General features: G+C 41.0%; 3 protein-coding genes and 1 pseudogene across 13 annotated transcripts; 2 read left to right on the top strand and 2 right to left on the bottom strand.

Annotated features, from left to right (window-relative positions):
* Positions 1–6,904: 6,904 nt before the first annotated feature.
* Positions 6,905–57,187, top strand: Dnm1l (dynamin 1 like). Of its 8 annotated transcripts, XM_038345379.1 has the most exons (21): positions 6,905–7,122; positions 26,687–26,834; positions 30,632–30,670; positions 31,844–31,890; positions 32,277–32,348; positions 34,363–34,449; positions 36,314–36,476; positions 40,076–40,196; positions 41,922–42,053; positions 44,106–44,312; positions 46,036–46,156; positions 46,349–46,504; positions 46,711–46,800; positions 48,682–48,774; positions 50,343–50,399; positions 50,955–51,032; positions 51,325–51,357; positions 52,831–53,007; positions 53,170–53,279; positions 55,116–55,275; positions 55,476–57,187. In XM_038345379.1, the coding sequence occupies exons 1-21, from the start codon at positions 7,021–7,023 to the stop codon at positions 55,530–55,532; spliced, it is 2,250 nt and encodes a 749-aa protein (XP_038201307.1). In that variant the 5' UTR covers positions 6,905–7,020; the 3' UTR covers positions 55,533–57,187. The 8 variants fall into 8 exon arrangements, with proteins under 8 accessions (XP_038201307.1, XP_038201309.1, XP_038201311.1 ...); XM_038345381.1 differs by lacking the exon at positions 30,632–30,670; XM_038345383.1 differs by lacking the exon at positions 50,955–51,032.
* LOC119824966 lies at positions 20,581–21,436 on the top strand (annotated as a pseudogene).
* On the bottom strand, positions 44,798–64,923 carry Yars2 (tyrosyl-tRNA synthetase 2). 4 transcript variants are annotated; one of them, XR_006020897.1, is made up of 8 exons: positions 64,135–64,923; positions 63,144–63,311; positions 61,002–61,157; positions 60,295–60,465; positions 58,211–58,256; positions 49,508–49,665; positions 47,468–47,571; positions 44,798–46,508 (listed from the first exon to the last, which is right to left on the bottom strand). XR_006020897.1 is itself a non-coding variant. In XM_042055893.1 (6 exons), the coding sequence occupies exons 1-6, from the start codon at positions 64,917–64,919 to the stop codon at positions 49,660–49,662; spliced, it is 1,332 nt and encodes a 443-aa protein (XP_041911827.1). In that variant the 5' UTR covers positions 64,920–64,923; the 3' UTR covers positions 49,504–49,659. The 4 variants fall into 4 exon arrangements, 2 of the variants coding, with proteins under 2 accessions (XP_041911827.1, XP_038201315.2); XR_006020896.1 differs by lacking the exon at positions 49,508–49,665; XM_042055893.1 differs by lacking the exons at positions 44,798–46,508; positions 47,468–47,571 and having other exon boundaries at positions 49,504–49,665.
* A 10,094-nt stretch (positions 64,924–75,017) lies between these two features.
* Pkp2 (plakophilin 2) lies at positions 75,018–130,375 on the bottom strand. Its single transcript, XM_038345406.1, has 13 exons — positions 130,091–130,375; positions 119,603–119,715; positions 118,710–119,281; positions 115,054–115,189; positions 108,771–108,978; positions 103,203–103,380; positions 89,220–89,337; positions 88,031–88,195; positions 86,787–86,960; positions 81,956–82,109; positions 79,814–80,003; positions 78,340–78,427; positions 75,018–75,559 (listed from the first exon to the last, which is right to left on the bottom strand). Exons 1-13 carry the CDS (start codon positions 130,311–130,313, stop codon positions 75,491–75,493), a joined length of 2,388 nt encoding a protein of 795 aa, XP_038201334.1. The 5' UTR covers positions 130,314–130,375; the 3' UTR covers positions 75,018–75,490.
* Positions 130,376–139,029: the final 8,654 nt, after the last annotated feature.

The raw sequence follows: 139,029 nt of genomic DNA, 5'->3' as shown, positions 1-139,029 counted from the left end.
GGTTTAATGTATGATTCAAGCTTTAGAAGTGTTTCTTTTACATATGAGGGTGCCCTTGTATTTGGGGCATAGATGTTCACTATTGAGATTTCCTTTAATGGATTATTCCTGTGACTAATATGAACTGTCCTTCTTTGTCTCTTTTGATTGATTTTAGTTGGAAGTCTATTTTGTTAGATATTAGGATAGCTTCACCAGCTTATTTTTCAGGTTCATTTGATTGGAAAATTTTTTCTCAACCTTTTACTCTGAGGCGATGTCTGTATTTGAGGTTGGGTGTGTTTCAGGTATGCAGCAGAAGGATGGGTTGTTCCCAGGTTCTGGCTATTACAAATAATGCTTCTGTGAACATAGTTGAGCAAACGGCCCTATGACTATGCCTCCTTTGAGTATATACCCAAAAGTGGTACTGCTGGGCTTTGAGATAGATTGATTCCCAATTTTCTAAGAAACCACCATGCTGATTTCCAAAGTGGCTGTACAAGTTTGCATTTCCATTATCAATGCAGGAGTGTCCCCCTTACTCTGCAACCTCTCCAGCATAAGCTGTCATCAGTGTTTTTGATCTTAGCCATTCTTACAGGTGTAAGATGGTATCTCAGAGTTGTTTTGATTTGCATTTTTCTGATGGCTAAAGATGTTGGGCAATTCCTTAAGTGTCTTTCAGCTTTTTGAGATTCTTCTGCTGAAAATTCTGTTTTGATCTGTACCTTATTTTTTAAAATTGGATTATTTGCTATTTTGATGTCTAGTTTCTTGAGTTTTTTTTTTATATATATTTTGGAGATCAGTCCTCTGTCCAATGTGAGGTTGGTAAAGATCTTTCCCATTCTGTAGGCGTCTGTTTTGTTTTGACTGTGTCCTTTGCCTTACAGAAGTTTCTCAGTTTCAGGAGGTCCCATTTATTAATTGTTGCTCTCAGTGTCTGTGCTCCTGGGGTTATATTTAGGAAGTGGTCTCCTGTGCCCATGGATTCTAGGCTATTTCCCACTTTTTCTTCTATCAGGTTCTGTGTAACTAGATTTATGTTGAGGTCTTTAATCCATTTGAACTTGAGTTTTGTACATAGTGATAGATATGGATCTATTTGCATTCACCTACAGGTTGACATCCAGTTGTGCCAACATCATTTGATAAATATGCTTTCTTTTTTCCATTGTATAATTTTAGTTTTTGTCAAAAACCAGGTTTTCATAGGTATACAGATTAATATCAAGATCTTTAATTCAGTTCCAGTGGTCCACCTATCTGTTTTTATGTTAATTCCAAGCTGTTTTCATTACTATAGCTTTATAACAGAGCTTGAAGTCAGGGATGGTGATGCCTCTGAATGTTCCTTCATTGTACAAGATTGTTTTAGATTTGTTTTTTCCATATGAGGATGAATATTGTTTTGCAAGGTCTGGTAAGAATTGTGTTGGGATTTTTGATGGGGATTGCATTGAATCTCTAGATTGCTTTTGGTAAAATTGCCATTTTTTTATTATGTTGATCCTATGTGTCCAAGAGCATGGATACATTTTCTGATATCTCCTTCAATTTCTTTCTTCAAAGAGTTAAAGTTCTTGTCATATAGAACTTTCACTTGTTTGGTTAGAGTTACCCCAAGATACTTTATGTTTTTGTGGTTATTGTAAAGGGTGGTGATTCTCTGAGTTCTTCTCAGCCCTTTTATCATTTGTATATAGGCAGGATACTAATTTTTTTGAGTTAATCTTGTATCCTGCCACATTACTGAAGGTGTTTATCAGTTGTAGTAGTTCCCTCATAGAATTTGGGGGGTCACTTATGTATACTATCATAGCATCTGCAAATAGTGAAAGTTTGACTTCTTTCTTTCCAATTTATATCCCCCTATTCTCCTTTGGTAGAGTATGAGACTCTTAATCCCAGGGTGGGGGGGGGGGGTTCGAGCCCCACGTTGGGCACCAGATGAAGCAGCGTAAATTAACCAGACTAGCTTAAAATAAGATATTCAGCTTTAATAAAAGGAAGAAAAGGGGAAAACTTACAAAGCCAGAGTCCAGTGAAGCACAGGAAACAAAGAGAGCGTGGGCCGCACACCCACAAGATTTATAAGTAAAGCTTAGCCTCAGGGGAACACACCCCACAAACAAGGTGATTGGCTAAGGTTCCCCTTCATTTGTTCTAGCCAGAACTTTGAGTGCTAGATGAATAGATACAAAGAGCATGGGACAGTCTTGTCTTGTTCCCGATTTTAGTGGAACTGCTTTGTGTTTCACTCCATTTAATTTGATGTTGGCTGTTGGCTGTTGGCTTGCTGTATGTTGATTTTATTACTTTTAGATATATTCTTTGTAATCCCTAATCTCTTCAAAACCTTTATTATGAAGGTGTGTTGGATCTTGTCAAAGGTTTTTTTCAACATCTAATGAGATGATCATGTGGATTTTTTCTGTCAGTTTATTTATATGCTAGATTACATTGACAGATGAACCATCCCTGTATCTCTGGGATGAAGCCTACTTGATCATGGTGAATGATTTTTTTTTGATGTGTTCTTGGATTTGGTTTGCCAGTATTTTATTGAGTATTTTCTGTCAATATTCATTTGGAAGATTGGTCTGTAATTCTTTCTTAGTTGAGTCTTTATGTGGTTTGTGTTTCAGGATAACTGTAGTTTCATAAAAAGAGTTTGACAATGTTCCTTCAGTTTCTATTGTGTGGAACAATTTGAGGAGTATTGGTATTAGCTCACCTTTGAAATTCTGGTAGAATTCTGTGCTGAAACCATCCAGCCATGGGCTTTTTGTTGTTGTTGTTTGGCGACTTTTGATGACTGCTCCTATTTCCTTAGGGGTTATAGGTCTATTTAAATTGTTGATCTGGTCTTGATTTAATTTTGGTATGTAGTACCTATCCAGAATTGTTTGTTTCCTTTAGATTTTCCAATTTTGTAGAATACTGATTTTTGAAGTATGACCTAATGATTCTCTGGATTTTCTCTGTGTCTGTTGTTATGTCCCCCTTTTCATTTCTGATTTTGTTAATGTGGATATTCTCTCTCTGCCTTTAGGCTTTTGGGGTAAGGGTTTCTCTATCTTGTTGATTTCCTTAAAGAACCAGCTCTTTGTTTCATTGACTCTTTGTATTGTTTTCTTTGTTTCTATTTTATTGATTCAGCCCACAATTTTATTATTTCCTGGCATCTACTCCTCCTGGGTGAGTCTGCTTCTTTTTGTTCTAGAGCTTTCAGGTGTGCTGTTAAGTCACTAGTGTGAGATCTCACCACTTTCTTGATGTAGGCACTAAGTGTCATGAACTTTCTTCTTAGCACTTAGTTTTCACATTGTCCCATAGGTATGGGTATGTTGTTCTTTCATTTTCCTTTAATTCTAAGAAGTCTTTAATTTCTTTCTTTATTTCTTTCTTGAGCAAGGGATGAATCAGTTAAGCATTGTTCAATTTCTACGAATTTGTAGACTTTCTGCAATTAGTATTGTTGTTGAGTTCTAACTTTAAGCCATGGTGATATGATAAGATATGGGGCATTATTCCAATTTTTTTGCATCTGTTTAGGTTTGCTTTGTTGCCGATGTGGTCAGTTTTAGAGAAGGTCCCATGAGGTGCTGAGAAGAAGGTATATTCTTTTTTGTTGGAGTGAAATGTTCTATTGATGTCTGTTAAGTCCATTTGAGTCATGACATCCTTCAGTTCTCTTATTTCTCTATTAAGTTTCTGTCTGGTAGACCTGTCCAGTAGTGAGATTGGGGTATTAAAGTCTCCTACTATTAATAGTCAGGCATTAAGACCAGCAATTGACCAATGGGGCCTCATGAAACTAAAAAGCTTCTGTATGGCAAAGGACACCATCATTCAATTGAGGAAGCAGCCTACAAAACTGAAAACAACTTTAACAATTATACATCTACAGGATGCTATACTACATAGAATACACAAGGAACTAAAAAATCTACACATCAATAAAAGATAACCCAATTAAAAATGAGGCACGTAACTAAAAGATGAAACATAAATGACAGCTTTAGCCATCAGGGAAATGTGAAGTAAACGTTTTTGCTATTCATCTTACTCCCATCAAAATGTACAAGATAATAAAAGGGGCTAGATGTTGCTTAGCTTTAAGAACACTTGTTGCTATTGCAGAAGATCCATGTTTGGTTCCCAGCACCCAGATGATGCTTCACAACTGTATGTGACTCCCATTCTACAGGACCCCAAACCCTTTTCTGACCTCTGAGGTATCATTCATGAGTATGGTGCACATACATCATTCAAGTAAAACATACAATAAAATAAAAAATATTTTCTAAAAAGACTCTGACATAATGTTAAAAAATGGACCTCATTAACTAAAAGACAGGCAGAAGAATGGAAGGGAAAGAAAGGAAAGAAGGAAGTGAAGAAATCTAAAAACAAGTAGTGTCAGATGCTGACAAGAATTTGGGAAAGGGGACTGCTGGTGGCAGTGTGCACCGGTGTAGCCACTGTGGAAATCATTTAATGTGGGGGTTCCTCAAACAGCTAGAAACAAGTATGATCCAGTTGTACCAATCTTGGACATGTACCCAAATGACTCTAACTACAGAGACACTTGTTAATCCAGAATCACTGTTGCTTTATAGACAGGAAATGGAAACATCTTAGATGTCCATCAATTGATGAACGGAAAATGAAACATTTACACAATGGAATGTTATTGAGTGGGGGATAGGAGGGTAGGATAAAGGAGAGATTTGGGGACATAAAGGCTAGTTGAAAAAAATGCCATATGGAAACCTAGTACTGTATAATCCTTCTTAGAGATATACATATATATAAGATAGATAGATAGATAGATAGATAATACATACATACATACATACATACATACATACATACATACGCTGGGCAGTGGTGGCACATGCCTTTAATCCCAGCACTAGGAAGGCAGAGGCAGGTGATCTTTGTGAGTTCAAAGCTAACCTGATCTACTGAGCAAGTTCCAGGGCAGCCAGGGCTATAAACAGAGAAACCCTGCCTCAAAAATAAAATAAAATATACACATATAAAGGTATAAATGTAGTTACCTTATAAGTGGTGGACAATACCCCAACTAGACACGGTATGCTATCACATAAATTTCCAATACCAGGAACGGGTTATCTTTTTTGGTCTATTGGATAGAGGAGTCCTAGAGGCTCCCAAACATTACAGGCTATTGTCAATGCTTACCTTCCAGAACAAGATTGTAAAGACCCTTTTACTAAAGACATCACATATTTGAGACATAGAACATTTGGAAGCTTGGTCCCTATTGGCCAGTGTTTATAGTGCTGGGAGGCGCTATTCTTGCCATTAAAGGAGAAAAGTAATCATTACTCTCACCCAGCTGTGAACCTTGTGAGCTATAATAATGACCTGTTCGGCAAGAAGTACTCCCTGGTGCTAAAGTGGCACAAACATTGTGGAAATAACCAACCACTCTTTGATTAGATTTAAGGGCCACTCCAAGAGATGGAATTCATACCTGATACTGTCAATTAGGCCAATAACTTGTGACTAGATCTGTCTTGGGACCTTAAAGGAAAACCTACTATTATGGTCCTCCTAATGATGACATTGCTATAGTCATATGTTGGTCAGCCTTCATCAATGTCCTTCTTGCAGTGGATGACAAGTAATACACTCACTTTGTCAACATGCAGAGAATAGAAGTGTCCAGCTCTAAATGGGACATCTATATGACAACCATCCCTGCAAGGAGGCTCAACGATCTATCTGTGTGGAAGAGGGGCAGAGAGATCGCACAAGCAGAGGTAGTGGATGGCTTCAGGAAAACAGTGTTTTCCAGACGCAGCTCATCTGATGAACACATGAACTAACAGAGACTGTGACAGTCTGTACAAGACCTGTACAGGCTTAAGCATGGAGGAAGGAAGATAGCATGAAGTCTCCCCTAGTTGAGGAGCCTTGATTGCTGTGGGGAGAGGAAGAGTTAGGTGATTTCAATGATATGAAGCCTAATATATTAATGACAGTCCAGGTGAGGGATATTAATTGGTATTAGTATTAGACTGAGAATTAGTTGGCTAACACTTTTTGTTTTAAGTTGCATACCTATTTAAAAATATTTTTTATTTGCTTCCTAACCTCCATTATGATCTTTCCAACCCTACTCTTAGCTCAAACTAAAGCAGCCTGCTTGCAGGAGCGGAACCCCTCCTCCCACCCCACCTCTACTGTCTGGGGATTCTACCTCTTGGTGAGGACCCAGGCCTTTTATTCCTGTCTCTCCAGACTTATTCTTCACCCTATTACAGCCTACCTCCAGGAGCCCCTCCTCCCACCCCACCTCCATTTCCTGGGGTACCTTTGAGTACAGACCCATCTTAGCTCTTTCCCACCAACCCTGTCAGCCTTGTGTTGGCTGTCAACTCACAGAAACACGTACTAAAGGGACCTCCAGTGGCCACACTAGGCTAGGACTACGGTAAGTGATTTTACTCTCCTAAAATGTCCTTGATTGTTCCTCATAAAGTGTTCTCATAAGGAAATGACATTGGTTAATCAATAGATTCCCATATTTTCTTCTTTTAGAAACAGGATTTCACTATGTAGTGGAGACTTAGTGATCCGCTTGCCTAAGTATCCCTGGGCAGGATTACAGATGTGTGCTCCGACTCCCGTAGGCATATTCATACTTAACACTTTAACAACCATTTTTCTTCCAGCTGTTCCCTAATGTTTTGACTAGAGTAGAGGCAAATTCGTTGTTGCAGCCTCCTTCTCCTCGCTCCGGAAGGTCGAAATCTGAAAGTTTCTGGAATAGGCCTCCGCGTTCCACTCAGCCCGAACTACATCTCCCGGCAGACGTTGCGCCCCACCGCCGGCGTGACGCATGGCCTGCCGGGAGCAGGCTGGGAGGCGGCGGCCCGGCCCAATGGGTGCGGGCTCCCGAGGGGAGGGCGGAGGAGAAGAGGAAGCAAGCGGGGCCGTGGGCCGCGTCCCCATTCATTGCAGTGGCTTGCTGGGTCGGGGTACCGTGTTTTCCGAGCCATGGAGGCGCTAATCCCGGTCATCAATAAGCTGCAGGACGTCTTCAACACGGTGGGCGCCGACATCATCCAGCTGCCGCAGATCGTCGTGGTGGGAACGCAGGTGAGGTGAGGCCGCGATGGCGAGGCCTGGCCGGGCCGAGAGCCTGCGGGTGTCAGCGGGAAGGAGGCCGCCCGGCCGCCCGGTGCTCCCCACGGGTGTCGGGCGCTCAGCGGGCCGAGTGGCCCTGCAGCCTGCGGCCGGGCGCGGCTTGGCCCAAGGGCACTCGGGGGACGCGGGCGGGCGTTTGAGCCGCGGTCGCTTCCTTCCGGCAGCTGAGGACGCGGTCGCCTCGGCTTGCCGTGGGGCCGAGGGGCAGCAAGCTAGACGGTGGCCCCGGAGCGTTACAGCGTCGCGAGATTAAAGACAATCCCGTGTGGAGTTGGAGTTCTGAGGTTAGGCAGGAGCACCAAGTTTGTTTTGTACCACTCCATGACTTTGGTGTTTATAGTTTTCTGGCTGTGACCCAAATTTGGCATAAGATTCTCTGGCCTTTTCACGTGGGGTACTGTAGATGAGCCAGTTTTTTGTTGTTGTTGTTGTTGTTGTTTTTTACGTGAAAAGAGTGTTGAAGAAATAAATATCTAGAGTAACGGAGATATGTGAGTCTCTGTCTCTACCCACCCCCACCCCCTTTTTTTAACCGCTTGCTTTGGGCTGAAAAGGAATAACAGAACTTTGGGGGTGGGGGAGTAGAGACAGGTCCTGCTCTGTATTTCAAGGTGGCTAAGAATTCCCCATGTAGCCTGAATTGGCTGAAACGTGCAGTCCAGCTGCCGCAGCTCCCTTGACGGACAAGCCACCACTCCCAGATTTATGTTTTTATTTTTTTAATTTTATGTGTGTGAACGTTTCGCCTGGTGCTGGAAGTGGAGTTACAGACGGTTACTAAGCTGCCTTGTGGGTTCAGGGAATCGAATCCGGGTCTTCTGGAAGAGCAGCCTTTGCTCTTAACCTCAGGCCATCTCTCCAGCCTCTTAATAATACAGATTTTTAAGTGCTTCCGTTTGTTAATAGTGTTCTCTTCTGAGGTGATGATTTCTCCATATTCCATGGGGTGCAGTGCTAGGGAAAAGTGCATAAATATTACGAGAAGAAATAGATCAGAGGATATCCACATACTTCAAACACTCCTGCAGCTTATTGTTATTTATTTGGGCTTTAAATGGTTAAAGCAGTAGAAATAACTTTTGGACCATTTGCTTGGTCTCTTAACAGGGTTAGTATAGATTCTATTCTGTCAGTCGTGTCTGCATATTCCAGCTTTAACATTTGAGGATATCAGTTCAGCCTTTGAGTATACCACAAACAATATTTTTGTTTTAGCATTTTGTTTACTAAGACCATTTAGTAGGTCTCTAAAGATTTCCAATGATACAGTATTGCTCATTGTAATGAGATACTTAATTTTACATGTCGGCATTACAGTTTCCCCTCCCTCTATTTCTAAGTTGTTTTTTTTTTTTTTTTTTTTTTTAATGTTACGTGTATGGTTTGTCAGCATGTGTATTATCATCTCATGCTTGCTCTTTGGAAACCAGAAGGAGGCAGCTGATCCCCTGGAACTGGCTATGCAAATGGCTATGAGCTGCCATATGCATGCTGGGAATTGAACTTGGGGCCTCTGCAAGAGCAACTAGTGCGGGTAACCACTGAGGCATCTCTAAAGCCCTGAGAGAGTGGGACTTTTTTTTTTTTTATTTTTTTTAAAAGTAGTTTTTGTAAATAAAATTAGAAAACATGACATATTTTTTTTCGTGCTAATTGAGAATTGTTACGTATCTTCAGAGCAGAAACTTCATGTGGACTTTAAAGAGATTTTCTAACTCACTTTCACTATGCATCAGTAAAAGAATCAGAGAAATGGTGAATCAGTTTAAAGAATTTAAAATCAAGGTGGCTTTTCTTCAGTAGATGGGCCGGAAGGCCTTGGGAATTCATCCCAGTGGTGATACTTACATGCTGCTTCTCCGTGTTAATACTAGAAATTTTCAAAGGATTAATTTTTGACTTGACAGTTTGTTTTTTTTTCCCTCTGTCCAGTTCCTTAGTGTATCTAAATTTTTGTTCATTTTTTATTCAGGTACAAGAGAAGTAGAGTTTAGAAACTTTAGTTTCCCCCATGTTTAGCACTGAATCATCTTTCCCTTTTTATTCTGATGATGTAGAACAATAAAGCACATAGTTCATATTCTTATTTAATGGAGTAGTACAGTGAGTTCCAGACATGCACATACATAGCGAGACTCTACTTTATTTTCTGTTTTTGTAAAGACAGGAAGAATCTCTGTCTTTCCAATTAAATTCCTGCCGGTTCCTTTCTGTTGAGTGATTCTCAAATAAGTGTATGAAAAATCATGTTGAATACAAATTTCCTGGATCCTATTCCTAGATGTTTTGATTTTATAAATCTGAAGTGAGCAAGGTGACATGAGATTCTGATAAAATCTGGCTCATATATTCTTAACAGAAAAGTTTTTAGTGAATTTTTGAATTTTAAAACACATAGTATTGGAAAAAGAATAATTTGGGGTTTTCTGAGTTTACGAGCACAGTGCCATTCAATAATACTGATTTGGGTGACATTCATTTTATTTTCTTGTTTGTTTTGAGGTCGGATCTTCCTATATATCTCTGGCTGGCCTAGAACTCACCATGTAGACCAGGCTGGCCTTCCACTCAGAGATCTGCCTGCCTCTGCCTCCTGAGTATTGGGATAGAAGGCCTGTGCCACCACAGGTAGCACCTGGGTGGCATTCTTGATCAACTCATAAGCACACTGGATCTTGACTGCTTATGTTATGCACATAATTTTAACATCTGACTCCCTGGGGTTGGGAGTTAAAGGAGTTGGGGAGAGAGAATTGTGTTTAGAGGTACCAGCCGCTTATTCTTTATTACTTAGCTAATACTTTCTAATTCCTGAGATAGTCTGCATGGAAAGAAAAGCAAATGGGGAGTGTAGAAGGAACGGCGGGGTTGTGTCCCGCCACCTGGCTAGCTTTGCCCAAAATAATTACACGCAAACTGTATTCTTTTAAACACTGCCTGGCCCATTAGTTTCAGCCTCTTATTGGTTAATTCTTATATCTTGCTTTAACCCATATTTAGTAATCTGTGTAGCACCACGAGGTGGTCGCTTACCAGGAGAGATCTTAACCTGCATCCATCTGGGAGAGGAGAGGCATGGCGACTGCCTGAAGCGTCTCCCCCATTGCCTTCTACCCAGCATTCTGTTCTGTTTACTCCGCCTACCTAATTTTCTGTCTCTTAAAGGGCCTAGGCAGTTTCTTTATTAAGTAACCAATGAAAGTCCTCCATCATTTCCCCTTTTTCTGTTTAAACAAAAAAGAAAGGCTTTAACTTTAACATAGTAAAATTACATATAACAAAACAGTTATCAAGCAAGAATTACAGTTACAATATTTAGATCTATTTTATCTTTTATCATAACTAAGGAAAGCTATAACTATCTATTTATTCTTCAACTCCATCAAAGACTCCAGAAGGATATAATACTACCTAAATAAACAAGAAATATGTAACTTTCAAACTCTAGAAATGACAGAGACCACTCGCTGCCTGGACAGTCACCCAAAGTTCCTCTGTACCGTTGGGGCATCTATCTTCGGCCTTCAGGTCCATAGTATTCAGGAGACTTTTCCATGAAGCAGGAAATTCCAAAGACAGTTTAGTCACTTTCTGCTGTGTCCTGCAGAACGTCTTGCAGACTATTTCACGAATCAGGAACCCCGAAAGACCATCTCACCTTTAGGCAAGTTCAGCAGCCCTCTTTCTGCGGGTTCTTTGTGTCCAGTTTATGCAACAGTCCAGGCAAGAGCAGTTTCTTGCCCAAATGGCTAACCAACTCTATAAGGAGCCTCTTCGATGCCCATCTTCCTCTTGAAGTAGCTGGTGTTGCCAGGAGCAGACGTGTCTCATTGTCATGAAAAGCCCTAAGTTATTAAAACATTAAATGCCATGTTCTGTAGTCTTTGAAAGATATGAAGAATGTCTATCTGAAATATATCTGTGTACATCTAGAAAATCTAACATGACTACAAGCTTGACTATTATTGATGATTATCCATTAACAAGCTATATTTCCTAATTATACATTACATTTTTAAATAAACTACACAATCACAATACCTTAATCAAGATCAGAAATACATATACATATAACAAAATTGACTTTAAAATCTATACCAATGCAAATTATTCATATCTATATCAGGGGAGAGAAAAGATTGATACTTTTTAGACCATGTTGTACTTTGCAGGCAGAGAAGGTAAGATTTAAAACAAGTTCTGTGTCTCAGCGTGGGACATTTAATCACTATTTTTTAAGTTGAGAATCAGGAAGAGCAGCCCTGTAGGTGTATAAGCCAAACCTCCACTGTTTCGTGCTGACATTCCAGTGCAGATGGCAGCAGCCTGAGGCTGTGGCTTAGTGTCGCTTGTGGTACATTTTCCTTTGCCTTTTATTTCAGTCACTTCAGCACTCCTTCAATGCTTAGGACGATCTAGAAGGATTTTCTCAATCAGTTTGTAAACTAACTTTAAAAAGTTTAACATTTAGCCAGGCATTGGTGACATATACCGTTAATCCTAGCACTTGGGGAGAGGCAGGTGGATCTCTGTGAGTTTGAAGCCAGCCTGGTCTACAGAATGAGTTCCAGATCAGCAAGGGCTGTTACACAGAGAAACCCTGTCTCCAAAAAAAAAAAAAAAACAAAAAACCCAGAAAAGAAAAGGTTTGTCCTTTAGAAAACTGAAGTATTTATACACCATAAAGTCATAGTGAAGTACACATTTGGTGACTGTGGAGTAGACATGGACGGAGTTGTGAAGTTATCGCTAGTTTTATTCCTAACTTTGCAGTGCTGGCTAGTTTCTTGACATAAGCATGTGGGAAGTCCCAGCCATTGTAGGTGGTGCTGCTCCTAGGCAGGTGGTCCTGTGCTCTATAAAAAGCAAGCTTAGGGAGCGTGCTGAGCAAGCCAGTAAGCAGTTTCCTTCCATGGTTTCTGCTACAGTTCCTACCTCTAGGATCCTGCTTTGATTTCCTGCTCTGACTTGTCTTCATGATGGACTATAACCTATAACATGAAATAAGCCCTTTACTCCTCAAGTTGCTGTTGGTCATTGTCTTTTATCACAGCAGAATAAAGCAAACTAGAACCTTTTTATTGTCCCATAAAGAAACCTTTACTCATTAAGGATCCACTCTTTCATCTTACCTTCCCCCTAAATCCTGATAAGCATTAATCTACCTTTTGTCTATAGGTTTGCCTGGTGTAGACATTTCATATATAGAGAGTTCTATGATATGGTCTTTTGTGTTTAGTTTCACTATCCCAGAATGCCTGTCGTGGTGTATATTAGTGTAAGTTGAGTATCTTTACTGCAAAACGGTCTCAAGTGCTCCAGTATCCAACAATTTTAGTGCTATGATGCCACAAGTATAAAATTCCATGTTTTGCCTTGTGACAAGTAGATTGTGGTTAAAGTATACACACAAGTTAAAGAGCGGTTAAGAGTGCTGTTTTTGCACAACAGGTGTCTCACAGCTGCCTATAACTCCAGCTCTAGAGGACCCAGCAGCTTCTCTCTGGCTTCAGCGGCTACCTGCACACATGGCATCACTCATACACATATACACTATACATATAAATAAACATAGATCTTGACGAAAACTGCAGGCACATTAATGTATTGATAAACATGAAGCATGCATGAACTGTGTCTAGATTTGTATCTCATCTCGTAAGATACCTCATATACACATGCAATATTCTACAATTCTAAGACTCCCAAATCTGAAATGCTTCATTTTTGACCCAAGCATTTCAGATAAAAGAACTCAACCTGCTTTTTTTTTCCTCTTCTCTATCTCCCCCCCACCCCCCCGCTTTTTGGTTGAATAATACTCTTCTATAGATTTGCTGTAGCTTATTTATCCACAGCATGCCTTTTAAGTAGTATACATTTTGTAGTATGTATTAGTATAGATAGAATATCCTTGAAAGACACTGGTTGTTACTATGTTTTTGCTAGTATAAATAATTTTGCTGTAAATATTTATTTGCCAATCTTTGTGTGGACAATGCCTTCAGTTCCCTTGATTCTAGGAATAGATTTGTTGGTTCAAATAACAGCAATTATGTTTAAGTTGTTTTGCTTTATTTTGTTTTGTGTTTCTGAGACAAGGTCTTGCTGTTTAGTACAGGCTGACCTAGAACTTTATGGTTGTACATCTGCCTCTGACTCCTGAGTTTGGGATTACTGGGGTTTCACTTTACTGTGCTCAAATTAATCATTGTAAAGACAGTTCAGTGACAGCACATTCTTTTTCTTTTTTAAAAAAGATGTATTCATTTATTACATATACAATGTAAGAAGAGGTCATGGGGATCTCATTACAGATGGTTGTGAGCCGCCATGTGGCTACTGGGAATTGAACTCAGGACCTTTGGAAGAGCAGTCAATGCTCTTAACCTCTGAGCTATTTCTCCAGCCCAAGTTAGCACATTCTTAATATAAATATGCCACCTGTCTCCAGAACATTGTACTATAAAAGAAAACTCTAGTCCTTAGTCACTCCCCATTTCTCTTTATGTTGTTCTACTTTATTCTCTTTATATTGTTCTACTTTATTTTGTTTATGTTGTTCTACTTTATTCTGTTTGTTGTTCTACTTTATTCTGTTATATTCTACTTTATTCTCTTGATTTACTTATTCTGAATATTGTATGGTAATAGAATACAGTATATAATTTATGTCTGACTTCTTCCACTTAGTATAGGTTTTTTTTCATGTTGTAGTATGTACCAGTATTTCATTCCTTCTAAAGGTTAAATAACATTTTAGTATATGGATAAAAGACCTTTTGTTTATTCATTCATCCCTTGATGGATGCTTGGGCTGTTTCTGCTGCTCTTAATAGTGTTGCTCTGACCATTTATGTACAGGTCAGTTCTCAGTTCTTCATGAATAGCTAGGATTGAAACTATAGGCCATAAAACGTCTACGGTGGCTGCACCATTTAAAAATTGCCACTAGCCGGGTGGTGGTGACATACACCCTTAATCCCAGCACTCGGGAGGCAGAGGCAGGTGGATCTCTGTGAGTTTGAGGTCAGCCTGGTCTACAAGAGCTAGATCCAGGTCAGGCTCTAAAACTACAGTGAAACTCTGTCTTGAAAAAAATAAAATAAAAAACAATAAATAAATAAATATTGCCACTAACAGTATAGGAGGACTCATCAGTATTTCTGTCTTCATCAGTATTTATCTGCCTTTGAACCATCCTAATAATGTGTGCACACTGTGTCATTGTAGGTTGGCTTTGCCTTTCCTTAGTGCCTAATAATCCAAAACATGTTAATGTGCTTGTTGGAGTTGTCCTTTTACTGTTGAATTGCTAGAGTTCTTTATAAGTTGGATACTAGGGCCTTACCAATATGCTTGTAAATACTTTCTTCTCCTCAGGAGATTGCCATTTCACACTGACTAATGTTCTTCAATGCACAGAAGTTTTTGATCTTGATAAAATTATCTTTTTCTTTGTTGGATAGACTTAACGTGTTGCTAAATTCCAAGACATAGAGGTTTATTGTGTTTTCTTCTAATGTTTTTAGCTTACCTATTTAGCTTGCATAGGTTTTTAACCTGTTTTCAGAAAAATTTTGTCTGTGATGGGGGCCCAACTTTATTTTTTATATATGCCTATTTACTTAGCACCATTTGCTTAGGAGTTAGTCTTCTGTTCATTGCATAGTATCGGCATCTTTCAAAATCAGTTAACCATAGATGTATGGGTTTATTCCATATGTATACTCTTAGGTCCTTATTACACTTCTTTGATTACTTTGCTCTTATTCTACATTGTTTGGTTATTTGGGGCCCATTAACAATCCATGTGAATTTTAGTATTAGCTTTCCCATTTTTGTAACTAAGATTGTTTGGATTTTGACAGGATGAAATCTCTTTGAGTCAAATATAATTCTGTAGTTCAGTCTGACTTTGAATTATCAATCCTGAATCAACTGCATGAGTGCTGGAATGATAGGTAGCACCACTCTGATTGATAGTTTTTCTTTCAGCACCTTGAACCAGCCCATTGCTTAACTTTTGATGGGCAGTCTACTATATCCATTATTAATCCTACTGAGGATTACTTGTACTGGTGCGTTGAGTCATGTCTCTGATTTTTTTGTTGTTGTTGCTCTTGGTCTGCTTTTCTACAGTTGGATTCTACTCTGTCACAATGGCTTGTTTCTATCTCTTACTTGTATGGAGTTAATTAGACTGCTTGTTTGTAGACTCAGGGTTGTATTATGCTTTTCTGGAAAAGTGGGGTGGGGCTCTGTTCTTAGGACCTTGAGGCTTGAACCCAGGGCTTTGTACTTGCCAAATGCACAGTGTAAATGTGAGTTATGCCTCCAGCTCTGTGGAGTGGGAGTTTTTGTAGATATAAATTTGGTCTTAACAAATATCTGAATCTCTTATGATCCAGAATCGTATAGTCAGTAAAAATTCTTTACTAATGGCTGCTAGTATAACATTTTAGAAAGCCTGGACTGTGGGAGTTGACATGTTAATATTTTGAGCTGTATGTGCATTAGTTATTCGGTGTAAAAAGAGTATGTTAATGTTATGGGTTTTGTTTTGTTCTTAGGTAGAGTGTTGTAGCTGTAAGGAAAAAAGCATGTCAGTGTAACTGATAAATTGAATATTTCTAAGAATTCTATGGGAAATATTTAAGCAAAAGATATTAAGGAAAGTATTTCTATAAATTTATTCTAAATAAAATGAAAAAGAATGGGTCGTTACCCAGTTACATTAATAGCAGGAGTTTAAGAGTCTGTTGTATATAATGAAAAATATAAACTTAGGGATTAAAAAGTTGAATAAGTGGGCATGGTGGCACACATCTTTGATCCTGGCACTCGGGAGGCAGCAGCAGGAGGATCTCTTGAGTTCAGGGCCAGCCAGGAGTACATAGTGAGACCCTGTCTCAATAAAAAAGTGACGGACTCAGCCTTGGTTAATGTGTCGTGGATGAACTAATGTTAGTTATTAGTGAAAAGGGCCGAAACTGGTACAAACATTTTCAGTGAAAGAGCTTATCTCAGATTGAGTTGAAAGCACAGTAAGTGTCGTTACCATATAATTCTTAAGGAGCTACAGAATGATCATGACATCTGGTCATTTTGGAGGTCGGCTTTGGAGGTGGAGATGAAAGAGTTGCAGTAAGACCTATTGTCAGCATGTCAGCTGTAACATTGTCCTTTTAGGGCTTTTTGTATGATAGCTGTCCTACAGACTTTCTGGAAAAGGCGTGAGTGTAGTTATAAGTCCACCAGCAGAAAACAACCTCTTAATGTGGCCAGTTGTTGAAGAAGCTAATTTTACATACATTTTCAAATCTAGAGAAGAAAAGAAGGACCAGAAACTCATAGACATGTATTGTTTGGTCTGTATGTTTTGACATAACAAGAAATGTGTTTCAAACTTGGTAGATAGTTAACTGGACTCTTTAAAAAGAAACAAACAAACAAAAAAAAACCCTATGAATGTAAAATAATGCTTGCCTTAATGGGCCTGGAGTGCTTAGCTACTGTTCCCTTTGTTACTAGTTGCCTTCAATGTGCTTGCAAAACCATATATGTGTTTTCTTTTTTACAGTGTAATTAGGGCAGTGAGGTTTCAATTGTCAATTGCTGGTCTTAATTCTTAGGCAAATCTAGAACTCGTTTTTTATGCCTGTATCCTGTAGGGTACTACTCATGTTTTCTTTTAGCAGTTTTGGCATTTTGGAATTCACATTTAGGTCTTTGATCAATTTCAAGTAGTTTTTGTGCAAGGTGATAGATATGGACCTCATTTTGATTTTCTACATGTGGATGTCAGTTTTCTTAGTACCATTTCTTGAAGATGCTGTTTTTTCTCCAGTCTATGTTTTTGCATCTTTGTCAAATATCAGAAGATGGCTATAGTTACATGTCCTTATATATGTTTTCTTTGTTGGTCTACATGTATGTTTTGTTCCATTACCATAATGTTTTTATTACTTAGGCTCTATAATATATTTTGTAATCTGGAATGATCATCCCTCTAGAAATTTTGCTCAGGATTGTTTTGATTATTTGGGATATTGTGTGGTTTCATATACATTTTATAATTTTTTTCTATTTCTATGAAGACTAAGAGGGGATTTGCTTGATATTGCATTGAATATATTTTTGCATAATAGTCATTTTGCAATATTAATTCTATGTGAATTATATAACATGAGCTTGGGAGGGTTCTATTTTCTAGGGTCTTCAGTTTCTTTAGAGGCTTAAAGGTTTCATTGTATAGGTCTTTTTTACTTGGTTATTTCTTAGATATTTTTCTTTTGAGGCTATTGTGAATGGGGATATGTCTGTGCTTTCATAGGGTATTTGTTGTTGATGTGTAGACAAATAATTGGTTTTTGTAAGTTGATTCTGTATCCTGTCACTTGGTTAAAAAAAAATTCTGGAGGGACTTTTGTCTCTTATGTATGGTATATCATCTGAAGATAGGGATAATTTTTAATTTCTGTCTCTTGCCTTATTGCGCAAACTGGTGTTTTCTGGAATAGGAATAGTGGATAGCACTGTCTGGTTACTGATTTCAGTATGATTGCTTTGATCCCTGCTACCATATAGGGTAAATGTTGGCTGTGGGTTTGTCATCTATAGCCTTCATTATGTTCCCTCCAGTCTTTTCTAGGACTTTGATCATAAGGGCATATTAGATTTTGACAAAGCCCTTTCTGGATCTATTGAGATGGTAATTGATTTTTGTCTTTAGGTTCATTTATTTTATTAAATTATTGACTTGGTGTGTGTTGAACTTTCCCTGTATCTCCTGGATAAAGCCATTTTGGTCATGTTGGATATTTTTTTTCTTTCTTTTTTAATGTATACTTGTATTTGGCTTGCCAGTATATTATTCCAGATTTCTGAATTGATGTTTATCAGGGATATTGATGTGTAGTTTTCTTTCTTTGTTGTGTCTCTACCAGGTGTGGGTATTAGGATGATACTGGCTTCATTACGGAATTAGAAGTACTTCTCTCTTTTTTTTTTCCTTTATTTTAATAATTTAAGAAGTATTCACTATAAATCTTGTTTAAAAGTCTGGTAAAATTCATCTAGGCTTGTGTGTTTGGATTTAGTTGTTCGTTTTGCCATTTTGTCTCATTTCTTACGGGTCTGTTTAGGTGGATGATCTCTTTGTTTAACTTTGGTGATTTGGATCAATCTAGAAATTCCTCCATTTCTTTTTGGCTATGTCAGTCAGAGACCACACTCGGTCCTAGGTCTTTAAGCTATAGAACCCGTCTTCATGACCACATGTACATTGCAAAGCAGTTTCTAAGTAATCATGCCTTACATTTTATTGTGCACCTGGAACTGGAGTGACTGTTGCCTGGAAACTGTTTTCCAGCTTGTACTGTATTTAAATATGCTGACAGTAAAACCATCTGGCATCAGACTTTCTAATTTGATCCAAACCAACTAAGTCAGGCTAAACCAAGTTTTCATTCTCACTGATTGTTTCCCTGTCTGCCATGACGCTTGCTGGGTCCTCCACAATGCCATGATGCCTGTGATTAACTCACATGGGACAGCTAGAGGAAATGTGTGTACAGTGCAAAAGACAAAATGTAATAAATGCTGAATTTGTGTTAAAGTATATGAAGAATATCTGTGGAACTTTTTTGTAGCATTGTAAATTTCAAATCAAAAACTTGGAACATAGTCACAACCAAAAAGCGAAAGTTTGGTATGAATAAAGAGTCTTACTATAAACCAGTAAGGATAAAACATTGCATTTGAAAAACTCAGAAAGCCCTTGAGCAAGAAGGCATGCAAATTTAAGCAAACTGTTAATGACCATGTATTGAAGTAGCAGAGTTCATAGCAAACTGAAAGTAGTTTGGCTCCGTCTTATTTACACAGGCTAACAGTGCTTAAAATCTGTATGCTCTTAATGTAGCAGCTTAAGTGAAGTACGTCTAAGGAGCTAATAAGTTACTGGAGTCTATGTGCACCCATGCAGATTGCATCAATTTAAATAATCATGTGTTGGGGTTTTGTTTTGTTTTTTGTCAACACAAACCTAGGGAAAGAGGGATTGAGAATATACTTACCTAAAATTGGCCTCTGGGTGTAGTAAGAGGCTGCTTGTTCATTTCCCGGCTGCCCAGACTCCCGAAATAATCACACAAAAAACTATATTATTTAAGTCACTGCTTGGCCAATCACATAAACTAGAATTAATCCACTTCCATTATTTCATATTTTACCACAAGGTTGGTGACCTACTGGCAAGGTTCCAACTGGCAGCTCCTGTCTTTCCCCTCTGGCGGCTCCATGGCATCTCTGTGACTCCTCCTACTCTCTACTCCTCTGTCTGCTTGAAATTTCTGCCTTGTCCTATTCTGCTAAGCCACTGTTCAAAACAGATTTATTCATTCACCAATAAAAGCAACACATAGATAAGGACTTCCCATATCATCTGGGAAAGTCTGTAGGACATTTTCTTAATGATTGATGTAGGAGGGCCCAACTCATTGGCGATGGTGCCATCCCTGGGCAGGTGATCCTGGGTTATATAAGTGGGCTGAGGAAGCCACGAGAGGCAAGACAGTAAGCAGTGTTTCTACATTGCTTCTGCTTCAATTCCTGCCTTGAATTTCTGTCTGAACTTCCCTTTATGCTGTATCTTAACTATAAGCTAAAATAAAACAAAAAGGGACTTCAAACTGAAACTAATCAGAAGAGATAAAGAGGGACATCCCATTCTAACCAAGAGAACAGTTAGCCAAGAAGAAATTACTATCTTAAAGATATATGCATCAAACTCAGGAATGTCCAATTTTATTAAAAATGTACTACTGGCCCCAGTAATCGAGGTGCATGCCTTTAATCTCAGCTCTTGGGGAGGCAGAGGCAGGTGGATCTCCGTGAGTTCAAGGTCAGCCTGGTGTGCATAAGTGAGTTCCAGGACAGCCACAGCTATACAGAGAAATCCTGCCTTGAGAAACTAAAATAAATAAATAAATAGTATGCTGCTGGACTTAATGACATAGAGTAGCATCAATACACTTATAGTAAATGACTTCAGCACCTCAGTTTCTCCAATAGACCAGTCATCTGGGTATAAAATAGGTAGAAATGTGAGAATTAATTGACACTGTACATCAAACGGACTTTAAAGACATCTACATAATATTCTATTCAAACACCAAAGAATACATATTCTACTCAGTAGCACATGAAAGCACATGGAAGGCCACATGTTGGTCTACTTTAGACCAAGACAAATAAATATAAATTTTAAAAGTTTGAAAGCACTCCTTATGTCCTATCTGAACATAATGCAATAAAACTTAAAATTTACAGGAAAAAAGTCTAGTAAAGCTTTCCGCGTTGCCCCGGGACGGGTCCATACGGCGTTGTTCTTGGTTCCCGTAACTTAATGTCCTGCAGATGAAGGAGGAGGATGTCCTCAAATTCCTCGCTGCAGGCACCTACTTAGGTGGCACCGACCTCGACTTTCAGATGGAGCAGTACATCTACAAAAGGAAAAGCGATGGCATTTACATCATCAATCTGAAGAGGACTTGGGAGAAGCTGTTGCTTGCAGCTCGGGCTATTGTTGCCATTGAGAACCCTGCTGATGTCAGCGTCATCTCCTCCAGGAACACTGGGCAGAGAGCCGTGCTGAAGTTTGCTGCCGCCACTGGAGCCACTCCGATTGCTGGCCGTTTCACCCCAGGGACCTTTACTAACCAGATCCAGGCAGCCTTCAGAGAGCCACGGCCCAGGGCTGACCACCAGCCCCTCACAGAGGCTTCTTACGTGAACCTGCCCACCTCTGCGCTACGTGGACATCGCCATCCCGTGCAACAACAAGGGAGCTCACTTGGTGGGCCTGATGTGGTGGATGCTGGCCCGGGAAGTACTCCGCATGCGTGGCACTATCTCCCGTGAGCACCCATGGGAGGTTATGCCTGATCTTTACTTCTACAGAGACCCAGAAGAGATTGAGAAGGAAGAACAGGCTGCTGCTGAGAAGGCCGTGACCAAGGAGGAATTTCAGGGCGAATGGACTGCACCAGCTCCTGAGTTCACTGCTGCTCAGCCAGAGGTGGCTGACTGGTCTGAGGGTGTGCAGGTGCCCTCGGTGCCCATCCGGCAGTTCCCTACTGAAGACTGGAGTGCCCAGCCAGCCACTGAGGATTGGTCAGCAGCTCCCACAGCGCAGGCCACAGAGTGGGTTGGAGCCACCACTGAGTGGTCCTGAGCTCCTCTGCAGACACCTGAGCAAAGGGAAAAAGGTGGAAGGAAAATAAAGTTCCTACAAGCTGTCAAAAAAAAGTCTAGTAAATAGCAGATTCATAGAGATTAAAGTACTACTTTCTAAATGATGATTAAATCAAAGATGAAATCAAGAAAGAAATAAAAAAAACTTCCTGAAACTAAATAAAAATGAAACGACAGCAGCCCCGTGGCAAACAGAAAGCAGCCCTATTTGGAAAGTGTGTAGTTCCCGAATAAATACATACAAGGAGGCCTTTTTTTTTTTTAAAAAAAAAAAAAATGGATGCCCAGTGTTGGTTTGCCTTATTTCTAGCCTTTTCTTAACTTAAATTATCCCGTTTATCTTTTGCCTCTGGGCTTTTACCTTTCTTTACTTCTTAGTCCGTGTCTTGCTGTGTAACTAGGTGGCTCGTCTCTGGAGTCCTCCTTTTCTCATGCTCCTCCATCTTTCCTTCCCAGATTTCTCCTTTTTTTTCTCTCTGCCTGCCAGCCCCACCTATCCTTTCTCCTGCCTGGCTATCAGCCATTCAGCTCTTTATTAAACCAATCAGGTGTTTTAGACAGGCAAAGTAACACAGCTTCACAGAGTTAAACAAATGCAACATAAAAGAATGCAATGCATCTTTCCATCATTAAGTAAATATTTCACAGCACAAACAAATGTAACATATTTTAAATTAATATTCCACAACAGGAGCGCAAATAATTGGCTTAATGAAACAACACAAAAAAATTTAGAAAAATACAAACAAATTAAACCCATTCAAAAGCAAGAAATAATAAAATCAGAGTTGAAGTCAATGAAATTGAAGCAAAAAAATACAAACACTCAAACTAAGCTGGTTCTTTGTGAAGAGGAACAAAATTCACCAACCTTTAGCTTAACTAACCAATAACCGACACTAAGGAAATTCAGAGTATTATGGAAATATTTTAAAAACCTGCACTCTATGGAACTGGGAAATCTAAATGAAAGGGTTGATTTTCTAGATTCATTGAATTCACTGAAACTAAGAAGTCAACAGCCCATAACAAATGAAGAGATTGACATAGTAATAAAAAAAACTAACCAGCTTTTTTTTTTTTTTTTAAGGCTAGAACTAGGGCCAGATGGATTCATAGCAGAATTCTACCAGACTTTCAAAAACAACACAGCCAATAGTTTTATTTCTTAAACTATTCAGAATAGAAACAGAAGAACTCCCAAATTCCTCCTACAAAGCTGGTATCACTCTAACACCCAAACCACATAAAGATTGAACAGTAAAACGGCAGGCCATATTCCTGAGAAACATATACTAAAAATGCATAATAAAATAATTGCGAGCCGGGCGGTGGTGGCGCACGCCTTTAATCCCAGCACTCGGGAGGCAGGGGCAGGCGGATCTCTGTGAGTTCGAGACCAGCCTGGTCTACAAGAGCTAGCTCCAGGACAGGCTCTAAAAAAGCTGCAGAGAAACCCTGTCTCGAAAAACCAAAAAAAAAAAAAAAAAAAAAAAAAAAAAATTGCAAGCAGGATGCAGAGATACTTCGAAAAGACCATATACCTGAATATATAGCTTTTTCCCTGAAATGCAGGGATAGTGAACACTTGCAAGTAAAAAAGGAAATCACAAACATGTACTAAAAGACAAAAATCACATGATCACCTTCAAAAGATACAGAAATAGCCTTTGAGAAAATTCAACATGCCGTCATGATAAAAGCCCTAGAGAATGTAGGGCTACAGGGAACTCAGTAAAAGCCCCATGTGAAAAACTACAGCCAACGTCTTCTAAATGGAGAGAGGCTTGAAGCAATCCAAAGTCAGGAACAGAACAAGGATATCCACTATGTCCACTCCTTTTCAATACTGTGCCTCAAATAGTAGTTGAACAATAAGGCAAGAGAAAGAAATTGAAGGGATATAGGTAGGGAAAGAAGAAATCAAAGTATCCTTGTTTGCAGATGATACGATAGATTAGCGATCTCAAAAATTCTGAGAAAACTTATAGAAGCCATAAACAAATTCAGCAACATGGCAGGATAGAAAATTAGCTTGTATTCATCAATAGCTTTTCTGTATACCATCAACAAACATACCAAGGAAGTCATGAATGTAGTGATGTGAGTGGCGGGCTGCGTTCCCGCCTCCCCGCTCCCAGCCTCCTGGCTAGCTTATGCCCTAAAATAACAACACACAAACTGTATTCATTTAAACACTGCCTGGCCCATTGGTTCCAGCCTCCTTTAGCTAATTCTCACATCTCTTGCTTAACCCAATTTTAGTAATCTGTGTAGCACCACGAGGGGTGGCTTACCGGGAAGATTCTAGCCTGCACCCATCTCAGAGAGGAGAGTCATGGCGACTGCTTGAGACATCTGGCTAACTTCCCTCTTTCCCAGCATTCTGTTCTGTCTACTCCACCCACCTATGTTCTGACCTATAGGCCAAGCAGTTTCTTTATTAATTAACCAATGAAATCATCAGATAGATAGAAGACACACCTACATCACATGAACACAAGAGCCTCAAATAATAAACCTAACCAAGGAATTAAGGGCCTCTATAATGAAAACTTTAAACCTTTGAAGAAATAGAAAAAGACACTAAAAAAATGGAAAGATATCCCATACTCAATGGTTTAGTAGAATTAACATTGTAAAATGAACTTGGGAGGCAGAGGCAGGTGGATCTCAGTGAGTTCAAGGCCAGCCTGGTCTACAAAGCACTTTCCAGGACAGCAGGACTGTTACACAGAGAAACCCTGTCTAGAAAAACAATACAAACAAACAAAAATGACCATTCTACCAAAAGTTATTTATAGATTCAGTGTAATCTTCATCTCATTCTTAGCAGAACTAGATAAAACTATCGTAAAATTCATACAGAACCACCAAAGACCCAAGATAACTAAAATAATCCTGAGCAAACAACAACAAACAACAAAGCCCTACAATGTTGGAGGGATCACAATTCTAAATCTTAACATATATTACAGAGCCATAGTAGTAAAAACAATTTAATATTGGCACAAAACTAGACATTTACACCAAATTGGGACAAAATTAAAAACACACATGAGTATAATTCTAGCCACTTAGCATTTAACAAAGATGCCAACAACATATGCTGGAAAAATGAAAACATCTTCAAAATATGATACTGGGAAATGATTCCACATACAGAAAAATAAAATTAGACCCATGTCTATCACCTTGCACAAAAATTAACTTCAAATAAACCAAAGACCTAAACCTGGAACCTAAAACACAGAAACTGCTAGAAGAAAACATAGGCCATGCCCTACATGATGCAGATACAGGAAAGGACTTCCTGAATGGGACTCCATTTGCCCAAGAATTAAGGCCAACAATTGACAGGTGAGACCTCATGAAACTAAAACGCTTCTGCACAGCTAAAGAAACAGTCAGGTGTTTGAAGAGGAAGCCCACTTCTGGGAGAGACTCTTTGCTAAGTATACATCTGACAGAGGATTAATACCCAGAATATATAAAGAATAATAAAAAAATAAACAAAAAACAAATTTATTCTGAAATTGGGCCTGAAACCCGAATAGAGAGTTCTCAAAAGAAGAAAAAATGGCTAAAAAAAATCTCGAAAAATGTTCATTGTTCCTAGTAATTAGAGAAATGAAAGTCAAAACAACTTTTAGATTTCATCTCACCCCCAGTCAGAGTGGAACAACTGATGTATGCCGGTGCGACCCTGGCAGGTCCCATGATGGGTGGGAGACAGATACTCCATGCAGAGAGCGCTTGGGTATAGAGTTTAGTTAGTGGGTATTGGGAAGGGTATAAGGGTAGAGGGATTATGGAGAGGGGGGAGGAGAGAAGGGGGAAGAAGGACAGACAAAGGGGGAGGGCAGGACTGAAATCAGCTTTCAGCTTGTCTTGGTGGGAGGGGGGAATTGGGCGTGGGCGGAGCTTGTCTTTTAAAGAACAGGATAGGATGGTACCCAGGTTGAACAGGGAAGCTCAGCAGAATTATAACAACAGATAATAAAGGGGGATACAAGATTGACGGGTCTTCATTCATTGTTGGTGAGATTGCAGACTGGTTTAGCCACTGTGGAAATAAGTTTGGAGAATTCTCAAAATCTAAAAATAAACCTACCATATGATCCAGCTATACCACTTCTTAGCATATGCCTAGCAGACTCGACATTATACTCCACAGGTCCTTGTTCAGCCATGTTTATTGCCTCCTTATTCATAGTACTTAGGAAAGGAAAACAATTTAAATATTGTACAACCGAGGAATGAAATTGTCGTACATATACTCTGTGGAGTGGGATTTAGCTGTAAAGAAAAATGAAATCATGAACTTTGCAGGTAAATGGATAGATATGTGTGTATATATACACACACTTTTTTTTTTTTTTTTTTTTTGGTGAGGTAACCCCAGGCCAAGAAATACAAATGCCACATATTCTTTCTCTAGAAAGGCTAGCACCAAATCTTCAGCTCTAAGTAGCATAGCCTGTAGTTACTTCAGAAACTAGGAAAGTAAACAAGGACCGTTGCTTCAGTAGAGGGATTGGAGAGTAATAGAGAGGGTGATATCGGGTTACAAGTATTCTCATCATGGATCAACTCTTAGTTAGGGTTTCTATTGCTGTGAAAAACACAATTTAGGGGAAAGGGTTTATTTAATCTTACAGCCTGCAAGTCATATTCCCTCACTGAAAGAAGTCAGAGCGGGAAGCTAGAGCACGGACCGGGAGCAGCAATGGTGGGAGAACACTGCCTTCTGGCTTGCTCCCTGTAGCTCACTCAACACGCTTTCTTATGCAACCCACGACTACCTGCCTAAGGGTGGCACTGTTCCAGGGAGCTTTGCACTCCCCATCAATAATTAATCAAGAGAATGGCCTACAGACTCACCTATAGGCAATCAGATTGGAGTATTTTCTCCTTTAAGGTTTCTTCCTCCAAACAACTTTGGCTTATGGCAAGTTGACAAAAGCTAAACAGAGAATTTAATGCCTGCTCACTACATTAAAAATATAGTTAATAATGTCCTATTTAAAGTGAAATAGTTATGTATCAATAGTACCTATAGCATATAGGCTTTAAGATTTGGTTAAGAGAGTGTCAAAAAGTAGAATAATTTGGAGCGAGGGGCTGTTTTTTATGTATTTTAAGTGTGGGCTTTTGTTTTCTCTGAATTTGAGTTGTTTGGCTTGTGTGTGTTGCTTTGTTAGTAGAATCTGTTTAGAGAGCTCATTTAGTTTGCTCTTGTGTGTTTTGTTTTCAGAGCAGTGGGAAGAGCTCGGTGCTGGAAAGCCTCGTGGGGAGGGACCTTCTTCCCAGAGGGACTGGTGTGGTCACCCGGAGACCCCTCATTCTGCAGCTGGTCCATGTTTCCCCAGAAGATAAACGGAAAACAACTGGAGAAGAAAATGGTAAATTTCAGAACTGGAATATTATTTTAAATTGATATTCTTTTAAATTATTTTAAAATGTTATTCTTTTTGTCTATTTTTAAGATAATGAATTTCAAGTAAAAAGTTGGCTAGTAAATTGGAAATAGTGGCTATAGCAAAATCAGAAATCTTGTGGAGTGGTATTAATCTTTTATATAAAACAGTTTTTATTGATTTGAAATGCTGAACAGTTTTTGGTAATAGTCCCTTTTGAATAACTCAGCTTAGTAAACTGTCTTTAAATAGAAATCAGTTACTTAAAGTAAAAAAAGTTCCTATTTTACTTGCCATTTTTTGGGCTCATCATGTGCTCACTAATATTGATTATACTTTCCTTTAGTCTTAAGAGAAGGGCTATCTATTACTTATAGAAAAATGTCTTGGTTTTGTGAGACAGGGTAGTCTGAATTATCTTCAGAATCTAAGGGTTACTTCAAACTTGAGACCCTCAATCCTCCTGCATCTCCCTCAGTACCTACATTACAAATGTTGCCATGTCCAACTATAAGAAGAGATTAAATGTTTGAAGTATTACTACTTTTTATTCTTCTTAAATAGTAAGGTTCACCTCTATAGCATGTAATACTTGTACTTTTTTTGTTTTGTTTTATTTTGTTTTCTCGAGACAGGGTTTCTCTTTGTAGCCCTGGCTGTTCTAGAAATGCCTCTGTAGACCAGGCTGGCCTCGAACTCACAGAGATCCACCTGCCTCTGCCTCCTGAGTGCTGGCATGATGTTTTTTTTAAATAGCATATATGAATAGTAAGACCAGAGTATGAGTATAGTCATAATTGTATATAGCTGGATCTTTAGAAATTAAGGTATTTTAAGAATTGTTCTCTGTTAAGAAATTTTTTTTTTTTTTTTTTTTTTTTTTTGTTTTTTCGAGACAGGGTTTCTCTGTGGCTTTGGAGCCTGTCCTGGAACTAGCTCTTGTAGACCAGGCTGGTCTCGAACTCACAGAGATCCGCCTGCCTCTGCCTCCCGAGTGCTGGGATTAAAGGCGTGCGCCACCACCGCCCGGCTGTTAAGAAATTTTAAATTGTTGATGGTACATCTATGCATCATATTAATCATATTAGTGAGATTTGAAAAGGTTGAAAGTATACACCCAGTGATCCTTTTCAGCTCAGGATCTGACTTAGACTTGTGTCCTCACATTGTGGTTGTGCTCTGCCTTGCCCACGGTGTTTGTGCAGAGCGCCAGCTGGAGAGGTTTATCCTCAGTTCAGACTCATTGTTGATCTTCTGCCCTGAGGTGGGTGCTACTGTGACTTCTGGTTTTCTCTCCCCTTCGTTTATCTTAGAATACATTGTAGTGATGACTCTAATTTTATTAAAGTAGGGGAGAACCCTGTCTTGAGCATCTACTATGACTTTAAAACAGGGACTCCAAAATAACTGAAGAAAGTTAATAAGCTTGTTGATATTAGTAAGTATATTTTAAAATTGACTGTCAGCTAAATAGGAAACTTTTTAATTGCTAGGTATTTTCTTGATAAACTAGTATTTATTTTTTATTTCAGTGTTTATTATTAAAGTTTTTTGTTTTATTTATTTTACTTTGAGACAAAGTTTTGCTACATAGCCCTTACTGACTTATAATTTACTGTGTAAACCAGGTGGCTTATCATTTGCAGTGATCCTCTTAATACAGACATGCACAACTATGCCCAGATTATTTAAAGTTTGAACCTTGAGTTTAATCATTCTTGACGAACCTGTGGCTTAGCCTCAAATATCTAGAATAAAATTTTCGGAATTTCATCCTTACCAATTCCATCAGACACATTACCTAATAACTTAAAACAAGAATTTCAGAAAGTATGTGACTCTAGGTCACCTTTTTTTTCCCTCAGCCATTTTGAAAGGGCAGTTTGTCTATCAGAGACTATTTGTAGATGTCATGTTTTCTCAAATCAAGTTTTATTATGTCAGTTCCTTGGTGTCATTTTGCTTATATGTCCAGCATGTTTTGTTGATGTGTGGGCAGGCCAGTAGAACTGCACTTTTTTTTTTTTTTGGTTTTTCGAGACAGGGTTTCCCTGTAATTTCTAGAGCCTGTCCTGGAACTAGCTCTTGTAGACCAGGCTGGTCTCGAACTCAGAGATCTGCCTGCCTCTGCCTCCCCAGTGCTGGGATTAAAGGCGTGCGCCACCACCGCCCGGCAGAACTGCACTTTTTTATCTGCAAATATATTACTCCTGAGCTTAGTCCCTGTTATATATGTGCATTTCCTTACATGTAAAGAAAAATGTGTACTGTGTTCCACCCTTCCTTTATGTTTTGCTACTTTAGAGTATAAAATACGAATTTGAGTATTAAATTTCATTCTTATTTTACTATAATTCTTGGCTTTTTTTAAAAAAGAAAAGCTCTTTTTAACTATTATTTCTATTTCTATTTATGTGTGAATATGTGTGTAGATGTGGTATGTGTTTGTTCTTGTAAGTGTGCCCCAGTCATTGGACAACTTGGGGGAATTGGTTATATCTGTCCACCATGTGGGTCCTGGGGATTAAACTCTGGAAATTAGGCTTTTACCTCCTGAGCCACCTTGCTGGCTATTCTTACCTTCTTATCAAAGCCATTTTCTGCTTTGGAAAAGGAGTTTAGGCTTACCAAATCATTCTGACCTTGTAGAAATTAAGAGCTAAGGGAGCAGATCAACATACAGTTTGGTTTTAAAAAACATGAACAGTGAGAGAAAATAGTTGTGAAGAAAGCATCACAAAAAAAAAAGAAGAAAAGGGAAAAAAAGCCCTCAAAAAGATAAAAACAAACCCAAGACTTTTTTGTATATGGTTTTTTATTTTATTTTACAAATCTGCTTTTGTTTATTTACTTTTTATTAGTTTAAAGTCATGAAGGGTACAGCCTCACAGATTCTCTGTTCAGTGGACTTTGCAGGAAGGTTGATTCAGAATTAGGCACGAACTGTGCCACTGTTGCCATGGGCCCGAGTTCCCAAGATTACTCTTCTTTTGTTCAGGTTCCCTCCAGATGTCAGTGTTCTTTTTAGCTTTACACACATAAACACATCTCTTGCATTAAAAAATTCCCTTTCATACTGGGTATAAAAGCTATAAAAACTTCTTGAGGTTTTATACATAAGAGAGCCTCAGTTATCAATAATGTGTTAAGAACAGTGTATTGTAAGATGAAACCGAGTAATATTAACCTGAGGTCTATGAAAACTGGCTAAAATACTTTGTATTTAGTGAATATAATTAACAGGAAGTGCAAGAATTGTGATAGTAGATCCTGTTGGATTGAGTTCATAAATTTGAAGACCTAATATTTTGTGGTGTTTGCTAAACACAAAGAAAATACCCTCAGAAACAGTCATTTTTAGCAAATAGGCTAATTGCATTTATTTACTAATTTTGATGGGTTCAGAGGATGTGCTTGTCATATCTCCTGTGCTCTTTTAAACCAGACACTTTATCTTTTCCTGCAGTAGGCTTTTAAATAGCTCAGGCAAACTTTTTGAGAGTAAAATAATTTTAATACATTTAGAATTAGCAACAATAACATAATTATAATGAAAATTTGTTTACTAAAATCCTTAAAAAGTCAAAGCATTACATACACTGTGCTTTGCTTATAGTACATAAAAATGTATTTGTTCCTACAATTCTCTTAAGTTTTGAATAATTAAATGCTTTTGTGCATTTGAAATGTAATCATGTTTCTACACATTTAAGTGTTTTAGAAGTTTAAAGTTTTAGGGATAAGCACTAAAATTACTTTGTGCTATTTCTCTTTAACTACAGACCCTGCTACATGGAAAAACTCAAGACACCTTTCTAAAGGTTTACCCATTTGTTTTTAGCCCTCCTCTTCCAGACTGCGTGCATGTGTGCTATGTACCCTTCCAGGCTGTGCGCATTTGTTTTCCTTCCATTTTATTTGCCTGTCCACATTGACTGCAGGTTTTAGAGGTTCTTGTTAGTGTTTTGGCATTGCATTAACATGCAAGCTTTTTTGGTGAATTTACCTTAATTTTTACAAAAACATAATCATGAAGACAGTGAAACTTTTTTATGGCTAATTAAATTAAAAATAACCCTGTGGTATGTGATACTGCCTCTGTGAGTTCTGAGATTTCCATTAGTCTGCTCCTTCAAAGAGCCTTCTTGGAAGACGGTCCTAAGCTTCACGTAGGATCTGGTTTTATGTCTAGTCCAACAAAGATCTAAATAAATATTTATGAGAATATCTTATTTCAGGTGACTCTTATGCATTAAATATTTTAATCATTAAGCTATTTTAAGCTTCTGAATTTGGTGGGAGTAGAATAGCTGTGCTTGGGTAGATGTCAAGAGGAGTGGACTGACTAGAAACTAGCAGGATGCCGGGTCCTTACAGTGCATATGTATTTCTGTTTTTATTCATATCATTCATTGGCCTTGAGAGCAGTCACCTTGACAGTGTGCACTGCAAGCAGCTAATGCGCTGTCACTGAGAGCTTAGTATATAGCCAACAGAAAACCAAATAAAAGACAAAGATTTTTTTAAATGGGAAAATTAGCTTATTTCATTCTTATGTTGCATGCATATTTTAAACGTTAATGTTACGTACACATTTGTTATGTATGATTTGCTTTTGCATTATTCTTTGGGATTCTTAATTTTTCTTCCTATAGTTCTTCAAATTTTTCATTGGATAAACTGCTTTCTTGTATAAAATTGTTGAAAGAAATGATGAGTTATCTTAATCACAAACCAATAGGAAATGAATAGTTTGTAAGAACTAGATTTCAAATGCTGGGAGGACTTGCAGGCAACTCTACTTGAAGTTAGGCCTGCCATTGTAGTCTCTGCTGGGCTTTAAAAAAATGTAAATGTGTATTTATTTATCAGTCTTAAAATTGAGATAATTGGTATTTTGTTGTCAGTGAAAAGCAGTTCACTGTGTTAGTTTTAAATTCCTAACTATAAAACCCAATTTCCAGTCTCTAAGAAATGAGTTTTTCTTTCTCTAGGAGTTGAAGCAGAAGAATGGGGTAAATTTCTTCACACCAAAAACAAGGTAATCACTCAAGAATATAAAGAAATAACATATAGAAAGTAACATTTTGTAGGATAGTAGGGAATATAGTTTCTTACTGGCTATGTTTTCCTTGAAATAAAACTAAATTTGTTTACTTTGTAAACTTTTTCTTAAAATAAAATAAAATGTCTCAGTAACATTTCTAGTCTCAGTTTAATATGACTTGATCCATTCCAATTCTGAGATTTTTAAGGGCTGTAAGATCAGCCGACTTTGAAACAAATCTTAGAAAAATGTATATATACATGAGAAATTGTGAACTAGTCTTCTGAAGTAGATCCATATATATTCTTTAAATGTGGCCTCCACCCCTTAAGAACTGATCTTATTTAGAATATGATTCTTTTTGTTTCAACAATTTTTAGCTTTACACAGATTTTGATGAAATTCGACAAGAAATTGAAAATGAAACCGAAAGAATTTCAGGAAATAATAAGGTAGGCACTGTTTAAGACCTGGAAGACTTAAACAAAAGTAAATATATTGCTGAACATCTTCTGTATATAATAATATATAAGCGCATTGCAAAGTCTGAATCTCCTTCCCTCCAGTACTGATGGTGACTGTGGGGCCTAGTACATGCTAGGTAAGTGTTCCACCACTGAGCTATATCCTGAAGCCTTTTTTTCCCTTCTGAGACAGGGTCACACTACATTACTTACCTAGCCTAGTCTTGAACTTGGGATCCATCTGTGTCATCTTCCTAAGTAACTGGGAATTAAAAACCTGTGTGTTGCCAGGCTTTGTTTATAATTCATAATCTTTCTTTAAAAACAGAATACGTTACAAACATATAAAAAACTTAGCTGAATAATTATCTTTGTGTAAGTTGTGGTGGTTTATATCTGAATTCCCAGCATTGGGGAGTTAGAGGCAGGAGGTGCTAGCTACACACAGAAATAGTTTCAAAAACACCAAGAACTAGGGACATAGCTCATTGATAGGCCATTTGTTTGGTGGGAAGTCCTGAGTTAGATCTCCAGCAGCACACACTGTCGTAGTTTCTTTTCTATTGCTGTGATGAATACCCCAACAAAGACAACTTAAGGGAGAAGTTCCCAGATGCAGTCCATCATGACAGGGAAGTCACAGCAGCAAACGCTTTTGAAGCAGCTGGTCACGTTATGTTCAGAGTCAGAAAAGAACATTGAGTGCATGGGTACATACTAATGTTTAATTGTCTTTTTCCACTTATATAGCCGAGGTCCCACTCACAATTCAGATGAGTCTTTCCAATTCAAGAGTGATAAAGACAGTCTTCTACAGGCATGCCCTTTTCCCAGGTGATTCTAGTTTCTGCCAAGTTGACAGTTAACACAGATTATCAGACACAAACCTACGTGTACACATGTGTGCATACACTTACACACCTTAAAACTTTCATACATGTAAAATATAGTGTGTGATCTTAATTACATAGTACTTGATTATAGTAAAATATTTACTTTCTAAGAATGTGAGAATTTGGGGATACCTTTAATGTCACAATTGCTCTCATTTAAATCATTTTTGTGCCCTTTATTGTGAATCCTTTTGTTTATATTGTTGTTCTGTGTTATCTGGAAGAACTTTAAACCTCACAAGTGATCCTAGGCCATTAGTAATATCCAGTATATATTTGTTGCCAGGTCCTGTGATAACAAAAGTTATTTCCTGACAGAAATGCATTTTTGCAGCTGTTTTTTAACCTGTTGAAAATATTTGCTTCTTTTCAGTGACTGTTTTGCTCACTGTCAGACTCTAAGTTAGTACCGTGAAGTCACTACTGTTGCCACCACACTTTGTAAATTCCCTACACCAGGTTGAGCCTGGATTATGACAGTAATATAGCTAGATAGGACTAGATTATGTCAGGGATAGCTTTTTGTCTCAGGGGTCTGAAAATTCAGGTACTTTGCCTGAGCAAACTCTCACTATATGGGTACACTTTTGCCACTTGATGTTCGGATATCTGGGATCAAATTCATGGGCATAGCTTCTTACCTGTTCCTCTCTCAGCTCAGCACCATCAGCTCAGGAACATCATTTTGGATACATGAAATGCACTGTTCTTTTGTTAAGTGTGTAATCTGTTAAGCCCTTTTAAAAAATGGCAAATGCGTATAGAAAAGGAAGTAAAATCATTTGGAGAGAAGAAAGTTTATGTACTAATGGTATGGGGTTGGATAGGATTAGGGTCCTTGTTTATGTACTAATGGTATGGGGTTGGATAGGATTAGGGTCCTTGTTTATGTACTAATAGTATGGGGTTGGATAGGATTAGGGTCCTTGTTTTTATGATTGGCTGCCCTCGCATTCATGCTTCATTATGCTTCTGTTACTGAAAAATTTTAGGAACCATAGTTTAATAAATGTTTTAAAGCATCTAAAGTTCATGTACTTGAATGTAGTTTAGCATTTCATTAATTGAAATTCAATGCTGATTGTAATATATTTGAAACTCATTTTTAGGGAGTAAGCCCTGAGCCAATCCATCTTAAGGTGTTCTCACCCAACGTTGTCAATCTGACACTTGTGGATTTACCAGGAATGACCAAGGTAAGGAATATCTGTTGCTCATGTTTTCGTTTAAAGAAATGTGTTTTGTTTTCTTTTTAACATTAACTTAATCTGAGAATGTTGAGTTGATTTTGCAGGTACTGTTAATATCAGAAAGCCCTCCTTTTTACTTAAAATGCTTTCTTTACCTTGGCTCCAGTATATCATAGTCTAGAATCCCATCTACAGTCTCCCTGGCCACCCCTTTTTCCTCTTTCTTGCTGGCTTCTTGCTGTCCCACGATAGTCTATGAACAGTTCTTTTCTTAGATCTCTTGTGCTCTTTAGGTACACAAAACACAATCTAATTAGATTGATAGAATATAGCTTCAAGTGCATGAGTTTGAATATTTTGACATTCAGATTATTTCCAGGTACATGTCCATCTAAGCACTTGGCATACACATTTAAATGTTAATAAGCATTACAGCTTTGCTATGTCTAATACCAAATTTCTGATCTGTCTTTTAACTATATTTGATCCATTATCTTCCCTATCTTCATAATTGGCAATTTACATTGTACTGATTGGTCAGCCAAAACCTTACAGTCGTCTTAATTTTTCTTTACCTTTTGTCTCCCTTTCAGCAAATCTCTGAGCTTTCCTTATTTTTAAACTATATCCAGAATTCTGTTACCTCTTTACATACTCATAGCAGAGATAGCCATTGTTATTTCACTTGGATTAGTATAAATTACAAAACATATAATAGGTCTCACTTGTTTATTTTTATGTGCATTAGTGTTTTGCCTATATGTATATCTGTGTGGGTGTCAAATCCCCTGGAGATGCAGTTACAGACAGTTGAGAGCTTCCATATGAGTGCTGATAATTGAACCTAGATCCTCTGGAAGAGCACAGTGCTCTTAACTACTGAGTCATCTGTCCAGACCCTGTTCTTAACTTTTAAATAACCACAGTATTCTATTAAAGTGAAAATTAGATTGTCTCATTTCTTGACTTAAAATCTCTTCAGAGACTTTCTAGTTCTCTCTACTGAGAATATTGAGTTACAAGTTTACTGAGAGTACAAGCTTAAGTTCCTGGAAATATCTACTCCTGTGTTATTCTCTTACTTTATTAGTTTATTTCTCCATCTCAGGGTGGCCTTTAACTGTCTACATAACTGAGGATGACCTTGAACTCCTTATCTTCCTACTCCCAAATGCTGGGACTACAGGCCCCCATACTAGGTTTCTCTATTTTTCTTCTCTGGTTGCTTTTGTTCTGGGTTTCTGCTCTTACTATTTACTCAGTATGGAGTGTTCTTTCCCCAGATATGTATTGCTTAGTCATCTAAATTTTATTACTTAATTGAAGTAGACCCTGATTATTCTGTTTTAAAACGTCATTTAAAGCAAGAATTTAGAAGAATTTAGAAGCATCATTCCGCAGCCTCTGTTCTCTTGATCGCCCCATCTACCTCTTGGGCCAAATTGTTGTGTTTGTTTAGTATTTGACTCTTATTACTAAGACAGATGCTCTAGGAAGGCAGGAACTTGAATATCTTCATTTTATTGCTGTGACTTAACCCAGCATGTAGAAGAGTGCCAGATGCTGTCACCATACATTGAATGAATAAATGGTTTCACTTGACAAATAGTGAATGAATGAATGAATGATCATCTATATGCAGTTGATACTCAGTAGTCCTTGACATATGATTTATGAAGTAGTGAATTTTTTATATTTGGAAGAGTTACATTTTGAGGCTTTGCACATTACAAGATTCCCAGGTACTGCTATAGCACATTATTAATTTATTTTAGCTATTTATAAGTACAGAAACACTTGTATTCTGTGAATTAAATTTGTGGGGAAAGCTGAGTTGATTTTAATTATCGCTCATCTTTGTTTGGTTTAGGTACCTGTAGGAGATCAGCCAAAGGACATTGAGCTTCAGATCAGAGAGCTCATTCTTCGGTTCATCAGTAATCCCAATTCCATCATCCTCGCTGTCACTGCTGCAAATACAGATATGGCAACATCAGAGGCGCTCAAGATTTCCAGAGAGGTCGATCCAGATGGTAAGGACAGATGTTTTGTTTAATGAATGTTTGACTTACCATGGTAAATCTTTCCTCAAGAAAAGAATTATTATTGAAAGGAATATCTCCAGTTAATACAGATCTTAAAATGCTTTCTATTTTTCCCATCATTTTAAACAGCAATTAGAACAGAAAACAGTTACTTGATTGCTGTAAAGGGTAGGCAAAAATACTTCCTATAAGGTCTATATTTTCAGTACCTATCCAATAATTTTAACATTAAATTAGTTTGTAAAATGTTTTTTTATTTGTGTAAGTGAAATTTCAGTTTTTGAATAATCAACATTTAAGAATACATAGCTTGTCAGGTGGTGGTGGCGTACACCTTTAATCCCAGCACTTGGGAGGCAGAGACAGGCAGATCTCTGAGTTTGAGGCCAGCCTGGTCTACTGAGCAAGTTCCAAGACAGGCTCCAAAGCTACAGAGAAACCCTGTCTCGATTAAAAAAAAAAAAAAAAAGAATATGTAAGTCATAATTGTATAGATTATTATGATACAAGAAATAACTATAGAATTTCCTTTCTGTAGATAAAAGCACAAGACAGACTTAGTCTAGAGGGGTCCCTGAAGGTATCTCTTTTTACAAGGTACTCTTTACCGGATTGTAACTCAGTGATATTTAGGATAACAGAGGCTTCTCTCAGTCTATATCAAATGCTAGCTTTGTAGTGAGTGGATAATTGGCCCATAAGGAAACCATTTTTTCACCTAAGTGTTTGAAGATCAAAGTCTGTATAGTTTTTTTCCCCTGCTTTGAAAAATAATTTTAAATAAAAATTAAACAACTGGGTTTTTTGTTGTTTTTTAAAAATATTTATTTATTATGTATACAATATTCTGTCTGTGTGTATGCCTGCAGGCCAGAAGAAGGCACCAGACCCCATTACAGATGGTTGTGAGCCACCATGTGGTTGCTGGGAATTGAACTCAGGACCTTTGGAAGAGCAGGCAATGCTCTTAACGTCTGAGCCATCTCTCCAGCCCCAATTAAACAACTATTAATTAAAGTTTTCGTAAGTAGGTATGGTGGTGCACACCTGAAATCCCAGCACTTGGGAGTAAGAGCAAGAAAGGGTCATTGTCAGCTACAGTGAGTTTGGGGCTAACTTGATCTACATAAGACCCTGTCCCTAAATAAATATACTAATAAAATAATCAAGCAATAAGATGGACATATATTTAATCTAGCAATCTTTCTTTTTTCTTAGAGGCAGTGCCTCACTATGTAGGCCTGGCTGACCTGGAATTTGTTAGATGATGTAAATTGGCAATACATTACAAGGAAATAATGTAATATTAATATGTATATTAGTACCCTAAATTAGTATATATTACTATCAAATACATTTATTAGAATCAAAAATAAATAGTATCAAAATTTAGAAGTGGTGCTGGAGAGATGACTCAGTTGGAAAAGTGTGTGAAGTGCAAGAATGAAGACCCAAGTACAAATCCCTAGAAGCCAGGCGCATTGGAACACCTTAGTGACCCAGTGCTGGGGTTAAAGGAAGGAGGACAGACCCCTGGAGCTTACTCTTCTGCCACTTTAGCCAGTTGGTGAGTTCCAACATCAGTGAGAGACCCTGTCTCAAAGAACAGGATGAAAGGCAATTGAAGATGTCCCATGTATGGACTCCACATAAATACACATGCACGTGCACATACACACAAAAGCAATTAGGTGCGATTTAGAAGCAACTTCTTAATGGGGATAACACAATGTGAGACGATAGTAAGTGGTGATTTTGTAGGTTTGGAACAAAAGAGAAAATGTTTATAACTGAAAACTGCCTATTCAAAGTTGTACCTGCCTCTGCTGGAATTGTTATATATATATTGGTGTAGAGTGTTGCATTTACTTTGGAAAAGGAGAACAACTTTCTCTTTTTGTCTTTTGCTTTTTGCTTTTTAAGACAGGGTTTCTTTGTGTAGCTTGTGTAGCTTAATATCCTGGATCTTATTATGTAGACCAGGCTAGCTTCTGGCTCACAAGTGCTGGGATTAAAGGTGTACACCACTGCCCAGTATGGGAAACAACTTTCAGTCAGCAATCCCATGTTAAATTTTCATATGAAAACTCTCTGGAGCCTGGAATGCTCGTTCACTGTACACCAGCATCCAAGAGACTAAGGTTAGCCTGGGCTAATGTCCACTCAGATCCCGTTTTAGAAATCAGGTCTTAGCAGGTGATGGTTTTAGTGGGTGATGGTTAGCAGATGATGGTTTATTGGGTTATGGCTAGCAGGTGACGGTTTATCGGGTGATGGTTAGCAGGTGATGGTTTAGCCCGTACAGGCTCTTGCTGCCAGATCTAATGATTTATCTGAGTTGGAGGCCTCAGCTACCACACTGTAAAAGGAGAAATAAACTCCTGAAAGTTGTCTTCTGACCTCTGTACCTGCAGTTGTATTTACATGACCCTTCCACTCCTTCCACCCCTAATGAGTAAATGAATTAAAGAACCCTGTGTAGAGCTGGAGAGATGGCTCAGAGGTTAAGAACACTGGCTGTTCTTCGAGAAGTCCTGATTTCAATTCCCAGCCACCACATGATTGGCTTATTACCATCTGTTATGAGTTCTGGTGCCCTCTTCTGGCCTGCAGGGATAAATGCAGGCAGAACACTATATATAAAAAATAGTTTTTTAATAAATATTAATAAACAAACCTTTGTATACAAACATCTGTAGTGATTTTATTCATATTTTTCCCAAACTAGAAACAACTCAAATATTTCTCAAATCAAGAATGAATAGCCAGATTAGTACACCCATATAATAAACAGCACTGTTGAGCAGTGAACTGCTCGTGTCTGCTACAGTGTGTACGGCCCTCAGATGCGTCATGATGAATGAAAGAATATAGAGAGAATTGAAGGACAGTTTTGGTTGCCTGGTAAAAGAGTATTGTGGGGAGGTGAACCGTTAGGACTGAGGTAGTATGTACTCGTTAGAAAGAACAAAATTAGAGTCTGGTCGTGTGGTTCACTAATACAGTGAGTGCTTAGCATATCCAAGGCCCTAGGGTCCCCCACCCCCAGCACTGCTAAAGGGTTGGGCGGGGGACAGGATTACACACCAAAAATAGTAAATATTAAACAAAATTTTAAACGCTTAGAGATATTGACCTAAGAACTAAAAAGAAATTACTTACAGAGCTGGAGAATTGGCACAGTGGTTAAGAGCAATTGGTAATCTTGCAAAGGACCAGAGTTTGGTTCCCAGCACCCACATCAGTCAGCTCACAACTGTATTTATTACACTAGCTCCAGAGGATCCAACTCCCTCTTATGGCCTCTTTCCAAGCACATACCTAGACACCCACATATACATAATTTTAAAAAGTTATTTTTAAAAATTACTCATGAAAACAAGTTTCAAGATTGTATGCCATATTTAAATTTAATATAAAGTTCTAGAAGCAAATATTAGAAAAATATTTCCAAAATGATGGAAGAGGCAAAGTGTTAGGTAGAATTATAGATGAAGATTTTCCTTTATTAAATGTAATGCTTTTTTTTCTTTTCTTCTTCTTTTTTTTAATGGATCTCTCTTCCCCCTCCTTTTTATACTCACCAGGACGCAGAACTCTAGCTGTAATCACCAAACTTGATCTCATGGATGCGGGTACTGATGCCATGGATGTATTGATGGGAAGGGTTATTCCAGTCAAGCTTGGAATAATTGGAGTAGTTAACAGGTTAGCAATTAAAATGGAATAAAAATGCTGGAGAGTTGGTTCAGTGGTTGAGGACAGTTGTTACTCTTAAAGAGGACGGAGATTCAGTCCCCAGCGCCCACATCCGTCACTCACTACTGTGACTAGAGCTCCAAGGGACCCGCACCCTCTTCCTGTCCTCCAGGAGTACCACGTGCGTGCATAAGTGTGTGCACGCTTTCACATAAATAAAAACGTTAAAGAATGGAATAAGAATCCCAGCATTCTCACTTCAAAGCAAGTCTGAATTTTTGAAAATCTGTCTGAAATGTGGTGCTGTCCTGTTTTCCCCTCTTGTTCCTAATGCTGGTGTTGCCGCAGGGGCCACTGCACTGTAAAGAGACAAACGCCTCTCTGAGTATTTGGGAGTTTGGTGGTGGTGGTGGTTTTTTTCTTCAAGTATTTATTGGCATGTATATGGAGGTCAGAGGACAACTTGGCAGGAGCCAGTTCTCTCCTTTTTCCATTTGGGTTGTGGGGTTTAAATTTGGGTTTCAGACTTGGCAGCAAGAGCTCTTACTCAGAGTCACTTCAGTGGTCCTTTTGAAAACTCTTCTTCCTCTCTGATTTTCCCATGGAAAACGTTTCTAAGGCTCAGTGCCACAAAATGGAAGATGATTTAATAATTAACCTTTACTAATTCTTTCGTACAACTTGTTATGTATGAGAATGGTATTGGGTAACAAAAAAAGTATTATCTAATTTGTACCCACTCAAGACAAATGAAAGGTGGTGGGATTTCCCATATCATTAGTAATGCTGTGTAATTGCCAGGATGTTACTTGGAAACTTTAAAGATATATCCTAAAAATTGCTGGTATTAAAAATTGTAGAAAAGAAACAACTACTGTTGAGGGCTTATGTTTTTACATTCTACAGTGAGCAGTCAGCAATGGCATCCTTGGAGTTCTCAGAGTAGCGCCTGGTGGGAGGCAGTGCTGTCTGTGCTCAGGTGACAGTCTCTCCTAGGTCTCCCTTCCTGTACAGTAAGGAGACCGTTATCTGGAGACTAAGTGCTAACTGTAGTTGCTGTGTAGTCTGATATAATAGGGTTTGGGTCAGTTTTAACATCTCAGGGCTTTAGGTCATTTAAAAATTAATTTAGGTGAACTCAGTGTTCACCTTCCAGAGGACCCAGGTTCAATTCCCAGCACCCACATAGCAGCTCACAACTGTCTGTAACTCCAAGAACTGACACCATCACACAGACATAATATGTGGGCAAACCACCAAAGCACATTAAAATAAATTATTGAGAAAAAATAAAAATGAAAATATTTTGTTAAGTGATACCTAAGGTTCATTCCAGTTGTCTGTATATATTCCTTTCTCACTGAAAGACAACTTGCAGCTAGTTTCTTTTCAGGCAAGCATGTGCTGAATATAGGTAAAATATAGCTGATTAAACTATGCTTATATTTTTATATCAGTCTACAGCTTACTGAAGGTTACTGCTTTGTGCATAGGTTAATAGTAACAACAAAGCTGATACTATTCAGCTTAAGTCAAACAGTTCCAATCTTGACTTTCTGCCCTCCTTGGTGGACTCATTGGCTGAGATGTCGGTGCTCTAAAGTATGATGATGCCTGCTGTAGAGAACCGCCTTGTTAGAAGTCAGGAAACAGTATCTGATGCTAACACTCAGCCCGAGCAGAGAAAGACAGCAGTGGCTTCGGTTGAACAAGTTTGCTATTTTTCAACCGTAGGAGCCAGCTAGATATTAACAATAAGAAGAGTGTGACTGATTCAATCCGTGATGAATATGCTTTTCTTCAGAAGAAATACCCGTCTCTGGCCAACAGAAATGGAACGAAGTATCTTGCTAGGACCCTGAATAGGTAACATTTTCACCTTTTAAAGATGAAATGTTTTCATTTTGACAACAGGTGTCTTAGAATGTTCCTATTTTATTCCATATATGTTTTCATACTGTTCCTTAAAGTTTCACTTCTGAATTCTTGTAAAGCAATGTCTCTATATTTATTGGGATGTTTGGTATTAAATCATCTAGTCTAGAATGAGTATTCAAATAGTTTTCTTAATTAGGAAGTAGGTTTTTTTTAATTTTCAGTTCAATCTCATTTCCTATTACTATTATATGGTTAAATACTCAATTTATTCAAATAAAATACTGTCAATAGTGTTCGCAATCAAGTAACAATAGCAACAAATCTTTGGGAAGCCCATCAGAGTTTACACTTTGTTTTGAGGCCCAGATCCTTTGGCATGAAGATTCCCAGTTCATTTAAAGTTGATCTAAGTTCCTGGGTGACGTAGCGGTAATTTGCATATGGGATCTTCTGTCCTTAACCTCCAGGCTGCAGACAGCACGAGCAAAACCATTTCACTGTCCGTGTGCCCACAAAGCAGTGTCGGTGATTTGGGGCTTGGAAATGGATCATAGCCAAGGAGTATGTTCGTCCCTTTATGTAACTCATAACCATCTATGCCTGACTTTTTGAAGTGTCACCCAACGAATATCCAAATGGTCGTCTGTTTCATGTGGCCCATAAGAACAGCAGCAAGTTGGCTGGGCAGCAGCAGTGGCTGCTGTGGAGTACAGAGAGCTCTGGGGACCGACACCAGGAGGGCATGGCAACCACAGTGCCCTGACTGAACAGTTAGGAAGTTTTTGACAGTTAATTGGATTGTGAACTTTACTAAAATATCAGGTGATTTCCAGATATTTAGATTTTATTAATTTAATTAAAATCTTCAGTTATCACATGATGTACTTTTTAATTTAGAATTTCTTTATATTTATTCTTAATAGAAATAACATGTGTTCCATACCTCCTATTCTGAACACCTACTGATGTAGGAACAAAAAGGAACACCATTTTCTCTTATCCGGTACATTGAAGGCAGAAGAACTTGGGTTTTAGATTTATTTACACTATGGTAAAAGGTTATTAAACCAAAATTCTAGGTAGAATTGTACTGAGTGGCTTACTTTAGACTACAGTGACATGAAAATAATGTGCCTTGTTCTAGTTTTATTTGTGACTTTCTTCTAGCAATCACTACAGTTGGTAGGCTAAAACCATATGTCAAAAGCATTGACCAAAACAGCTACTTTTGTGGGGGCTTTGTTTTGTTTTGCTCTTTTTTAGACTAAGGACCTCTAATCTAAGATTGCTTCATTTCCCGTTCTTGTGATATGGGGGCTAAAAATTTGTTTTCTTATTCTTACACAGTTACTCAAATGAACAGAGTTCTTCTGGAAGAAGATTTCTATAGGGTTTTCCCCACATACCGTATAAGTAATTCTTTGGTAGATTGTAACTAGCCGTCCTGCAACTCACTCTGACACTATTTATGTAGAGACAGCATCACATCTTATAGGTTAAGGTCTTGGTTTTTTATAGGATTTCTCTTCTACTTCAGATGTCAGTTGTCAGCAAAGGCTATAGACTGTTTTTTTTTTAAGAGCTATAATCACTGAAATAGGCAGTAGGCCTCAATGAACATTTTATGTAAACATAAAAGATTAGTGTAGAGGATACAGATAGAGCAGTTAGAAGAGATAGATAAGGTAAGGTATAGCATATTGAAAAGTGAACCAGGGTTTGATGCCCTGCCTGAGCATATCATGCTCCAGAACCTTGCAGTTAGTTTCATGAACTCTGCTTGAGTTTTCATGGTAGCTTCATTATATGGATATGATTGATTACCTGACCGGCCATTGGTGATGAGTTCATTTGGGACTGATCCTCCCAACCCTTCGATATTATCTTTCTGGAAGCACACATCAAACCTCAGATACTTTGAAGAGACTTTGATACCTGGGTACTAGGAAGATTTCACCTTTATACACATTCTTCATTGCCTTGTTTGAAGTATTAGAATACTTAGTTTTATGCTAAAACCCTGCTTTTCTGATCTTTTAGGTTGCTTATGCATCATATCAGAGATTGTTTACCAGAGCTGAAAACAAGGATAAATGTCTTAGCTGCTCAGTATCAGTCTCTTCTGAGTAGCTACGGTGAGCCCGTGGACGATAAGAGCGCTACTTTACTGCAGCTTATCACCAAGTTCGCCACCGAGTACTGCAACACTATTGAAGGAACCGCAAAGTACATCGAAACCTCTGAGCTGTGAGTAAGACATTGTTGTGAAGATTTTTTTTTTAACTTGGATTACATATAATCTTGAAATTACTTAAATTTTAATAGTAGAGAAGCTGGCTCGAGATTTTGAGCTAAAGGCAAAAGAAAGACATTTAAAAGGGGGGTAAGAAAGAAAGAAGTCAAACTATATTTGTTTGTAAATGACAGGATTCTTTTACTTAACAGATCCTGCTAAGTCTACTAGATAACTTACAACCTATTAAACATAATAAAGTTACACAATACAAAATTAATATTAAAAAAGATCCTTCATATGTATCAGCCATGTGCTCTCAAACAAATTAACCCCATCCAAATAACCAAATAATGATGTGGTCAAAGAGAAAGACCTCTATAATGAGAACGTAAAGACACCAAACAGGGAAATCACAGAAGATACTAAATGATGGTAAGAGCTTACATGCTCCTGGATTGACAAAGTTAGCATTATGAAAATGGATGTGAAACCAAAATTAATTTACAGATTTAATGAAATAGCTATCAAAGTTCCAATGTCGTATTTCATGGGTTTAGAATATACAATACAAGCATTTTTATGAACTCACAAAATCCAACATGTCAACCTCAGAGCTATGGTGATAAAGATAGTCTGGTACTGGCATAAAAAACAGACAAGTACACTGATAGAGTAGAATAAAGGGCCCAGAAATGAAACAAAGAGCTGTGCCTACTTAATTTTTGACAGTGGTAAAAACATTATTTTGATAACAGAGAGCCTGTTCAGCAAGTGGTACTGGTATAACTGGATGTCCACATGCAGAATTAATGTGGATTCCTTATACAAATGTGAATTCAAAGTGGACCAAAGGCTACTGGAACTTGTAGAGGAAAACAAGGGAGTTCCCTGGAAGACATTTGGGATAGGCAAGAATTTTGTGAATAGTATCAGCATAGTGGACAACATGAAAATAAAGGTCCACAGCAAAGAAACAGTTAGCAGAGCAAACAGCCTGAAGGGGTGAGGGGAGGTCTTTACTAACTACACTTCAGACTAGAGACTGATACGTAAACTTTACAGCCAGTTGTGGAAATTAAATACCAAAGAAATAAAAATCCTAATCGGCAGTGGGCAAATAAATGGGATTTAGTTTTAACAAAACCACACAGATGAACGATACTTATTTTAAAAAGTGTTCAGTATTTTGATATACTACCTCATCCCAGTCAGACTGACCTTCATCAACAAATGTGACAAAATGTTACAGAGAGCAGTCCCTAATCACTGCTGGTGGGGGTGCATATTGAATACATCCATTGTGAAAATGAGTGGATAGTTTTCAAAAAATTAAGAACAGTACTACCATATGACCCAGCTATTTCCCTCTAGGGCATATACCCAGAGAACTCTTGTGGCCTACCGTAACAGTAATTACACCTCATGCTTACTGTTGGTTATTCACTAAAGCAAAGAATTGGAATCAAACTACTTACCCATCAACAGATGAATGTATAATGAACACTTGGAGCACATATAAATGGAATACTATTCAGCTCTAAAGAAAAAAAAATTGAAAGGAAACAGAATGGACTTGAAGCCTCATTCACTGTTGGTGGGGTATAAATTGATACAGCCATTGGGTTTATAAGGCTTTCTTAGAAGATGAAACAACCTTAAAGCTTAAAGAAAAATATAATTTGTAGCTTCTTTTCTTTATAGCAGTGCATAATCATATAATTCAATGCCTTTCAGATGCGGTGGTGCTAGAATTTGTTATATTTTCCATGAGACTTTTGGGCGAACCTTAGAATCTGTTGACCCACTAGGTGGCCTTAACACTATTGACATTTTGACTGCCATCAGAAATGCTACTGTGAGTATGCTGAGCCAGAAGCAGAGGGAAAGCTTTATTTGTATGCATAGTTTAAGCTGATGTACAAATGTATTTTGCTGTCATATTTAAAACATTTTTCAGAAAAAGGAACAAAAAAGGGATTCTTTTTATCCTTTGGAAGACGTGAATTGCACATAGCTATTATAATAGAGCTGAATTTTGTCTTTTCAGGGTCCCCGTCCTGCTTTATTTGTGCCTGAGGTTTCATTTGAGTTACTGGTCAAGCGGCAAATCAAGCGTCTAGAAGAGCCCAGTCTCCGGTGTGTTGAACTGGTCCATGAGGAAATGCAGAGGATCATTCAGCATTGTAGTAATTACAGTACACAGGTACCTGTGAGATGGAACAGGGCCATCAGATCCGTCCTGTGTTCAGAGTTGGGGGAAATGGGCTAAAAGCAAACTTCTTAGTTCCCTTAGTTATGAGTAATTTTAAATAGTGTGCTCATAAATGTAGCTTCCAAATCTAATTCAGTACTTCATTATTTAGTTTTCAATTAAACAGACTAACATTTTTATTTCTCTGTTACATACAGGAGTTGTTACGGTTCCCTAAACTTCATGATGCCATAGTTGAAGTAGTGACTTGTCTTCTTCGTAAAAGGTTGCCTGTTACAAATGAAATGGTGAGCTACTGTCTTGTTTGAATCACTATCAGCAAAGGTTTAATTTGGTTGTTTTCTTCTGTATAACATTATGATCACTTCAGGCATGTTTCCCAGTGTTCTATGTGAATCATAAGTATTTGTCTTATTTCCAAAGAAAGTTTTTAGTAATTTTAGTACACAGTATTTTTAATTTTGATTTTGATCTTTTAATCATTATTAGCCTGAAGTTCCAAGTTTCATGAGGACAGAATATTGTTAAATGTCTTGAGTAGCTGTTTCTGTTCTGTGCTGCTGTTGATTGTTATGGGAAATTAGTCTGTGTCTGGATGCTCAGCAAGCCAGACCTTTACAGCAAGCTCACTTTATTCTGAATCTGAAGCACATGGGGCAACCCACATTCTGCTTGTTCTGTGACCTGATGGTAGGAGTTAGTTGTTACTATCGTGAGATGTACCTGTCCACCCTCCAAAAAAATACTAAAAATCACAGAAATCTGAGCTTAAGCATTTGAAATTACTCTTATGCCACAAAAATGCATTTAAGTCTTCGCTCAGATTACTGAGCCTCACTTGAAGTTTATCAATAGTATCCTTGGAAGTGTTTGTGAGTGGTTGCTGAGTGATCGCTTGCTTAGCAGGGATTGCTGTCCATCAGATGCCTAAGCCTGATCTCACACTCTACCCACCAGCATCCTAGAACCACTGGAACTTCACGTCACCAGCTCTGCACCGTTGAGTGCTGTTCTGGAACTTGAGACAGTCATAAGAGCCTTGGTTCCTTTTTTATTACCTGCAAAAGAAATATGATTTTGGGGTTTTTTTTGGTTTTTTTTCCCAGCATATTTTTGTCTGTAAATTGTGATTTAACTAGGAGCACTATAACCTTGGCCAGAAAACAACTACTTGGTTACAACAAGTAGCTCACCTTGTGCACTTGCTCATTTGGTATTTGATAAGTAATGTTTTGATAATTTTTCTTTTGTTCAGAATTGGCAGTGTGGTAATCAGTTTTGGGAAAAAAACTGTGACCAGAAACATAATTTAAAGACTAGAAGATAAAAACACTTTAAAGGTGGCCATGGCCCTGTAAACAATCCCTTACCCTCACCAATATTTAAAGCAACCCTACTGAAACTCAGTGGGTCATTAAAGACAAATGAAAGAAAAGGGACTGCTAGTTGGGAAGAAGAAAGGAATGAACAGGAGGGGAGGGAACAAGAGTAACGGTGAGTATGACTAAAATGCATTATAAACGTTAAAAACATAAGTAAAACCAATTATGGATAACTTGTAATATTAATTTTTTAAGGATAAAAAATGACTTAAGCTTATTCTCCATAAGCCTTAGGAATTCTGTGAAAGAATGAAACATTAATTTTCACTTTTCTTTTTGATTGCTGTCACATTAGACTTTCAGCCCTTTTGATTTTAACTATTTGCTTCATGGTTCAGGCTAAGTTATTACTAACTACCCCAGGCATAAATATAGTCATTGTTGGAATAAAATTAGCATGTTTAACTTCTCCCTAATTATGAACTTTTTTGTTAAAATTGAACATAAGCTTTGACATTCTGTAATGAAGTTTGAATAACAAAGTTATTTATTAAAAGCTTGGAACTTAAAATTGAACCAGGTAAATAAGTTTTCCGAGTAATAGGAAATTACTTTGAAGCTCTCTTACTGTCATTTTTTCCTTACTGGAAGTACAATTTTAAATCTGAAGGTTAATTTAGTATCATTGGGCATAGAGTGTTATTTCAAGTATTGTCATCAAGTATTTGAAAATGTTTCTTATACTTTTTCAATATTGTCTGTATAATAAAGTTTTTATATTTAGACTTACCAAAGTTAGGCTAAACTGCATATTTTTGTATATTAGTCTTATTTTGTTTTTTGTAGGTACATAACTTAGTGGCAATTGAGCTAGCTTATATCAACACAAAACATCCTGACTTTGCTGATGCCTGTGGGCTAATGAATAATAATATAGAGGTAAGTATAGTGATCATTTTCAGAGGTTGGAAATAGCTGCAGGTAATTTCATACAAGAAATGTGGCATATTACTGCTAGTTGTACGCCCAGGAAATATGCTTAAGTCATTACATTGCTTTCTTAATTTTAGTTCTCAAAATCACTTGGGACAATTATTTTTACTTTCTACTTAGGAAACAAAAAGAATTTATTGATTAGTGTTGAAGAATGGTCTTGCACTTTTTCAGTAACTATTATAATTTTTTGTATTGAAGTGTATAAAACCAAGTGAATGTTTATAATTAAGTAGTTTTGGTTCTACAAACTATGAAGGAAACATTCTAAGATTAATAGACTTCATAATTTGGAAAAGTAGTAGATTCTTCAAAGTCCCCCCCCCCCTCCGTTTTTTAAACATCCAGAAAGTAAATTAGTAAGTTATGTTAAATGTAGGAACATAAGGACAGTACTAGCCAGATAGATAGGTAGCTCAGTGATCGATAGCACTAGCTGTTCTTCCAGAGGACCTGAGTTCAATTTCCAGCACTCACATGGCAGCTCCAGTTCCAGGGGATCTGACACCTTCAGGCCTTCATAGGCACCAGCATGCATCCAGTACACAGATATACATCAGGCAAAACACCCATACATATAAAATAAAAATATTTTTAAAAGTAGGCACGCTATAGAACTTACAGAATGACTAGATTTTATATAAAGGATATATAAAAGGTACTTATCAGAAGGACTTACAAGCTGTGGTCCAGCTAATCCAACAATGGCTGCCTATAAACAGAAAGTTCCAAGAATCCAGTAGTTTTTCAGTCCATGAGGTTGGATGTCTCAGCTGGTCTTCAGTATGGTGAAATCACAAAGAAGTAGGCTCATTTTTGCTACAAGTAGCTTTATACCTAAGAAATCATTTTGAAGCTTTGTTATCGTACAGATCTTTGTAAGCTTGAGGGTATTTATGAGATGTTTTCATTTAAGGAGCAATTTTGACATGATTTTTAACATATCAATTTTCCAAATGCCTGAGACTTAGTGTCCTTGTCTTTATTTGTCTATATCTACTTGACTTGGTGCTTGGATACTGCAGGTGCGCAGTACATGACCAGGTGACTCTAACATTGCTAAATTAGATGGGTGACAGGCATTCTGTCAGTTATCAGTGCTTTTTCTAGCAGTCACTGTTTTTTAAAAGGATAACCCTTTTTTTAAACAGATGTTTAAGTTGTGAAGTTTTTGTTTTGTTTTTATAGTCTGAATGACCTTTAGGTTTTACATTTTTTTATGATTTATATTCTTCAAGTTCTTCTACCCTTCCTTCATTTGGGAGTCCCTGGTCAAAGGAGCAGCTGTTTCTGTGCTGTATTGTATCCTTCAGCAGATGTGTTTAGGCAGAAAACAAGCACAGGAAAGTGTTAGGTGCCATGATTTGTTTTGTTTTTTTTAATATTATTATGGTATAAGTTCCAAGAGTAAAATAAATCTAAGTTATTCCACACTTTTCAACTAAGATGAACATGTTGTATAGGCCTATATCTCAGTATTCTGATAATCACAAAAACTTGGTTACATTTTATAGGAACAAAGAAGAAACAGGCTAGCAAGAGAACTCACTTCAGCTGTATCACGAGACAAGGTAAAATAAAGTTGTTTTTATAGTATATTCCCCACACCCAGCATTCAGACTCAGCCGGGTATATTTCGTGTGTGAAAATGTGATTTTCTTTCTCTGATTCTGATACTTTCAGGGTGTTAGAATAAGAGTTTAAAAGGTTTTAAAAGCTATGAATAATTTAAAAAGGTGGCTTTCAAGTGTCAAGGATTCTTTTATTAAGATTCAGATTTGTTCCAAAGTGATGTTATAAGGGCTGTATGTAGTAGGTGTTAATTCTTGGCAGTGTTATTCTCCATCCTGGGTTCCTTGTCAGAAAAGCTCTCAGTAAGTGCTCGCCACCCACACCCCTCAGAAAGGAGCAGCAGCTTTAGATTTGGGTGTTCTTACTCGTTCATCTGCAGAAAAACTCAACACAGGACTGTGCTGTAGGAAATAGAGTACAGACTTCTATCTCCATGGGTACTTTTGTTTTTATACTTGACTATTTTGTTATAGAGGGAAAATTTTGTCTATAAAGTGTTTCCAAATGCATTTTGGCATCCTTGATTTTTTTCCCCCCTGCATTTTTGCCTTTAGTCTTCTAAAGTTCCAAGTGCTTTGGCACCTGCCTCCCAGGAGCCCTCCCCTGCTGCTTCTGCTGAGGCTGATGGCAAGGTCTGTTCTCATTCCTAATCTAAGCCTGCATGCCAAGTTTGGAGACAGTACGCTGAATAAAACGATATTAATATGGGGTATTGTGTTAGACTAATTTAGCCTAATCCAGATTTTTAAATTGTATAGCAAAGTATATATCCAAGTATTGTTGACATGCTTTCCTTTGCTTGCTATATAGAAGATACAGAAAAGTGATTCTAAAAGGAAATTATCTCCTATGTTTAAATTTTTCAAGCTATTGTTATTTAAATCTTGCTTGTTAAATTGCATGTTTTAACATATCTTTTAACAGTTAATTCAGGACAGCAGAAGAGAAACTAAAAATGTGAGTCTCTTGCTTTAGAATGGAAATGTTAGTGCCTTTGGTTCTCACTAAAACATTCTTCCAGTTCATCAAAAAACCTGTTTGTATAGTAATATCCATTTCTTGTTGTCTGTGTTATAGTCTTAATGTTCCTTTAATCTGTGTAAAGTGGGATTAGCCTAGCTTTAACACTGTTTTACCCGTGTTTGGGTAGAGATTAAGATTTCCGAGCTGGAAATGGTACTCTGGGACATTTGCTCTGTAAAGGTCTGAGCTCAGCCTCTCCAGTGCTTCCCTGTGTTTCCCATCAGTGTCTATATCAGTTCTGAGTACAGAATTTCACGAACATATGAAAATTGTAAGAGTGTAAGGCTTGTCGATTCTTGATAATAGTTTTCACAGAAAATCATGTGTAGAATACTCAGGCCTATTCCTTTTCCACTTTTTCTTCCATTACGTTCCAGGTTTAAGTTTCTCACCCTCCGAGCCTTACAGATGTCTCCATCTCTCTGCCATGGTCTTCAGAGAACCATGCAAATCACCACACAGTTTCATTTCATTCATGGTTCACTTTCCTTATGATTCATTTATCATAATTCATGTATGTTTAACACTAAAAATGTAATTACTCAGTAACACCTACATATAGACATCACTTACTTTTATATTTTTGATAGTGACAGATTTTTAAATTTGAATGACTGCCCAAACTGCTATTTTTTCTTACGAGAACCAGAACAGTCTCCCACTACATGTATATGACTCAATTCTGTTAACTTTAGAATATCTTAAAAATCTAAAAACATCTCTTGAACATTGATGTATTTTGTTTTTCCCACTGTAGCAAGTAGTCATTTTTTTTCTTTTAGAAGAGTCAGAAACCAGAAAATAAGGTTACAGAAACAGCTGTGAAAGGGAGCAGTGGATTCTCTCACTGGATCCTTTCTCAGGAGTACAGACTATGAGGGCCTATGCTGTGTTTGTTACATTTTCACATTTTAGGTAGCTTGTTACTGTGATGGTTGGGTCTAAGGATGTAGTCTTCCTTTTATTAAAGACTTTTTTCTTTTGACTATCAGGGATATAAATTAGTTTTAGAATAAGTAGAGACATGAGCTCACAGCTGTGTAAACTCATAGTTGAATGGTTAGTGCTGAAAGATTACTTTGAGATGGAACCAAGTGGCAGTCCTGTTTTCTTGTCTTTTAATCTAGTGTTTGAGGAGTGGAGAATGATGCAACATTTTGAAAAGTCAGTAAATGATAAATACAAAGTAAAAATTAATGGAGCCTGCACTGGCTATTGGCTTGCAGACAGCTTCATACAGAACCTCTCGGGTTTCTAGTGACAAATGCCACCATCATCTCTGACTTTATTGTCTATTTGAATAAATTCCAGATAGGTGCTACCTGTATGTTCTTGATTACCATCCAAGAAAATGAGCTTCATTTGTTGTTAAAATACAGAGTATAGGTTTGGAATATGTGTTTTCAGGTTGCGTCTGCAGGTGGTGGGATTGGAGATGGTGGTCAAGAACCAGCAACAGGCAACTGGAGAGGAATGCTGAAAACTTCAAAAGCTGAAGAATTACTTGCTGAAGAAAAATCAAAACCGATTCCAATTATGCCAGCAAGTCCACAAAAAGGCCATGCTGTCAATTTACTGGATGTGGTAAGTCATAACAATCTGACTTAAATCTACAGACGTACCAAGTTAGTAGCAGACTGTCTCTAAACAGAAGAAATTAAAGTCTCAAAATTTTTTTAACTTTTAAATATTAAATGTTGCCATTTCAGAATGGCACAGAAGTAATGTTGTCCCTCATCCTTTTAGCCAGTTCCAGTTGCACGAAAGCTGTCTGCCCGTGAGCAGCGGGACTGTGAGGTTATTGAAAGACTCATCAAGTCATACTTTCTAATTGTCAGAAAGAATATTCAAGACAGGTCAGTATTAATATATAAATATCCCTGGGTGAGTTCATGCTGATTCATAAAAACTTATGTTAAAAATTTTAGATTAGTTCTGATTCCAAAACTTAACTGTGGTAGCAAGACTGTCTTATGGAAGTGTGGTAGCATTCCATGTCAATAGACATGGAATGATTAGGAAATTATGTATCAGCTAGAAAAAAGTTTTTAAATAAGAGGATCTAGGAATAGTAATGTATGTCTGCAACCAAAGATATAGATTCAGCCTTAAGGAGAATGATCACAAATAGAAGGCCGGCCTGAAATGCCCCCCACCAGTCTGAAAACAAACTAGAGAAGGGTAACAGTGTAGTTCCATCCTATATACAGTATAGAATTAGTTTAGTGCAGTATTAATGAGGCCCTGGATTCAACCCCCCCCCCAAGGTGCTTTGAAAAAAAATATTAGTTGATGTGGTTAGATTTTATTCAGTATAAAAGTAGTAACATCCTATCTGCCTCATTTCTAATTCAGCATATTTATGATATTTCATGCTAGTGGGAACACAATAATATGTGGCCTTTTGTCTGGCTTCCTTCATTTGTGGGTGCCCCTCCCCTTTTTAAAAAATTTAAGAAAACTTTGTGTTGTGGTCATTTTCACTCTCTCTTCCCGGATCCATCCCCCTCTGCCCTTTCTCACCCAAATATGTGTGTGTGTTTCCCTTCCTCAGTCAAGGCCAATTTGTGCTGCCTAACGTTTTTGGTTATATGGCCTTCTGCTGGAGTTTGATTGACTTAACAGGGCAGCTGAGAATTGCCAGTAGCTCCTCTACTGGGGATGGAATTTTTGGACTTCACACCCTAATCATGTTGAATTTTGGTCTGGTTTAGGCTTGCACTGTTTTGTGTGTGCTGCCACAACAGCTGAGTTCACATTTGCAGATGGCCCTGTTATGTCCAGAAAAGTTTCCCTGTCATCCCCTACCTCTTCCACAATGATCCTTGACCCTTGGAGGAGATAAGGTTGCTCCATTTAATGCTGGACATTGTGTGATGTCTTATTCTCTGCATCTTGGCCACTTGTGGTTTTCTATGTAAATCACCATCTACAACAAAGTTTCTCCAACGAGGGTTGAGGTGTCTCAATCTATCACTATAATGATAAGTCATTATGAACTGCTTTGATACTATATCCATTTACTATAATAGTGGTAGGTTATCTTCTAAGGTCTTTGACCTGTCTAGCCATAGGTTCTTGGTCCAGTAATGGTGCCGGGTATGGGATTTATCATGTAGAGCAGTGGGCCTTAAATCTAGTCTACTTGTCACTGTTTTAAAGCTTATTCATACTACAGTATGGATCAGCATTTCCTTTTTACAGTTGACTATATCAACTCATCACATTATGGATATTTGATTTTCAGTTTTGGCTGTTAAGAATAGTGGTTATTGTTGTGTTTATATATGGGATAAGTGGGATGAATGAAGCTAAATTTTCAAAGATTGTAGCTTTGATTAATGTTACTTGGAGTAAGTGTATTAAATATTCAGTGTTCTTATTTTTTTACGAAGCCACACTCTTTAGAGCAGTGGTTGTCAACCTTACTAATGCCGTGAGCCTTTAATACAGTTCCTTGTGTTGTGGTGATTCCCTACCATAAAATTATTTTCATTGCTACATGATAGTTAATTTTGCTACTGCCGTGAATCAAAATGTAAATAACTGATATGCAATGGCTCTCAAAGGGTCATTTGGCTCCTCCCCACTCCCACGGAGGGATTGTGACTCATATGTTGAAAACCACTGGTCTAAATTTTTTAGAATAGAATTATTACCAAAACTTCATATAATTTTACTTTGTTTTGCAGTGTCCCAAAGGCAGTAATGCATTTTCTGGTTAATCATGTGAAAGATACTCTTCAGAGTGAATTAGTAGGTCAGCTGTATAAGTCTTCCTTATTAGATGATCTTCTGACTGAATCTGAGGACATGGCACAGCGTAGGAAAGAAGCAGCTGATATGCTAAAGGTAACTATTAAGTTGTTTCCAGTTTTCTCAAAAATTTTTAAATTGCATTCTGATCTTGCCTTCCACCCCACCCAGTAGTACTTGATTATACTCAAATTTCGGAGAAGATACTGCCTTTCTTTTAAGCATTAAAAATGGAGACATTTCTTTACAAAATTTAGATTAACATTGTAACTGGATGTCTTATTCTTTTAATGCAGGCATTACAAGGAGCCAGTCAAATTATTGCTGAAATCCGAGAGACTCATCTCTGGTGATCAGAACTGTTAACACCCAGACTGTGTTGACTTGAACCTGGTAGCTACTACCTACCTGAGTAGAAGTTTATTTATGAACTCTTGTGTATTGCAGCGTATAAATTTGCTCGTGTGAAAAATGGCTATAAGCTGAAAAGTATACTCTGCATTACAAAACAAATCACACATTTAATTCACATTTTTAAAGTTTCCTATGATACATGTATATCAAGTCTGTCTCAGTCAAGCTTACAAGAACAATGGATGTTCTAGCTGTACAAAGCAGTTTGCGTGTGGAGATGATGACCCGTGTAACTTTTCTGTAGTCTTAAAGCTACAGCCATAGTCCTCAGAAAGCTCCAGGACATTTCATGACTATAATGCATGCACTATTTATATAGACTGATCTGGCTTTAAAAGATGGAGCCTGACAAGTTCCTCACGTAATCAGTGTATCCACCTATCCTTCATTTTTATAGTCTTAAAAAACAAAACCTCTGCTGTTTTAAGAAATATGTAAGATCCAAAAGGCTCATAAAGATGTAGGAACAGACTGTCGTTATTGGTTTATCCACTTCAAAGTCTACACTGTGTAGTGTTAAAAATTAAAATATACTTTGATTCATAATTAAGTCTGAAGACATGAATTGACTGACTTCCTACATTAAAAACTGTTGGGAATGTACTTGGTAATAATTGCCAGTCCTTTTAATTTCTAAAAGATCCAACGGTGACCTAAATTTCCCATAGTTTACAAATAGAGTAACAGCAATTCAAATACACCTTTAATGTGGACAACTGCATTGGGCTCCAAGGCTCACAGTGAGGTGGGACCTAAAATTCCACTCTGTACAAATCGGTAATAGCCGCATTAGTTCCATACCAAGAGAGAACATTAGAATGGTGGTATGAAAACACTAGTGGAACTTTGTTTCTTAAAGAAAAATACTTGGACATAACACATACACCTAAAAGCTTATAGACTATTAGAATGTATTCAGAGGTTGAGGGTCATGTTTACAACCTATTGTGTGAAAATTGTCTGGACAATTCATGGTGTAAATTAATCATTAAAAAATTTTCAGACCTAAGTAAAAATTTTTGGTGTATCTAGTTCTGTCTGCAACCAAATAATACATTAGTGTTAAAAACACTAAAATTTCTTTTCAGGTTATGGCCAGGCATTTTATGAAACGTTAGCAAGGAAAACAAGAACATACTATTAGTTTATGATACCCACTTAGTAATCTCAAACGCAAAAGAGTCCATTTCAATCTGATGATACAGTACTCAGTCTATTAATAGTACCAACTTGACAGGAAGTGCACACTGCCTACTATGTTAGTACTTGAACAACTATTAGGTATCCATGATTTATTTCTTAAGAGGGATGACTACCACTGTAGCCTTTTGAATTTGTATGGGGAGAAAATGCACCCTTATCCAACATTTCAAGTAGATTTTAAATGGAAGATACTAGCTTTAAAAACATACTACAGTAGTGTACTTGTTAGCACTACACACTTTGTACAAAGAAAACAAGCTTCTTTTGTGTGCATTTACACCGAGTTGTGTTCAGAAACGAGATAATCTGTCGTATTTATAAGATCACTGTGTTCTTTCTGTGTAAATAAAGCTGCTGGTATGAGATGACATTAAAGTTTGCCAGAAAATGAGTTTTCCCAGACTTGCCTCAGAAAACGGTGTATCTACTTCATAACCTAACAATCCAGCTTATATTGCACCAAAAGTTTTACAGCGTTTTTCCTATTACACCAAGGCCCTGTTAATCTCCGTGTCTACAGACTGAAAACAGAAACTTGTTCCAAGTAATCCAGGGATGAGTGCTCAGAATGTGAACAGTACACTTGAGACTCCCAGAAGCTGCTCAACACTTCATGTTTCACTGCTCCCATGCACAATCGGGTGGTACTCTCTCGATTTTTACAGAATCAGTTCTGGAGCATTAACTTGCGTAGTGTATACAAACCTGAACTACTCTGGCCTCAAGACTTCTGTCTTTGTTCTTCTTGTGACTGCATACTTGGCAAGACACTTTTGTTCTTTGATGTCTTAAAATTTCTGCCTTAGGAGCCCCATTGGCGGAAACTATGAGTAAAAACACTGAACACAAGCGAGGGGGTGGAAAACTGAACGACAAATGAAATCTGGTACTGCTTTGTGTTTTGCTGGAGGATAAACTACTTATTACAGTTTCTACTAAAAACTATTGCCACGTCTTTTTAAAAATTATGTTTACTTCTTAGCATGTCACAAATCGATTTCTCACTTCTAAACAGACCTTAGAAGCTTGTCTAGTTTATAGAACTATGTAACACTACTGAACCCAGTAAGTGCTCTTTGCCTTACGTAATGAATAATTTCATATGCTTAATTTCCATTGTACTTCCTCATCAGTCCAAGAAGCAAGATAGCTAGATCTTTCATAAGAATAACACAGTTAAATAACACTTTATTTAATAATGCACAAAATTTTACATATTAAGACCTTGTGTTTGTTCCATTCTTGGTTTTGAAAACCCGCCATGATTTGAAAAATGATGGGTAAATTTGGACAAAATCTTTTACAACTGAAGCCATTTTATAATGTAGAAATTCCTTTTTCCTATTTTAAGTAAGGAAAGTCCATTCTTGAGAATATGTTGTCCAATTACTAAAACACTCTCAGGATTTGTTACCTGTCTGTGATTTATGCTGACTCCGCCTTCTGTTATCATCCGATACCTGAAAATAGAAAGGTTTAATAACTAGAAGCATCCAGTCACCTGACATGACCTTTCTGTCAGTATGTTGTCTGGCTGACATGAACTTACACTGCAGCTCAGACGGGTCTTAAACCTGTGATCCTCCTGCCTTAACCTCCCAAGCATCTGAGATTATAGGCCTGCACTACTGGCTCAGATGGACCAGCTTTTTGACACATTCACCAAAAAAAACGGTTTTTTGAGATGGGGTTTCTCTGTGGCTGTGGAGCCTGTCCTGGAACTAGCTCTTGTAGACCATGCTGGCCTCGAACTCACAGAGATCCGCCTGCCTCTGCCTCCCGAGTGCTGGGATTAAAGGCATGTGCCACCACCGCCTGGCCTCATAATGTATTTAATGGAGAGTCAATCTCTATTCTTTTGGAGGGGAAAAACTGCCAGACAAGAAACTTCTGAAAACAAAGAAGAACAATTTGCCTTTAAAGTATACTACCCATAAGACAAAAGTAACAAATACCCCTACTTGACGCTTTAAGAAAGTTGATAGGAAACTAGAAAATATTAAGACTATGATAGTGATGGGGAAGCTTTATTAACCAATTATCTTCAAGAGGTGGGATGAAATTAGGGTGTGGCTTTCTAGGACCCAGAGAAAAAGGGGCGCATGGCCCAGGTACCCTCTCTCTGGTTCCCTAGCAGCATGGCTGAGCTTGGACTTGTTCCTGTTTTGTGAGTTTTCCCCCTTACAATAAATAAAAATATAATATTTCCTGATTCGAGCTAACTCCTGCAGAATAGTACTGTTTAAAAGAAAAAATTCTTATTCAGCTGAATTCATAAGTGGAGAAATCAGTAGCTAGTTTAATAAATGTATGATAGCAGAAGTAGGTTTTACTGAAGTTTACATCCAGTTCATACAATAAATTTCTTACTATGTGCTAAACATAAGTAGCATCAAAGAGATAAAGACAAAGCACTGTTGTGTGATAAAGGACTAGCTGTTTCTCTGGGGGGAACAATGACTGGGGAGGTGAGGGCTGGGACCTTTTTAACAAATAAGATGCTAAGACACTGGATGATGATAATTTTGACAAGAAGAAACAAAAAGGAGCCTTGAAGGTCTGTGAATAAACCTTTTATCTGCATGTGTTACTAAATAAAGTTAAGCAACTCATTGAACACAGCTTTATAAAATCAAGCCAGCAACAAAACTGTTTATATTTAGAAATAAATTCCTTTCTTCTAGGAAGACGTTACATGGTGAATATGTAGACCAACGCTTTTATTAATGTTATGAAAAATGCTGACTCTGACTAATCAACAAATGTACCAGTGTGATGATCACAAGAAAATGCATAAACCCAGACTTGCTGTAGGGGAAAATTGGACTCCAGCCTTAAATTTAGTGTACTTTAGGTAAAATGTATTAGGAAATAAATAAGGTAGAGTGGCAGGTCATGACAAGGAGACATGGCACTTGGTCTGCACCCAGAGGCAGACATTCCAAAACAAGTAACTGTAACATGTTATTTATGTAATAACCATGGGCAAATGACAGGGACTTTATGTGCAAAGTCCCAAAGATGAGGCACCAAAAGTGTCTGATTATTGCTTTTCCTTGTACATGTTGCTTGCTGTTCAGTTATAACTGGATATTCCTCGCGCCAGATCACTTTTTGTAGAGCAAGTATTCTAATAATATGGTAGGGCTGAGGAATTGCAATAAGCAGAAAAATGTAATTCCCAAAGGGAATAGTCTATAGCTTATAAGCTTTATGAAGTTCTGTTTCTATGTTCATTTCTTTTCAATGATTAAATTTTTTAAGAGGGAAGTCCTGAGAATCTTCTCACTTCTGTGACCAAGCTTGAGCTGACTGATCCCAGAGAAATACTGACTGAAGGAGCACTGTCCTCTACAGCGAGGTCAAGGCATTTTCAACTATATGGCCCTAACTTCTGCAGGAAATGAGTTACCTGAAAGCGCTATCGGGAAAACACTCTGGAACATGCTGTCAAGTGCAATGTTTCACTGTGAACTAAGGACCACAGTTAAATCTTACCCTCGGGGACCATCTGGAATGGCATTTGCTTTCCGACATGTATCGATGACACTTGTTCCAGGGTCAAGAACTAATTCAGAAAACGAAGCTTCTTTAAACAATTCTTTTAATTCTTGGTCAGACATGACCTCCAGTGCCTCTATGCTGCTATGGTAAAGGGCTTGTGTACACCTGGAAAACATTAAAGCACATCAGGGCTGCTTACACCCCACCCTCAACCAATTATGGAATGCTCCACAGTGTAGTTTTCATTCAGCAGCATCTATTTTGTGCAATTCACTAACTTAAAGATCTATCCAAGAAAGACAATTTTAAAATACTAAAGTTAAATACAGTCCAGGTTAATCATGAGAAACTCCTAAAACATCATCTCCAATTTTTCTTGTCTAGCTACTAAATTTCAAAAAGCATTAACTTCTCCTATCAGCATTCCCAAGTTGCCTGAAGTTGTTTGTTGAGGGGCAGGGCCTGGTGAGACTTCCCCGTCCACGGTACATTACACTTAGTATTGCACTTGCTTAGGCGGCCCTACTGTTGTACTATGGGTGCTTCTCTGTCACTTCTAGGGGACACAATCTTACAGCCACGCCAGTTTCCAGTCCTCTGACTCTGATAAACTCTTTCCTCCCTTTCTTCCAAGATGCTCTCCATGCCTTCTGTGTAGAGCTGTGTTGTGGAGTGGGAGCATTAACTATTCTAAAGCCAACCTTTTAGCAGAGTCCAGACCTTCTTGTCCATGAACAAGCTTTGTTACTTCCGCAGCCAGTCGTTTCTGAGCACCCCGCTTTTCTGGTTCTTTGACATGCAACTGCATAATGTGACCAATCTCCGGAAGGGGAAGGAAAGTGAAGAGCTTCAGGTACCTGAAGGACAAGGAATGATGCAGTAGATGTGCACCGTCCACTAGCTCCGTCAGAAGAAAGACAACTTCATGTACTCAAGCTATACACTTAGACATACACTACCCTAGTGGACAACATTTTCCAATACTTGTTTTCCACGTTCCTTAAGTAACAAACGGTACAAAAATAAACCAAGACTCCAGCCCCATCTCCTTCCCTTTTTAATGCCAAGAGATAATTTGTATGCCTCCTGGAGCATACTTGGACGTTTTTGTTTTATGTGTATCCTTAAAAAGCATGTGTAACTTAAAACTGGACATGAATAGTATTCTGTAGGTTAACTTTCGCAAAATGCTATGTAGACAAAAGCTTAACAAAGCATTATAAAGCCTACTTATGATGTCATCCTCTTAAATACAAGATTATGAATAAAATCATGCAAAATACATTTTTTGTCTAACTACTCTGCCACACCAGCATGTTTGGGAGATTTATGAGATCACAAGCATAGCTTTCCAAGCTACTAATACTGTACTGTGGGCATGTGTGTTTACTTTTAACATAACAATCATGCCATGAGTACCCTCATACTTTTCTTGTACACACATGCATGAGTTTGTTAGGCATATGCCCAGTAGAGACTGCGTCATCACAGCTTATGTCCAACTATTATTTCATAGACCTCTAAGTCCATTCCCCATCACTCTGGAATAGTTAGTACTGTCTGAGTTCATTCTCCATCACTCTGGCATAGTTGGTACTAAGTTCACTCCCCATCACTCTGGAATAGTTGGTACTGTCTGAGTTCATTCCCCATCACTCTGGAATAGTTGGTACTGTCTGAGTTCATTCCCCATCACTCTGGCATAGTTGGTACTGTCTAAGTTCATTCCCCATCACTCTGGCATAGTTGGTACTGTCACTGGTGCAACAGGAGACAAAGACCAGCGTCTGACAGTTCTTCTCCCTTTGACATCTGCACTCGGGAAAGCTGAATCCTTGATCATACCAAAGACTTGAGGAGACCAACCACAGCGAAACAAGATGAGTGGGTTTATTAAGATTAAGGTACAGTACAAAACCGACACTCACAACTAGGTATTTTCACAACAGCTACCAGAGGATTTTGTGGCTGAATTACACGGCTCAAAAGACTGATTTACCACGTTTAAAAACAAAGCAAAACTTAAAACCTAAGTAAAAATAAAGAAGCTGGCTTTTTAAAGTATCTTTGCAAATGAAACTGTATGTGGTACACTATTTAGATTGAGTGAGGAGAGGAGGGTCTCAAAGAGACACCCAGCCTAAGCCTCTCCCACAACTGGAATCACAGGTACATTTCACCAGCAGAGGAAAGCCTAAAGGTGTTTGCTGGTACACCACAGAGAAGAAACTGGGGTGTCGCAGCTGTGAGATGCGGCAAAGGGAGAGGCTGCTTAAGATAACAGTGACTAACCGACAACGTGCAAGTGATACAATTCTATGTACTTGCTAGATGGAGATAAAAACAATTTGGGTTTGAAATTTTCTAGCCAGTCGCTGTAGTTTCTATTTTAAGCAGCAAACAGTACCCAGAAGGACTGAGGTGTGGTCATGCTCATCTAGCGTGTAGAAGGAAGAGCACGGGGAAACCTCACTGCTGCCAGGCACACCGCTGCCAGGCGTACTGCTGCCAGGCACACCAGTGCATTCTGTAACCCCAGCTGGACACAGGGCTGAGGCCAAAGACAGAAGTCAGAGGCTGTCCTGGGCAACTCACAACACCTGAATTTGTTTTCAGGCCTGGGGTGTATACAGCTCAATGGTAAGCACCTGCCTAAAAGTTGTTCAACCCTGTGTTCAACTCTAGTAATGTAAAAATAAACAATCACGACAGTCAAACGGCAATATCCTGTGAAGACACCATAAGTAGAATCAACATAAAAAAAAAAATCTACGAAGACTAAAGGTTCAATCTAAGGCTAAATCACGGCTACATATTTTTCTCAGCTGTCAATTAAAACTCACCTCTCTACAGAATCATCCTGCTGTCTGACAAAGAACTGATAAAGCTCAAATGGTGATGTCTTCTCTCGGTCTAGCCAAACGGCATTGCCAGCCGACTTCCCCAGCTTTGCTCCAGTTGTGCTTGTAATCAGTGGAACGGTGATTCCGAATACATCTTCTCCGGTCAACCTACACATACATTCACGGTATTCTGTAAGCACAATCAGGTCCACCGAGCAAAATTCAGATTTGAGTCTGCTTACTTACTATGTTGTTGGTTTTGGGTTTTGTTGTTGTTGTTGTTGTTTTGTTTTGGTTTTGGTTTTTCGAGACAGGGTTTCTCTGTAGCTTTGGAGCCTGTCCTGGAACCAGGCTGGCCTCGAACTCAGAGATCCGCCTGCCTCTGCCTCCCGAGTGCTGGGATTAAAGGTGTGCGCCACCACCACCAGGCTGGGTTTTTTTTTTTAATGCCCCTCTCAATCTGGACTCTAGTCCTTAGGAACTATAGCAGCATTCACTTTATAGTTACTTAGATCTGTCATGCTAAACTGCGATTGCGCGAAACCTACAGGAAGTGATTTTGAAAGATCAGGCGGAAAAAAAGACAAAACTGGGTGAAGGGGCACTAGGAAGGTACATTTAGGAGGTGCTTTGTAAGGAGTTTTTGTTTCTTTATGATCTTGCCGTGTAGCACACGAGCCAGCCCTACCCTCCAAGTTCCTCTAGAAAATGCTGTGAAAATCCTTACGGGGCGAAGGGCGAAAAGAACAAAAGTCCAACTATTTTCAGGTATAAATCAGAAAAGCAATTTCTCAAGTGGGAAACTGAGGGTGACTCAGACACAATCCACCTCTTTAAGTGGCCGGCTTTCGGCAGTTCTACAACACCCCACAACTCAGACCTTCTAACTCGCAAGGGCAGAATCTTTCTCTGAGCATCTTCATCACGGGTAAGGGACTACCAGCGGGCGAACACTCGCCCTGGATTTCTGGAGACTCTAACCCACGCTTACTTGTGGACGAACTCGTAGCCCGACACGATGTTGCCCAGCTGATCCGCCCCGCCGAGCTGCACGCGGCAGCCGTAGCGCCGGAAGAGGTGGTAGAAGTCGTAGGCCTGCAGCACCTGGTAGAAGAACTCGGCCAGGCTCATGCCCTCGGGGCTCTTGAGGCGACTCTGCACGCTCAGGCGGCTCAGCAGCGTGCCCATGCGGAAGTGGCCGCCCACGGTGGCCAGGAAGTCCACGAGGTGCTGCTCCTGGAACCAGTCCGCGTTGTCGAGCACCGTGAAGGAGCCCCAGGGCCGGCCGTCGCCGAAGAGGCGCGCGTGGTTGGCGGCCAGGCCCTCGAGCCCCCGGCGCAGGGCGCGCGCGTTGGCCTGCACGCGCTCGGCGCTCAGCGCCTCCCGCCCCTTGCTCCGGCCGCTGGGGTCCCCCAGGCGAGCCGTGGAGCCCCCCACGAGCGCGATGGCGTTGTGGCCGGCTCGCTGGAAGTGGAAGAGCCCCAGCAAGGTCAGCAGGTGGCCCACGTGCAGCGAGTCGCCCGTGGGGTCGAAGCCGCAGTACACCGTCTGGGGTGACGCGCCGGCCCTGCGGCGGTCGAAGAGTTCGGGGAGCTCTGTCTTCGTGCCGCTCTCGGGGAAGAACTCCTTGAACAGGCCGCGGGCCCTCGGGGCCGCCAGCATCCCCCGCGCGCCCGGACGCACCACACGCGGCCCGCGCGGCCAGACCCCGGCCTGGGGCGTACGATACAGGCGCCTCAGCGTGGGCGCCGCCATGTTGCACCCCGCGCAGGGCATGCTGGGCCTGGGCCGCCCAGCGACCTCGCGCGCCTCAGGGTCTCTCTGCGCACGCTCCGCCGGGGCGGGAGCCGGAGTTGGCGTAAACTTTAGTGTTGTGGTCAATTCGGCAATGTGGAGCACGTGAGTCCCGTCTTGTGGCCCCCAGTATTCTCCGAGTGGACGTCACGGTAGTACGTCCTATCTCCCAGCTGCTCACTGTTAGTTAAATGATCGATCATGCTAGAAGCCTGTGACGCTCAAGTTCCCGAAGTCTGGAGAAAGAGATTGGGACTTGGTTCAGGCTCGGAGCACTGTGGAGACGAAATCTCGTTGTACCAATTTCCCAAGGTAGTGAGAGCCTCAGCACGCGCTCGCGCGTGCACACCCCGTCCTTAGTGAGTGTCCCGGCACGCACACACAAACACACACACACACACACACACACACACACCTTCTTTAGTGAGTGTCCTGGAGGTGGCAGTCTCCTCCAAGCTATATCGAGAGGCAAGTCCGAGGTCATTCAAATTCCTAATCTATCAGGTGCTTTCACATCTCCCGCTGACCAGGATGAGAATTCTCACTGTATGGCAGGTGAGCCAGCCCCCAGGTCCCATCGTAAAATCTGACTCGTTTTCTTTAAACATTTTAACTAGCATACAAGAATTGTACAAAATAATGAAATTTATGCCGACATTTCCAGACATGAGTTTACTTTGACCGTATTTTCAACACCGAGCCTCGTGCTGCCCTGAACTGCCTGTTAGAGATTCGAGTACTGGAGGATTACTGAGAAGTGCCTTTTGTGGACAACGCCCGCAATAGCATGAGAGATGCGGGGTATGGAGGGAGAGGGGAACAACTGAGCTGTGCTGGCTGGTTTTATGCCAGCTTAACAAAGCTAGAGTCACTGAGGATCTTCAACCAAGAAAATGCCCTGAATTATACCGGCCCAGGAACAAGCCAGTAGTGTATTTTCTTGATTGGTGATTGATGTGGGAGGGACCAGCTCACTGTGGGTAGTGCCACCCTTTGGGCTAGTGGTCCTCAGTGCTATAAGAAAGCAGGCTAAACAAGCTGTGTGGAATCAGCTAGTAAGCAGCACCCCTCCATGAGTTCTGCTGGGGTTTCCTCCCACCGTCATCTGAATTGAAGTAAGAAGGTAGGCTTATTTACAAAATAAAACTTAGTTATAAAATCAAATGTTAGTCCTGGCTGTAACTTCAGAGTCTGAAAGCTTAACCTTTGGATGCTCCCTACTGTCTTCTGGACAAAGCTTCAGCTCTTCCATCACATCAGGTTATGAAAAGAAGATCATTATGTGGCTATTTCTGCCAAGACTGTTGCTGTTGCTGTCATGTCTCATATAGCACCTTCTTTGTTGTCCTCTATGGAATACAATGTGTAAGAGACAATGTGGCGGGGAGTGGGAACGATTTGTTATTTATATAGGACAGTCTGGCTCCAAATTTTTATCAGTCCTCCTGCCGCAGCTGCTCAAATGCTAGGATTATAGGTGTAAATCACCATGATCAGAGTCAGATCTATTCCTAAAAGATTTAAAAATAAACTTTAATACTAGATAGGAGGTTTTAATTTTTCATCATCTGAAAATGTCTCCATTAATTATAGGGCCATCACATAATGCTGGCATAAGTGCACGTATTTATGAAGAGGAGCAGTAGTGAAGTGATTAAGCCACAATATGAAGTCGTACATACGTGGTGATATTTTACTTGAACTCTAACAAATATAGCTTGCCTGAAGGTCAGAGGACAAAGCTAGCAAACAATTAACCACAGAGGTCTAGAGGTCCGTACATACAGACAGTGAGTGATACGGCTGGGCCAAGAAAGAAAGGAATATAAGGCAGTACTGGACAGGCTCTCGGTCCTTCTTTTTTGACAGAGGAGTTAGCAAGGAAAGAGTTGGTTGTGGCTTGCTCCATCTCTCTGATATTTCAGCATTTACCCTGATATCTGACTCCGGGTTTTTACTATTAAGACCAATTAAAACTTGTGCAACAGTCATACTTTCTAATATAAAAATGGTAACATGCCCTCTTTGGTGGTCATTCTGTTCTCCTTTCCCTCTCTCCGTGTTTTCCTGGGGGCCACCTGGGAGTGCCTGTGTTCTTTAAACCTGGGCATCTTCTAATTCTGGTCCAATTTGGTCTGATTGACTTATTGTGTGGAGAGGTTTGGCGGTCCAGAAAAATACTTAACATCTACAATGGTTGGAATGTTAGGCATTTCCTCTGGATGCTCTGTTCTTGGGTAATCTCAGTATATGGTCCTTCCTACGACCAGGTATTGCTTTAGGGTAAACTACTGAGACTCAGGCCTCCATTAAACTTGTAGATGGCTGAGTCCTACTCTGGCAGGTGAAAATGGTTGGAAGAACTTCCTTTGGTGGTCTTTTTCTATTTAGTTTATCATTCTGGCTCCTACAGGAATTGTGATTTTACTTTCTTTATGCTAAGAAGTGGCTTGAGAGTGGATGTGCAAGCTGGGAGTATAGCTTAGTGCAGGAGCACTTGTCCAGCACGTCACAGGCCTAGGTTTGCTCTTAAGTGTTATGATTTATGGCAGCATGGGTGACCCTGCAGGTCCCACTGCAGGTGGGAGAGGCCATGGCTGGTGGGAGACAGACAGATGTGCCATGCAGGGAGCTTGGGTATAGAGTTTATTCAATGTTGGGATGGTATAAAGTATAAGGGTAAGGGGGCTATGGAGGGGAAACACACACGGGAGGGGGGAGGGAGGGAGAGAGGGAAGGAGATGACAGAGAGGAAAGGGGGAGGAGTAGAGGCAGAGGCTGCCTCTTTAGAAGAATGGACAGAGAGAGGAAGAGGAAGAGAGGAGATCAGCTTGCATAATTATAACATTCCCATCTTTCTCTTAAAATAAAAAGGCAAGGAGTTAGGCATGGCAGATTAAGAGGATAAGGGAGTTGAGTTCTTGAGACTACTTCATGCTGATTTGTGGACGTCGAGGGAATGTTATAATTATGCTGTCCTGCCCTGTCACCTAGGTACCCTGTCCCTTTAAGAGACAAGCTCCGCCCACCCCAGTCTCCCCTTCCTGCTGAGGTAAGCTTATCTCCTGCCTCCTCTCTTCCTCTTCCTCTCTGTTCTTCTAAAGAGGCAGCCTCTCTGCCTTCTTCTCCCCCTTTCTTCTCTTTCTCTGTTTCTCACTGTCTCTTTCTCTCTCCCCTCCATAACCCACTTACCCTTAAACCTTATACCCTCCCAATACTATACTCTATACCCAAGCTCTCTCCCTGCATGGCATATCTGTCTGTCTCCCACCCACAATGGGACCTGCCAGGGTCACCTGTGCCATCATAAATCATAACATTAAGCACTAGAGTATAATAATAAAAAAGAAGATATGTAGCACTGGGTAATACAAGAGATACACACACACACACACACAGAGAGAGAGAGAGAGAGAGACAGGGCTGGGGGGGGCAAACCTTCTTGATAGAAGTATCTAGGAAAGTTTTATTTATTAAAATAGTGGGATGGAGGAGAGGGTGCTTACAGGCCAGTTCTTTGTCACTGCTCTCTGAAAACGGGATGCTGGGTGCTACTGCTTAGTGTTCTGTGAGCAAGAAGAGATCAAAGGACAAATGACAGCAAGCTGAAGATGGCCTATCAGGAAGAGAGGGGGAACTTGGGTTTGTTTATTTAGTGGTGCTGAGGATGGAAGCCAGGGTCCTATGCGCACTGTAAGCGGTCTACCACTGAGCTGTATCTGTAGCCAAGAACTGGGGTTCTACTTTCTCCTGAGACAGGAACTTGCTAGTTAACCCTGGTTAACCTGGAACTTGCTATGTAGATCAGGCAGGCCTAGAATTGGCAGCTATCCTTTCCTCCTTTCTCCATCTCCTGAATGCTGGGATTATAGGTGTGAGTCACCACTCTCTATATAACCCCGGGACTGTCAAAGAACCCAATCCCCGCGGTCTCACACACTGTTCTCACCTGGTACTCCAATGCAGTTCAGTGCTGAACTGTGAAACCAAAGAGAGCAGGGGGCAGAGGCTTCTTTACACTGGGCCACCAAGGCAGTGGCCATGGGGTCACTTCATTCATGGGTGATTTTATGTGGAACTGTTAAAGCATGCCACTCAAATACATTTTATCTATTTTAAAACCAGGACTTCAAAAATCCAATTAGATTAAAGGAAAAAAGAAAATTTGTTAAGAAAAAAAAATTCTATCGGGTGGTGGTGGTGCATGTCTTTAATCCCAGCACTCAGGAAGTAGAGGCAGGCGGATCTCTGTGAGTTCAAAGCTGGCCTGGGCTACAGAGTGAGTTCCAGGACAGCCAGGGCTACTCAGAGAAACCTTATCTCGAAAAACCAAAAGATAAAAAAGTTTAAAAAATCCATTTCCTCCTTTTTTTTTTTTTTTTGTTGGTACTTTTGCTGGTTTGCTTTGCTTTTTTGGTTTTTAATTTTTTAATTCTATGTGTTTTCTGTGTGTGGGCACTTCGCTTGCATGTCTGTCTGTGCACATGTGTTTCCCTGCATCTGAAGTTACAGCTGTGAACTTGTTATAGAATGAATATGCCTTCCCATGGAGAACTCGCTGCCCACACTAAGATATTAATAATGGAACAGGCTCTGTAGTGATAGCACACAACACATTCTGGCTAATGCACAAAGGGATCCAGCCTTGAACAGGAAACTTTACCAGCATATATAGCCTTAAGATCATACATTTACATACGCTACCATCCCTAAGCCTCTTTTAGCCCTACCCCCCCCCCCCCCCCCCCCCCCCCCCCGCAAGTTATACTTTGAGAATTTAAACAAAGACAGGAAACTTCAAGTCTGGTCACCTGGGCAGATTTCTTTCTTTCCTTCCTTCTTTGGGGGGGGGGGGGGTCGGGGAGGGAGTTGTTTTAAGACAGGGTTTCTCTGTGTAGCCTTTGCTGACCTGGAAATCAGACTGGCCTTGAACTCAGAGATTTGCCTGCCTCTGAGTGCTGGGATTAAAGGCCGCCGCCCACAAAGTTCCTTTTGAACGGCTGTTACCCAGGGTCATCTTGCCCAGCTGGTAGAATTATCGCCGGACCAGGACTTAATGGCGTTTGTGACCCCACGCTGTCCCCCGGGAGCTGCCTCTTAGAGTCCTTTGACAATGATGACGGGCCTAAGGACCAGCGTAAGTTTGGGTTGTCCACGAGCAAACACTAGCAAAAACATTTCCTCAGCAACCCTAAACTTCATTTATTCTCCACCAACTTCCTTCCCGCGGTTCCTAGCAAGCCTGGTGAACATACCATGTAACTTCCGGTCACACTGGAGGCGGCAGATGCACCCTAGAACTCTGTACCCTCACAGCCACAGCCGCAAACTTTTGGTTCTTGGGTGAAACAGAGGGCACTGTAGAAACGAGCATGGTGAAGTCCATCTCGTAAGGCCTACGGACATGTTCTCAGAGTATACTCACCGGTCAGCTGCAGGAGGAGGCCTTCGGTGCAACTCACGACCCCGAAAGCTGGAATTAAAGGGCCCTCCAGAGCGTCCAGGACTGCTGCCGGTGGCTGTGGACAGCATCCGTGTGGGGTTGTGATATTTGGACATGCTTTTCATTTCCTGCCAGGTATACAGTGTGGTAACAGCTCGCAGGCAGAGCCCAGGCTTCTGAGACTTGAACTGCTCATTGATGTTAGATTTACGAGGGAGTCCGTCCAGGCAGCAGGAATGTCTGCTGCTGCCTCCACATGCTCCCCTGGCTAATAACTACCTTCTGAGCTATCTACCTGCGGTCACATTGCAGTACTCCACACGAAGAAAATGTTCAGAGAATGGTTCTCAGTTTACTATAATTGCCAATTTTCGAATTTTCCGCTTAGAATGAATTCCAAGGACGGCTCACTACTGAGATTTTAACCTGATGAACCAGACTAGACTATAATCTTTTGTCCTCTTGCCCAAGGCTTAGCCCTGTGTTGTAGTGTGTGCAATAAATGACAGCCTCAAGAGCTGTAAACGCCGTCACTGATTCTGAGCCACAGATCTGTCATGTGCACAGCACTGTGTTTCTTGTGGATGCCACGATGCCTTTGCTGGAGCTTGGAGAAAGATCGAAACAGCAGATTTTATTTTTATTTATTTATTTATTTTTTTTTTTTTTTTTTAAGGCAGGGATATAGCCCTGGCTGAATTAGAAGTCACTATGTAGCCAGGCTGGACTTGAATTTACAGAAATCCACCTGCCTTTGCCTTTGGAATGCTGGGATAAAAGGGTCACCACACTTGATCCAAGAACCTTTTGATCTCTGTCTACCTCTTCCTTTCCCAAACATAAGTACAGGCTATTTCTATACCGCAAGCAGCCATACAGGACTCATGCTCTGAGACACAATATTGCAAACTACCTGCCAGCCTGTATCTGTTCCTCCATGCCTGCCTGGTCTGGAAAGGACATGTGAGAGCACAGGAGTACAAGACAGGACACAAGTTAGTTACAGGAGTGTGTAGGATGTCAGAGTGTGAGCGCAAGAGAGTTAGCTCAAGAGTGTGTGAGTAAGTGCACGTGTGTGATTGCATAGTTGTGAAGGAGTGTGTTGTGCGAGTTTAGGATGCCGTGTGAAGGAGCGCAGGATTGCGAGTGTGCAGGAGTGCTTGAGCGTACAGGAGTGTGTGAGGGGAGGCTGGGAATTAAAGAGGAGCTTTCTGCCGCAGGAAGCTGCATAGCTTTACCTGTAGGACACACTGTGGGCACGGCGTTATTAACTGACACACTTAACCCTGCAGTCTTTCGTACACACTGTGGGCATGGCGTTATTTTTTTATATGGTTTATTTTTTTATATTTAAAAATTTCCATCTCCTCCCTTCCTCCTCCCCCTTCCCTCCCCTCCCCTCCACCCATACCCCCCTCCCTCCCTCTCCAGGCCAAGGAGCCATCAGGGTTCCCTACTCTATGTTAAGACCAAGGTCCTTCCAGGGCATGGCGTTATTAACTGACACACTTAACCCCGCAGTCTCTACCTTTAGTACACACCGTGGCCACACTTAATCCTCAGAACCCATTATACAGATAAAGAAATCTGAACCTCAGTGAGATTAAGAAACTTTCCACAGAGAAATGACACACTGTGAGGCCTGGTTGGATGGCTGGCGTGAGATCTCTGGCTGTCGGGTCAGACTGCAGCCGTAGGTTCCTAAGGAGAGAAGCTGGCATTGCACAGATACAGACATGTGAGCTTTTCCCCGTAGTCTGGGGAGAATCCTGGAGGGGAGCCAAGCCCTTGGCTTCAGATAGGACCTCTGCAGCTTTGCTCTGACTTTAGGAATGTGATTATCTCTGCTTCAGATTTTCCCATGCATAATTTTTTTTTTTTTTTAAAGAAAAGCCTGAGGAGACGAGGATGCCACTGAGTATCTGTAGGTCTCTCTGGCACAGCCTAGCACTTAAGTCTGGCTGCCTACTCTACAGAATGAAAATGAAATGTACACCCTGGCAATGCTGAAGTATGTGTGGGCAGCCCGTACATGGCGGTTCTGTTGAACTTGTCCAGATTGGGTTCCAGGGTCTAAGTTGATGTGGATGACTCAAGAGGACACCAGATCTCACTACAGAGGGTTGTGAGCCACCATGTGGTTGCCGGGAATTGAAAAGGCGCCTGCCTCAGCTCAAACAGCTGGATTCTCCAGTAGAGTCTCCCAGGCCACAGTTTGCTGGGTGTGACCCTAACAGACGGCGTTCTTTCTTGCTTCAGTCAGAACACACTCATCCTAAGGAGATATTCCGTCACGCAGGCCTTCGAGGGCTGGTGTACATTTCATCAGAGACGTCGGGACCACTGCAAACTAAATTGTTAACCTTAAAGCAGAACTGTATTTTGAAAAGTGGTTCCTCCTCGTTTCTCCTCCCCCTTCCCTTCCCCCCCCCCCCCCCCCCCCCCCCGCAACAAGTATCTTCATACCACATGAGTCTTAAGATGGGATTATACTGGGCACTAGCTGAATGAATGTTTTCTGTTGCCATAAAAACTTGATTGGATGTCTCTTCTGAATTGTCCCCTAATCCTGAGGTGCATCCTCACTACAGTGTGAAAGTTTGTTATATCTTTGGTAAGCAGAAATCTCACAACCTACTGTATATATGTAATATATATAAAAGCTTTATACACACACACATTATTTTTTGTTTTCTTCTAAGGACTTACATCTTAGAGGGTGACTTATTTGGTATTAAAGTAGTTTGTCTGCTTTTTTTCCTTTGGCATGTTAATCCCATTTATTTTGTAGATAACCTTTTCAAGGTAAACAGGGGATTACCAGTCACGTGAAAAAAGTGCTTCTGCAATGCAGTCCCAAGCCAGAAACCTCCCAGTCTAGATAACCATTTAGTATTCCTAGACATAGAGCGGCTTTAAACCTCATAGCACAAGCAGATGCGAAGGGAGGTAGGGCTTGTGGGGGCAGAGGCACAGCCAGGAAACAACAGCCTTATGTACAGACAATTGGTCAAAACTGATACTCATCTATCAGACTTCAAAGGATCATTAAACAGCACAATTGTAGTGGAGGACTAATGGGAACGGCTTAATTACCATCTAGTTAAAACTGCCTTGCCCACAAATGTCCTTCCCTAGCTGATCTGCCCAAGGCTGGTACTTCCCAGTTCCAATGGCTTCCAGCCCCTTCTCGAGGGCTCTCTTGTCTTGTATCAGGGAGAAAGAATGAGCTGCAGCGGCCCTGGATCCCACTGTCAAAGTTGGACAACGTTGACACTGATTCATTCAAACCAGCTGCTCTCAGGGCCCTTGCCTGGCCCCACTGCTCCCATCGGAACCTTGCCGAAGAACAAAGGATTCTTGTCCCGACCTCAGTGGGCAGCAAAGTCCAGACCACAGTGGACCAAGAGATCAACACCCAGTGGTGACATTACACAGACATGATTTCTTGAAGTGAAAACTCCATTTATACAATGCTTAGGGAGAACATGGAATTTCAGAACCAATATTTGTCTTTATACATAGCCAGACTTTTTAAAACATTATTTTTTTATTCTTTGAGAATTTCAGATCATGTGCCCGATCCCATTCATTTCTGAGTCCTTCCTTGTCCACCCTCCACCCTTGTACCCTCCCCTCCAAAAAAGAAAGGAAAAACTAATAATAATAATAATAAAAATAATAATAAAAAACCCCACTTTGCTCCTCTTCCTTGCCCACTTGTCCTTCATAAACATATTCGCCGCAGTGGTAATGGGAGCTGCGGTGTGCTGTGCAGTAGGCCCTTGTGCCCAACGGCTTTACTTGTATAATGTTCATTGCAACAAGTTGTTGGTCTGGTTCAAGGCCTCTGGCTTCTGCTAGACCATCCATACTGGACCCCCCCAAGACTCCTCTTAGATACCATGCTGTTGTAGTCATGGAGACTTTGTGGCTATAGCTATGCAGGTCTAGTCCCTTTATGAACTCCAGTAGGTCACAGATGGGAGAAATGTTGGGGTGGGCCTGGGTGATAGCTGAGTTGGTCAGCCCAGGCCTCCCGCTGGGCATCCCCACTCAGGCAAGGGGCAGGGTCAGCTTCCCTGCAAGCAGCAGTCAGGGAGGGGCAGGCCCAACTCTCCTGTGAGGGCAGGGCAAACTCTCGGGGGCAGGGTCAGCTCGGCACGGCATGGCTCTTGGACATCAACATGGCTTTGGGTGGCAGTCCATCCAGACCACAGGCATCCTCATGACCTTTGGTGGTAATAGGAGCCACAGACATCAACACAGACCCCTGGCTATCATGGAGCCACCTTGGAAGCAACAGAGGTCCAGACATCACTTGGCTCCAGGTGGCAGTGCAGGCCACTCTCACCAGCCTGTTCCTCACCACAACAGCGTCTCCAGTCCTACCTCTCTCCACAGCACATGAGTTGCTCCATTTCTCTTCTCTCCCATTTCTCCACCACATGTTTGCTCATCGCAGTGGCGCCGGTGGGTGAGCCTCTAGAGCCATAGAGTTTGCTATGACACTTCTCAACTCCCTTGTCTTAGTGCCATGCAGCTCTGGAATCTACATTTCTTACATTCATTTAAATTCGAAAGATAAAGATAAAGCAGAGTGACCCAAAAGGGTTGAAAAAAATCACAAATTAAACGACTTGTCACCAAAGCTTTATTCTTGTCATCTCTGTTCTGTTCAGTATGGTTGAACACAAGCCTGTGGTTCAATAATGGAGTAACATGCAGATGAGGGACAAGAATGAAGCCCAGACAAAGGACAGAAATGTCAATCACACTTTAAAAGTCTAGCCACACAAGGTCTTTCCTCAGCTGCTCCTTGGCTGTTACCCACATGTATTCACATGTACTGTGAGCATGGACGATGGTGTCCGTGAGCTCTACAGGGCACAACAGACCTTGTAGAAGTCTTAAGGATGCCTAACCAAATTATATTGTGATTATTCATTTTCTAGACTTAGGGGATGGAAATACAAAAGAATATAAACAAAGCATGCTTTCTGAGGTTTCTTGGGTCAGTTAGTAGAAAAATAGGTGTTTTCTTTGTGGGGGGGGGGGTTTATAGCGGGGAACCCTGAAGCTGAAATTTCCGAGTTTATTTCCACCTTTGTCAGTCTTTAAGGGAGTGGTAGGCTTTGGTGGTCCGGTTGTTGACAAAGTCTGTCTTCTTAAACTGAGCCTTTGGAAGAAGCAGACAGAAATGTAAAAGGCTACTACATCCTCACATAAGAAAACGTCTCATCCATTCATCAGCGGAAGAACACTTAGGTTGGCTCCATTTCCCGACAGCTGTGACGTAAGCAGCATTGAACATGGCTGAGCATGTCTGGGAAGCAGGATGTCAACCCCTTGGCGTATGTCAAGGAGTGGTGTAGCTGGTCCTAAGGTAGATTTGTCTAGCTTCAGGGTGCTCCACACTGATTTCTAGAGTGGCTGCACCAGCTTGCACTCCCAGCTGTGAACCGCACCTGTCATTTGTACTCTCCTTCTTAGCCCTTCCGATTTTGGTAAGGGGAAATCTCAAAGCAGTTTTGATTTCTATTTCCCTAACTGCTGGTGGAAAATCTTTTGAAACAACCTAAATGCCCTTCAACTGATGAATGTTTAATAAAAATGCAGTACATGTACACAATGGAATTCTATTCAGCTGTAGAGGAAAACAAAAGTCATAAAATTTGCAGGTAAATAGATGAAACTAAAACATTCTACTGAGTGAGGTGCGCAGCCTCTAAAGACGAGTCCCATGTCTCTCTCACTTTGTGGCTCCCAGCTCTTAATCTCCAGATGCAAGTAAATAACCTGGAGAACCTGCAGAATCAGGAACACAGCAGTAGACCAAGGTAGTGCCAGGGAGTGAGGGGAAGGGAGAAAGGGGAAGGGGGAGCTGGGGAGTAAGGGGAAGGTGGGGTGGGGATTAGGGGATGGTGGGGTGGGGGGTTGAGGGGATGGTGGGACTGGGGGTGAGGGGAAGGTGGGGGTGGGGGTGAGGGATGGGGGTGAGGGGAAGGTGGGGCTGGGGGTGAGGGGAAGGTGGGGTGGGGGGTTGAGGGGATGGTGGGACTGGGGGTGAGGGGAAGGTGGGGGTGGGGGTAAGGGAAGCTCTTGAGTGGGAATGACAAGACACAGGTGACAAAGGTGGAAACGGAAAGAACCGAACTGGGGCACTTTCACTGGAAACGGAGGGCGATGTGGAGAAAAAGTGAAGGAGGGAAGGATAAATAACACTAAAGATGTTTGAAAAGACATGGGAACTCATTTTATGCTTCCAAAAATTATCTGTAATATCTATGTGTATAAATAGATACATAGTTTAAGGAAGTTATGCCATGTGGAGTACCTAACAAACCCCTAGTACCATGCATGAGAAACATCCTCTTGATCTGTTGGTCAGAGGAGTCCAAAAGACTTCCAAAGCAATGTAAGTTGTTAACGTTTCCCGTGTTGCCCACAGAACGTAAAGGTAAATCCCTATTGCTGAAGATGCCATGCACTTGGAAGAATGGAGCTGGAGCTGACTGGAGCCTCCTTCCTAAGGGGGTGCCCACAGATGGGAAGGTGCTGTGTAAGTGGCCAAGAGAGGAGCAGTCAGTAGCTCTAACCAGCTGTAAGGTCCGTGGGCCACAACAACGGGCCTGTCAAGAAAGCCACAATACTGCCAGAATGGCACTTTATTTTAGAGATGATCAATAATCATCTAATTGGACTTAAGGGTCACCCATAGGACTGATGTCATATCTGGTTTTGTAGGCTGTGGAGAGGTCATTTCCCCGAGAGGACAGCATACTACTGCCAGATCCTAATTGATGTGGGAGGGTCTTCTGTTTTGTGTTGATTTCATTGGTTAAATAAAGAAACTGCCTTGGCCCTTTGATAGGACAGAAAATTAGGTAGGTGGAGAAAACAGAACAGGATGCTGGGTAGAAGGCAGTGAGGCAGACGCCTCAGACAGTAGCCATGAAGCCAGCCACCAGGTCAGACATGCTGAATCTTTCCCGATAAGCCACCACCTTGTGGTGCTACACACATTATTAGAAATGGGTTAATCAAGATGTGAGAATTAGCCACTAAGAGGATAGAGCTAATGGGCCAAGCAGTGTTTAAATGAATACAGTTTGTGTGTTGTTATTTCAGGTGTAAAGCTAGCCAGGCAGGAGCTGGGCAGGACGAAAAGCAGGCCTGATTGCCTCCTCACTACACCTAATACCATTTTTAACTGTATTGCAAAGACTTTCCCTTAGAGCCACAGATAAGTGTAGCGCCCACTCCTCATCCAAGTTTTATTCTGCAACATACAGAGACTATTACAGAGATCTACAGTGGGAGTGTGCAGTACCTAACCACAACTGATATATCTGGAATGCAACCCTGTGTCTAAGGCTCAGGGAAATCATGGAAGGGACAGAAAGATTTTAAGATCCAGAGGCCCACAACACGGCTGATAGATCATATTCCCTAGATATGGCAGGGGAAATGAACACATGGACTTTCAGTAATATGATTGAACAAGACCAGCAAAATGGCACCACCAGCTGACGCATCAGTGTGGACAGGGGTGACCCCACATCACCCCTCCCCTGATGAAGAGCTATAGACTAAGGGCCGCTGTGAGAGGGAGAATCAATCACTCCCACGGTTAAACTCCCACATAGGTTGTCCAATTGCATGAGGTCTTGGATACAAGCAAAGCTAAGTGGACTCAGTAGGTTACATGTACATATGTACACATATATATTTATATATGTACTCATGCATATGTGTATATACATGTAACAATAATACTTAAAGAAGAGAACCTGAATTTGGGAGGGACAATGCAGTGCCCATGTATGAAATTTTCAAAAAACAAATCAAAACAACAACGATGACAACCACAACAACCAACCTATTTAAACACAAAGAAGAAAGTGCAGCTATCTGGTGATTTCTGCTGAGGGCCAGGTCAAGTGTCAGTGTTCTTACCTTCTTGTAGGCATTGTGGAGTTCTGTATGTGTCCACAGAGTGTAGAGAAGGACAGAAGCAGCTTTGCTGGCCTTGTTGGGGGCATAGCTGGAAAGAGAGAGAGGCGTGTGGGTCAGTGAGAACATGGACTCTGGCCATTCCCTTTTCATTCCTCAAGTCGCCACTGGTGCAGCTTCAGCAGTTGCCACTGGTCACACACAGAGGATGAGCTTTGAAAGCTAGAGGCTCTTTTATAAATCATAAGGGTAACGCTGGTAAATAAGTAAGTTACAGAGAAAAACCCACAATATTTATACATGTTGTACATCCTTCAATTTAGTTATAGTGCCTTTCATTTGTATTTTTATGGTCCATATCTACAGATTCCAGTGCAGAAAAACAAGCGAAGACATGTGCATGCCTCCGGACAAAAGGACCCTCCCAATGTGGGGCAAACCAAATTTTCCAGGTTAATAAAATACACTCTTGTAGCAGTACTTGTCAAAATAGTTTAAAATCATTGTGTCTTTAGAACAGAGTCGACAGAGAACTTACTGTCCCAATCCAGTTCCCCACTGCATTTGACATCGCACTGGCTTCTGATGCTCCAGTTCTAAATGTGCCCTCAACTTCCCATTTCTGGCTAGCTGTCAGTTTTCTTTTAGATTTCATTACCATCTACTACCTACTTACACTCAGCTGTATTTTCTTTCATAAACAAAGAATGTGGGTTTATTTCCCTTGGCACAAAGGTCTATTAACATGCAATCAAGAATACAGAAGGCAGGGCTGGAGAGATGGTTCAGCAGTTAAGACCACTGACTGCTTTTCCAGAGGGCCCGGGTTCAATCCCTAGGACTGCATGACAGCTCCCGACTGTCTGTAATTCCAGTTCCAGAGGACCTGACACTAATGGCAAAATACCAATGCACATTAAAAAAAAAGAATACAGAGAGCAAAACTACAATGTATACAAATGTTGGGCTCCGCCTCAGCTTTCTCTTCCACACCAGAAGCTTTGCTGGAAGGAGAGTCACATTAGCCTCCTACGGAGTTCTTCGTATCCTAGGGACATTCAGGGTCACTCGAAAGAAGTAAATTCATTTAAGTTACAGGTCCCTTATATTCAAAACTCTATAAAGTTCTTTAATGACAAAAAGTTTTTATATTCATAACATTTATCTTTACGCTGTTTGGAACTTTTCTTTTTTAAAATAGAATATGGTAAAATCCCATTTTGCCAATAGTCTACAATTTTTAAATCACAGCCATTGCTCTGGAAAGCTAATTAATTACATCAGTAAACACCAGAATCCACAAGTAAGAGAAACGATGGCGCCTGTCTGACTGGGTTTTCTAGAAGAGAATGATGACCCAGATCTGTGATGTTGCCTGTGGTCTTGCTGCTCGTAGGACTCAGCGAAAGGTAACTGCAGCTAGAACATTTATACAGTCGTGGTGGCGGGAAACAGGGACAGGTACTAGGGGACTTACCCTTCTCCTACGCTGATGTTCATAATTTTCTGCAGGCCTCCAGTGTTGAGAAGGTCTCGTGCATTCTGGTAACTATTCTGCACTAAATTATTCAGTGTGTAGCAGGCAGAGGCTGTAGTTTCAACAAGAAGGTCAGTACTTGGGACTGTGTCGGGAATTATGGAAACCAAATCTGGTAGAGTTTCTTTGGCTACAAATTGAAGGAAAAACAATGCTTGGTTAGAAAGATTTTTCTTTTAGGAGGATGTGTGTATGTGAACATGTGTGTTACACACACATGAGTGTTTGGTATGTGTGCCTCCTGCACACACACGTACATGAAAGTCAAGCAGGTTGTCAGCTTGTCTTCCTTATTCCCTTTCCACCTATCGCTTTGAGACAGGGTGTCTGACTGAACCAGGGCTTGGTTTTTAGGGCACTGGCTAGCCAGTGAACTCCTAGGCTCTGCCTCTCCCACCCCCTAAGTACTGGAGTTACAGGTCATTGGTTGACATATGTATAAAAAAATGCTGAGTCTTTATGATCAAATCTGAAAACACAATGCCTGCTCTCAGTGTACTGAAAACCCAATGCCCGCTCTGAGTGTACTGAAAACCCAATGCCAGCTCTGAGTGTACTGAAAACCCAATGCCCGCTCTGAGTGTACTGAAAACCCAATGCCCACTCTCAGTGTACTGAAAACCCAATGCCCACTCTCAGGGTGCTGAAAACCCAATGCCCACTCTCAGTGTACTGAAAACCCAATGCCCGCTCCCAGGGTGCTGAAAATTCTTCCACAGAGTAAAAATGTCAAGCACTTTAAAATTTCATACTCTTCAATCCAGAAATGAAATTTCTGGCAATACAGATATTACCTTAAAATTTGAAAAAGATTTCCACAAAGATATTTTGGATAGAGTTATATATGTTAGAAAAAAATCACAAAAGCCTAACTATCTTATAGGAAAATGTTTAATTAACTAAAATACACTTAAAAAAATCAAGCTTCTAGTTCAGTTAAAATGAGGGGAACTTAAGACACCAGGACAAGCCACAACAGACTCTCCAGACATCCCGACTGCAGGGTGCACGTGCTAGCCCCCCTCTCTGATAAAAGTCTCTAACTTCTAACACTGGAAGCAACAGAACCTTCCTCCACAGGTTGTTCTGGGTGAGCCCAGGAGTTTATGCCCATTAACTGTGACCTCATGCAAGTTATTATCAGAAGGTTAAACCCCAGACTAAAAGACCTTGGGAACACGAGTATTCCTTTCACAACTTATGTGGACAATATGGAAATAATTCTGACAAAAAACAGGAAGGCCCCAGCCACCGCTGAGCTGGGTGCCACATCCTTTTCATCACCAACCAGGAGATCCCCTCATAGATCCAGGCTAAGGAAACACACACGGTCAAGGCTGAGGAAGAGCAGCAATGAAAGGGATCTATCATATTTAGTTGTCTTAGGAAAGTACAGGCACCAATAAAATACATTCTACAATATACTATGGGAAGGCATCTATCTAAATCTATATCCACATATCTATATTCATTCTAGATAGATAGATAGATAGATAGATGATAGATAGATAGATGATAGATAGATAGATGATAGATAGATGATAGATAGATACATAGATAGATAGATACATAGATAGATAGATAGATAGATAGATAGATAGATAGATAGATAGATAGATAGATACATAGATAGATAGATAGATAGACAGACAGACAAACAGATGAATAATGAAATAAATGAAAACCTATCTGGCTAGAAAATCTCATTTAAAAACACAACATATATTGAGATGAATTTTTACTTATTCTTGGCTATTAAAACATCAGAATCAAGATGGGTCCTATTGCATAAATTACATGTTGAATATAGAGCAGTTTACAACTTTAAAGTTGTAATGGTGCAACTGTAATTATGTTGATGACCCACATGCAGATGAGACAGACCCCGTGAATGGAACAGCCAGCACGCAGACAGAGTGTGGTCCAAGAGTTCTCTCCTGCAAGTCATCAAGACAAATGGAGAAAAGGCTGGATGGAAGGAGGGAGCTTGCCCTCCTGTGCAGCAAAGGCGGGCCCACTTATCACCGGCCTCCTGCACTTGGAAGTTCACTGAGCACCTATGACATGCAGTCTTCAACTCACCAATTTCATTCTGCAGAGAAAGGTTCCGTGACAAATTCCTCAGCAGGGAGACAGCAGTCTTTTTCACACTGGGATCACCCACGTGCAACATCTTCCGGGTGTGCTGAAGACCATTTTCCTTCTGGACAACCATTCGAGCTACTGATGTGGGCATCTGTTGTGAGACAGATCCTGTAAATGCTATCACATTCGCTATCAGAGAAAGAAGTTCTCTGCAGATTCCAGAGGTTGGGGGACAATAAAAGCTAGAACTCTAGGGATTTTCAATATAATTGTTAAGTAAAAATATTTCTTTTCAGCTGGGCAGTGGTGACACACACCTTTAATCCTGGCACTTGGGAGGCAGATGCAGGTGGATCTCTGTGAGTTTGAGGCCAGCCTGGTCTACAGAGTGAGTTCCAGGACAACCAGGGCTACACAGAGAAACCGTGTCTCGAAAAACAACAACAACAGAAAGGTTACTCATTATTTTTGTGCATCTGTGTTTATAAGTACATAGATTGACTTTACTTTGTATTACACCTAAAGTTTTAACGTGTGTATGGACACACCCTGCACATGCTGTGGAGGACGGAGAGGAACTCCCATGCCTTCCAGTGTCCTCCACTTTATCCCCTTGAGCCAGGGTTTCAGTGAGCCTGAATCCTGCTGTTTCTGCTAGGCTGGCTGGCAAGCTCTTGGGATTCACATGTCTTCGTTCCTCCAAGGTGGACACGTTGGCTTTTTATGTGGGTCTAGGGCAGTCAAACTGAGATCCCTGTGCTTGCAAGGAAGTGTATGTGGCCACTGAGCAACTCCCAGTCCTCTAGGGCTGAACTTTTAAAATCAAGGGTTGAGTAATATAAACTTAATTACATAGCACCATTTTTCTATCTTCTTGAACTATTCACCTAATACAAGCTCATCTTTGTGGGTTTGGTCAAATTTGGTCACGTGGCTGCTGGCCACTTATACTGTGACCCAGAGTCTTTGTTTTTCTTAGGCTGCCACCTGGGGTGAGAACACAGCTCCTCTGTTACCACGGGGCTTCATTTAGTAGCTGATGCTTGGTTATCAGTCCTGTTTCTTCTGGTTCAAGTTTTGGTAACTAACATATTTCAACAAACTTACTTATTTCTAAACTACAAACCCAATTCATTACAAAAAGAGAACTGGGATTTTTAAGAAGCATTTTTATTAGTTCTTTGAGGGTTTCGAAAATATAATGTGTTTGCCATATTTATCTCTTCTCCTAACTCTCTCCTGATCCTCCCTTCCCCACCCAACTTTGAACTGTCTTCTTTTAAGAGCCCATCTTGATGTACCGCCTCTCCGCGGTACCCACCAGTGTAGTTAAAGTTGCCTCGGCTTACGACTCTTTGCTCTGTAAAACTATAAACCTTCATGAAACTGCATCCATGCTGGAACATGGAATTTGGGGTAACCTAAATCTGTTCCCAGGCCATGGCCACTCATAATGGCTCCAGAATAAACTCATATTTGCCTATAAAATGAAAAAGAAAGAAGGAAAGAAACTCCACTCCAGTTGGTGCTGCTCACTACTATTAGGTGTGGCCTGCCCTGGAGTATGGCCGACTCATCAGGGATCTTCGCACTAAAGAAAACTGACTTTCTCTTTCTCAGCAGCTACCAAACCCCAGCAGCTCTTCATGTGTCTCCCCAGCCCCACCACTGGGGTTTTTTTTTTGGCTTGAGCTTATGCAGGTCTTATGTATGCTGTCTCACTCCCTGTGAGTTCATATGTGCACTGTCAGGTAGATATTAGATGTTTGAAAAGGCAACACACTGCTAGCTGGATTATGTTTTCTTACCATGTAATCTGCTTTCACTGAACTTGCTATGTAGATCAGCCTTCCCCTGAACTCACTGAGATCTGTCTGCCTCCAGAGCACTGGCATGGATTACCACAGTCTGTGTATCTGAGACTACTGCTAGGTCAGGCCTAGGAAAATCTTACTCAGGATCTAAATGCTGACCTGGCCTTTTCTAGCCCTTTCTAGTTCTGTAGCCTTAGCTCGTGTTGTGACTTTATATTAAACTTCCATTTGAAGTTAATATGAGGCTACCATGACAACAATTCTTGTGATTCTTATCCCTTCTTCAGGATGCTTATCTTTCTTGTTTCCTATAAACACTGCCTCCTACCACCACCTGTATTCTTCATTTTCTCAATTCTATTTTCTAGAATTGAGGGTCCTAATGTAGAACTAAGAGGAATATGGGATCTCTAAAACTATTTTTGTGTTTATATTTAATATTCCTCAGGAAACTGTACATCACTTTAATTTAGTGTCAACGTTTCCATGGCTAAAGGAAGTGAATTATTACTACTTTAAATACTTTGTAGCAACTGTTTATCTTCCATCAACTCTTCTCCTCTAAGAAGATGTCTTCCCCAGAGATATGCAGAAAGGAAGCTGTTTCTTAGGTACAATTCCAGAGCTTGGGTGAAGAGGAAAGATGGGCATTGCTCTCTCCCCATATGCCATCTACATGTATATTTTATCTGACGGCTTGGAAGACTGGCTGTCAGCCTTCTACTTCCTATCCATGCAGCTAAGCAAACTAACCACTTCGCACCTCCTAGGCTTTCAGCTTCAATTCTTTCCAGACGTCAACTACTTAGTCTTATTGTGACACAGAACCAGAAGAACATTGTCCTGTGTGACCGTAGAGCTCTGAATACCTTTTTGTTCTTGTTCTCTATTTTCTATCACATTTATCGCCAAGATTAGTCCCTTTTTCGCACCCTTAATTCCTAAACTTCACATCACTAACTGTCTCCTGCTAGCGTCTGCACTAACGCTGGAGTTGCCCGAGCTATCACATAAACACGTGTGTCTATAACATGCTGTCATTTCATCCTAGTTTAACTTCGCCTCCCAACAACACTCTACTACTGTTTGGTTCATTTAGCTTTGCCTTTTCTGATTTTTTTCAGATTTGTTATATTGCTAGAATAAATAGTACATTTTCAGATTAGCATTTCTGCAATCTCATTCAGCCAGCTTCCCCCATGACCTCAAATGGTGCTGATTAACTTGATGATTTTGGGCTGGGTGGTGGTGGCACACATTCTTTAATCATAGCACCTGGGAGACGGATGCAGGTGAATTTCTGTGAGTTCAAGGCCAGCCTGGTCTACATAGTGAGTTCCAGAACAGCCAGAGGTATGTAAGAGAACTTTCAGAGAGAGAGAGAGAGAGAGAGAGAGAGAGAGAGAGAGAGAGAGAGAGAGAGAGAGAGAGAGAGAGAGAGAGGTGTAAGTAAGGGACTGGAGGAATATCACTCTGTCTTTTCTTTCAGAGGACCCAGGTTCAATTTCCAGCACCACATGGTGACTCACAACTGTCTCTAACTCCAGTTCCAGGGGATCTGACACACTTGACACACTCATACAGACATACATGCAGGAAAAACATCAATGCAAATGAAAACAAAACAAAAACAAAAAAATCTTGCTGATTTTAAATACTAACGGCAGATCTGGAATAAAGCTTGTTCCAAAATCCCATCAGATTTAAGCAGCTAGTACTTATCTGCTGCCTTCAGAATGATGTTCCGACACCTTAGTGTGGCTTGTGCTGTCCTGCCTCACATGGCTTCCCTCCTTTACCACTAGTCCCCAGTTAGCTAATAAAAATGACAAAGTTTCTCTTGTTGGAAACAACGGAGTTCCTCCTTTCTCTTTGTTCACAAGCATGCTTCTGACAAATCATATAAACAATGGTTGGTATTCTTAGCTATATTGTAATGGTGAGGTGGATTCTATGTGAAGACACTTATACTAGACACAGATACATTTTCTCAAAAGTTTCTGTTCCCTCCAAGAGTGTTCAGCTATGTAGCTAAATACACACACACACACACACACACACACACACACACACACACACACACACATACAAAGACTGGTTGTGTAATGAACCACTCTGGAGCGATTACTTCATCGTCTAGGTAAATATAAACTTAGTTCTAACAATAATTTAAAATGGAATATAGAAACACATAGCAGGCACACACTATACGGCACAGGTAACAGCCTTCCTTCTGCCATATGCTTTGGCTCTGATGATAAAAGTAAGTCTCTGGAAAGAGAATGAGCTCTGCCCTGTGGATGGGCTGGCTCCCAAGTCACAGGTGCGCAGCTGCCCTTTCAAGTCCCGTGCTGGTGTAGGCACCACTGTTTGCCGACCAAGAATACACCACTTCTTCTGGTGTGAACAGACTTTCTGTGAGGGAACACATCCTTTGCAGGTAGTGCAAGAGGCAAGTGACCCCTGCCAGCACAAACCTGTACCCTGGGCACTTTACCCAGACCAGGCCAAATGGACCAGTGAGATACCTGAGTTCTTAATAGCAATATTTGTGAGGACAAGAGGCTGTTAAATGTAAGCCTGCTGTCATTTCCAGCTGTCCTCATTACCAAACGGCACACAGGAACAGAATCCAGAGGTGGAGTGAGTCGGTCAAAACTAATCCTGGAAGAAGACAGACCCACCCCAGACATCTGATTTCCATATGAGAAATTCCTTCCTTTCCCTCTGTATTTTTGTCAACTCCTTTGGGGCAGAATTCTGAGGACTGTAATGGCAGAAGGACTAAACAAAATAAAAGCCAAGGCGTTGTTTTTGTAATTGCAGTCTGACGCGGCTTTCCAGAAACTGAGGTTGAAGGCAGTAGAAGGTTGAAACCCTGGTGGTTTCTGAGAACTGTCTTGGCTGGAATGAGGAAACCTTGCTCCTACCTGATTGCTTCACCTCTGCACCAAAGGTAGATGTGTCTACAATGCCCTCATTTTAAAAAGTAGAAAAGCTGTCACAAGACTTACCGGGCCACCTCCTGCTGTGAGATTCTGGAGCGCTCCTAATGAGGCCTCTTGGGTATAGTTCCGGGCACTCTTGGCAATTAAGGACAAATACATCCTTATCACAATGGAATGCCACAGCCACTCCATGCCCCGGGGGCTGCTCTTCTCCTCGGGCATAGGCACGTCTTGGTATTGCTGAGCACACAAGAGTAAATGCACTTCAAGTGATGCCTAGGACCTCTGTACCCACACCAACAGACCAGAAATACTGTCTAGAAAGACTAGCAAATCAGGAAACAGGATATATGATTTTCAGTTACTTAAATTTTAGCTCACAGTAATTATGTCTTTCTAAGGAACTCTCACACTCTCCAACTTTACACTTCGCATTAAGAGAATTAAACACAGGTGCTTCTGAAACTGTCTCCAGCTGCATCTAACCTAGATCCTAAATGGTCACCACTGGTATGGGAATTCATTTCCATCAATACCTTTTTTGGTCCCAGCCTTAGGGTGTGGCTTTTGTGTGCTGATGTGATCTCTTATTGGGGACAGGAGAGGTCTCTCTCGCTCTCTTGGGAGGTCAGAGTGTAAGCAAGCTGGTACGGTTGTTCATGTCTCCTGGGGTAGAGCAGTGGGACCCTGTGGCTGCACCCACTGCAGCTTCCACCTTGTCCTATATTCCGTGAGTCAGTATTTCCCTTGGAGTCCTTTTGAGTCGATCTTAAGACAATCTGTACCTCTCGCATCACACCATCATTTTGAAGATCAGGGAGCAGGTCTGGTTCCCTCAAAGGCTTATGGAAGTGTTTGGGATCGTATCAAGGATCTAAATTTACCAGCCATTTTCCAAATTCAAGAATACACTAACACTAAGAATACATTCTTTTCACTTTTATGTCAGTTCTGAAAGAGATATGTTATCTTTTCTAGGAAATTTGCTTTTAATGTGTTCATAGTTTATTTTTAGGATACACCATGAAAACACCAACGCTTCTGGTAATGCTTAAACAGTGATTGTATCACGGCCCACAAAGGACACGGGACAGCAAGGTTTAATCACTAACGGCACAAATCTGGAGTCAGATTAGTGGGGACTGAATTTTATCCCCTTCACCCAGTCACCGAATTGATGTAGGAAAACTAACAAAGTTTTCTTATTGGTGGAGCCTCTTGGGAGGACTGATGTGGGACAAGGAGTGAGCATCTCCCCACCCCCATTCCCCCTTCATCCCTGGCTGCCTCTCAAAAGATCCCTGACATACCTCTTTTACTTTCCTACTTCGAGTGCCAAAACAGCCGGTACTCTTGTTACTGTTCGTCTGGATATTCCGGTTCTGCATGTAGATACTCTGGGAATACTTCTCTGGGAGCTCCGTCTCCAGCTGGTACGAGAGGTTATGAAGAATGCACACACAGTTCTCTGTGGCCTGCGGGAAGAGCATGACTCCTGCTCACAGTCATAGTGACACCGCTCTCACATGCCTTGTCTACCGCAAGGTTATTTAGGCTCAGCTCTCAAAAGGCTTACTGCATGCAGTTTAGTATGCTTGGACAATAAGGTACGCAGGAGTACCAGGACAGCTGGGACGGCTAATGTGAGACCAAGAACAAATGGTCACGAGTACTCTGTTAAAATACAGAATCAAGTTTCTTAAAATAACGGGTAGCCTCCCCCAACCCAACCCTTTTTTAACATATCTGGAGCCTGAACCCAGGGCTCTTATACAGTGGTCAAATGCTCTACCAGTGAGCTATAGTTCTAGCCCCTTAGAGTATGTCTAAAAATCCTATGTCCAGAACAAATTTAAACTTCCCGTACATAAACCAGTAGCCACACTAATACGGAGGACAGTTATGACGCTGCTTACAGTGACCTGTTAGGAGGACGCTATAATAGCTAGTGTAGAGGACACACAAATGGAAGCAGCAGGTGTGGCGCTGGAGAAGTGGCAGACGGTGTATTGCATGTGCGCTAGTGTAGAGGACACACAAATGGAAGCAGCAGGTGTGGCGCTGGAGAAGTGGCAGCCGGTGCACAGAGGGTGGGTGGGAGGAGGAGCGGCCTGAGGTCATCCATATTGCCGTCGTCTGTTGGTAGGCGGTGAGCATTCACTCACTCTTCTCTTCACCAGTCACTCACTCAGTGACAATACTATACATGTCCGGCCAGTGCTTCCCACTAACCTACAATCTCCAGCCCCAGATATGCTGATTATGCTGATATGTGATGGAAGAAATGAATTTAAGGGTTTATTGTTGAACATGAGATGTTAAAACGTGTGTTGGAAATTTGGGTGTGGAAAAACTCTGAGCCTAAGGCTAGATAGAAATTTAAGTATCTAAGCACGTAATGAAAGCCTTAGGCTCAGAAAGCAAGTCAAGGTATAAAACTACATCAAGCGATGATTTTTACCAGTAGGCTGGCGTGAGGATGTTTAACTCTGGAGTTACCTTATCGTCTGGCTGGTAGTCTGCAATGGTTCCTCTGACATAATGGACCAACGAGTCAATGAGCCCATCACATCTTCTCATTGTCTTCCTCCCATCAGGGCCAGCTGAGCTCATGTTTCTTTCAAGAACAACAAGAAACTGTTAAGATGCATTTTCTCTATCCTGAAGGTCTGTGTGAGACATGTACTATGAATCCCCAAAGTCTGTGTGGCACACGTGCTATGCATCCCAAAGGCCCGTACAAGGCCTGTGCTAGGAACCCAATAGGCCTGAGTTTCAAAGCTTCATTTAAGGCTTCTTCCAGGTGTTTGGAACCTGGCAAACAAGCAAAAATATGAGAGCTTGCCTCATTCCATGTTATTAAGGCCCAAGCATGACTTATTAAATCTTGTCCATATTTCTGAGAGGCAGATTTGAGGCAAATGTTTGTAATTAAATAATACAGCACACTGGACACAGCATTATGTTGTGTGTCCAAGTCCCAGCTGGCTCCATGTCTTCACTCTAAATAACCTGAAGTTGTCTGGGCTTCGCATTTCTTATCTGTAGAAGTGTGTTGGATTCTGTTGCTGGAGTCTTGAAGGTTTTTATACAAACTGTTATTGACAACTATTAAGCCCGATACTGTAAACATGCCGGTCCTCTCCTCCAGACGGCAGAGGCTGTAGAGAACGTGCACTTCCCGGGGTCTGTGACGCCTGACCTAGGAGCATCTTTGTGCTTAGTCTTCTCTAACTTTGCTAAAGCCATGAGCACAAGCGGAAGCTACTTCCTTATACAGAAATGAAGCTCATCAAATATGTTAAAGCAAAGTACTTGGTGATCACGCTGCAGATTCAGGTCATATTTATATTCTGGCATTATTGCTTCTATATTTCTTTGCATTGAGTTTTTCTTTTAATCATTAGCCACTCAAAAAATTTTCCCCTGAAAAATGTTAACACATCTGTCAACAAGAAAACAGGCTGTAGAGATGGCTAGGAGGAGCCAGGTTCAGAAAGGGGCTGTAAGGATGGCACCAGGTTCAGCTCCAGAAGCCTTGGTGCATTCTGGGTTTTGTAGGCTCCTGCATGCACATGGTACACATAAACTCAGGCGTATACATAAAATAAAAAGAATACTAAAAAAAAGTTAGATTTTGGAATTTGAGAACTGCCCCCTATTCCTTTTGCCAACTTTAATTGAAAAGAAATATTGTAAACTATGTCATGTCTGTTTATGGACAAGTAAAATATCAAAAATATATTCAGGAGATTTTCTTTATAATGTCTCAGGCAGTGTCACTGTTAGACTAATAGTTCAAGAACTTCTGGGGTCTTATTTTCTCTATTTAAAAATATAACTGCATTAAGTGACTTCTGAATACTTTTCTGTCTCCAAATACTGCTTTCAAAGGAGCAAATGTGCGGACACGGGAGCAGACATATTACAGTTCCCTGGCCTCTGTGCAACCAATGCTTGGCTGCTTTACTTTCGCATTTCAGCTTCACGGTGGAGGGAAGACAGCATTAACAATTTAATGGCTGTGGAACTGACACAATGAAAAATGTGTCATTAACAAGATTCCTTCACTGACCATGATTCTTCAAACACTTCACTACCATGACTTTTGCTGCTACTTTGTCAATTTCAAGACAAGATAACAAAGGCCTATGAGACAGCTTGGAAGTAAAGGAACTTGCTGCCAAGCCTGGGGAGCCGAGTTTATAACTGGTGCACACAGGGCAGAGAGAACTGAGTGGCCAAGTTGTCCTCTGACCGTCACACGCGTATCCCTCCCAGTAATGAAGACATTTTAAAAAGATAACTAATGGGTTTGTTAAATGGAAACAAAAATCATGTGGACTACAGCATTTTCTTAAATGGTCATTTACACTGGCACCATCTGCCTCTGTCTGCTTTGGGCCATCGCCAGTCCTGCAGTCTGCTAAGAAGCACGCTGATTATTTCAACCCTTCATATCCATTCCTGTGGCATGTTTCAGACCATGAAGGGCACCAGAGTCAACCACTGTTCTTTTCCACTGCTAAGGTCAAATGAGGGTCCGGTCCTCGTGCATTCCCCTGGGCTTAGGAGGAGCCCATGTCTCCTTTAGCCTGATTTCTTTGTCAGTCCGCTGTTCATCTGTTGAGAACACTGACTTTGGAAGCAATGAGACAGTTCTGTAGTGACTCTTCCGTGCAGAGTGGACACTTCGTCCTGGGAAGATGCATCAGCTCCACAGGAAGTGAAAACACATTCTTTTCTCCCTCCCAATTTCTCACATGAAGAAGAAGCAAAATGAGTTTAAGCTACTTTTCCTGCTGACAACCAATGAGTGGTAACATCAGGAAGGGAGGACAGTTTCCTCCCATTTCATTTTATATGTATGGGTCTGTACACCATGTCCTGCAGTGTCTGTGGGGGTCAGAAGAAGGAGTCAGACCCCCCAAGACTGGCTATACAGATGACTGTGAGCTGTGTGGCTGCTGGGACTGAACCTGGGTCCTCTATAAGAGCATCCAGTGCTGCTAGCTGCTGAGCCATCTCTCCAGCCCTATAGAACTGTGTTTTTATTCTGTGCGGAGTGGTGCAGCAGAGAGGAAACTTCATCCAACATTCACTCTTCCTGCACTTTGTTTAGCAAATATCATATGTCCCCAACCACAAGAAAATGTTCTTTAGGTTTCAAAGCTTCTGATCTTTTTCCAACCTCTGGATGAGAGAGACGACCCTTTAAAGTTGACCTGACACTTCAAAGGTCAGCCTTGCTCACTCACTGGATCTCCTGCGCAGCTGCAAAGAGGACTTAGCTTTGAGTGACTTCAGAGCGTTTATTCTGGGTCAGACGGTAATGCAGGGGGTGCTGCTGCCAGCCTCACCGCAGTAACTGTTGTCTTTAGTCTTTATTGTCCAGCCGCCACTCTGCTGGCTTGAAATTGGCCTTATCAGGGGCTCTGGCAGCTGACACCTTTGCTGACAGGAAGTGTACGGAACCCTGATGTGCAGGACTGACCTTGCATACCAAAAATATTTCCCATCTCACTCAGCTATCCAAAAATATAAACAAGGGTAGATTATCTCACTTCACCTGTGGACAGAAATCATTAGATAGAAAGTAATTTACTACTACTCTGCTCTGATAAAAACCAATAATTTATGTAAAATGACATTTATCTGAAAGCGTTTTCCAACAGTTAATCTTTATAGTTTGTAAGAAACAGAATTAATTTATACAGAATATATCCTTTTACAAAGTGCCTCCTGAATCCTGAGAAATACTTTTTATTATTCTTTCCTGTATGTAACCCAATGGAGACTAAGCATGGAAAATACCTCAGAAGCATAAATTAAATATACTAAAATAACCATCCTATTGCAAAGTAAGACTGAGCTTCTAAGCCAGCCCCCAGTAACAAGTGAGCAGCGAGGAAGAGAGTTCACGCAAGGCTCACCCCACTAGGCCAATGTGGTGTCTTCAGCAAAGAACTGATCCAGGCTCCTGCACCCCTCTCCTCCCCACCCCACCCCCCACCCCGCATGGCTTTTACTGGGGTCAGGGGATTGATTCCGACCTCTATGCACCTCTGAAGAGGTCTCAGACTTCACAGTTTCCAAATGTTTCAGATTCCTTGTCTGGGAGCAAATCTGCTGTTCTGGACTCTCTCCAAGATTGTTTACCTCTCACATTCCTGAGCGTCAAAGGAAAAGGGAGCACAAAGTACCTTGGCCCTTGCTAGAATTAAAAGGAAGACTGGCATGTCTCCGTTAGGATTAATGGTGTCACAATGGAATCACCATTCATACAGTAGATTAAAGAACCGGAATAGAATTCCGATAGCATAGGAAACAGTCCCAAGAATTGAAAAATGAAACTATATGAAATTAAAAAGTTTCTGTGCAGAAAAAGAAACAATAAACAGTCTGCAGAATGAGGGAAAAAATGTCCAGCTACACCTCAAATGAGGGGTTAATTCTAGAACATATAAAGGACCTCAGAAGTTAAAAACCAAAGAAATAAAGCTGCTAATCAATCAACAAGTAATGATATGATCAGTTTTCAAAAGAATGTCAAGTAGACACTAAACCACTACAGGGCACTAAGTGGGGAACCTGCCTAGCATCTATGAAGTCCGAGGTCCAATTCTCTGTAGCCATGAAAGGAAGTAAAATAAAACAACCCTTCATAAAACAAAAAATAGAAATAAACAGTCCTAAAGACGTAGCATCAACTTTAAAATTACTTTTGCTTCAGAGTACAAGAAAAAAATTCTTTTGATGATAGTTATAAAATATCCAAAAATGGCTACTACTCATTGAGCTGAGCCAAATACCCCTACTACAGCAGTGTCTTTACAGTCAGTCGGAGTAAGAGAAAGAAAGGGATGGAAAAGAACATTTCATATTCATCAAAAGAAAAATCCATCAGAATGAGGTCTGAATTCTGAACATCTATGCCCCAAACACAAGGGCACCCACATTTGTAAGAGAAATATTACAGAAACTTAAATCACACATTGAGCCCCACACATAATAGTGGGAGACTTCAATATCCCACTCTCACCACTGGACAGGTCTGCCAGACAGAACCTTAACAGAGAAATAGGGGATTAACAGATGTCATGAATCAAATGGACCTAATAGACATTTACAGAACATTTCACCCAAACACAAAACAATGTACCTTCTTCTCTGCACCTCATGTAACATTCTCTAAAACTGACCACATGCTTGGTCACATAGCAAATCTCAACAGATATAATAAAAAATGAAATAACCCTCTGTATCTTATTGAATCACCAGGAGATAAAGTTTGAGTTCAACAACACAAATGACAGAAAGTCTACAAACTCATGGAAACTGAGCAACTCTCAACTGAATTACCACTGGGTCAAGGAAGAACAAAGAAATTAAAGACTTCCTACAATTCAATGAAAATGAATGCACAACATACCCAAACTTATGAGACACAGTGAAATCAATACTAATAGGAATGTTCACAGCACTATGTGTCTGTATAAGGAATTTGGAGAAATCTCACACTAGCAATTTAACAGCATACCTGAAAGCTCTAGAACAAAAAGAAACAAACATACCCAAGAGGAGTAGATGACAGGAAATAATTAAACTGAGGGCTGGAATCAATAAACTAGCAACAAAGAGATACAAAAATATCAATAAAACAAAGAGTTGGGCTTTTTTTAGAAAATCAATAAGATAGACAAACCCTCATCCAAACTAACTTAAAGGGAAAGAGAGAGAGAGAGAGAGAGAGAGAGAACATCCAAATTAATAAAATAAAAAACCAAAAGGGGACATAACGACATAACAACAGGCACTGAGGAAATCCAGAGAATCATTAGGTCATACTGCAAAAATCTGTACTCTACATCTCTACATATTGGAAAATCTAAGAGAAATGGACAGATTTCTTGATAGGTATCACATACCAAAAATTAAATCAAGATCAGATTAGATAAACAATTTAAATATTATATCTATAACCCCTAAGGAAATAGAAGCTGTCATTAAAAGTTTCCTAATTAAAAGGAAGGAAGGAAGGAAGGAAGGAAGGAAGGAAGGAAGGAAGGAAGGAAGGAAGGAAGGAAGGAAGGAAAGAAAATCCCAGGGCCAGATGGTTTCAACACAAAATTCTACCAGAATTTCAAAAGACAACTAATACCAAAACTCCTCAAACTGTTCCACACAATGGAAACATACAGAATTCTGTTAAATTCCTTTTATGAGGCTTGTCACCCTGATACCCCAAATCACACAAAGACTTAGCAATGAAAAAAAATTACAGAACAATTTCCTTCATGAACATTGATGCAAAAATACCCAATAAAATATTTGCAAGTCTATTCCAAGAACACATAAAAAAGATCATTCACTATGATCAAGTGGATTTTATCCAGAGATGTCAATGTAATCCATCATATAAACAAACTGAAAGAAAAGAGACCACATGATCATCTCTGTAGATTGCTGAAGAAGCCTTTGACAAAATCCAACTCCCCTTCATGATAAAGGTCTTGGAGAGACCAGGGATGCAAGGAACATACCTAAGTATAATAAAAGCAATATACAGCAAGCCAACAACCAACATCCAATTAAATGGAGAGAAACTCAAAGCAATTCTACTCAAATCAGGAATAAGACAAGGCTGTCCATATCTATTCCATATCTATTTCATGTCCATACTCTCTCCATATCTATTCAATATAGTACCAGAAGTTCTAGCTAGAGCAATAGGACAACAAAAGGAGATCAAGGGAAAGGAAGAAGTCAAACTTTTGCTACCTGCAGATGATATGATAGAATACATAAGGGACCCCCAAAATTCTACAGCTAATAAGCACCTTCATCAAAGTGGCTAGATACAAGATTAACTCATAAAAATCAGTTGCCCTCCTATACACAGATAATAACAGACTGAGAATTGAGAAAGAAATCAGGGAAACAACACTCTTTACGGTAGCCACAAATAATATAAAACATCTTGGGGTAGTCCTAACCAAGAAAGTAAAATACCTGTATTTCAACTTCAAGACTTTGAAGAAAGAAATGGAGACGATATCAGAAGATGGAAAGATCTCCTATGCTCATGGATCAGTAGGATTAACATAGTAAAAATGGCCATCTTACCAAAAGCAATCTACAAATTCAATGCAATCCCTATCAAAATTCAAACACAATTCTTTACAGACCTTGAGAGAACACTATTCAACTTCATATGGTGAAAAAAACCAGAATAGCTAAAAACAATCCTGTATAATAAAGGAAACTCTGGAGGTATCACTATCCCTGATCTCAAATTCTATTATACAGCTATAATAATAAAAACAGCATGGTATTGGCATAAAAACAGACATGTGGACCAATGGAATCAAATCGAAGACCCCTAAGTAAATCCACACATTTATGAACACCTGATTTTTGATAAAGAAGTCAAAATTATACAATGGAAAAAAGAAAGCATCTTCAACAAATATTTGGCATAACTGGATGTTGGCATGTAGAGAAATGCAAATAGATCCATATCTATCACCCTGTACAAAACTCAAGTCCAAATGGATCAAAGACTTCAACATAAATCCAGGTACACTGAACCTTAAAGAAGAGAAAGCTGGAAGTAGCCTTGAACACATTAGCATAGGAGACAACTTCCTGAATAGAATACCAGTAGCACAGACACTGAGATCCACAATAAATGGGGCTTTCAGGGGTGGAGCAATGACCTTCTGGGGTGGAGCCCGCTCATGTTGGGCTTTTTCAAGGGCAGAGTCTGAATTAAGGCAACTCCAGGGGAGGGGTCTGCTGCTTGGCACCCTGAGGGCGGGGTCTGTAACAGATGCAAGCTGGAGATTCTACACACTTTTCTCTGGAGAAACCGTGATAGCCAAACATGGTGTGCTTACTCGTAAGTGGACATTAGCTGTAAAGGAGATCCAATGCCCTCTTCTGGTCTCTGTAGCACCAGGGGCTTACATGGTGCATAAACATGTGCAGACAAACACTAAGACACTAAAATAAAATTAAAATAAGACACTAAAATAAAATTAAAATAAAAGAATTTTATCTAACTAAATTGGGAAAATTAAGACATGGATGAATTTCTAGATTCATATGACATGCCAAAATTAAACCAAGATAAAATAAATAACTATTTCCACAACCAGCAAAGTGACTGAAGCAGAAATAGTCTCCCAACTAAGGAACTTCAGAGAACTAATACAATCACTACTTGTATAAAGTACAATATATACGATCTGAATATATAACATAGATTAATCCATGAAAGGGAAAAGGAAAGTCCCTGAGCTCTTTTTATGAACCCAGCATTTTATCCTCAATCAAAACCAGACAAAGACAGGAAGCACAGACACAGATTACCAGCAATCTCCTGATGAACAAAGACAGATACAAAAATTCTCAACAAAATACTTACAAACTGAATCTGATATCACATCCTAAAGATCCTTCATCGTGAACAGGTTGGCTTTCCTTTATAGATGCAAAGATGGTTTGTCATCAATCAAGAAATGGAAATCGTCACATAAACAGACTCAAAGAAAATGATCATAATCATTTCAATAGATACAGAAAAGGCTTTTGACAAAACTCAAACATTCCCTCTGGATAAAAGCCATGGAGAGGCTAGGAATGGCAAGAGCATACATCAGCATTATATGGATATATACAATACACCTATAGCCAACTCCACATTAAATAGAGAAAAACTACAATTGTTCCCAATAAGATCAGGAATGAAACAGGATATTCCCTCTCTCCACTTCTATTTATTACAGTGCTTGATGTCTCAGCCTGAGCAGTATGTGAAAAAAATAAAGGGACAGAAATAGAAAAAAAAAAGTAAGGTATTCTTGCTTGTAGATGGTGCCAGACTCTGAAGATGGAACCAAAAAATTCTTAGCACTGATAAACTTTGTCCGTCAAGTGGCAGGGTACAAAAATCAATACACAGAAGCTTTAGAACTCTGATGTGCCGATGACAAACATACAGACAAAGAAATCAGAAAAAAATCACATTCATGGCAACCTCAAAAAATGACAACCAGGATAAACCCAACCAAGGAACAAAAAAGCTCTACAATGGAAACTTTAAACACTGAAGAAATGAATGGACTATGGAAGACTTTTCATGCTTAAGGATTGGAAGAATCAATAACATAAAAATGGCCATCCTATTAACGGTAGTCTGCAATTTCAATACAATTCCACTCAAAATTCATGTAGAAAAAACAATCTAAAAATGTATATAAGCGCATGAAAGAACAGAGATAACCCAAAGCAATACTGAACAAACTAATTACAGTGGGAGATGTCACATACCTTCTTCCAGATACAATGTCTTTATTACTTCATTTACACATCCTCTTGGACAAAACTAGATCCCTCTCCCTTTGGGAATTTCAGAAATCTAAACAGCTATCTAGATACGGTACTCAAAGAATAAAGACAGAGTTAGGTAAGAGCAAGAATAAAGGACAGCCAGTGATTAAGGCCCAAAGAAGGCTGGACAAGCTATCTTTCTCAAGTTAGCTTCTTTCCTATCTGTGGCTGAAGACATCAGTCTTTAGAAACAGGGTCCAGAGACCCCTAAACTGGATGGTCTGAATGAACCTTCCCTGAGGACTGGCTTTCATGGTACCAGAAAGTACCATGTACTTTTGAAAGAGAGGGGCTACAAAAAGTCCTAATCAGCTGTGATGCCCATGAACCACACCAATGACCAGCATGACAAGACAACCCTTTGGATGCAGTAGTGGCACACATACCCTGGCAGTAACCAATGGTCTCTAGTTGGACTTAAGACCCGCTCAACAAGAGAAAGACCATGCCTGGTACTGGAACCCTAGCTAACTACCCAGTGCTAGTGAAGTGGTAGTTATAGGAGGAGAATCTACAACCACTAATTTACTAACCCAGCATAATGCCTAACATCAGTCTATAAACATTTGCCCCTATGCTCACAGGTAAGTGTAGTCTTCACCCCCCATTAGGGAAACTTCTTTTTTTAAAAAATATTTATTTATTATGTATACAATATTCTATCTGTGTGTATGCCTGCAGGCCAGAAGAGGGCACCAGACCTTATTACAGATGGTTGTGAGCCACCATGTGGTTGCTGGGAATTGAACTCAGGACCTTTGGAAGAGCAGGCAATGCTCTTAACTCCTGAGCCATCTCTCCAGCCCCCAGGGAAACTTCTTGTAACAGATGGAGATGACTACAGAAAACCACAACCACCATGGTGAGTTGTGGAGTCCAGTCCAATGGTTACCAGTACAAAACACTCCCACCGTCTAAGGTTCAAGATGTAGAACAGGAGGCAGAAAGGTTGTAAGAACCAGAGGATCAGTGACTTTGTGTGAGATTCTAGTTATATCATATTTATAGCTATATCCATAAAAATCTTACCAGCATGGCCACCCAAACTGCATGGGAGAAAGCCTGTGAGGCCTCAACCCTACACAAAGACCTATGGGAACTGAGGAAAGCCAGGAGCAGGAGAGGAGACATTCCCCCATGGAATAGCACACCAATTGGTTGTCCAGTGACTAATGGTCAGCCATGATAACATACATACAAGTAACAGGTTATATTTAGGAATATATATGTATACACACATGCATGCACACACATATATTCATGTAATAACAACTGGTGAAAAAAGAGGCCATGAATTTGAAAGCGGGGGAGGGGGGGGGTGAAGGGTATGTTAGGGTCTGGAGGGATAAAAAGGAAGGCAGAAATATAATTAAAATACAATCTCAAAAATAAACAGCAAAAAGGGAAAACCTAAAATACATGGAATTCTGTACATATATTTACATATGCACATTAATTTTAATGAACTTTTCTCTTCTGGGCTGTAATGTTCCCTCTTAGAGCAAAATACCACCTAATAAAACTCCTAATACAAGACATGAGAAGTCCTTCTTTAGTTGATAGTCATGGTTGTTCGAGAGACTCCCAAAACATATGGCCTACTGCCATTGCCCTTGATTGCCACTCAGGGGTGGGAGCAATTTCCTACTGCTGAAAACATTTTGGCCTTCAAAAACAGGGCACAGAGACCCCTGAGCTTGAATTTACCTAAATGCCTGCTCTTTGACAACTAGCTTTCATGGTACCAGAAAGCACTATAAAAGCTTCTAAAGGAGGGAGGCAACCAAAAGTCCTACCCAGCTATGATGCCCATTAACCACATCAATAACAGCATGGCACAATAACCCTACAGGAGCAGTAGAGGCACACACACCTTGGTAGTAACCAACAGCTCTCTAATTAGACTTAAGATCTGGTCAACAATTGGGAAAACATGCCTGATACTGGCAACCCAGCCCATTACCCAGGGCTAGTGAAGTCATGGGTCTTGGAGAAGAACCTACAACCACCACTTTACTAAAGCAGCGCAGTCCTTAACAACAATCTAGCAACATTTGTCCTTCCACCCACAGACAGCTGTAGTCTTCACTCCTCATGAAGGAAACTCTCTTTGCAACAGATGGAGACCACTACAGAAAACTGCAGCCAATAGAAATATATTCATGATCTCAGTACCAACGAATGTGTTAATAAAACACTCCAGCATCTAAAGGTCAGGGAACATTATGGAATAGGGTGCAGAAAGATTATAAGAGCCAGAAGATCAGGGAGTTTGTTCTGACATTGTGTTTCTAGTAATAACAGAAGCTACACCCATAAATTCTCATCAACAAGACTGTCTAAACATGAGATGAACAAGGACAACAACAGACATGCCAAAAAGGATGTGGGGAATTCAAAGGCTTTAACCACACAGAAAGAACTACAAGCAACTAAGACATGTTGGGAGCAGGAAAAACATTTTTCCAGGGAAGAGCACACCCAACTGATAACCCAACACCAGTCAGCCCTGGAAACATACTTAAAGTAACATTATACAGGCAGAGTGGGTTCGTAAAAACACGCATACACACATGTGATGTGGGAAAGTCTTCTGTTTCAGTTGATTTCATTGGTTAATACAGAAACTGCCTGGCTCATTTGATTGGCCAGCCCTTAGGTGGGCAGAGTAGACAGAACAGAATGCTGGGAAGGGAAGTTAATAAATCACCATGCCTCGCCTCTCTGGGGCAGACCGCTGTGCCTCTCCTCAGGGAGACAGATGCCATGAAGCCAGCCACCAGGTCAGACATGCTGCATCTTTCCCAGTAAGACACCGCTCGTGGTGTTACACAGATTATTAGATATGGGTTAGTCAAGATGTGAGTAAGAGGCTGAAACTAATGGGCCAGGCAGTGTTTAAAAAAAAATTTCAAGAGACATATATGGCAAGCACAAAAAGAATAAATTCCCAATGACTGTGAGATTGATGTTTGATAACTACATAAGAGAAAATGGACAATAAATAGTGATTATACTTTGCGGAAACTGTTAGAATAAAAAAATAAATAAATAAAAGGCAAATACAGTGGCTCATAAAAAAAGCATATAATTTGTGTGTTGTTATTTCGGGTTATAAGCTAGCCAGGCAGCCAAGAGCCGGGCGGGATGAAAAGCAGGCCTGCCCGCTGCTCCCCACTACACATATGCAATGACAAGTATTTAAAAAGAGGCCATTAATTTGAAAGAAGACAAAGAGGAGTATTTGGAGAAAAGGAAAGGTAGAAATGTTACAAAATTTATATAAAATATATAATATTTTCATATGAAAATATTATATAAAATTTTAAAAGGCTTAAAGGGGGCGTGGCTTTAAAAGGGCTTCTCCTTTAAATAGGTAGGGAGAGGAACACTGAGGCATTATAATACCTTTAAAAAATTATGTTTCTTTTTTTAAAAAGGATGCTTATGGAGAAATATGGCCATACTACCTATTTATTTTTTGATGTTAAATTAACCAACTTCTGCAAACCAAGTATGCAAGTAATCATCTGCAGCAGCTACAGACATAGGGTACAGGGTACAGCAGCTACAGACATGGGGTACAGAGGACAGCAGCTACAGACATGGGATACAGGATTCATCAGCTACAGACATGGGGTACAGGATTCATCAGCTACAGACATGGAGTATAGCAGCTACAGACATGGGGTGCATCAGCTACAGACATGGGATACAGGGTTCATCAGCTACAGACATGGGGTACAGGATTCATCAGCTACAGACATGGGGTACAGGGTGCAGCAGCTACAGACATGGAGTATAGCAGCTACAGACATGGGGTGCATCAGCTACAGACATGGGATACAGGATTCATCAGCTACAGACATGGGGTACAGGGTGTACAGCTATCACTTTCTTCACGGGAACACTCTCATTAGGGCTGGTTTGTAACTACAGCATAATGTCCCTCAGTTGAATGACATGTCAATAATCACCTGCTAGCTCCCTTTACTGATTTGGATTTTACCACTGCTAGTATCATCTTCTCAATGTAACTTTCCTGCTACTAATGTATTTTTCATCTTTAATCCATTTCTGACTCAGTGGGTTTAACATGGGACACCAGCTAATTTTGCTGACAGAGAAAAGAAAAACTAGTTCCTCCCTATCACTCCCGGTGACTGCAACCTGTCCTTAGACGATGTCCCCAGCCTCTGTTGGATGACTTTCTACAGCTGCACACTGCACGTGCTGAGGGTTCCTGCAGCCTAAGGGACTGTGCACGCTAAGCGAGACTCTATGCTGAGCCCAGCCCTTCGCTCTTGTCAGAACTCATCACTGCCCCGTCCTCTACACATTTCATTTGTGTACACATTTTGTTCAAATGTTTATGATGACGCTTTTTGTCACTGTGCCTTATTTTACTATTTCATTTAAGCAGAGATCGAGGAAAATTATTATTAATTCTTTGTATAATGCCCAGTAGTGAACACAATGCTGTAAATAAAAGTGATTATCTGATATTGTATTTGGCAGGTTGTATGTCAGCTTAACAAGATAGAGTCACTGGAGAGGAGGAAGCCTCAACTGAGAAAATGCCTCCAGAGGATCAGCCTGTAGGGCAGCCTGTAGGGCATTTTCTTAATTTAGTGATTGATGGGGGAGGACCCAGCCCACTGTGAGTGGTGCCATGCCTGGGCTGGTGGTCCTGGGTTCTATAAGAAATCAGGTTGAGCAACCCAGTAAGCAGCCCTTCCATAGCCTCTGCATCAACTCCTGCCTCCAGGGTTCCTGCCCTCATTGCCTTCTGTGACGATGTGGAAGTGTAAGCAAAGTAAACCCTTTCCTCCCCAACTTGCTTTTGGTCATGGTGTTTCATCCCAGCAGTGGTAACCTGACTAAGACAGGTAAATATTACTGTGATTAACTAGACAGAAATATCTTACTAAATTTCCCCAGTTACCACCTAAGCAGAGTCTGTCAGAACTAAACTATGTAATTACAGAAAGGATCCAAAATAGAATACATTTTAATTTCTCTTTGGGTGCCTAATTTGATTACACCTTCTACCTGAAGGGGTGGGTGGGGGCACAAGGTGGTATTTACCTTAGGCATCCAGTGACATTGTAGAATATATCAAAATCCAGCAAGCCATTTGCTTTGGGGTAGTCTCCTTCAGGCCACCCCGAGAAGGGGATGACGACACTCTCTGTCAGGGTGAGCAAGGCTTCTGTTATCATGAGATGCTTGAGCTTGTCGTTAGAGGACAAGTTCCAGAGCAGACCTAGGAGAACAGCAACAACGAGAACAGTGCTCAACACTCAAGACCAGGCCGCCAGCTTCAGGACTATGAATGGGTACTTAAAGCAGGGAGCAGGGTGTTGACCTGTTTGGATGCTAACAGAAATGGATTCCTAAGATGATTATCACGTAATATGCAAAATCATGCAGGTTCAAATTAACCAGGAGTGCTAATGGAATAGAATGAATTTGAAACATCCCCCATGGGATCATGTTTTGAAGCTCACCTCCCATTTCGGGAGGCTGGCTGGAGGAAGTAGGTCACTGGAGCAGGTCATTAGTGGATTATTATCTCTTGCTCCTTCCTTGCTCTGTGTTTTCCACCATGTGAAGAAGCAGCTCCATGACTCCATTCCCATCACGATGGACTATACCTCTTGACGCTCTGAGCCCAAATAAACTCCCTTAAGTCACCTTTGTTTGCTATATAAGAAAAGTAACCAATGCATACTGAAGCTTTTATTGCTATTTATTTTACAGAGCCTAGCACCAAGCTGACCTCACTGTGTGATAACATACTCTGGGTTCACCAACATGGAGCTGAGAAATAGCTGTCCTGTAACTACTATTTCAACGGTTTAAAGGATTTTTTTTCTTTCCATGAAACAGAGGGGGTTAAGCAATGTTCCTAACGGCTGCTCCTCGCTATCTGTGAACTTGACCCACTATTTTCTGCCCCATTCTTGGAAGGAGTACCTGCAGAATGTTCTATTCCACTGTGGTAGGCTGATCAACACTCCAGGTAATGCCTGCGACTGCTCTCAGGGGTGGGATCTACGCCCTCTTTGCTAAACACCCTTCATAAGTCTTTTAGAGCTCAGCAGTGGGAGACAAAGAGCACTGCATCTTATCTCTCCACAGTGTTACAGTCAACTGCGATTTCCACTTTTCCCCTCAATGCTGTTATTGAAGGGAAAGGCTGACTAGCCAACCAGGAAAAAGTTAAAATAGTAAAATACCAGGTTATTCAGCGCATTTACACATAGAAACTGGGACTTCGTGCTGAAAGACAACAGAAAATCACATATACATGTAAGATCTTACTTCTCAGTGGGGGAACTAGACTGCTTGCTGTGACAATGGTTCTGCCCGTGTGTGACACTGTGCCACTCTTTTGTTCCCCAACAGTTTGCTCCAACTCACTACCATCCAGGAAAGGGCACAGGGAGGCCTGAAAAGAGAAGGGTGATTCTTCCTTTCCTATCTTATCCTCCTCCATCCTCCCAGTCAGTAATTCCTACCTCTTAAATGCACTGCACGGAAAGCACAGATATACAAGGTATCTACTTTATAATAGATGGTGCCATCTCCTTTGATGATTGAATTAATGGTCTACGTAGTTAAAGCTTTGTAATTATTTGATATGATGTATCCAATCAATTAAAATACATTAGGCCTGATGTTTCAGGCTTAAACAGTTTGCTTTGGTTGTGTATAATAGTTAAGCTTTGAAACAGCAACCAGATTTTCACGCAGCCTACACATGGCTTCCATTAGAAATGGTCACGGTAGGACTGATGTCTGCTGAGAACAGGATTTCTGGACTGCAGGAAGTCTTTTCCTGATCAAACTAGTATGTGGGGTTAGTCGGGAACAGTATCTCAGCCGTGGGTGCTGCAATACAACGGCTCCGTCCCTCTCACTTCATCTTAAGAGGCCCTGGAAGGGGACAGAGAGAATAAAACTCAGAAGGTAGTTGGAGACAATGTAAAGGCAGGCCTGACGTTGAGTTTTGGTTACTAAGCTACGAAAGAAAAGAGGAGAGAAACAGGAGAGAAAGTGAGAGAGAAGGGTGGTAGGGGGGAGCGCAGATGAACCTGACTTCCTTGAGTTCAAAATAAGCAAACAAATCAACAAGCTTCTCTGCCTGCCAGTGGCTTAAAAATCTCATACACAATGAAGTTTCCTCTTTCCACAAAGAACCACACAAAGCACTCACAGTACATCTTACATAAAAACCAAAGAGGATTACTTTGAACAAAGGGAATGGAATTTTCCTTTAACAGTCAATATATATTCTTTTTAGCTTTACATGTTACATGTTTACACAAGTAAATAATTTAGGAAGTTTTGGTGTAATTAAAAAAATAATGTAGGATAATGCATCACTAGGTCATGGCCACCAAATTTCCGGATGACATGACACCAGAGAAAAGTGTTCTTTGGAGATACAGTTATGCACATACCCGTCCGGACATGCTCACGCGAACTCAGTAATCGACTAGAAACAGGGTAAGTACTTAGCACAAAGCTTAAAGATGTTCGGGCCACTATACACACGGATGCTTGCTGCAGTCACTAAAGAAAGGCTGAATTAAATGGATGAACACCCTCTGTGGGTACAGGAGGCAAAGCCAGAACCACCAGCTGAAATTTTAAGGAGAGAAATTTTCGGGGACCACTCTGTAGAAACCAGAAAGACCCACTTAAAAAGATCCAGCTTTAGAACTGGGGTTGGTAAAAAAAAAATTAGCTCACTTCTTCCTGAAATGTTAAGAAGGATTTTTATCCCTTGGATATTGTTAGACTGGAAGTTTGTGACGAGGACAGACCTGAATCTGGGCCATACTCCAGCCTTCCTGCACCAGAATCTCCAAATGGATTACAGGAATTCATATTCTCAATGTAAGTTCCTGGGGGTGCACATCTATATTAAACATTCTATGAGACTGATTAAGATTTCAATGATGGTGGTGAGTTGGGAGCCAAATTATCTTGAGTAATCTTTAGTCCCTGTAATAGCCTGTTATTAACTATTGTGGATGGCCTAAAATCCCAGAGGCTTAGTTAAAATCCTTCTGGAGTATACAAATAGACCCCAGCTTCTACCAACTCAAAAGACTAAAATGCCATCAGATAGTATCTAAGATTTCCAGAGACTTCTTCACTTAGCTTTAACATACCTACCTGATGTTTGCACCAATGTATTTAACTAATAACTTCATTTATGGCTTGTTGTTCTGTTACTATCAAAGTTTCATGAAATCATTACCACATTGGAGCATTTGAGTAACATAAATCTGGGTCCCAGGACATTTCAGAAAAAACTACCTCTTCCTCCCTTCGGGAGGGAGCCATGCTTTTGTGTGGACAATTAAGAAAATTTTTCTAGCTGGGCGGTGGTGGTGCACACCTTTAATTCCAGTACTCAGGAGGCAGAGGCAGGGAAATCTCTGTGTTCAAGGCCAGTTTGGTCTATAAAGTGAGTTCCAGGACAGCCAGGGATACATGGAGAAACCTTGTCTTGGGAAACAGAACAAAACAAAACAAAAAGAAGAAAGAAAGGAAAGGAAAGGGAGGGAGGGAGGAAGGGAGGGAGGGAGAGAGGGAGGGAGGGAGGGAGGGAGAGAGGGAGGGAGAGGAAGGAAGGAAGGCAAGAAGGAAGGAAGGAAGGAAGGAAGGAAGGAAGGAAGGAAGGAAGGAAGGAAGGAAGGAAGGAAGGAAAAAAGAAACATTTCTTGCTGGATCTGATGGCACTTGCTTATAATCCTGACACTCATAAGAACGGGGCAAACATTTAAGGCCCAGGCAGGGCTACCTGACACACCTACAGAAACAACACGCATCCTTAAAAACCCCCAAAATTCTGTCACTAGGAAACCAATGACCTAATGAGAGCAGGGACAATAAAGGGAAGACTCACATCCAGGTTTCTTACCATGTAGCTGTGTCTATGTTAGAGCAACAGTTTCTTTCTGAGGCCTAGAAAGCACTTATTTAGTTGTTCTAGAGCTAAAGAAAATAATTTAGAACGATTGGTATCAAACGTCAAAGTTCAGTTCAATTAATACGTAATTAAATGCCCTCCTGTAGGGAGGTCTGGCCTGCACTCTACCATCATCTGTGCAGGTACTCTCTAATGCCTGGATGGTTTCTATAGCACCAGCATCACAGAATGCACTTCGACTTTAGCCTGCTTCCATTTGCACAAGAAAAGGATGGTGTAATAGATTATTTTCCATGTCCAGTTTTCCTTGCTACTATGTTTCCTAACCCAATCTCTGGTTTTCAGGTTTCCTTTATGTGACCAGGAGCTGCTCCCACCTCCTCTTCTCCTAGTCATGGTCACTTTGCCAAGAATAACTGTCATTCTCCTTCAAAACACCACTAAGGCCCTTACATCCCTTTAAAGGTCCACAATGAGAGAGCCTCCTCCCAAGAGTCTTCTCTGACTATGAGGAGAATATTTTTGATTATCCTATGGTTCATTGTTGCCTGAAGAAATGCTGGGTTCTGAAAGGAAAGTTTGGTCTTTTAGCACACAAAGTCTCTGCTCTAGTTGAGCAGATGGAAAAACCAAACAGTTCCCTAGTTCCAGACACAGTGGCCAACATCGAAGGTGTGCTCTGAATGCGGGCTGAACGAAAGCATCACTGCTACGTCCTGCAGATGTTTTCATGGAGGTGACGGACGTGAGAGGCATCCTTAGGGGACACACTGTTTGTCGACAGCAGGGCAGCTTGGTGCCACCCTTCATACAGTTTATACTGTTAATATATCAAAGTAAGGGCTAGGTATCCCTAGCTCAGCAAGTGCAAGGGCCCAGCAGAGTTAAAAAAAATATAAAAATAGAATATTTTAAGTAGGATATATTGGTAAAATTTTATAGAAAAAATGAAGAGATTTGTCTAGCCGCAAACTTGTCAAGCATGAACAGGTTCAAGCCCTGATAGTAAGAAAAAAAAGGATTTGCTAGAACACTGGTAATTATTATTATTAATCCTTAAAACCTTTTGATAACTTCATTCTTTGAGCCACAGTATCTTTGACAGAATAACTGAGGTTTAATCCCTCATAATAGCTCAAAATCTAAAATCTTCTTGGTGATAACCACATTTCAAAATCTCTTGAGTTATGAAGGCTGCAGTAAGCAGAGTCCAGATAACAGAAAGATAGGAAAAATGGCTCTTTGCATTTTGAGCAATTAGAACAATGAACATTTCGGTACCTCTCCATGGCACTCCTCCCACAAGTCCAGAGAGTGGATTGTTGCATAAACACTGGGTGGACATGCTTCTCATTCTCCTCTAGAAAGTCTGAGATACCTGGGGTAACACCCCATCCCCACATATTCTCAAAGCAGAGCTGCTGGGGAGTGAAGCTGAGCAGAATTTCCACGCGGTCAATCTCGTCAACTATTTTAAAAACATTTAGCCATAGGTGTACAGAGTTTCTAATGAGAATATTAAGCAAAAACTTCATAATATTTTCTCCTTCAGAAGAAAGGAGCTCTGATTCTGGATATAGGACACAGCAGCGTGGATCAATGACCCTATTCATCACGTGCTCCGGGAAACTTAAGAAAAACACATGACAGAAAGCACCTGGTGGGCACGGCCTCGCTGGGCTCTTACTGGTTTTAGCAGGAAATACCTGTTATTTGCTTTTTTGTCTCCAAGTCTCTGGTTTGCTTCAGCACCTGGAGTAGGCGAGGTACTCCATTCAGCTCAGCTACCTCCAGCTTGTTGTCATTGTCTTCAAAAACCAGGTTCCTCAAGGCCCCACACACAGCCCGCTGAACATCTTCATTCTGAACTTTGAGCAGCTGCAGCAGCTTAGGGATGCCTCGAAGCTGATTAACCTAGGGAATGAATAAACGTACATATCCCCTGCTTAGTAACTTTGATGTTGGCATTAAGACATTCAATATCTTAGGGACAGATGTTCGCTGATTCTAATTCTTATTAGTCAACAACTATATGTAGCCCAATATGAGACTCGTATCGTACCTGTCTGATAGGATAATCTGTCAGTGAGCTTGAAGAAGAATGGTTAAGTAACAAAGGAAGAGTAAAGGACTAAGTAGAGAGAAAAAAAATTGTTACTGAAGACTGGAAAGCAATAAACACAGGATAACCTCAGATCTGGAGACGAGGAAAGTTTGATGAAAGAATGCAAAATTTCACAAATTACATGAGTACATTTTCCAGAATAAAGTTTTATACTTGATGAAAATGAATAGGAATTACCATCAATGGTAGGAAAAATGCTTTTATTACGGCAATGTTGGCAGCCTTGAAACCTACCTCCAAACCTAAGTTACCATCAACTGCTTAGAGAACTTAAAAGAATGGCATAAGCTACGTGAGAATTGTAAGTAAAAATTTTATACCTTTTAATGTGCTATTTAAAAACATTTCTTCTACCTATACATGCAAGGAGGAACATGCTGGCTACTGAGAAGAGAGCCACAGCTAGGAAGGGAAGAGCAAAACAGACCACACAGCTGAGTATGCTAGTGCACACCTTAGTCCACTACAGCATGTACCCGGAACACGTGTGCCTCACTAGTGCACACCTTAGTCCACTACAGCATGTACCCGGAACACGTGTGCTTCACTAGTGCACACCTTAGTCCACTACAGCATGTACCCGGAACACGTGTGCTTCACTAGTGCACACCTTAGTCCACTACAGCATGTACCCGGAACACGTGTGCTTCACTAGTGGAAGCGGAAGGCTAGCAAACTACAAAATGAGACCCAGTCTCAAAACAAAACAAAACCAAGAACAACAAACAAAGATAAAATGGAAATAAATGAATTAGATTCATAGATCATGGCAGATGAAAAAAAGCTGCACGGTGAACAATGTCCACTGGAGCAGTGATTTGGGATTTGGACGGCTGGCTTGCAGTCCGACAGTGTCCTCACCACTGCCTCCATCTACATCTGACTTCTAAATGTTCAAGTTGGCCACGGAGTTCAGTGCAGATCGTGCTCATTTGCATCATCCTAAGGTAGATGCTCTTAGGAAGCCAGCTTTCACGACTGACCCTGGGTTTTGCTATCAAATGAGGCACACAGGTACCTGAACGGCCAGTTCCCCTGGCAATCCACCAAGATGTCATTGTCATCCTTAGCATCTTTGTCTCAAACACAAGAGCACTCAAGCGTAAAAGGAACATCGCTAAAGTTTTAATCACACGTTGATAGTGGAAGAGTTCAATGCCCCACTCTCGCCAATACACATGTCATTCAGACAAAACCTAAACAGAAATGCTGGAGCTAGCTGACTTTATAAACCAAACGGACCTAACAGATACTTACAGAAACAGTTCACCCAAACACAAAAGAGTATACCTTCTTCTCAGCATTTCATGGGACTTTCTCCAAAACTGACCACATACACATACAAAAAGAAGAAGGAGGAGGAGGAGGAGGAGGAGGAGGAGGAGGAGGAGGAGGAGGAGAAAGAAAGAAAGAAAGAAAGAAAGAAAGAAAGAAAGAAAGAAAGAAAGAAAGAAAGAAAGAAAGAAATTGAAATAACACCCTGCATCAAATCTGACCAGCACAGATTTAAGCTGGATATCAACAACAACAGAAAGAATACAAACTCATTAAAACTGAACACCTCAATATTTAAAGAAAATGGGTCAAGGTAGAAATTAAGAAAGAAATTAGAAAAATTTTAAGAATCGAATGAAAATGCATAGAAAACATACCCAAACTTATGGGACAAAATGAAAGCAGTTCTAATCTAAGAGGAAAGTTCATAGCACTAAGTGCCTACATAAAAAAATTGGAGAGTTCTCATATTAGTAAGCAAAACTCTAGAAATAACAGACAAAAGGAGTGGAAGGCAAGAAATACACTCAGGAGGACTGAAGTCAATAAAATAGGAACAAACAAACAAAATACAAAGGATCAATGAAACAAAGGGCTGGTTTTTTGAGAAAATCAATTAAGATTGACAAACCCTTAGCCAAACTAACTAAAAGGCAGAGAGAGAAGATCCAAATTAACAAAGTTGGAGACAAAGAGCAGGGCATTAATGACAGGGAGGAAATCCAGAGATCCAAGGACATACTTTGAAGACTTGTACTCCTAATAGTAAAATCAAATAGAAATGGATAGTTTTCCTGATATATATCACTTACCAAAGTTAAAGTAATATCTAATGTGGGAGAGTCTTCTGTTTGTGTTGATTTCATTCGTTAATAAAGAAACTGCCTTGGCCCATTTAATAGGCCAGCCCTTAGGTGGGTGGAGTAGACAGAACAGGAAGAAGGAAGTGAGGTAGATGGCTCAGTCACCATGCTTCTCCTCTCCAAGATAGATGCAGGTTAAGATCTCTCCTGGTAAGCGACCACCTCGTGGTGCTATATAGATTACTAAATATGGGTTAAAGCAAGATATGAGAATCAACCAATAAGAAGCTACAGATAACGGGCCAGGCAGTATTTAAATGAATACAGTTTCCATGTAATTATTTCGGGTGTAAAGCTAGCCGGGTGGCAGGGCATAGCCCCCACCGCTCCATCTACAAATATCAGATAAGCAATTTTAACAGTTCTATACTTCCCAGTGAAATAAAGCAGTAATTAAAAGTTTTCCAACCAAAACAAACAAACAAACAAAAAACCAAACAAACCCAGGGCCAGATGGTTTTAGTAAAGAATTCTACCAGACTTTCAAGGAAGAATTAAAGCCAATACTTCTCTAATTAGTCTACAAAATATAAAGAATATACAAAGAATTCTACAAAACTCTACAGAATGGATATTGCTCAATTCATTTTATGAGTCCACAGTTATTCTGATTACTCAACCACATAAAGACTCAAAAAAAAAAGAAAGATAATTACAGAGCAATTTCCCTTACGAATACAGGCGCAAAAATTCTCAATAAAATACTTGCAAACCAAATCTAAGAACACATCAAAAAGACCATAAATTGATAAATGTAACCCACAATACAAACAAACAAAGAAAAAAAACAAATGACCATCTATCTCATTAGGTACAAAAAAGGCGTAAGAAAAAAAATGAAACACTCCTTCATGATAAAAGTCCTGGATAGATTAGGGGTACAAGGGACATATCTAAACATAATAAAAGTAATTTATAATAAGCCCATAGTTAACATCAATGAATATAGTGAGAAACTTGAAAAATTTCCACTAAAATCAGGAACAAAACAAGTTTGTGCACTCTCTCCGTACCTTGTCAGTATAGTACTTGAAGTTCTGGTTTTATTGCTAGAGCCATAAAAGAACTGAAGGAGATCAAGGTGATATAAAGTAGAAAGGAAGAAATTAACATATTTTATTTTCAGATAATGATAGTATACAGAAGTGGCCCTAAAAATTCCACTGGGAAACTCCTACAGCTGATAAACACATAGAGCAAAGTAGCTGGATACAAAATTAACACACAAAATTCAGTAGTTCTTCTCCTATATAAAAATAACAAACAGCATGAGAAAGAAATCAGGAAACACCTTCCATAATAACCTTAAAAATATAAATATCTTGGGGGTAACTCTAACCAAGCAAGAGAAAAGTCTTGTATAATAAATATTTTAAGACACTGAAGAAAGAAATTGAAGAAGACTTCAGAAAATGGAAAGATCTCCCATGCTCATGGACCAGTAGACTTTATATAGTAAAAGTGGTCACGCTACCAAAAGCAATGTACAGATTCACTGAAATCCCCCTCAAAATTCCAAAGCATTTTTTTCATAGAACTTAAAAAGACAATTTTCAGCTTCATATGGAAACCAAAAAAGGTCAGGTTGGCTAAAATAATTCTGAAAAATGAAAGAACTGCGGGAATTATCACATTCCCAATCTCAAATTTTACTGCAGAGTTACAGTGATAAAAACAGCATGATACTGGCAAAGAAACAGACAGGTTGATGAACTCAATTGTACTGAAGACCCAGAAATAAGTTCACAGACCTATGGACACCTGATTTTTGATAAAGAAGCCATAGATACGCCCTGGGAAAAAAGACACCATCTTCAAAAACTAGTGCTGGACACACTGGATGGCTGCACACAGAAGACTCCAAATAGATCAATACTTATCGCCCTGCACAAAATTCAACTCCAAATGGATCAAAGATCTCAACTTAAGACCAAATACACTGAAGTGGATAGAAGAGAAAGTGAAGAATAGTCTTGAACGCACGGCACAGGAAAAGACTTTCTGCACAGAACACCATTAGCACAGGTACTAAGCACAACAATTAACAAATAGGAACTCATGACACAGAAAAGCTTCTGTAAGGCAAAGGACACTATCATTCGAACAAATGGCAGGCTACCAAATGGGAAAAGATTTGTACTACCTATATATTGCAATGAGTCTTTCGCTGTCCTGCCAACCAGCTCCCAAATATATATATATATATATATACATACACACATTATATATTAATATCACTTATATGTGGGTGTTGGCTGTTAATTCTTTAATAAGCAGGCTGTAATTCCTATAACCACAGAGGTTAGGTATAGAGTAAGGGACTAGGGGCAGGGATGGATCTCCCTAGGAGTGGGAAATAGAACAGATATGGATGGATGGGTGTGGGTGGGTACTGGAACAGGAGGATCAAATAGGATGGGGGAGGGATGAGGGGGAGAGAAAGAATATGGAGAGGGAAAGCTAAAACTAAGTGCCATTCTGGGGGTCGTATGAAAACCTAACACAGTAGAAGCTTTCTAAAATATATACATAAAGTCATCCTAAATGAAAATTGCCAAATGGAGACAGAGCTCCAACTGGACATCTCTCATCACCACACGAAGCTTCCAGTGCCAAGAGTGGGTTACATCTCATCGTATTTGTCTTAGCAAGGCTTACTATTGCTGTGATGAAGCCCCACGAACAGAAGCAAGTTGGGGAAGAAAGGGTTTATTTCACCCACAGTTCCATATAACAGTTCACAATCAAAGGTGAGGACAGCAAGACCTCAAGCAGGACAGGAACTGGAGGCAGGGGCTGATTCAGAGGCCAATGGAGGGGTGCTGCTTACTGATTGCTCACTACAGTCTGCTCAGCCTGCTTTCCTATAGAACCCAGGACTACCGGCCCAGAGATGGTACCACCCACAGAGGGCTGTGCCCATTGCCATCAATCACTAATTAAGAAAATACCCTACAGGCTTGCCTACAACCTGATCCTATGAAGGCATTTTCTCAACTGAGGTTCCCTCCTCTCAATGACTTTAGCTGTGTCAACTGACATAAAACTATCCAGCACAGTGTTCCTGGCCAAAGGGATCCCGTGAGAATGCTCTAACAACCCAGGCTGTTGAAATGCATATTTACTGCTCTCCACAAATTGACAGTGAGGGCCTATGGCTGAGGACAACACCTACACAACTCACTAAACATGGAGAAGTCAGGGTACCTACCTAGAACCTTCACCCCTACTGAGTAGCCTTTATGATACTGGGAGGTACCGTGCACACTACCAGAGGAGAAAGGAAAACCAGTCCAGCCACAAACCCTGCGATCTACAATATATGCTGGCATGAAAGTGGGCCAAAGCTTGTGGGGGTAACCAACCAAGACCTGATTTGATTTAAGACCAAAAACCTGAGACTAGATAGGCCAGGGACCTAGGGGAAAATCAAAAACTACTGTTCTGCTAAAGGAACACAGCAATAAAATTGAGTCCTAATGACATTCTACTACACTCATAGATCAGTACAGCTTAAGATCTCCCTAAATTCACTATGTACGAGCTTGAGTTTCTGATCTTCCTGTCTTCATCCCGAGTGCTAGGATTAAAGCGTGCACCAGCACTCCTGACTTGTACAGTGTTGGGCTGCGTGTTCATTAGAAGCACAGTATTGGCTTTGGCATGCAGGGTCAACACACCGCCGACGGTTTGCTGGATTGGACATGGGGCGTAGAGGATACTCACCCTTTTCCGGGCTTCAGACTTTTGGAAGCTCTCATGCTGTATAAAAGTAGCTGCGGCAGAAATCCTGGGCAGTGGCACGCGGTCTGCATCGAGCATGTTCACAGCTCTCTCCAAGGTCATCTCCACGTCTGCATTCCTACACAAACAGCCGCAGACTCAGTGAGAAAGCTAGCCATGCCCTCTCGAGTGTCCAGGAGTGACTTAACTAGAATCAGGAACAGCTACAACATCTGCACTTTTCCTTCGCCTAAGAAACGTCAGCACCAGAAAGCAGAAGGTATCAGGAACTAGTGGCAGAATTTCCCTACTTCTCCTTAGACTGGTCGCTGGGATGTTGTAGAAGAGAGAGACAAAGAGATGCAACTCTCTAAGATAAACAGGCATAGGATGATAGTTACACAAAAAATGTCCTGCTCCCCTTCTCTCCACCACAGTAATGGAGTTCATCTGGGGCTTGATGGGCAAGCTCTCCTTTATTAATGGCAGGTGAGGTGACGTCATGTCGTTGGGTAGAGAGAGGCTCCTTTATAGAAGACATGACTTCTGAAACAGCAACCCCGACTGACTCACAGAGCAACACTTTGCTCTCCTTTTAATTCCTGCTGTGAAGGCGACTGGGAGGACAGTCTAATAGGGACATGGCCGCATCTAATTAATTCCAAGTAAAACAAACACCAAAGACGTCCCATGAGGTTGTTTTCTAACATCTGCTAGTTTATAAGTTCAGTGCATAGGTGATGCAGTGACCACTGTGAGCAGTGTCCCTGTGTGCTGGGGGTATGCAGAGGTGAGGCAGTGACCATGGTGAGCACTGTGGGGCAGGTCACGAGGTGTCCACTGTGAGTGGTGTCTGTGTAGAGGTGAGTGTGCAGAGGTGAAGCAATGTAATATATTTTCTGTAATATATTTTTATACACAGAGTTCAGAATATGCCACCTCAAAGTATAAAAGTTTTGGCTGCTGTTTATGTCTAGCTGAGAGGCACATCATGAGTATAAAGGTATTTAAAGAAAAGCAGAACACTGCTGGCCTCTATATTGAGAATTATATAATGACCTCATATTTGAAAATATACTTCAGGAGACAATTATAATCAGTTTAAGAAAAGGGGGAGGGCAGGCCAGAGCTAGGGCTCAGCCTATCATGCACACAGCCCTGTGTTCAATCCTCTTTACAAGTGTGGTAGCACAAACCTATAATCCCCAGTACTTGGGAGGTAGAGGCAGAAGGAGCAGAAGTTCCAGGCCAGTTGGGCTGCCAAATGACACGTCTGGAGGCCCACAGAATGTGACTTGATAGATGGGGTTAGGGAGCTAGGTGGGAGATCAGAAAGAACAGCTATTCCCTGACTCCTGTCTTCTAAACCAGGAACTCAAAAAGTGAGTCTTTTGGCTTCAGTTATGACTCTCGGTGTCGTTCCGCTGAGGTGAGAGCTTGACGATAACATGCTTCCATGGCTTCCATGGCAACGCACAGATAGAAAATAACAAACACAGCAGGAAGAACATAAAACGCTATTCGTTAGACTAAGAGTCACTTTAGAAAGTACCCCCTCCCAAAACAATTCTAGTCATTTTCTGCGTATGGAATGTCCAACTTAGATTCCTGCCACACAGTTTGCCCCAGTCTGGCTCTCCTGACATAGCATACGGTTACATCTCTGAAGCCATCAGGCTGCTGCAAGTGTTCTCAAAAGAAGGGGAAAATCACCCGGCTGCCCAAGGTGTGGCAAGAACACTGCTGTGAAACATGACTCATTCCTATTAGAGCAAAGGTCAGAGACGGACACTTCCGAGAGCACAGCAATAGTCTAAGCTGAAGCAATAAAGCAAGCCTTCAACTGGGAAGTATAATAGGAAGAAGCAGGTGGTAAGGAAATGGGGAGGTGCGAATCCTCAGTAGCCGACTGATGTCTGGCTGTGTGGCGTGCTCAATGGGAATAAAACTAGGGACAAGGAAGATGGCAAACAATCTGGTTGTCATTACATAACAAAAGAACAACTAATTATTTATCATAAATTATTAATTAAAAATAGGAGATAGAAGTATAACTAAGAACAGCAAACTCTTTGAAGTTCAGAATATGTCACCTCATTGTAAGCAGTTTCGGTTACTATGTCAGGTTGAAGGGCATTTGGAAACAGTAGTTAAGAAAGGAGCCTTGGACCTTCCTGTTCTACTTAAATCAGACCACAAAACTTCCGAGGAGAAAGACACCGTAGCACAGGAGACTAGGGACCAGGCTGAAACAGCCACACAAAGGATTAAAATGACACCTATCTTCTGCTAGCTTTCTGAGACAGCTTCTGGTCTCTGCTCCTCGGCTCACTCTACCTACCCAAAGCCTCTTCCTCTTGCTATGCAGTTTGTCTTGGGTTAAAAAGGTACAAGACACAGGGTCCTTTGGGACCTACTTCCTTTGTACAGACTTCTCCTTTGTATGTTAAAGATGAGGGCGTATGATTTCCTATGGTTAAAATAATAATTAGAATAAACATGATATGGAGGATAGTCAGTGTGACCTGTTCTCTGCTCTCAAACTTGGCTGGTGATCTGCCGGAGATCCACTCTCTCCCTAGTTGCCCTTCCCTGGTCCCAGGGTACACTGCTCTGCATTCTCGGAATCATTTGGCACAGAGCTGTTGCAACCCTGCACACCCTGCTGATTTCTCTGCCCCTCTCCTAGACACTCACCCAAGCCGTTTGTTTTATTTCTCTATGGGCTTTACAGCAGTGCAGGGTGCATGGGAAGTGTCTAAGATTCACTTGTTGAATTATTCAATTCTAAGAAGTACAGAAATCCCATTTCTAGAAAACTCCACATAGAGTTTTTCACTTGGTGATTTTTATAAAAACCTTTCTCATTAGTCTGTCGTGGACAGGTAGTGATTGCCTCCTCTAGCCCCAGACTGCCCAGCAGCACCAGTGCAGTGCCCACCTGACTGGCACACTTCCATTCTTCTGGGAAGACAAACCCATAGTATGCTGTGCATCGAAGTGTGGATTTCCAGCTGTTTCTAGGTAGTCCAGAGGATACCCCACATATGCACATATACAAAATACTTGGCGGGCATAAGAAGGTAGAGCCTGGAAAGGGACTGGCCCGGGTGAAATGTGGAACAATGGAGTAAGGGTCGAAGACCCGTGTGCAGATGTGGTCAGTGTCTCTGGGCTCAGCCAGGAGTTCTGGATTGAGCAGGAGTGCACCAGCACGGAGGACTGTGCCATCGTTTGCTTTCTAGTCAGAGGAATGCCTTCTTCTCCTTCCCAAAGGAAGCAAAACTTCCCTTCAGAAATCAAGAGTTACCTCCTAGTCTCTAGAACTTGAGAATCTCAGGAAGTAATTATTGTTTGAAATATAATTAAATATTCTATTAAACTACACTGTCCATTAAGACAATTTCCTGACACAACCATGGCTAGTGATTGTAGAATTTAAGCAACAAAAGATCCAGATAGCAAAATTAGTTACTAATTAGTTACATCTCACTCTTCTTTCATGACACGTTCTTACAGTGTCTGCTGTGGACCTGCCTTGCTCTCAGGGTGAGGAGAACAGAAGGATGAACTGGACGTTAGCAAAAAGCTAAAGACTGGAGGTGCCAAGTTAATGCATAAACACAATGTAAAATGTGAGGCAGGTTAGGGAGGCTCACCCGAGCTGGACATCAGAGAAGGTGCTCCTCTCCCGGTGCGCATCTCCGCTGCCCACAGCTGCCTGGCCCGCAGTAGGCAGCAACCTCCCTGGGTCCTGCAGGGTGCTGCGGACTGAGCTTCGGGGCCAGGAAGAGCGGGCAGCTCTGCTTTGCGCGCCCAGAGGCCGAGCCTGGCTCACGCGCACGGTCTCTTCCAGCAGGCTGCCTGCGCTGTGGCTGGTGCCTGGTGGATGGGGAGGCATCATGGGGTTGAGTGGACCATTGTCAAAGACAGCATCGCTGAACGACCCGCTCACGGGTGGCCTGCGGACGGTGCCCGCCTGGCGAAGGCTCAGGATCTCTGAGCGTGCATAGCGCGGCAGGGTAAGGCGCCCACCCGGCACCTGGCCCTGGCTCCGCCAGGCAAACTGGTATTCACTGTGGGCATAGCGAGTCCTTTCCGGGCTGCTATTTGGGGAAATCTCAAGTCTCCTCAGAGGTTGCCTCCAGGATCTCTCCTCCACTGACTTCTGGGAACTGTATTGTGCTGTCCCTCTCCCCCAGCGACTTCCGTAAGTGGCACTCATTCCAGACTGTAAGAGAGAAATAAAATTTAAATGAAGTGTAATAACCGATCTTGGAATTACAATTTAACAAGCTGATTTCCTTGAGTAAAATGGAAGTCAGTCCCTTTGGGTTGTCCTGAGTCATATTTATTTGTACTTAGGATTTAATATTGTCTAAACTTTTAAACTTTAAAGTCTCAGTTTTCCATAATGTTCACACAACTTTTCTCAAAAACTGGGAAATGATATGGACCACTTTAGAAGATAACCCTCCCTGACAAAAAAAAAAAAAAAGTCTGAAATGGTGTTCCTGACAATCTAATCAGCTAGGTCCTCTGGTGTCCCCACCTTTAGCATGTCATAGTCCCTGGTGACAGGGGATCGCCTTCCAACAAAGTCATTCTCAACCAAGTGCAGCTTGTAGACATACTCAGGGACACTGCTGGTTCGGTGAAGATTCCCTGAAATTAAGACGATATGAAGATAAATTTAGAACATAAATGTACTAATCGACAGTTATTGAATGCATGACAAGCATCTAAGTTTATATTGAGGTGTTTATAAATGCTGATTGAAAGTTATTTGGAAATGACAAATGATCAAAGGTTATCAAAACATTTGCTGGGTGTTTCCAACTGCCAGGAAGTGCAGGCTTGCAATGCTGAAGTCCTGATCTCTCTTTTTCTGAGTAGGGACAGCAGAAATGAAATCAAGCAAACAATAAAAGCCAACCAAACAAACAAAAACCCCATATCAAACAAGAAAACCATGGGAAGTCCAAACCAGTATAGATCAGAGAGTTTCGTGAAAATCCCACACTACTGCAATGCCGACAATTTCTGTGACTCGCTGTTTGGCTCAGATACTCTTCTCAGTACTAGAAAGTTGGGTTTCTAAGGCCAGCAGTAGTTCTGCTCCCAGGGTAGGAGCTCAGGAATCCTTTGCTGCTCCGAAGGCACAGGCCATGAATACGTTCAAGCACTGCTAGATAAGGGAGCCTGTGTAAACAGGCGGTGGGGTCAGTGTAGTCAAAGAGAACAAACACTACCAACCAGTCTAAGGCCAGGTTAATGTGTTGGCAAGGTAGTCAGTCTCTCCTACAATGACTGTGCCTGTGTAATCAGGACACTAGCCAAGTAGCCCACAGACACTTCAGGGGAAGCTAGGCTCTGTGCTCAGCGATGCATGTCTTCCTCATCTCTGAGGAATGTGGGGCAAAGACAGCACTGTGTCCCTCTTCTGTCTCTTTAGCCTTTTCCCGGTAGCTGTTTTGTAATCTCTCAAAGGAAAAAAAAAGACTTCTAAAATCTTAGTAATGTCTTTCTATTTTGTCACACAGCATTCTTTTACGTGAAGAAGACAGACACTCAACTGTCCTGAGACTTCACAGCCTCCAGGGAGCTGTGGAAGACACAGGACACAGCAGTCCCTTTCACGTGACAGAAATGATCACTGCACCGCCTAACAACGTGTTCAAATGTTACACTTTCAAAAGACTAATAATACAGTCACAGGTTACTCGGAGGAGAATGAAGCTTGTTACCAGAAAGCTAAACAGTTTGAATCCATTTGAATTACACACTTGCGTCTATTTCCTGATGCCAAGCATTTCGCCTAGTTCCTGAGGGGTGACATCTGCAGACTCGTAAGTAACATTTTCAAGACACTCAAGTATTGGTTAGCCAGAAATCCTGATTCTAGGAAGCGAGCATTTTCCATGAGGCCTGGCGGGGGTCATGCGGCAAGACAGGACAGGGTGACCAGCTTCTTGCTCAGGGATTCACTGAAGCCTCTCGCCAGTGAAGGAGCAAGAACGCCAGCACAAGCAGCACTTGTAAAAAGCCTCTCTTGAAAGGTCACTTGCAGGGAAAGGATGTGCATTAAACCTCTCGGGCAGTCCTGCTGGCTTCTGGCTTTATCTTATCAGATCACAATCTATCCATGGAATCTCTGCAGCCAGCCACTCACGTCATTTATAAAAGGAGAAAAGGGTGGAGTGGAGTGGGTAAAAGGTTTCTCAGCAACTTTTTGAGATAATAACTTCAGAGAGCCACGAAAATGGCAGTTGGCTACAGCAACACAGTCATGACTGTCCCTTGAGGAGCCTGACCTGTGCTTGGGTGTGGCTCACTTTCATTTCTATGCTGAGGCAGCTGTTACATCTGAGCACCTCGCTTTCTCTCTTAACCCTAATTCCCAGGCCAGGATTGAAAGCTTTTTCTTTTTTAAATAAAATCGCTAACTTTATTTCACATCTGGTATGCATGAATTTCTTTTTTTTTTTTTGGGGTTCAAGCCACAAACACTAGTTTGCCTTGTATCAAGGTCCCATTCTCAGGCTGCTGAGGGAGACGGGGTGGAGGGTCTCCGCCCTCTTACTGATGACACAGAGGCTCCTTAAGTTTTAGCTTCTAGGACAGAATGACTAGAATCTGGGCTGACAATGAAGGAAAGGAATTTCTCCTAACTTGGAGAGACTTAAGGACTCATCTATCTCTCAAGGGCTTGGTCTATCCTTACAATTATCCTTAACTCTGCACTCCTGCCTTTCCCCTCATTTCCTGGTCCAGTGCACACTGCAGACTACCAGGAGACAGGTCCTGCTGACCCAGGATTAGAGACCAGCAGTACAGACACAGGGTAACACCAAGGCTTTGAGCCTTAAGGGTCTAAGGGAGATACAATAGAGAAAGCTTATATTCCTCCTGTATCCAAAAAACCAGAAACTTCCTATAGAGGCTGTGAGGGGCAAATTATTATTAATTAGCTGATGGAGAAGAAATCAGATGTCTATTGCTATGGATGAGACAGACACCATGACCAAAACAGCTTATGGAAAAAGGCATTTAATTGGAGGCTTGCTTACAGATTCAGACAATGAGCCCATGACCATCATGGTGGGAAGCATGGAGGCAGGCAGGCAAGGCACTGGAGCAGTAGCTGAGAGCTCTCATCTTAACCTTAAGATGGAGGCAGAGATGAGAGGGTTGGGGGGAAGACTGGCCAGGTGTGGGATATTGAAACCTCAAAGCCCCCAGTGGCACACCTCCTCCAATAGGCTACACCCCCTAACCCTTCCCCCAAACACTTCAAACAACTAGGGCATTCAAATATTAACTTAAGGGGGCCATTCTCATTCAAACAATCACACCAGATTTACTGTTTTGTTTTGTTTACAAAGTAACTTAGAGCTGGGTATGGCAGAGCATGCTCCCTGCTACTAGGGAGGCTGAGATAAAAGGAGCATTTGAAGTAATGACTTTAAGAGATAGTCAGAACAATATATGAGACTCTGCCTCAAAACAGCACCCAAATACATGACTAAACTACAGCAAATTAATTTGATCTTCAAGCAAAGGACTACGATCAACAAATAACTTATTGATTTGTTACCCAATGTCATCGCTGTCCACCCCTACCATCTGAAGTCGTTTTCTCTGGTGCTGTTTGGAACCACGGCTGGGAGGATTCGTTTGGGATCTTAGCTGTCTGTCTACTGCAGCTGCATCTTTCGTTAGACTCCACATAGAGACGGTATGCCATGGGCATGATGGCGTGTGTCTGCAGGCTGAACTGGGGGGATTATTTGAGTTCAGAATTCATAGCTCATTCTGGCTCATCCAGAAAAATCTCACTTCAAAAGAAAAAAAAAAAACGAATCATTGTTGAGATATTAGTCTGAAGATGGAAGTAGCCTTCAATGAACTGCCTGAATTCTCTTAGGAATTAGGCGTGGTGGCTCGTACCAGTAATCACAGTACTGGGAGGTAGAGGCAAAGACAGACAGATCTGTGAGTTTGAGGCCAGTCTGTCTACACAGAGTGAGTTCATGGTCAGCTAGCACAAAAGACTGAAAAAAAAAAAAAACACAAGCAATTCTTTTTTTTATTGAAGAGCTGGCTACATCCCTGTGGCAATGTAGCCACCGTCCCAACAGTTCCAGACACACAGGACGTGGAGCAGGGTGTTTCTTCCAGTTCAGGGGTTAGAGGCTAGCTTGTGCAAAATGGCAAGAGTCCACTGAAACCTTCAGGTCCAAAAACAAACAATTAGAATTCCTCAGTATGATTTAAATAAGGAATCTCAAGCCATTATACCTCTTAGCTTTTAGGGCCAACAGCTTCTTTCCTTATTGAGCCTAACTGCTCTTCCTTCCTAAAATATTCCTTATATGACAAATGCATTTCCGCAGAAAATTTGCATTTTTATGTTTATCCTTTGCTGAAACCTATGATTCACAATTATCAAATTCTTTAACTAACATTCAAAATATCCCTCTCCTCTATGCAGTAGAAGAGAGGACTGGGGAAGGCCACAGACAAAGTGATACAACAGGGCTGAGTTACCCAGGCAAAGAGAAAGGGGAGGAGGGAGCTGGGAAGGGGTGGAGTCAAAAGATAACTGTGTGTGTGTGTTTGCTGAGGGGCGGGGTGGTGGTGACAGGAATGAAGGGTGACAAGCTGCAGGCCTCACATCAGAGAACTTGGAATGCCAGGCAGAACACAGATTTTCCTCCCCGAGATAGCGCGAGCCAAGGCATTTAAGAAACAACCGGCGAGAATTTAAGAGTCTTCACTTGGTAGCTGCCTGGGAAATAGTGAGGCCAGATTAGAGCAGCCAGGGGTCCTTATCTCAAAGTGGACTTTTCCTTCTTGACATAAAGAATCGTATCTCGTACTGCACTTCCAACAGGCCCGCAGCAGCCCGTGACAAGTTAAATGCTCATGAGTTATTCCACTCAGACATCCAAAATAGCCTACCTACACAGAGGAGGTCAGCACGCAATCCTGCAGGCTGACATCTGTTCCGTGCTCCACCACAGAGAAGCCAAAACCGCGAGGTCAGTGGTCACACATGTCTGTCTTAGGTGGACGGCAGGTGCCCAACACCACTCCTCCTCTGTTTCTGGGTGTGTGGTGTAGATGGGAAGCTGCTCTCTACAAAAATGTACAGGGCTCTTGCTGAGTGATCAGGAAACTGATAACCTGTTGAGGCTGATTCTATATTTGGGATATATATATATATATATATATATATATATATATATATATATATATATATATTGGTTCTCTATGATGAAATCATTTTACCTATCAAGAAAAATATGCATTAGTTTCTATCCTTCAATTTAAAAACTGGCAACCTGGGGGCTGGAGAGATGGCTCAGCAGTTAAGAGCATTGGTTGCTCTTCCAGAGGAGCTGGGTTCAATTCCCAGCATCCACATGGCAGCTCACAACTGTCTGTAAGTCAAGTTCCAAGGGCTCCGACACCCTCACATAGACATACATGCAGACAAGCACCAAAGCACATAAAAATAAATGAATCTTTAAAAAAGTTTTTAAAAAATCTTAGAAAAAAAAAGGCAATCTGGGGCTGAAGGGACGGCTCAGATGGCTGGCCTTTCAGAGAACTTAAGTTTGGTTACCAGCAGCCACATGGTAGTTCACAACTTTAACTTCAGTCTCAGAGAACCTGACGGCCCCTTCTGGCCTCCATCGACACTGCACCCATCCACATGGTGCAGATTTTCATGCAGGCAAAACGTCCATACAAATAAAAAAAAATCTTACAGGAGTCAGTAAATCAATGTGATACTCAGTCCACAACCCCATATAATGCACATGTGTGAGATTCAGGACTCAAGGAAGTAATCAGTTAGCTTCTAGGGTGCAATGCATTTTCTTTGAAATTCTGGGACTAATGAAATTATAGAATTTGGTTATAATTACTTGGGCCAACTAATATTATAGTTAAAGGTATATTGCAGTAAGTATGTGTATTCCTTTGATAGTAAAGGTGACCTGTGTTTTTAAATGTGTAGACTGTTTCTAAACATTTCTATTAAGGTACACATGCTAAGCTGACAACCAGATCTTTAAACACTTAAATTTGTAATTTCCAGTCCCATACCCAATGTATACAAAGCATACAGTAGATTTATGTTCCTATTATAAAAGGACTTTATACACTGCTTAATCTTAATTTAGTCAGTTAAAGGGAAGCGTTTACTCAGATACAAAGAATAAAATGTCTCTGAAATTATGGTCTATATCCAATCTTGCTGATGCTATTTAGTGTTTCTTTCCCAAGAAGGAACATGGGACTCATGCGTAAATACATTTGGTTACACACACAAAGTAGAGTTCTTAATTTATCTCAGAATTAAATAATCTGTTGATTTTGAAGATCGTCTGAGCTGGAACCAAACACTCTCACTGTAGGTCATGTTAGTCAAGTCTGGGCTTTGAGTCCCATAATTTGTTATTAAGTTCCATATCAACATTAATGTTGAACCATTTAAACATAAAATAAGCCTTATTTTAATGTGTGAGAGAAAAATTTTATATATCTGGGGTAGTTTGAATAGGAATTGCCCTCACAAACTTTTATGTTTGAGTGCCAGGCCCATTAGGAGGCGTGGCCTTGTTGGAGTAGGTGTGGCCTTGTCGTAGGAAGTGTGCCGCCATGGAGGTGTGCTTTGAGGTCTCATCGCATTCAAGCTACACCCAGTGTGGCACAGCTGCTTCTGCTCCTGAGGATCAAGGTGTAGAACTCTTAGCTCCTTCTCCGGCACCATGCCTGCCTACACGCCTCCATGCCCCGCAGGACGATAATGAACTAAACCTCTGAAACTGTAAACAGGTCCTATTCAGTGTTTTTCCTTATGAGTTCCCGCACTCATGGTGTCTCTTCACTGCAACAGAAACCCGAACTAAGACAATATCCGAAGGGAAACAAGCCACCAATAGCTAGAATACTCAGCTGATTGGCCTTCGGTTCCCATGACTACGGCGCAGCCGGCCCAGGGTAACTATGACTGCGGCAAACGCTTTCCTTTAAGGTAATTCCTGCTCTAAAGAGCAGTGCCTTGTTATGATCAGACTCGGTCCATTCTTACAGTTCCACCCGTTCTGAAGCATTTTTTCCAATTTCCAGCTCAGCATTTTACCTACGAAAGGATACGTTCTTCCCATTCTAGGGGTGAATCATTCTTTCTGACCACCATGTTGTTGGTATTCTGTTTTATTTAACAGAATATAAAAAGTTTGTAAAAACAAACAACAAACAAACAAAAAAAAACAAAAAAAACCGGAAACCCTTACATAAAAATGTTTTCCTGTACCAAATCTGCTAGAAGTGAATGGAAGAGTGTCCTATGGGCTCTATGAGGCTAACATGGACGTCACTACAGCCTGGGGTGTGGATGACACTCAGAAGAGCATGACCACAGCCCTGTCCAGGGCTTTTCCCCATTCCTGCGTCCTTCTACCTAGTAACTGACTAATCCTCTCTCCGGAATGAGTCATTCATGCAATGCCCTTTAGCAAGGATTCTTACAGTGTAACGCTTTCTACTATTTAATCGTCAGACAGTTTACCACTGATTTTACATTAAAATTGAATTTCAACTCCAGTTTAAAAAAATCATTAAGAGCTTTTATTTCCCTCTGTGAAAGGGCAAGTCTATTATTGGCAACTATCTATGCCAGTTATGAAATAATCTCTTTGACAGCTCCCACTAACTGCCTTTGTTTTAGGAACATGGTTTTATGCTACAGCCCAGGCTTGCGTTGAACTCACAGAAATCCTCCTGCCTCAACTTCCTGAGCGCTGGGATCACAAGCATGAGCCCCCCACACTTAGCTTTTGTTAACTGCACTGTTTGACAACCAGAATGAATTTGTCTTTCTCTCTCCAGAACCCACACTAATCGCCAGTACTGAAAGTAGCTACACCAGGAAATCATAGAAGTAGACACCATGGGGGACATTTTTTGTGGTGGATTTTCAAAGATGAATTGGAATACTGTTCACTGTGTGTTATAAGCATTACACACCACAGTTCAAAATGGAAGTGTCTTCCTATTTAGGCACTAGAGAGAGAATAGCAGTGTAATAAGTAAAATAGTATTTTACAGTATAATACATTTCTCTTTGCCAATCTTAAATGTTTCTATTTTGACTTTTTAAAATTTGATACAATATATGGCTATTTTTTAATGCAGCCACCTACCTTTGAACCTGGCCCCACCTAGGCTGATAAAACTGACTTCTAAATATTCAGGAGTTTGAAATGATGCCAGAAGTCGGTGAGTGGTTCACAGCGGAAAAACAGCCGCTTGTAAGAAAGAGACGGAAGCTTAAAGAGCCTTACAAGGTATTAACTAAAACCTGCTACGTTTATCTCATCTCTTTCGCCAGACAATCTGCTGCCTCATCCTTCCTGGTATGTCAACAATCCAGAATTCTCCTGAGCACTGGAGCTAAGAGCAGTAGCATCAGGGTCACTTTTCCCAGATCAGCCCTGTTCAGCCATGGCTTGTGTTCCAGCATAGAGACAGGATGCAAATAGAGGGAAACTATAAAACAGTGCAGCTGCCCAGAGTCCCAAACCCTTCCAAAGGGCTTTTATTAAACACGAGAATCCCCTCACGCTGCTGCTCCACAGCACGTGGATGCTAGCTCCCTGAAGCCCACTTCTTCTCAAAGCAGGGGTCTGCTACCTTACCCGAGCCTAAGCTGCATTTCTGTGTGGGCTGCCAGAGAGCTGCTCTTGTCATCAAAAATAGTTCAAGGGCTTTATTCCTTAGTTGGAAGAGCCACTCACTTGCACCAAAGCTGTGCCTTTTGCTCTACCATATCAACTCCATAAAATACTGTGCTCCTCTATTCTAGAATGGCACATCTCCAGCTACCTCCCATGCACATTTGTAATGAATTTTTGAGATTCAAAAATGCCAGTTTCGGTGTAGGATATCACAATTCCTCCAAAGAGATTTGCAAAATTATCTTCAACTTGAAGAGGTTAACACACTCCGTAACGCCCTTGCTAGTCCCTGGGTCTGCTTATTGCTTTATTCAGGGCTGCATTTCTATGTGTGTTTAACTCAGCACCTGAACAATGCCTTGCAAAAATAAACAGTGGCATGGGCTTAATTCACCAAACAGCTCCTGTATGGTTTGGAGAGAAGAGAGATAGCAGTTTTGTGGATCCTACAACTGTTGATGGACACACACCTCACACTTGACATGAATCACTGTACCTATCTCATCTACCTTTCAATGCCGTCTAAGGATATAAGGAAACAAAATACATGAGCTTGTAGACAACAGACTGTCATGATAGGTGCTTAGCAAACTCCACTCCTTCTGCCTTCAGTTCCACACGGACCCCGCCATTCTTGACTAGTTGATGCCTGCTTGTTCTTCTGGGCTAGCAACTCTAGGACAAGAACAGAACTTTAATATGTACTGTGTTCCCTGTACAGAGGAGGCTGCTTTAGTCCAGTCTAGCATTGGGCATGAGGGCATTCAGACTACAGTATGCAATGATATGCCTAGCCAAATACTGGCCTCAGTATCCTAAAATCTTTATCCAGACTCCTAACCCTAAATTTTGGGTCTTCTCCCCAGGGACTAAGGCAGTCCTTTCTTAGGTGACCCTTCCCATCCTCTCAGAACTTCCTCAATTTTATTTAGAGGAAAGTGGGATGGAGTCACAAGGAAGCATGGGATCCAAATAATCTCATTTTATGTTAGTAAGCAAAACAATGCCATAACCAAGGCTCAGTTTAAAACTCCAGGTTTTGGTGTTTAAATACCAGCTCTGCCACTTTCTATCTGGAATCCGAGTGTTATTTATTTGCTTAGTTTCCTTATCTCCAAACTTGGATTAAAAAAAAAAAAAAAGAAGAACCCCGGGTAGTTCATGCCTGTAATCCTAACATGGGAGGCAAAGTCAGGAAGTTTGAGATTGCATCTAATAATAATAATAATAATAATAATAATAATAATAATAATAGAAAGGTAAAAACAAAACTAAAAAACTAGTTCATTTTAAAAAAAGATAATATAAAATGCAAACCACATAGCCTAATTAGGGGCATTACAGGCACTCAGTTACATGAACTTACAATCATTAAACACCTCTTTACTTTTCAAGTATGCAAACATCAACCGCCTTAACCTTTAGACAAACTGAAAAGAGTACAGCCTCCCAGACTCTGCTGTCTGAAATCCACTGGCTGGCGCGTGAGCAATATTACTCCTAATAGGAAGCACATTTGCTAGAGCTTGTGATGATCTTTCTGATCAACCGCACTTCTGTCAACTAATCTGTGCACTAGAGTTTGATTTTTTTTTTTTTTTCGGTGAGAGCAGTCCTGTACCCACGCGCCCACGCATCTGTTGGTGCCCGTGCTGGTATGTGGGTGTGAGGTGGGCAGGCGCGGCTGCCTTTAGCCTGGCCAAAGTCTCCTTCCTCCTTCATATCCTCTGGCAGGGAATTGGGGTTGTTCCCAGGCCCAAAGTCGACTTGCCCAATTTGTTCACGTCCCAGACCAAGCGCGCAAGATAATAAGTGGAGCGCTCTTAAGTACCCGGGTGAGGTAGCCTGCCTCAATTTAGGGGATGTAGCAGCCGCAAGGGCTTTCAAGGTTTCTTTCTAAAAATATTTATGAAGAGTCGTGAACTCTAAAACACCTAAATAAAAGCCAAAAGGAGCTGCCTTGCAGAAGAGCAATCGCGCACACCAAAAGTCTGCATACAATTTCCAAGTGCTTTTGGAACCCGGGGGCACCGACCCGGATCGGGCGGCGAAGGGGGAAACGGACTGAATTCAGTAACAGTCAACGGGGTGATTAACACACAAATACGGTAGACCTGAACCACGGGGAAGGAGAAAGAGCGTTTGTTTCCGCGGAGACGAGCGGCCGGCCAGGAGGCGCGGCGGGTCCTGAAAGGGACGGGGAGCAACAGGTAGGTGGGCGAGCGAAGGGACACGGGTCGCGCCTCCGGGAGCCGCGGGGCGCTCGTCGCGGGTGGGGCTCGACTCACCGCTGACCACCGAGCTCCTGCCCCGGCGGGCCAGGGTCTGCTGCACCTGCTCCTGGATCCGCTGGCTCCGGGCCGCCGTGTCGCCGCGGCCGCTGCTGCCCACCAGCCTCAGCCTGGCCTCGGAGGGCAGGGCCAGGCTGGAGCTGTCCAGGTGTCCCAGGATCTGCTGGCCCAGCACCGTCCGGATGTAGCCGCACTCGGCCAGGGAGCCCGGGACCGCCATCGCGTCTGCGAGGTGACCGGCGAGCGACTGCCAGGACCTGCCGCCGCCAGAGCCCCAGAGGCGTGGGGGACCCGCCGCAAGCCCCGCCCCGCCCCGCCCCGCCCCGCCCAGCCCCAACCGGGACCCGGGCCCGCAGGGGACAGGGGCGTGGCTCCCGCAAAGCAGGCGCACTCAGCCCGGGGCGAGCACGTCCTCCGAGGTCCCACGTACTCAGCGCTCGGCTCGCGAAGGATTGTGGGAGGAGCTGCCCTTAGGACAGGTGCAGCTGGGAACCTCGCCTCCTGGCGAGAGTAGCACATCCAGTTAATTAGGCTCAGTCACTCTGTTCCAAATGCTCACTGACGATGAAAGGTGTATGAAAGAAAAGTCGTCAAAAAGTCTTTTTTTATCCTTAGTGCGACTTCAGTACGACGCGCTTTTTCGCACAGATGGAGTCCCAGAAACATATGTTCTTCCTCAGTGAAAGCCTTGGCTCGCTCTTGCAAATACACAAATTGTACCCAGTGCGGTCTTGTCCACCCACTTCCTTCTTAAGGAACATGCCCACACAGAGAAACTCCAATAAGAGGCTCAGCGAGGAGATGACTTTTAATATGCTTTTTAATAGCCCTTCTAACGTTGAGTAAGTGCTCTTTATGACAGGCTCTTTGTAGGGAAACCCAGGGAAGAGGCCTCTGACTGTAAATCTTCCACAACTTGAGTTTATCACGCTATTAATTATGCTTCAAATGCAGTTGAGGAGTGAGAACTTAAGAGCTACGCGCAACACAAGGGTCCTTGACCTTAAAGTTGTTAACAACCGACGCCACTCCTCCTATACTGGTACTTAGACTTGGGAGAGGAAAAGAACACCATCCGTGTCTGACACTGAGCGAGGTCTTCCCTTTGGTTGCTTGGGTTTGTATCTTTGTTGGAAAGCTAGAGAACACAGTCTCTCTCCTCCCCGGGTTCCTAACCATACGATTCAGGTACAGGTATGAGGCTTTCTGTTTTACGTCAAGGGAGTGAAGAGGGAATCAGGGACTAGTCACCCTTTTCCCACAGGCCTTGTGGTCGAAGGTCATGCACAAGGGACAGAGGAAGTGGGAGCTATGAGGACAGCGGGTCTTGGAAACAATCGGGCCAGTTTTTAGGTAAACGACTCCTGTAAAGCTCCGTTTGCCCACCCAGGTGCAAATGTGCAATCGTGATGCTGAGATTTTACCGAAAGCAAAGAAGACAAGAATGAGTTTGGAGGTTATAAAGGTTAAGTTACAGCAGTCAGTCCCATGGTCTGCCTCTTTTAAACCTACCCCTCTTCTGCTCCTTCCTCCTAGCGCCTCCTGCAAGTCCCAGGTCTGTTGCTTTAAAAGATGACCCTCCTTCTACAGGGCCAGCAGGCACATTCCCTGATGTTTGTACCTGGAGAAGTGTGACTTAGAAGAGCCCTCTCTGCCCTCTTCAGCTGAGGACTGGCAAGTCATTTCTCTCATTTACCTTAGGAAATGTAACTTCACGTTCCTGTTTCCTTTCGTATCACTTTTGAAAAGTGCTGTTGTAATTGTTACAACCGTGTTATGTATGCTCCAGTAAATGAGGACATCTTTATTGGTAACCGGATGATTTGATAAGAGAAAGGTGATCATTTATAAGTGAAGGATATAGCATCCAATGCTAGCCATGAGCCATGGTATGTAGATTTTCACACCTCAATTCTCCTGTCTGCAAACCAGAACGACAAATGTACCTACACATAGTGTTGCTGTGATCTCTACGCCAAGACTGTACAGAGGAATGTTTGATGACCCTTAGAAGTCCATTCTGGATTCTCTGACTTTCAACAAAGCTCTATCATAGATCAGTATCTTTTTTTTTTTTTTTTTTTTGGTTTTTCGAGACAGGGTTTCTCTGCAGCTTTAGAGCCTGTCCTGGAACTAGCTCTTGTAGACCAAGCTGGTCTCGAACTCACAGAGATCCGCCTGCCTCTGCCTCCCGAGTGCTGGGATTAAAGGCGTGCGCCACCATCGCCTGGCATAGATCAGTATCTTACTTAAGTGTACAGCTTTCATAAACACTCATGCATGAGCCTCGGTATGTGCATGACTGCACTCGTGTGTGTGTGTGTGTGTGTGTGTGTGTGCATGCGTGCATGACACACACACACACACACACACACACACCATTCACCATTCCTCTTCTCTGCATATTTTCCCCATAGCTCTTATCTTCATCATGTGTTCTGGTGATTTGAACCAAAATGGCTCCAATTGTCTGGTCAGGTTAGTGGACTTGCAGAAGGAGATGTGTCCTTGGGGGTGGGTTTTGGGGTTTCAAAATCCTACACCTGGTCCCCCCCGCCTCTCTCTCTCTCTCTCTCTCTCTCTCTCTCTCTCTCTCTCTCTCTCTCTCTCTCTCTCTCTCTGTCTCTCTGCAACTTGTGGATCAGATGTGAGCTCCTAGCTGCTTCTCCAGAGCCATGCCTGCCTACCTGTTGCCATGGCCCCCGCCATGATGATTATGGACTAACCTTCTGAAACCGAACGCAAACCTTTCTTTACAATTAAAGGCTTTCTTTACAAGACACCTCGCTCATAGTGTCTCCTCACAGCAACAGAACAGTGACTGAGACAGAGGTACTTTATGTTTCCCTTGTTAATTGCTTCCTTACTAGAATACAAGTTCCAAAACAAACAGTGGGTACTTTCTTTTGTCCATTGCTGTTCTCCAGGACCAAGGAAGCAGGTCTACATGGAACAAATGGGTCAAGCAAGAGAGCATGCAGTATTTACATATTGAGCATACAAAATTATTAATGTCATTGTTTATGTTTTCAAACTCTTGTAGTAACTTGCTACATAAAGTTACATAAGTATCAGTGCAACTCATTAGCTCTTTGTAGTGATGAGGCAAGCAGGCCTGCTTTTCGTCTTGCCTGGCTTCCGCCTGGCTAGCTTTAAACCCGAAATAACAACACACAAACTGTATTCATTTAAACACTGCCTGGCCCATTAGTTTCAGCCTCTTATTAGCTAATTCTCACATCTTGCTTTAACCCATATTTAGTAATGTGTGTAGCACCATGAGGTGGTATCTTACCAGGAAGGATTCAGCATGTCTGACTTGGTGGCTGGCTTCATGGCGACTGTCTCAGAGAGGAGAGGCATGGCGTTTTTCTAACTTTCCTTCTTCCCAGAATGCTGTTCTGTCTACTCCACCTATCTAAATCCTGCCCTATCAAAAAGCCAAGGCAGTTTCTTTATTAACCAATGAGAGTCCTCCATCAGCTCTTAAAGGCTAAAAAAAAAATAAACTAAATCAAGGTAATGTTTTTAAGTTTGAACTCACAGAACTCAAGGATTCAAGAAAACTGTCTCCTTGAAACTAAGACATGCACACAAGCTTCTGAGAGGCAGCTTTGAAAGGGAAAACCCACTGTAGGAACACTAGCTTAAAGACAGGGAGAGGAGGGGCTGGAGAGATGGCTCAGAGGTTAAGAGCACTGCCTGCTCTTCCAAAGGTCCTGAGTTCAATTCCCAGCAACCACATGGTGGCTCACAACCATCTGTAATGGGGTCTGGTGCCCTCTTCTGGCCTGCAGGCATACACACAGACAGAATATTGTATACATAATAAATAAATAAATATTTAAAAACAAAGACAGAGAGAGGAAGTTTTCAGACTCAGGCACAGTGAACCCAAATGTATTGTAGATATTTCTATATCCTAGCAAAGTGCAGGCCTGGCCCTATTTTCTGGGGAGAAAAAAGCCCATTGACTTCCTAAATTATGAGCACGTGCTGAGATAACTGTTGAAGGCAGCTTCCCAGCAAACTGAGACCTGGAAACAAAATGCTTCGCACCCTTTATGGCACCTGGCAGTTCTATGATCAGCTACCTTTTAGTGTGAAGTTTCACTTTTGAAAACTTCTCTTTTTCTCTTTACTTTCAACAAAATATGATTTTTAAGAAATAATTCCCAGAATGTTAAAGTGAAATGGTATGGATAGCCAGATAATCAGGTACAGTCCTGTCCTGTTTGGTTTTTTGTCAACTTGACACAAGCTAGAGTTACCTGGGAAGAAGAACCTCAGTTGAGAAAATGCCTCCGTCAGATTGTCTTGATCAGTCAGTGTGGGAGGGCCCAGACCACTGTGGGTGAGGCTGTCCCTGGACAGTTGCTCCTAAGTGGGATAAGAAAGCAGGCTGAGCAAGCCAGTAAGCATCATTCTGCCATTGATTTTGCTCCAGTTCCTGCCTCATGTTCCTGTTTGAGTTCATGTCCTGACTTCCTGTGAGATGCAATAAACCCTTTCCTCCCAAATTGCTTTTATTGCAGCAATCGAAACCGAACTAGGACAAGTTTCTTTTGCTGTGATCCTGTGATAAGAATCCAGGAACTCTTGAGTTTTTACTTCCATTTTAATTTGACTTACACCTGATTTACTTACTATATTCATTTTTTCAAAAACAAACAAACAAACAAACAAACAAAAGACAGGACGTTTAACCCAAGTTCATTCTAAACTAGTTATGTAGCTAGGAAGGACTGTGGTACTGAGGACCAACCCACTACCTTACGCAGGCTGTCAGCTAAAGTACATTCCAAGTCCATGATTTCCATACACAGTATCCACATGAAGTACTTATCTGTCATTGTTTCCAATTATATAGTTAGGTTTCCTCAAAGTGATTTTTAATATTTATTTATTTAATAAAATTTAAGATTTTATTAACTGATAATTATTTTTGTTAACATATACAATTTTTAATGGAAAATTGGGGTATATTTAAAATTCAGAAAGTTATTTGAAAGCTAAATATATCACATCTTTATGTGGGTGTGTATGTGTACATATGTTCCTGTGTGCACATGTGTGTGCAAGTGCTCATTGTGTATGTGGAGGTCAGAGTTCATCATGAGGGCTCTTTCTTAATCCATTCCACTTTGTTTTTTTTTATATTTATTTATTTATTATGGATACAATATTCTGTCTGTGTGTATCCCCACAGGCCAGAAGAGGGCACCAGACCTCATTACAGATGGTTGTGAGCCACCATGTGGTTGCTGGGAATTGAACTCAGGACCTTTGGAAGAGCAGGCAATGCTCTTAACCTCTGAGCCATTTCTCCAGCCCCTCCATTCCACTTTGTTGTTTAGGACATGGTCTCTCACTGTACCTGGAACCCCCCTGATTAGACTGGCTAGTCAGCAAGTCCTAGGAGTTGATTACACTTTTTCTGCTTCCCGCAGTACTGGATCACAGACATGCACTTATGATCTTTTTAGACTTCAAATATTTTCCCCAGTCACGACTCACAGGCTTGTATAAGCAGAATATATAAGTTCAAATAAACTTTTTTTCTGGACAGATGACCACAGTCACTGCAGTGAGGGTGTCAGATCCTTGGCTCAATGACCAGAAGCTGAATGGAGAAGTCAATGTGGTTGAAATCATGATCTATGTTTGTTCTCTATAAACTAACATAACCATGCTTGCAGAAGTTAATATGTCCTAAGGCATTTGTGAGGCTCCCTTTGGCTACCAGATTATTAAAGGAAAAAAAAAAAGATACTCACCAAAGAAATTGGAATTTCCCCCCAAAGATTGCATATTGGGAATGGAAAGGACGAAACCTGTTGCTGGACAAAGGAGAAACTTGTCTGCTGGAAAAAGATTTCACGTCGTTCTGAAAGTTTATTCTGCCTCATTCAGGAATGGACACGAACACACCTTGCCCTGACTGCTTAGTTATTTTGCCTCTTCTCCTGCCTTGTGTTTGAAACTCAGCCTCAGGTCAAGAGGGGTCACTTGGTTTTTGCATTTATTCCTCGTCCCAGTGTGGCCTTAGTGTGTCAATGGAATTTCTCCACTTCTCACTTTCGCTTTTCTTTGACTTGACCTACTGAGGATGAGTAGACGAGTCTGTTTTGTTAGGGCTGCCAGGCTCTGACCTTAGCAACTCCAGTAACACAAGCACAGAGATAACTAGTATTGTTCCATAAGTAGACCCAGTGGAACCTCTCTCCTGTAGGCAGCTTGTTCATTTGCCTGAGGTTTAGGTGACCCAAGGTTTCTGGAGAAGGCAGACTAGTCTGAAACAAAATTCCAAAATAACTTCATGGCTACAAAAGAAAAATATCTGTTAACCTTTAAGTTTATGAAGTGACAGAGAAATTCATAAACTTATGAGTGGTAGTGGTCACTCTTCTAACTTTATTTTTATGACCTCAGTTTCATGTATTCTTTTAAAAATACTGTACTACATATATTTTTAATTGTTTGGAAGATACTAATTGACTTAAGTATAAGTACATAATTATTTATAATCGAACTATTTGTATTTTAAATCTGTCTTCTCTTTATATATACACACACCATTATTTCCTTAAAATTACAAAAACTGAAGTAAGGTAGTGTATTTAGAAAAAATGCTAATACTCTGACTCAGGTTTTCAAAGTCCCAACCTTCGCCACCTTTTTATTCTTTTAAAAATGTAAAATATAATCCTAAAGTGGTGGAGGGATTACCATTGCTTCCAAAAGGTAGGACAAAAGACTCTCCCTCCTACAGGAGAGATCACTATGGTGTTCCAAAAGAATACATGCAGAAATGATAAGAAATATGACGGCCACCGAGGTGGAATCATAATGAGACAAAGAAAATGGAATATGAAGGGAAAAGAAAGGAAAAAAGTCTTTCACCTGGAGTCTAGTGATGTCTCTTCTAGTTGAGAAGCAAGATTTACCCCACAAATAACATTTTATGTCAAGATAATGGGCATAGAGATAGTGTTTGTTTCATGGATACATATTTTATGTCATGACAGACTGAACCGTGTTGTTTTGGGCAGGGTTGTAGAAGGACTGTGGAATTTTGTGCAGGAAAGGCCATTGAAAGCCCAATGCTTGCTGAGCTCTTCTGAAGAAGCCTGGAAGATAAGAATGTTGCAGGCAAAGCAGAGATGGAGGCCTATCTTATGACATTTCAGAGGGAAGTTTAAAATTTTGATCTGTACTTTCTGTTACTTTGAATTAAAAATCAAATCTTCGCTGGGCAGTGGTGGCGCACGCCTTTAATCCCAGCACTTGGGAGGCAGAGGCAGGCGGATCTCTGTGAGTTCGAGGCCAGCCTGGTCTACAAGAGCTAGTTCCAGGACAGGTTTTAAAAAAGCTACAGAGAAACCCTGTCTCGAAAAACAAACAAACAAAAAAAAGAAGAAGAAGAATCAAATCTTCACCTGGGGTTGAAGAATCAGCTGTGATTAACTGCTGTGGGATAATGAATGCTCTTGTACACTGTAGAGATTTGTCACTCGTATTAGTTTAATAAAACACTGATTGTCTAGCAGCCAGACAGGAAGTATAGGCAGAGCAAATAGACTAAGAGAATTCTGGGAAGAGGGAAGGCAGAGAGGAGAGCAGCTGAGGCTTGGCACTTTGAGAAGCCAGGGGAGGTCATTGGTGAAGGGGAAGTCTCAGTTGGCAGTTGAAGGCTCAGGACTGAAGGGGTCATGCAAAGAAGTTGAGGCTTGGCACCATAAAGAGAGCCTAAGAGAGGCTATTGGTAAAGGCGCCACATGGTTGCAGCAGAAGACTGGGATTTTTGAGATGCCAGTACCATGGGACCAAGAACAACAGCAGCAGTGGACTGGAGCCAGAGCTTAGAGGACAAAATGTGTGTTACAGAGAGCACAGCCAGAAAGTGACCAAACACCTCGGAGGAATCCTCTTGTGGAATACTACTTTAATTATGTAAAGGTATATTACATTTGTTTGTGCTGCATTTGTTTAATAATGTAAAGATTGTTATTTTGCCTGCCTAAAGCACCCGGTTGCTCTAATAAAAAACTAAATGACCAATAGCTAGGACTTTGGATGCTGATGAGTGAATGACAGCTGCCAGCTACCGAGAGTCATGGGACTGCTGAATTAAACCAGACTAGAATCTTTAGGTGTGTCTCAACTTTAAAATGGAATTTTAAAAATGTATTGCATTGGGAGGTATGTTTTTGTTTTCATAGGAAATAAACAATTGTAGATTCCTTCAAAGTTAATAGAGATCAAACTTGATGGATGCAGTCTCCTAGAAATCTTGGCTACAGACATAAATAAGTAAACCAAGAAAAAATACAATCAGGTGGCATTTATATCGATCCCTTTGAGTTCTGAAACAGGATAACAGAAGTTACAACTAGTTTTCCCAGGACTTGGTCATTATCTCTATTTTCTCAGGTTTCCTAAAGAGTCTATCACCCTCAGGCAACAGGATGCAGTCTAGAGAACACAAAGCCAACATTCCCAAGAGGTGGGATGGGTGGTTTTTGATCATCCATTGGGCTATGGATGTTTGTCATCATTTAGTGGGGATTCAGGAATGTAGGACAAAAGGACAACTATTAGCATCAAATATTTTACATTTGTTATGGATTGGTATATTGATAGAAATTTAAAGTTACTTTTGTTATACTACATTTATTTCTCTATTTTTGTTTGGGGTATTGTGTTTATGCAGCTCATTTTAAAATGTAACATACGATTAAGAAATGAAGGTTTGGGGCTGGAGAGATGCCTCAGAGGTTAAGAACTGGCTGTTCTTCCAGAGATCCTGAGTTCAGTTCCCAGCAACCATGTGGTGGTTCACAACCACCTGTAATGACGTCTGGTGCCCTCTTCTGGTGTGTAAGCATACATGCAGGCAGAGCACTGCATATACAATGAATAAATTAATCTTTTTA

Source organism: Arvicola amphibius, chromosome 10, assembly GCF_903992535.2.
Source record: "Arvicola amphibius chromosome 10, mArvAmp1.2, whole genome shotgun sequence".
Taxonomy (NCBI): Eukaryota; Metazoa; Chordata; class Mammalia; order Rodentia; family Cricetidae; genus Arvicola; species Arvicola amphibius.
This window is presented reverse-complemented; position numbering and strand designations above follow the sequence as displayed.

Bases quoted from the DNA above. Each gene is read 5' to 3' on its own strand.
- Yars2 (XM_038345387.2), bottom strand. From the start codon at position 64,919: ATGCCCTGCGCGGGGTGCAACATGGCGGCGCCCACGCTGAGGCGCCTG. The intron at 63,312-64,134 runs GTAAGCGTGGGT...ATGTATGTGTAG, and splicing joins GGCTACGAGTTCGTCCACAA to GTTGACCGGAGAAGATGTAT. The intron at 58,257-60,294 runs GTAAGATTTAAC...TTCTATTTTCAG, and splicing joins ATTCCAGATGGTCCCCGAGG to GTATCGGATGATAACAGAAG.
- Dnm1l (XM_038345379.1), top strand. From the start codon at position 7,021: ATGGAGGCGCTAATCCCGGTCATCAATAAGCTGCAGGACGTCTTCAAC. The intron at 34,450-36,313 runs GTAAGGAATATC...TGTTTGGTTTAG, and splicing joins ATTTACCAGGAATGACCAAG to GTACCTGTAGGAGATCAGCC. The intron at 46,157-46,348 runs GTGAGTATGCTG...TTGTCTTTTCAG, and splicing joins CTGCCATCAGAAATGCTACT to GGTCCCCGTCCTGCTTTATT.
- Pkp2 (XM_038345406.1), bottom strand. From the start codon at position 130,313: ATGGCGGTCCCGGGCTCCCTGGCCGAGTGCGGCTACATCCGGACGGTG. The intron at 86,961-88,030 runs GTATGTCAGGGA...TTGTGTGCTCAG, and splicing joins GAAGTAGGAAAGTAAAAGAG to CAATACCAAGACGTGCCTAT. The intron at 80,004-81,955 runs GTGAGTTGAAGA...TTCAATTTGTAG, and splicing joins TTCTCTGCAGAATGAAATTG to CCAAAGAAACTCTACCAGAT.